This window comes from Dermacentor silvarum, chromosome 1 (assembly GCF_013339745.2).
Source record: "Dermacentor silvarum isolate Dsil-2018 chromosome 1, BIME_Dsil_1.4, whole genome shotgun sequence".
NCBI lineage: Eukaryota > Metazoa > Arthropoda > Arachnida > Ixodida > Ixodidae > Dermacentor > Dermacentor silvarum.
The window spans coordinates 402,110,969-402,255,147 of NC_051154.1; positions in this window are offsets into that span (position 1 = coordinate 402,110,969).

Here is a 144,179-nt window from a genome sequence, read left to right on the forward strand (position 1 = left end):
GCCGACGATACAAATGTATTTTTCCATAGTAAAAATTTGGAAGAGGCCGAATTAAAAGCTAATATATGGCTAAGAGAACTATCACTATGGTTAGATGCAAATGACTTGCAGTTGAATATAAGTAAAACGAAATATGTCATCTTCAGAGCTCGAAACTCGCATATACATAATAGTTTCAAACTGCGTTTCGAAGACGCAGTGCTTGAAAAGACGAGCAGTATAAAGTTTCTAGGTGTACTTTTTCAGGAATATTTATCGTGGAATGACCACATATCCCATCTCCAAAGTAAGCTATGTCGAACAATTGGCGCACTATGGAAAATAGGTTCTTTAATTCCAAATAGATTAAAACCGGTTATATATCATGCATTAACTCAGTCTGATATACAATACTGCTTACTGATATGGGGCTCTACAACGAAGACCAATTTAAAAAAACTAGAGGTTTTACAAAAGAGAGCTGTTCGTGCTCTTGAACGCGTCCGCTTCAATGATACCACATCTCCATATAAAATAAGGTATAAATTAGTTCCACCAAATCATCTCTATACAGAGAAGCTCTCACTTTATATGTTCAGGCAAATTAAAGAAAACTGGGCAAATTTTGAGTCTATCTATCTTCAAACGACCACAGACCGCAACTTTCGAGTGATTAACTATAAACTACCTAACATTAGAACTAATTATGGGATGCAAAGCTTGAGGTATAAAATTCCTAACCTCCTAAATGAAAACAGGGAAATGTTAGACCTAATAAAGCAATTGTCTTCAATAAAATTGTATAAAAGAAATATATGTTACCGAACATAGCTCGTTGGTGTGATGTGCGGTTTTCATGTGGATTATGTGTGTTTTTCCGCTCTAAATGTTTATTCATGCCAGTTGGAGCCCAATGAATAGTGCAGCGCTTTTATATGTAAGACACAGTAATGAACTATGGCTGTTTTTGTTTCCCTGTTTCCTATATTTGTTCCCGGATGCGTACTGTAGCAAATCGTGACGTCAATAACTGGAACAGCAGTACTACAAATATGGTTAATTACGTTTCTTATTACTCGCCCAAACTGTGTTGCTCATGCTGTTTTTTTAATGTTTGCACATGGTTGTGCTTGTTTTTCTTAAATTGCATGTATAATTTTTTCTCGAACTTGCCTGCTTAATTTGCTTGTTCACGTTTCCCCCACTCCCTTTTCGTTTATTCTTACACTGTCCTGATTGCGTCGCTGGAGCGCAGATTGTACAGGGGTCAGGGCCTCAGTCAGGCGCTTGCTAGCGCCTTTAGCCCTGACCCTTCTGGTTTTCCGTAAGCAAACTGGAGAATTTGTGAATAAAAAAAATGTCTGTGGGCAATGTCAGGTAAAGTGGCGGCTATGCCCAGATTCTCACAGATCTCTTCAAATCGCAAGAGCAGTGGTTTAGTAGTTTGTGGTTTGTTGTTGAATATTCGTCTGGAAGGGCATTTTGTTACAAGTGGATAGCAAATGTGTTTTGGTAGAGATCGTACCTTCAGAATATATGCACTAGTCAGAGCGGCTCTTCTGCTTTCTAGAGATGGTTCATTTGTTTCAACATAAAGGCTGGCTATAGGAGATGTTCTGTATGCACCGCATGAGAGACGCAAGCCTGAGTTGTGCACTGGATCTAATTTCTTTAAGTATGACGGTCTTGCTGAACCGTACACTATACAGCGATAGTCTAAGGACGAACGCACTGAAGAGCGGTAAATGTGCAGAAGGCATGTTCTATCAGACCCCCAGTGGTTTCGTGACAGTACGTTGATTATATTCAGCTATTGCGAAGCTTTTTTTTTTTGAGGTTGTTCGTATGTGGTAAGAATGTGAGTTTCTTGTCAAAAGTTAAGCCTAAACATTTTTTGTTCTTTCTTTACTGGGAGTATGGTTTCACTTAGGTGTAAGGTGGGGTCAACCTGTAGGCCTCTTTTGAGTGAGAAAAGAACAGCGACTGTTTTTTGTGGAGAAAACTTAAATCCGTTTCTGATTGCCCAGATCGCGAGTTTGTTCAATGTGAGTTGTATCTGTCTCTCACATGCTGGCAAGCAGGAGGATGTGCATGCTATTTGAAGGTCATCGACATATACGGAATACATAATGGACCTTGGAATGATTTTTGTTATGGAGTTCATTTTTACTGTGAAGAGGGTCGTACTTAAAATGCAACCCTGCGGCACTCCATTCTCCTGGATGAACTTCTTTGAGAGAGTTGTACCCAGGCGTACATGAAATGAACGGTCGGACAAGAAATCTTTCAGGCAGTTCAGCATCCTACCGCGGATACCAAGGTCTGCTAGGTCGCGGAGAATCCCAAACCTCCAGGTGGTATCGTAAGCCTTCTCCATATCAAAGAAGACTGCCAGACAGTGTTGTTTGTGTACGAATGCTTCTCGAACTGTGTTTTCTAGGCGGACGAGATGGTCAGTTGTGGAACATGCTTTTTTAAATGCACATTGGTGGATGTCAAGGAGTTCACGTGATTCGAGAATAAACATCAGCCTAATATTCAGAATACTTTCAAATGATTTTGCGAGACAACTTGTGAGAGCTATGGGCCTATAACTGCCAGGGTTGGTTGGTGGTTTTGCGGCTTTTAGAAACGGTACAATCACGGCTTTTTCCAAGCTTCCGGTATTTTGCCTGATACCCATATTTTGTTAAAGAATTGCAGAAGTGCTTCTACGGCAGCTTCTGAGAGGTGAGCCAGAATTTCATAATGTATTTCATCAGGGCCGGGTGCTGTCTATTTACCGGCGGACAGTACTTTTTGGATTTCCTGAAGCGTGATCAGTGTATTATAAGACTCGTTTGTACTGCCACTTGTAGGAAGCCGTTGTTTTTCTGCTGTTTGTTTGAACTGCAAAAACGAGTCTGTATAGTGTGAAGAACTCGAAACTTCAGAGAAATGTTGCCCTAGTATGTCTGCCTGTTCGCCTATGCTTGTTTGTGTGCCGGGAGCTGTTAGAAATGGGATTGTGAAGGGGGAAAAGTTGCGAATTAGTTTATGAACTTGTTCCCACATTTTTTTGGATGTGATTGAAATATTGATGGATGATACGTAGTTTTTCCAAGAAGTTTTCTCAGCATCGCGACGAATGCGGCGCGCGTTGGCTTTCGCCTTTTTAACGTTTATAAGATTTTCCTGTGTTGGGTATCTGCGGAAGATCCCCCAAGCTTTTTGTTTCTTTGTTGCTTCCCTGCATTCTTTTGTATACCAGGCTTTATGATTATGTTGTACCACTCCTGAAGACTGAGGAATAGTCAGCTGCGCAGCCGTGACGATACAGGTAGTAAACAATTCGTTTAGGTCGTCGACATTGAGATGACATGAGAAAACTTTATCCAGGCTGGTCTGTTCTCGAAACAGCGTCCAGTTGGCTAAGTGCAGCTTCCAACGGCGTGGTTTGCTTGGGATGATCTGTGGTGCGGATGATAAGCTAATTTTTACAGGAAGGTCATCGCTACCGTAGGGGTCTTCAAGTACATCCCTAATAAAGTCGTTAAAACTGATGGAGTGGTAAACGATAAATCTAAGCAGCTCCTTCTTCCTGAGCTCGGAGAGCAATATATGTTTTCCTGCATTGATCAGAGAGACATTATTAGATATAATCAAATATTCTATGATACGGCCTCTAGTGTCTGTTTGGTCACCACCCCAAAAAGAGGAGTGCGCATTAAAATCTCCCACAACCAAATATGGCTCTGGTAACTGTTTAAAAAGTGATTCTAAATAATGAAGTGAAACATTTAGATGTGGTTCGAGATATACAGTGCATATTGTAATTATTTTAAAATTAAGAACAGTCACTGCTACGGCTTCATAATTGGTTTGAAGCCTGATTTCATCAGTAGCAACACCATTTGGTACAATAATTGCGACACCTCCAGAGAGCCTACTCGCTTGCTCTCTGTCACATCGAAATACTTTGTATTTTTTTAAAAGGTTCTTGTGTTGTGGTCCTAAGTTAGTCTCTTGTAAGCATAAAGCCACAGGAGAAAATGAGTTTAGGATATCTTTTATGTCACTGTTGTTTTTGATGAGTCCACGGCAGTTCCAATGTATCAGGAATGCCGTGTTTAATTATTTTGTGGAAATGTGGCTAGAAACAATTATGTTCCTAGTTTTTGAGGACCTGTTATCAGGGTTTTTTCCGTTTTCTTTTTTTCGAGAGAATTGTGCCGCCGCGGTAGCGGGGGCGAGATGGTAGTGGTCTCCATTGCCTCTCCTGAGGCGCTGGAGCTCCGCGAAACCGAGGGTGTGCGTGTTAAGGCCTCTCCCGTGTGGGAGGAGCCTTGTGGGTTGCTGACTGAGGGGCCGGAGGGCCCAGTTTGGGAGTTGGCAGTGCAGCTTGCGCTGTCTCTGCCTGGGGCGTGGGTGGCTCTGCCGGAGGCCTGGTGACCGTGGCCTGGGCAGGCGCCGAAAGCTGGTGCGGTGCTACGCCCCGTCGCACCGCATCAGCGAAGGAGAATGTGTTTCTTAACGCAATACGCCTTCTTGCATCTTTGAATGAAATGTTCTCTTTGGTTTTAAATGTAATGATCACTTTTTCTTTTTTCTTTTTTCAAGGACGGACACGTCCTGGAGTATGCGGCCTGTTCTCCTTCACAGTTAGCACAATGTGGCGCAGCGTCACAGTTTTCGGAAACGTGTTCCTTCGAAGCGCATTTCGCGCAAGTTTTGCGGCGCCGGCAACTCTGTGAGCCGTGGCCGAACCTCTGACAATTGAAGCATCTGCGGGGGTTGGGGATGTAGGGTCTTACATCTATTTTCAAGTAGCCGACTTCTATTGATTCAGGGAGTGTGTTGCTGTTGAACGTGAGGATAAGGTGTTTCGTGTCTATTTCCTTGTTTTCCTTCCGGATTTTGATTCGGTGAACGTCTATGACATCTTGGTCGGCGAGCCCTTCGAGCATTTCTTTTTCTGTTAGGTGTACGAAGTCGATTTCTGATATTACACCGCGGACAGTGTTCAGGGATCGGTGGGATGTGACGGAGACAGGAATGTCCCCAATGGACACAGTGTTTGACAGCTTTGAGTATTGGACATTGTCTCGGAGTTCAAGCAGCAAATCGCCACTGGACATTTTGGAAAGCTTGTAGCCAGGGCCTAGGGCTTCTGTCAAGGACTTGGATACTGTGAATGGTGACAAGATTCGTGCTGCACTACATGATATTTTGGGAAGTTCACTTTCCTTTTCTGGAAAAATTCAGCTGCTTCGTTCCGCCCTCTTTTGTTAGAGGGGCGATCATTTTGGAGGAAAGGAGGATCCATATAAAGTTGTGTTGTTCGGCCACGGTGCCAGCCACCCACCACGGAGCCCAACGAGGGGACGGGACAGGAACTTGCGAGCAAGTCCTACCCTCGCCAGCTGTACACCGCGACTATAACCTAATCCGACATAACCAAGACAGGTTAGCCACACAAGGTTAACCCTTGCCACCTACGAAAATCAGAAGTGAATAGAAGATAAAAGAAGACAGGACAGGTATAAATGAACAGAGTAAAGAGAAAGGCGCTAGGAGGAAGAGGACAGGAAAAGGTGGCTGCCGATTTCCCCCGGGTGGGTCAATCCGGGGGTGCCGTCTACGTGAAGCGGAGGCCAAAGAGGTGTGTTGCCTCCGCCGAGGGGCCATAAAGGTCCGAACACCCGGCATCGGCTCAACCCCCAGGTTCCTCTTTTCTTCGGACACGGCTAAGCCACACACGGCTACACGCGGGAGGGTCCAACCATCGTGTGCTCGGGTTCGTGATGTCGCAACACACCAAACGTCTGCTGACGCAGACGCCCCTGCAGGTCGCACTAGTATGGGTCAAGCAGTTTGCTTGATTCTAGGAAATGCAATAGGCGACGGTTTATCATTTTTTCGAAGACTTTGCAGAGACGGCTTGTTAGCGCTATCGGCCGATAACTAGATACAGACGATGGATCCTTCCCCTGCTTCAGGATAGGGATCACTATGGCCTCTTTCCAGGCAGAGGGGATCTCGCCGGAAGTCCATATAGAGTTATACAGACAGACAAGGGTTTTCCTCGTTTCAGAGGGCAGGTTCTTCAACATTTCATATAATATGCGGTGAGAGCCTGCGGCAGATTGGTTGCAACAGGCGACTGATGCATGAAGCTCTGCTAAAGAGAAAGGTAAGTTATAAGGGTCGTTCGCGGTGCTCTTTCGGTCTAGTTTTTGTTTTTCTATTGCTGCTTTGTATTTTGTAAAATCTGGAGAATAGTGCGATGAACTGGACACATGTTCAAAATGTGCACCCAGGTGGTTCGCTTGGTCTTCCAAGCTGTCGCCCTGTGTGTTTACCAAAGGGAGTGAATAAGTTTGTCGTCCTCTCTCCTTGTTAACCCTGTTCCAGACTTTGGCCTCATCTGCATACGAGCGTATACCTGATAAAAACTTCTGCCAACTCTCTCCTGGCCTGTCGGCGCGTTCTCCTGCCTTGTGACTTTATCTTCTTCAAATTGATAAGATTCTCCGCAGTAGGAGAATCGCGTAGCAACCCCCACGCTTTCTTCTGTTTCCTACGAACGTTCCTACATTCGTCGTTCCACCATGGCACACGGCGTTTGCATGCCGCACCACTTATTTCGGATATGCATTTAGAAGCGGCAACAATTATGAAGGAAGTAAAATATTCCACAGTAGCATCAATTCCTAACGAAGACATGGTGGCCCAGGAGATACTACAAGTAAGAGTTCGAAATTTCTCCCAATCGGCTGTATCAATCTTCCATCGAGGGGCTTGTGGTGAAGGCTCAGTTTTGGTTGTTCGCAGTAGTATTGGGAGGTGATCGCTCCCGTAAGGATTTTTGGTAACTTCACATTTAAGTTCAGATAATAGAGATGGGGAAGGTATGCTAAGATCAATAGAAGAAAAGGTTCTGTTTGCGAGACACTAAAATGTAGGTTCCTTCTTGTTCAGGAGACACCCGCCAGAGGAGAAAAGAAATTGTTCAACAAGACGACCTCGCGCATTGATACGAGAGTCGCCCCACAGGCTGCTGTGGGCATTGAAATCGCCAAGAACAAGATAGGGTTCTGGCAATTCGTCTATAAAGGACTGAAATTCATGTATATGTAAGTGGTGTTTTTTCGTGTTTATGAATGTGGCGGTATGTAAAGTGAGCAGGTGGTGATGAGTTTGTTTAGAAGAACAAGCCGAACTGCCGCTGCTTCAAGGGGCGTTTGTAGCTGCAAACGTTGACATGCTATGCTTTTGTGGATTACAATGGCAACACCGCCTGTTGATGCGAGAGCATCATCGCGATCTTTACGAAACGTAACATACTGTCGGAGAAAGTTTGTATGTTTCGATTTTAAGTGCGTTTCCTTTACACACAGCACTTTTGGATTGTGTTGGTAAAGAAGTTCTTGGACATCGTCGAGGTTCCTAGGAAGGCCTCTGACGTTCCATTGTATGATTTGTGTATCCATACTGAAAGTAAATTGGTGCTGTGTGTACTAAAAAAGGAAATGTTGCTTTAGATTACAGAGCCCTTTCCAGGCCCCGTAACTCGGGATTTGTCCTTTCTGAAGCGGTCGAGAGAGCCTCGCCGCTCCTTAGGCGCTTGGTGCGCCGTCGGGATGGGTGTAGTGTCCATTGTCTCTTGTGAGGCGCCGGACACGCTCTCTCTCGAGCGAGAAGTTTCGCGAGAAAGTCTCGCCGCGAAGGACGAGACATTTGCGCCTACCAGCCGGGAGGTCGAAAGGGCTGACTTTGGGCCTGAGCTGCGCCGGCTGTTGCCAGCGCTGGCAGGGGCCGGTGAGGGTGCGGCAGCCTTGACTGCACCCACCGTGGGAGCTGCTGGTGGGCCTGCGGGTTCACTACGCGTAGCGCAGGCTGCCACCGAGGACTGTTGCGGTGCCGGCAACCCTGAGGTAACCGGGCCTGTTTGCTGGTTGGGTGGAGTGGACTTCGCTACTTCCACCCTGGGGGCAGGAGCCACAAGCGACGGCTCGCTGCACGCGGGCTGGGCAGGTGGCAGTAGCCGCTGCGCCGCTGCCCCTTGACGCGCCGCATCAGCGTAAGTGGTCGTGTGGAATGGTGCGCACCTTTTGCGTGCTTCCCTGAATGATATGTTTCCACGGACTTTCAGTGTTAGAATTTCTTTTTGATAGAACTACGCTGGATGGTCACCATCGCAATTAACGCAGTGAGGTGTGGCCTCGCCATTGTCTGAGGCATGGCCTTGTACTCCACACTTGGCAAAGCTGAGTCGGCCACGGCAGCTCTGCGAGCCATGGCCGAATCTTTGGAATTGGTAGCATCGCCTAGGATTTGGTATGTGTGGTCTTACTGCTATCTTTGTGTAGCCTGTTTCAATGCTTTGTGGCAAGACGCTTAATTCAAAGGTAAGTATCATGTGTTTCGTGGGAATTTCTTTGTTGTCCCGTCTCGTTACGATGCGCTGCACATTCGTGACGTTTTGCTCCTTCCAACAACTCGGTTTCAAATAGGTCGATGAGGTCTGCTTCAGATACTACCTCCCGTACTGTGTTCATGGACCGATGCGGTGAAACGGTAACTGCGACATCACCAAAAGTATCAAGATTGCCGAGTCTGTGGTGTTGCTCTTTATCACGTAGCTCAAGCAGAAGGTCCCCGCTTCGCATTTTGCTGACTTTGTAGCCAGGGCCTAGCGTGTTGGTCAAGGTTTTCGCAACTACAAATGGGGATATGGTTCTCGCTAGTCTTTCAGTTCTTTCACTATGTACTACTTGATATCGTGGGAAAATGTCTTTAGGCCGGGTCAACAAATTCAAAATCTCATCGGTGCGTCCCCTCTTCTGAGGGAGACGATCAAGAAGCCGAGGAAAAGCGGGCGTTCCCATAAAAATTTGGTGTGCTTCGGCATTATTGGCAGCCACCCACCACGGAGCCCAACGAGGGGACGCTGCAGCACTTCACGTGTAAGGCTGCAGGCGCCAGCCGCACATTCCCGCTATAACCTTATATATAAACCCAAGAGAGGGCACCTACACAAGGTTAACCCAAGCCGCCTATGAAAAGTGAGAAAGTAACAGAAGAGAAGAGGTGACAGGACAGTGAGGACAGAAAAATAGAGAAGAAAAAGATCGGAGAGGGGGATAGGAAAAGGCGACCAGCCGATTTCCCATTGGTGGGCCAGCGCAGGGGTGCCGTCTACGTGAAGCAGAGGCCAAAGAGGTGTGTTGCCTCCGCCGAGGGGCCATAAAGGTCCAAGCACTCAGCATTGGCTGAACCCCCAGGATCCCCTTTTCCCAGGACACGGCTAAGCCGCGCACGCTACACGCGGGAGGGTCCAACCCTCATGTGCTCGGGTACGTGGTGTGGCAACACACCAAATGCCTGCTTCCCAGACGCCCCTGCGGGGAGCCGTGGCCAGAGGTGTGTCCTATGGCTGACGAAGGATTTCATGAACAATTCACAAATACTGAAATGAGAAAAACTTCACTTCACTTCACTTATTACCTTAAAGACCCCCAATTTGGGGGTATTACATAAGGGGCGGGTACACGTATACAAAAGAAGTTATTGGTTAAATATGATAGTTATATAATCAGAAAATGTAGAAGAGCAGGTGGTTGCAGTGACGTTGTGTGTTAGGCCATTCCATTTTATGGCCGAGTGAGGAAAGAATGATGCAGCAAATGTTGTTGTATGAGCACGTAAACGGGCATTTTGCAGGGGATGATCAATGCGGAGTGAAATGCGTGCCGGAGGGCGGATGTAGGGCGGAATACGAAGTTAGCTGAAAATGAATTTAAGGAACAAGCACATATTGGCGATTCAACGACGGCAAGCAAGATTTGTTAGACCGGACTTTTCTTTTAAGGCCAAGATATATTCCGGCGCAACGCGCGCACACGGCCACGCGCGGCGCGGTTAAGCAACGCCGGTGAAAAGTGCACGAGTTAGTCTGGCGTCACGGCGTAGACGGCGTGCCCGGCTGCGTCAGGCGCGCTCAGCGCCGCCGGCGCGGATTCTATTTCACGCTGCTGCCGCTAGACCAGAATGCACTGCACGCAGTAGGGGCAGCGGGCAGAAGGCAAAATGGCGGCTTGCGGCGCTTGCAGTGAAAGCGCGGCTGTGGTTTTCACAACGTCCTTGGACAATGACAGCGCAAGTGAGGATGCACTTACTCAACGCCTGCTGGAAGGAATTCGCAGCCATCCATGTGTGTATGATATCAGACGAATGGACTACCGCGACACTGAGCGGCAGAACAACGCATGGGACGCTATACGAAAGCAGTGCGGTCTCGCCACAGGTAAGCTGCATTTCATATTTATTTTTGGTTGCAGTGGACAGTTGTCGCAGTGTAGCTTGTCTAATTCTTGTCGTCCTTTTTTGCGTTAGTTGACCTGTGCCTGAAATTATGGAAGAGGCTGCGAGACCGCTTCAACCGACAAAGAAGGTTAATCGAGCAGACGAAGAGGAGCGGGTCCTGGTATGTAGCCAAGCGCACGTGGGAGTTCCTCTCCGCAATGGAATTTTACAAAGACTGCGGGCGTATGAGACCTTGAGTATTTTAGTGAATACTTTGGGAGTACTTTATGAGCAATTCTCGGTCGCTGCACGAATGTTACTTAGAATCAAGAACTTCTTGCCCTTTCGCAGCCTTTTAGCTAGAGGTTGAAGTTTTCGGTGCTTATTTTTGAGAAAATTCCGCGGATGTTTTTTTTTCACTTACAAAAATTAGCTGTTTATCGGCTGTTATTTTATCCCAATTACACGATATTTGGAGTTTATTTTTCGTCTTGTGAATTATAGAGCATTTTAAAGGTACACTCGATTTCGTCCTTCAATTTCTTTTTTTCCATTTTTTGGGGGTGGGGAGGGGGGCGTTGCTGTTTTTGCGATACAGAAAACAGGGAACTCTATTTATATAACTTACATCTGCGAATTTCAGCCTACAGCTTTGAGGAATGTGGCTGATATTGTCGTCAACAACACTGCTGAAACACGACGGCTATCTCTACGTGTCTTGACACAATCAGTACACGGCTGAGGTAATAATGAGCAGTGACAGGATTTTTTACGCATTGTTTTATTGCTTGCGCTAGAACGCGTCCTATTCTGACAACCGTTAAACAGTTGTATTGCTTCATCTAGAGGTCGTGTGTCGCTGCAGTAAGCTTTAATTTTATTCTGTCAGAATTACGCCTTTATAACAATGAAATTATCATGTAAGAACTGTATTGATATGTGACTTTTAGACATTCGGATGTGTTTTATGCTGCTTATGTGCCGATAACATTGCAATTCGAGTTGTCTGCTTTCGTGTAAGCACACTCTTGGCAAGAGTGCTCGCAAATATTTCTAAAGCTTTCTGAATATTTTGAGCTGCATGCTTCACAAGAAGGAGCGGCCAGCCAGGACAGCACGACGGAGGAGCTGTTGAATACCATGTGCGGCACCGCCAGTGTGTCACCTTTGCCCTCTGAGGACAGTTTCGACCAGGAGCAAGCAGACCAAGCGGACCAGTAAATCGTTGAACAGGTTCTCTACAGGCTGCTCAACGCACTACTGTTGGGACAGTGCCTTCAAGTGTTCAGAAAAGCGCAAAAATAATGATGCTTTTGATCAGCAGCTTCTGAGTCACCTAAAGAAAAAATGACACAAAATGAGGCATTTGTCCTTTCTATTGGTTTGACATTAGACAGGCTGGCCAAGCAACTAGCAGTTAAGTGCAAAGCTCGGTTAATGGAGGTAATTGCCGAGTTTGACATTTAATCTCTTTTAAAAAATATGCAGCAGCTACCTTCATTGATCCTGTTAACTCCTGTTAAAAAACGGGCCATCATTACGTAGTTATTTTTCACGTACAATGAGTCTGCAGAAGCACTGTGCCATAATTTTTATCCCATTGCATTTATCAAGATGCGCGAGATTGCACTTGTTTACCAAGAGCGTAGTTGCAGCTGCACTGACGTTTGCATTTCTACCCTAAATCAAGCAAATGTATTTTCATTTGCCTTGACATTTCATTCAAAGCAACCTTTTTACAGTAGCCTAATTGATTACTTTCACATTTTTTAATGAAACGTAGCCATGCTGCTTTCATTCCATCAATCTATATGTAGTTTTCTTTGATGGCAGCCTGAATGAGATTGCATTTCGTTTTTTTTTTGTTTTGTTTTGAAAGTTCACTTGCAGTATCTGTGCATGTACGGTGCAGCTTAAGCTGGAGGGTGAAAGTACCTTCGTATACTCACATGTGCTAGTATATCAAAGTGCAATCCATACTTTCCTTACACTTGGTTGCAACACCGTGTTGCATTTCAAAGGAATATTTTTGTCTGACTCCGAAGTGCCAGAGCCATCGTAGGCAGGTCTTTTGTACATTTTTCTTTGTAAATTTGTGACTGAACTAGCGTGAGTGAGATCACACTACTTATTCGTGTGTGCAGACAGCTTGTGTTATTACTATACGATAAGGCTGCATCATTATGTTGGATTTAAAAGAGTGTACTATGTGCCTTGAAGTGCCATATGTGTGATATCATTTTAATACATTTTTACTCATGTGTACCTGCTAGGGTAATTCGCAATACATTGACACTCATATGTGCAGGTGTAGCTCTTATTTTCCTTGCCCTTGGCTGCAGCCTCATGCGGTATTTTAAACAGCACAATCCTCATTGTGCCTTGAAGTGACAAATATATTTTAGTAACGTCTTTTTACACATAATTTTTACGGAACTAACGCGATTCAGATCAGGTTTACATATTCGCAAGTGTACTTTGCTTGCATTTTCCTATGCAAGGCTGCATGCAGCCTCATGTTGTAAAGAGTGCAATAGATATGCGTCTCTTTGTGTCGAGTGACAAAGCTATTCCAGTCAGGATTTTATTACATTTCGTTTTTACATGTTTTGTACTGAACGAACATGATTGAGATTGTTTTGCGTACTGTCGCGTGCAGTTTGTTCGTATTTTCCTGTATAAGGCTCCAGTGTCATGTTGGATTTAAAAGAGGATAATATGCTTAGAATGACAAAAAGTAGAGCTAGTCGTCAGAGATTCATCGCAGCAAAAGATAAGGCGGGGCAGACACGGACGCAAGAGAAGAGAAAACGACGGAAGGTCGTACATGTCTTTACACGCAGTTTGATGTGTCGTTTTCTCTTGTGCCTGCGTCTGCACGCCTAACTTTATTCTTCGATGAGGGCAGTATATTGCTCTTTTTGCCTTGGAATGAGGAGCCTATCCTAGTCAAGTTATTTTCTTCATTTGCTTTGAAAGTGTTCTGCAGCATAAGCCCAACTTAGATTGTTCGCGCTGCAGTTTCTATTTTATCACCCATTGCTTTATGATTACCTACCTGTCTGAAAACTTGCTGCGAGTATTTCGCTACTGCTATGTGTGGAAACTAAACCTTGTCATGTACTGTGCACACCAACAGTCATACCACTGTTGCGACACTTCAAAATCAATAAAGATGAAGCTTATAGGCTTCGAAGTTTATATATTTTGAATATACGGTATATGTTTGAGCAAGTAAACCAAGTAGCTGGGGTTACATTATACATATTTTTACACAGCAGCAATGTACACTAAAACATAAACGAACACAAGATCGGCCAAAATATAAAAGGGATTTAGCAGTGCTAAAGCAGTAAAAGTAAACCTGACTGAAGCACACAATACAGATACAAATTAACGGTGTCACATACTATTATTGCAACTGTTGACAGCCTCGTGCAAGATTTATACCAAATAGAGACAAAAGAAAAAATATCACCGATGCAGAAAACATCAACCCCATGAGAACAATTAAAATTACAACACACACCTAACATATAAAGAACACTGTACAAAATCTTGAAATATCCAGGAGTCACTCATTTCCGCCTAATTACTTTAGCCTGCCATGGCAGAGAGCCTGCTGCAGACAAGAAGCAATTTGAAATTTAGTCTCTGAGTGACATGGCTGCAGGGAGAAGATCGTTTACTTCTCGCCATACACTGAGTCACCATATCCTGCAGAGCAGTACGCCGAATCTACCATTAAGAAGTTGTGCAAGTACACTGCTTCCTTCACTATGTCAGTGAGCAGCTCAGGCTGTCCCGTGACAGTGCCTGGAAAAGCCCTCCACCGCGACACGAGGATTCCAAATGCGTTCTCAACGCATCTTCTCGCCCTTGATAGACAATAATAAAAATTATTTTCCTGTCGTCCAACTGCCTTCCCGGGTACGGACGAATTAGATATGTGGGCAACGGAAATGCTGCGTCACCTACCATAAAAGCTGGCCACCCATTGACTGCTGTAGGGAGCTCTAAACTTCCATGCTCAAGAACGTCTCTAATGCAGCTGTCATTAAGGAAAGCACCATCTGAAGACCTTCCTTGGGCAACGACTTCGGCAAGAGTAAACCGGTAGTCGGCATCAGCCACGGCAAGCAGAACAATGAAGCAGAAACCTTGCTTGCCGTCTAAGCTTCCGACAACATTTGGAAAATTCCACTTAGAGCTATATGCTCGGGGAATTTTATCCCAATCAGCACCTGCTGGAGGCTTCAGGGCGAGCGGCGATAGGCAGTCCCATATCGCCGGGAGCGTTTCTTGATGAAGTATGGTGTTTAATGGCGCAATGGCCAAGTATGGCCAAAGAGCGCCATGCCAGTGTTTGTGAGTTTGCAGTGGAGTGATGAATTCTGAGAAATAGATGAGGCGTGGCTGTAAAGGGGCCTAAAAATAATCGCTGTAAAGTGCGTAAAATATACATGTACTAAAATCATGGCAATGACTAATGAGGTGTACTATGCAATGAAGAATGCATTGAGAAAGAATGACACGGTATTTAAAATATTTAAGATGCAGTAATTGGCAAGAAGCACAACTGCCTAGACAGAGCCCTTGAACCACAAGGGCCTGGAGGCGTGTGCTATAAAAAAAAACTATCACAGCGGCATCCTCTAGAGAGAGGATGCGCTATGAACTTGTTGGACTAATAACATGAAGCACAACATCGCTCAAAAAGCCAAGGATTGCATTGGCATTAAAAAGTGGTTCTTCACCAATAAACATCATGGGATGAAGAGGGATACGACAGCGGTATGCTACAGGACAATGTTTTCTCTCCGGTTCGGCTACCCGACACTCCAGCAGGACGTGGAGGACGGTCAGCCTCTCACCAGCATCTACCACAGGTTGGTGGTTCATCACCAGTAAGCAAAAAATTGTGGGTGCCGTAGGTGTGTCCTATTCTGAGACGGCAGAATATGACGTCAATTCGTCGTGTTTTCGTAGCTGAGGGCCGGAGACCTAACGGTGGTTTAATCATGTGAAGTTTATTACTTCTTTCAGTGTCCCACAAGCGTTGCCAGTGGCTTCGCAGTTTCTTTCGCAAGAAAGGTTTCAAGTCTGTTGCAGGAACAGCTACTGTATGATTACTAGTGTGTGATGTCGCTGATGTGGCCATTTGGTCTGCTTGCACATTACCCTCAATGCCTCTATGGCCCGGCACCCAGCATATTATTACATGCTGGTTTGCTACATACGCTCTGCATAGGGCGGAATAGAGCTCAATGAGTACAGGATTTTTGTGCTTGCAGAGTGACATCAGGGCTTTCACAACGCTTAGAGAGTCTGTAAATATAACTGTTGTTTGAAGTTTTGGTTTCGTTATATGATTCACAGCCGACAATAGTGCATAGGCCTCAGCCGTAAAGATACTTGTTTGCGGGTGGAGTACACCGGATTCCGAGAAAGATGGGCCGACGGCTGCATAAGAAACCCCGGCATGTGATCTAGAAGCGTCTGTGTAAAACTCTGTACATGAGTACTTGGATTGAAGCTCTAGGAAATGCATTTTAATCTGTGCCTCTGGAGCGTATTTCGTGACCTCTACGAACGATGTGTCACACTCTATGATCTGCCACTGCCACGGCGGTAACAGTTTAGCAGGAGACATAGGTCGATGTTCAAGCAATGGAACACCCATTTGCTCACTAAGATTCCTTTCACGTAATGAGAACGGTTTTCTCGCTGCAGGTCGGTTATGGAAGAGTGTAGCAGCGGTCATATCGTTTATGGTGGAATAAGAAGGATGTTCATTCTTTGCTTGTACTGTCAGAAAATACGTGAAACTGCTATATGAACGCTGCAGATGGAGTGACCACTGGTTCGACTCTACATAGCGGCTCTGGATCGGGCTTGTTCGGAAAGCACCGGTTGCGAGGCGGATACCTAAATGGTGAGCGGGGTCTAGTATTTTTAATGCACTTGGCGTTGCAGAGTTATAAACTATAGCTCCCTAATCAAGGCGTGAGCGGACAAGACTGTTGTACAAGTTTAGGAGGCATTTTCGATCACTACCCCATGTTGTGTGCGAGAGAATTTTTAAAAGGTTCATAGTCTTCAGACACTTTGTCTTCAGATATTTAAGATGGGGGATGAAGGTAAGCTTAGAGTCCAGAATTATGCCCAGGAATTTATGTTCACTGCTCATGGATAGTTCCTCTCGATTGATCGTGAGATTTGTCACCGGTGTCACGCCTCTTTTGTTTGAGAAGAGTATGCATGTACTTTTCTGTGCGTTTATTTTGAACCCATTTACATCCGCCCATTTAGACAATTTATGTAATCCAAGCTGCACCTGCCGTTCACAGATAGCGATGTTACATGATTTGAAACCTATCTGTACGTCATCGACATACACAGAATAAAACATGCTGTGTGGAATGACTGTATGCAGGGAGTTCATTTTTACAATGAAAAGTGTGCAACTAAGTACACCCCCTTGCGGCACGCCAGCCTCCTGGGTGAATGTTCTAGATAAAGCATTGCCCACTCTTACGCGAAACGTGCGGTTAGACAAGTAGCTTTCGACTGTGTTAAACATATTACCGCGGACCCCCATCGCAGAGAGATCTCGCAGAATCCCGAAGCGCCATGTCGTGTCGTACGCTTTCTCTAAATCTATAAATACAGAAAGTAAAAACTGTTTATGAATAAACGCATCTCTGATGTTTGCCTCGATGCCAACAAGGTGGTCTATTGTCGACCTACCTTCTCGGAATCCACATTGGAAGGGGTCTAGTATTTTGTTATTTTCTAGGAAACTAATTAAACGCCGGTTTATCATTTTTTCATACAGCTTACACAGGCAGCTTGTTAGAGCTATTGGCCTGTAGCTGCTGGCTAAGGACGGGTCTTTGCCTTGTTTAAGTACCGGGATGACTATGGCTTCTTTCCATGAGGACGGAATACAGCCAGCCGTCCACATGACATTAAAAAGAAACAGGAGTGTTGTCAGTTTTTCGGGGTGTAAGTACCTAATCATTTCGTACATGATACGATCGCCACCTGGCGCCGAGTTGTTACAACAAGCGAGAGATGCTTTAAGTTCGGCTAAGCTAAATGGTTGATTGTAAGCCTCACTCGAAGAACCTTTGCGGTTAAGAGGCTGCCGCTCTTCGCGTTCTTTGAACTTCAGGAAAGTGTCTGTATAATGCGATTCACTTGATACATATTGAAAGTATTCACCTAGACAATCCGCCTGGTCTTCCAGGCTATCACCTTGGCTACTTACTAAGGGTAGAGGATGTGACTCCCGGCCTATTAGTTTATTTACCCTGTTCCAGACTTTTGTTTCGTTGGTGTATGAATTTATACTGGAAATGTACCTTTCCCAACTCTCTCTCTTTGCACGTCGACGCGTTCTTCGGCCCTGTGACTTTGCTTGTTTAAAATTTATCAGGTTTTCAGCTGTTGGGGAGTTGCGAAACAATCCCCAGGCTTTGTTTTGCTTTTTACGTGCTTTCTGGCATTCATCATTCCACCAAGGCAGGCGACGTTTATTAGCTAGTCCATTAGTTTGTTGTATGCACCTTTCAGCAGCGTCAATGATAAAACCTGTTATATACGCCATAGCATCGTCTATGTTAAAAGAGGCAATGTCATCACGGCTTAAATATGTTATTTGTAGGAAAAGTTCCCAGTTAGCCGAGTCAACCTTCCATCGGGGAACGTGTGGCGAGCATCTATCATGTTCTGTTAAGCCTAGCATAATCGGGAAGTGGTCGCTCCCAAAGGGGTTCTTGAGAACAGACCACTCCAGGTATGGCATTAGTGTACTCGATGCTATACTTAAGTCAATGGATGATGTGTTATGTGTAATGCTGTAATACGTAGGCTCTTTCTTGTTAAGTAATGATGCGCCTGAAGAAAACAGAAAATTTTCAATCAGGCGACCTCTCGCATCGCAACGTGAGTCTCCCCACAAAGTGTTATGTGCGTTGAAATCTCCGACAACTATGTATGGCTCCGGAAGTTCATTTATGTAGTTTTGGAATTCGGTTTTATGTAGTTGATAATTGGGAGGGATGTATATAGAGCTGACAGTGACCAGCTTGTCAAAGAACACCCCTCGGACAGCAACTGCCTCTTGGCGCGTACGAAGTTTTAGTTCCCGGCAGGCAACACCTCGGTCGACAACAATAGCCACACCACCGGAAAACACGACTGTGTCATCGCGGTCCTTACGAAAAATGGCGTATTGTCGGAGAAAATCTGTTTGCGTGTGTTTCAGGTGTGTTTCTTGGACACACAGCACCTTTGGATTATACTTATGTAGGAGTTCTTTGATGTCATCGAGATTGTGGAGGAGTCCTCGGACATTCCACTGTAATATTTGTGTATCCATGTTGAATGTGGGTTTTGTGCTGTGTGTTAAGAAAGAGTAATTACTTCACAGAGCCCTTTCCGGGCGCCGTGATGCGGTGTTTTTCTTGTTTGGAGCGATCGCGAGACTCTCGAGGCTCCTTAGGCGCAAGTGGCGCCGTCTGGCTAGTTGTGTCCATAGCCTCTTGTGAGGTGCTGGACACGCGCTCTTGCGAGCGGTTGGTTTGACGAGAAGGCCTCGCCTCGAGAGACGAGGCCCTCGAGGCCACCAGCCCGGAGGTCGATGGCCCCTTCTTGTGAGTTGGCGGAGCAGCGCTAGCTGCAGCCGCCGGGGGGGGGGGGGGGGGGGCGGATGGCGTCACTGCCGGCTCACTGTGTGCGGGCCGGACAGCCGCCGGAAGCCGTTGCGACGGTGCCCCCGGACGCGCCACTTCGGCAAATGTGTTTTTTGACAGGTAGGATACCCGCCTGAGTGCCTCCTTGAACGTTAGATTTTCCTTTACTTTAATCCTAACAATTTCTTTTTCTTTTTTCCAGGATGGGCACGACCGCGAGTATGCGGTGTGCTCCCCATCACAGTTCACACAATGTAGCGAGTTTTCACAAGACTCAGATGAGTGTTCATGAGCACTGCATTTCGCGCATGTTTGCCGGCCTCGGCAGTTCTGAGAATTGTAGCCGAATCGCTGGCATTTAAAGCATCTGAGAGGATTTGGAACGTATGGCCTGACACGAAGTTTGATGTATCCGGCCACGATGGACTCGGGCAGGACACTTCAGCCGAAAGTGAGCACCAGGTGCTTAGTCTTGATTTCTTTCCCGTCGCGCCTCATCTTAATTCTTTTAACGTTTATTACATTATGCTCACTGAAGCCCTCCAAGAGTTCAGCCTCGGTTAGCTCCATTAAATCATCATCTGAAACAACGCCGCGCGTGGTGTTCATAGTACGGTGTGGTGTCAGTGTTATTGGGATGTCCCCAAATGACACTAATTTCGGCAGTTTTTCGTATTGTATCTGATCGCGGAGCTCTAGAAGCAGATCACCGCTTGCCATTTTTGATGCTTTGTAACCTCGGCCAAGAACTTCAGTCAGAGACTTCGAGACAAGGAAGGGTGAGATCATTTTCACTGTCTTTTCAGGCTTATCAGAATGGATGACGTGAAATCGTGGGAAGTTTTGTGCTCTGTTGCCAAAAAAATGAAATACATCTTCGGTGCGCCCTCGTTTTTGAGGGCGATCAGGGAGTTTAGGAAAGGCACTGTCCATGAGTATAGCTGGGATTTTTGGCAGCGATGCCAACCACCCACCAAGGAGCCCAACGCGGGGACGTGACAGGAGTTCCTGTAATCGGAATCCTGCCAACGCCAGTTGTACATCACTGCTATAACCAAATACAGCATAACCAAGACTGGCTAGCCACACAAGGTTAACCCTTGCCGCCCAGAAATTTGGAAGTGAAGAGAAGATAATAGGAGACAGGAAAGAAGAGACAGTGAAAGAGAAAGAAAAAGTGTTGAGAGGGGGACAGGAAAAGGCGACTGCCGATTTCCTCCAGGTGGGTCAGTCTGGAGGTGCCGTCTATGTGAAGCAGAGGCCGAAGAGGTGTGTTGCCTCCACCGGGGGGCCTTAGAGGTCCGAACACCCGGCATCGGCTCAACCCCCAGGATCCCCCTTTTCCCAGACACGGCTAAGCCGCGCACGACTACACGCGGGAGGGTCCAACCCTCATGTGCTCGGGTACGTGGTGTCGCAACACACCAAACGCCTGCTGACGCAGACGCCCCTGCGGGGAGGGAGCGTTTCTTTTAAAATTCCAGCAACCGTTGTGGCGTGCATACAGTAGCTCATTGCGATGTCTTGCAGTGAGGCACCTGTTGCCAGAAACCTGGAAAATCATCAATAGTAAAATAAGTTCTCATGATATTTGATGCAAACTTTCTCGAATGTTATGTTACAATACCTACTTCAACGCCCTTATGCATTAAAATTTATAAAACTTCAATAAAAGGTAACAGTACACAATAAAATATGACAGATATGAATTGTTATGCTCAGGGGGCGTCAGAACAATGAACTCACGCTAAAGTCACTGCCAGCCTTTCGGCAGGGCGTATCGGTCTCCTGTGGTTAGGTGCTCTCGTATACAAAGCTCAACAGGTGATCGAACATCGCCTTGGTCATTCTGCGAAAATAAGCATTTTGTGTGAGTCACATTGATTACATTTATCGCCCCCAATATTCCACTGCGTGATATAATGGTAGCCGTAGTAGAGGGCTCCGCATTAATTTCGACCACATGCATTACAGCGCACGCATTAAAACGCAACCACATGGGCGTTTTTGTATTTCGCCTCCACCGAAATGCGGCCCCCACGACCGGGAGCAAAACTCAACTGAGCCATCTGCAAGCCTGCTGACACGATTTTTTTAGCGTTTCCTGTGTTCTAACAATGGCACTTTTCAACACAAATGCAGGTCACAAAGAAAGGCCTATCGCGGATAATGCAGAGACAGGTGTAAACAAACAGCATTATGCCTTACCTGAAATACTTAAAAGTGGTACTCAGGGTCCACTTGGCAGAGCTCCTGCACTAGCTGGTGGTAGTCGCCGAGTTGAGGGCGCTTGTGAATAAGCTCTGGTATGTTACGGTATCTACATGTTCCGCTTCCGCTTTTGACATAGCGGAAGCACTAGCAATACATGGCTTGCACCGACATCACATCCGGTCACCGTGAGATGCTTGTCGGCCATGCTGACGAACCGCTGCGGGGCCACTCCTTGCTTACCGTCGCTTCTGTCAGCTCGCATCGTGTTGGTTCGCGACCACACGCAGCTTCAATATGGTTTCCTGCGAAGTCGTTGGCTGCTCCAGCCATAGCGACAGCTAGGCGAAAGCCTACTAACATGAACTTCTTCCGCATTCCGAAGATCGTACGTCGTATATAGGTGCGAGCTCTCTGAGAGGCTCAGCACAAATCGGCGCACGTTGTGGCTGGCTGGCATTAATCGAGCCATCTGGATCCCTAGAACCCCCATTTACGTGTGTGGGGAGCGCACTTCATGACAGGTAAGAGGCTTGTGCCATGAACTAAATGTTCGCGAAAACGTGGGAAGGAAGGACTACACCCTGAACAAAGACTATTCTGGACACGCATGGCGGCTGCACGGCCGCCATTATCCGCCATCTTGGCTGTCTTATTGGCTGTCCAGAGGTCACGTGTTTTGAAATTTGTGCCGGGAAACGGAAGTTCTGCAAAATGTAATTTTGCGTTTTCGTCAGAATGACGAAACGTGACGTGAAGCTGCATGTTTTATCGTCTAATACTTTTTGTGGTCCTTGGCACCTATATTGCGACTTTAGCGCTTTAAAAAGAAAGTGAACGGTAGCGTGCAGAAGCCCGTGCAATGCATCTCCAATTTCGAGAATATGAGGTGGCGTTCCAAGATAGCCGGCATGTCAGCTTGTTGATTGGCTGAAGGAATATGCCGTGAAGAGCGTCACAGGAGGGGCCGTTTCGTAAACGTCAATTTGACGTTGCGTGACGTTGCGCTGTGCCGCCATTGCAGAGATTTTCCGCCATAATTTGTGGTACGACGAGCCGCGCGAATTATGGTAATGAGCGGCCATATGCAATGACAGTCGAGAGGCATGCGTATCGCCGCATTTTCCCTGTCATTTGGGGCCATGAAAATCTTTTGTTCACAATGCGTACTCGTAGCATTTGCATGGCTCTCGGGTGGTGTTGGCATTCGTGTTTTGAACCGTCATTTTCATTAAAAACACGTTTATTTGAAATAAAATTGGTTGAAAGTAGCAAACTGTCTGCGACTTCTTGCACTTTTCACTACTGCGTTTGTATCGTAATCAATATTAATGACTGTTCGTGTCATCAAAGGCTATGAAAACGGTCACTTTCTAATTTATAAAAAGAAATGTACGCAAGGCGGCGCCTTGAAGTTTCCTCTCGCGGTGCGAGTAAGCAGTGAAGTGCACAAGAGATGGCAGTGCCGGCGCTTGCGTCGTATTGCGTCGCGCAAGCGGATACCTGTGTCGCGCGTAACGCTATCGATGATGTTCGGCCGCTTCTCAGCCAGACGAGTCGGGCTGAGTCACTTGCGTTTCACGAGATAGCGATAACGCGGCCTAGAGCGTGCGCTGATCATCAGTGGCAGGTCACGTATGCTGTCTCAGGGTAGAAAGCAAGTGTGGGCGCCAATATACGATGACTCATTCCATTCCCCGAGGACACGCATCCTAGCTAATGAACAGACGACGGAAGCGAGAAACGACTTTTATGGAATAATCGTACGCTTTGAGCTAGCTGCTTTATTTTTACTGGCGAGGAAAACTGTTTTCCTTTATCAAGAACGCTAGGTTCAATGCCTACATTACAGTTTCTTAGGCCAAACGTCAAATTTGCGTCACGTTACGAAAGCAAAACGGGGCCATCAGCGCCATTTTGTAAGCGTCGCGCCTACGTCACGCCTCGAAGAAAATGGCGGACTGTCGAGAATAGCGGCTAAGTGAATTTTTTTTTATTCGCAGGGATGCGATCCGATTTGTTCGATAGCACGAGCCCAGACTTGGGCCCGTCGCTGCATCTCGGTATAGCATTAGGCAAGCAGATGCGTATCGTCACGAGCTCAGCGAGCAACGACGGCAGAGATAGCGGCGTGCCGAGGCCGAGGCAGCCGAGCCGGCTGCGCGGGAACAGCCGTGCTGCGTTCATTTCTTCCAAAGTCACAAAGCTGGAGGAGTAAACTAGATACTTTACGATATCCCCGTGGGTCACTTCAGCGAACACACTCACGTCTATTGTCCTGTCGACGCCCGGTCGCAGCGTGTACGGGTCCATACCGTCGCACATTTGCACCTTTTCTTCATAGCATACGCGCGCCGATCCCACAAGTAGCCTGTTTTGAATGATGATGATGATGATGATTAAATTTTATTGGCGCAAGGGCTTCTAAGGCCAAAGAGCGCCAGGGCCTGTGTCTTGGTTTATCAAATTGTGAGTTTAAAACTATGATTTAAAATAAAGGCTGTAAAGAGGCCTACGCCTAAGACAGATGTCTATAGATATTAGTGCATCGATTTTAAAATAATTACTAACACAAATATAAGATCTTAGCGGCGTTGCGTACCGGCACACATGTTTAATGATTGTGGATAGTCCGAGTCCCTTGCAGTACAATTCTTGCTTACGCAAGAAGTGGGAGGGCTGAGACATAATTTAGTGCATCAGATTGTACCTCACCTGTGAGGCGCAATCTGACGGTTAGGATGGAATGAGATGCTGACTAGAAAATTAACTTGCGCAAGATAATTAAGCACTCTTTTAAAGTTAAAAAGTGCGTCATCTGATAAGAACATCGAGGGATGGGGTGGTATATGGTGTGTATAAAGTTCCTTAAAATGAGCGACTCTCTCTCGGTGAAGTTCAGGACATTGAATAAGGACATGTAGAACAGTTAGGTTCTCACCGCAGCGTGTGCACGTCGGTGGGTCAGTTGCAGTCAAGAGGTATTTATGTGTGCTATAAGTATGTCCTATTCGGAGTCGTGCCAGGGTGACTTCGGTGAGTCTATCAAGCTTCAGTGGGAAAGGTTTTGTTAACTGCGGTTTAAGCAGGTGCAGCTTATTTTCAGCTTCCTTGTCCCATTCAGCTTGCCAATGATTACGGAGCGCCTTTCGTACCGCAGGTTTCAGGTCTACACCAGGTACCGAGCCTACATCAATTGTGTCCCGATGAGCCGCTTCTCCAGCATTTTTGTCCGCCGTTTCATTGCCTGCGATCCCAGAGTGGCCTGGCACCCAGCATACGATAATGGCAAGGTTTAGTTTATAAGCTACATGAATGTGTTTAAGGAGCTCGTTTAATACAGAGTTTCGGCTTGCTTTACCACAGGACAGGGCTGTGACAACGCTTAAAGAATCTGTATATATTATAGACTTTTGTATCTTGTGCTGTACTATGTACTCAACAGTGATCAGAATACCGTACGCTTCCGCTGTAAAGATGCTGCTATGGTTATGCAAGGTTTTAGAGGTGGAGAAGTTTGGGCCATGCGCTGCACATGATACCGAGGTTGTAGACTTTGAAGCATCAGTGAAAAATGCCACAGATCTATACTTGTCTTCAAGGGCCATAAAATGTTGCTGGATGTGGGCACTTGGACAGCTCTTTTTGTTAAGCTCTTTAAAGGACAAGTCACAGGTGACTGGACATTGCTCCCAAGGTGGGATAAGTTCAGCGTAGTCAGTTTCCTGCAGATCTGTGAAAACTATTGCAAGTTTTTCCGCAACAGACCTCACTGCTAACGGGAACGGCGGGGCGTGTGAAGGCCGGTTTAAATACAACTGGTTTGTAGATTGGTCATTTATGAGTGCTTTGCATGGATGTTGTTTTAGCGACATGGTTTTTATTGCATAGGTGACTCCAAGATATGTACGCTGATAATCCAGTGGCCACTGATCCGACTCTGCATACAGACTTTGGACAGGACTGGTACGAAAGGCACCAAGTGCTAGGCGGATACCTAAGTGATAGACAGGATCGAGTAGCTTAAGGGTTGTCTTTGAAGCTGACTGGTAAACGATACATCCATAGTCTATGCGAGACAACACAAGGCTTTTAAAAAGGGATAGGAGACAATACCTATCTGTTCCCCACGATTGGTGAGATAAAATCTTTAAAATGTTCATAGTTTTAAGGCATTTCAGCTTCAACTGTTTTATATGTTGAATAAAGGTGAGCTTAGCATCAAAGATTACACCTAAAAATTTGTGTTCTTTCGCAACGATCAGGCTTTTCCCATTCATCGAAATGCATGGGTCAGGAGCTACTCCTCTTCGTCTGGAGAAAAGCACACAAGTAGTCTTTTCTGCATTGAACCGAAACCCATTCTCATCTGCCCATTTGGCGAGCCGATTAACACTTAACTGAATCTGCCGTTCACATATGGAAAGGTTGCAAGATTTAAAGCTGATTTGGATGTCGTCCACATAGACAGAATAAGATATCGTGGGTGGTATGACAGAGCGGAGCGAGTTCATTTTAATTATAAAAAGTGTGCAACTTAGCACTCCTCCCTGTGGTACACCGTTTTCTTGAACAAAAGTGCGCGATAGTACACTGCCAATTCTTACGCGGAACTTCCTTTCGGATAGGTAATTTTGCAGAATGTTCAGCATACTGCCACAAATTCCATAGGACGACAGGTCTTGCAGAATACCGTATCGCCAGGCAGTATCATATGCCTTCTCAAGATCAAAGAATACAGATAGACAGTATTGGCTGTGTACAAATGCATCACGTATATTTGACTCAAGGAGAACAAGATTATCGGTTGTAGACCTCGCCCTTCGGAAGCCAGATTGGTGAGGGTCCAATATACCATTATATTCCAAAAAGTAGACGAGGCGGCGGTTAATCATTTTTTCAAAAACCTTAAGTAAACAGCTAGTGAGTGCAATTGGTCTGTAACTGTTAACTAAGGAGGGGTCTTTGCCATGTTTGAGTATTGGTAGGACTATTGCCTCTTTCCAAGATGAAGGAATATGACCAGTTGCGAAAATCTTATTGTAAAGACCTAAGATACAGTTTAGGGTCTCATCAGGCAGATTGTTTATTATTTCATATGTTATTCTGTCGGAACCTGGAGCCGAGCTGCCACAAGAGCCTAGGGCAAGCTTGAGTTCATGGAATGTTAATGGTTTGTTGTAACCTTCTGATGACGACTTGTTTGGACGCAGAGGAATACTTTCAGCTAATCTTTTATGGTGTAAGAACTTTTCGGTATAATTTTCTGAGCTTGATACCCTCTCAAAGTGCTCACCGAGAGTGTTTGCTTGGACTTCTATTGTATCACCAGAGCCAGTGACGAGAGGAAAAGAATTTGGACGTTGTCCTTTTAGTTTACGCACCCTATTATAAACTTTGCTCGCATCCGTGTACGAGTTTATTGATGATACGTAACGTGTCCAGCTTTCTCTTTTAGATATTCGGCGGATACGGCGGCCATTCGCTTTGCACCGCTTAAAGTTTATTAGATTTTCTGTTGTTGGGTAGCGTGAAAATCTGCTCCATGCTTTGTTCTGGTGTTTCTTTGCAATTTCGCACTCTTTGTTCGACCACGGTTTTGGATTGACTTTATTTGTGCACGACTCAGGTATGCAGTTTTGAGCAGAACAGAGGATATGTTCAGTGATGTAGCTGGTCAGTTCCTCTACACCTAGGTGGTCCACATCTTCCAGGCACAGTGTACATAGGGTTTTAAATTTTGACCAATCTGCACTATGAAGTCTCCATTTTTTGGGGTAAGCTGGTCCATCGTGCCACTTTGTTGTTTCTAAGAGTGTTGGGAAGTGATCGCTCCCATATGGATTACGAATAACTCTCCATTCCAGGTATGGAAGAAGTGATGCTGACCCTATGGCTAAATCTATACATGAATACGTGTTGTGTGTAGAACTGTAAAAAGTTGGCTCTGCCTTGTTAAACAGACAGGCTCCAGATGAAAGAAGGAACTTTTCTATTGCCCGTCCTCTCGCATCACATCTTGAGTCACCCCAGAATGCGCTGTGAGCATTAAAATCTCCGATTACTATATAGGGTTCAGGAAGCTGGTCAATCAGCTTTTCGAATTCTGCTGTATTAAACCGTTCATCAGGCGATATATATATGGAACAAACAGTTATGAGTTGGTTGAACAATATAGCCCGAACAGCCACTGCCTCGAATGAAGTCTGGAGCGAAACATGCTGGCATGCTACTGACTTTTGGGCTATAATTGCCACACCGCCTGAAGAAGAATTACCATTATTTCGATCTTTACGGAAAACTATGTATTGTCTTAAGAAGTTCTTGTGTGTGGACTTTAAATGTGTTTCTTGAACACAGAAGAGTCTTGGCTGATATTCATTTAGTAGATCTTTGAGATCATCTAGATTGTGAAAGAGGCCTCTGGCATTCCACTGAATTATTTGTGTAGCCATATTAAGGAAGAGTTGTGTTGTCTGTGTTCAAGAGCACGTGGTAAGGATAGATAAATATGTGTATAAGGATGGTAACCGTTTAGGTTACCGGTCCCTTTCCCGGCGCAGTTACAGGAAGTTTATCCTTCTTAGCGCGCTCCAGAGAGCGCTGTTCTTTTGGCGTCGATGACGCCGGGGTTCTTGGATCGACCTCCATAACCTTCTCTGAGGCACTGGAGGATCGAGAACTAGGCGCTGAAACTCGCGTCTCAGGCCGTGGAGTTCGCTTTAGCTTTGGGACCTGCGGAACTGAGGTCTGCAGGCCCACCTTCGATGATGATGATGATGGAGCAGCACTTGCTGCTGCCATCAGGGGAGCAGGCGGAGTGATTACCGGACCACTGACAGTGACCGCGGTAGACTCCCGAGGCATTTGTGACGCTGCCCCCCGTCGCGCCACCTCGGAAAAGCTGGTGTGATCTAAGTATGAAAGCCGTTTCCTTGCTTCGTGAAATGTTATATTTTCTTTGACCTTCAATGCAATGATTTCTTTTTCTTTCTTCCATTTAGGGCACGTCCTAGAGTAGGCTGGATGGCTTCCGTCACAGTTCACACAATGTGGAGATGAGTCGCAAGTGTCTGATGGATGATCATTCGAGCTGCATTTTGCGCAAGTCTGTCTTCCTCGACAAGTCTGAGATCCGTGCCCATACCTCTGGCACTTAAAGCACCGTCGAGGATTTGGGATGTACGGCCTCACACGTACTTTGACGTAGCCTGCATCTAGCGTACTAGGGAGCACACTGGTTCCAAAGGTTAGTACAATGTGTTTTGTTCGAAGTTGTTCATTATTCCTGCGGATTAGGATTCTCTGTACTTTAATGACATTTTGGTCCTGAAAACCTTCAAGCAGCTCTTCATCACTAAGGTCCAAGAAGTCGTCTTCTGAAATTACTCCACGGCTCGTGTTCATGGTTCGATGTGCCGACACAGTGACTGCTACATCGCCAATCCATTTCAAGTCATTCAATTTCTCAAATTGTGTTTTGTCCTTTAATTCAAGGAGCAGGTCTCCATTGGTCATCTTTGTGGCTTTATAGCCCGGTCCTATCGTGTTTGCAAAGCATTTTGCCACCATAAAAGGGGAGAATTTTCGCACGCTCGTGTTGCCTTCACTGTGGATTACATGGTACTTAGGAAAGTGTTCTTCATTGTTTTTCAAAAAAAATTGAAAAGTTGCCTCGGTGCGCCCTCTTTTCAGAGGGCGATCAAGAGAAAGCGGTTTACGGGAGGCCATAATATAGGATCATGAGTTCGGCAGCAGCGCCAACCGCCCACCACCGAGCCCAACATGGGGACGGAGCAAATCTTGCGAGCAAGACAAGCCCTCGCCAGTTGTACGGTGCTACTATAACCCAATCTGGAGTACCCAAGGTTGGCCACCCACACAAGGTTAACCCTCGCTGCCGGGAAAGTTGGAAGTAAATAGAAGAGAGGAGAAGACAGGAAAGAATGAAAGTGAGAAAAAAAGACGCAGATTGGAGAGGGGGACAGGAAAAGGCAACTACCGATTTCCCCCGGGCGGGTCAGTCCGGGGGTGCCGTCTGCGTGAAGCAGAGGCCAAAGAGGTGTGTTGCCTCCGCCGGGGGGCCATTAAAGTCCAAACACCCGGCTTCGGTTCAACCTCCAGGATCCCCTTTTCCCCGGACACGGCTAAGCCACGTACGGTTAAACGCGGGAGGGGCCAACCCTCATGTGCTCGGGTCCGTGGTGGCGCAGCTCACCAAACGCCTGCTGACGCAGACGCCCCAGCGGGGAGCCTGTTTTGAATGGCTCACTCCTCTGGGGAGGAGGTATCGCGCCCGAAAGGATAAGAAAATAATCACAGCGTATCGGGAGCGGTCAGGCGTCACAGGCAAGGCGCTTGACGGTACGGACCGCACGGACGGACAGCTGCGGAACCAGCGAAACGAAGAATGGGTCGCCAGCATGGACGCCAGAGCTTGATGGGGCGGAAGTGACGTCACGTGCAAGCCATATATAGGAGTGCGATATTCTGGCTGTCAGGACGAGTTAACGTCATGCCGTAATTGCAGTCAAACAGTGCACAGAGCGAGAAAAAGTGCGCGCGAAATCGTACGGCGCGGGCACATGCTGTCACAAAGAGAGAATGCGCATGCGCCATGAAAACAGCTGTTCGCGCGGCCGTGAATTTCTGCTACCAGACGCAGAGATGGCGCTAGCATCGCGCGGCGCGCGTGCCGAAGTGTAGAGGAGGCAAATTTCGCACAGGCTGGCGTAGCGTATCCGACTTCGCCTGCCGCGGCCTGGCGCGCCGAAAACGCCTGACTAAATCTTGGCCCTTAAAACTGATATGCTGGTATGGTATGAATAGCACAAATGAATGAATCTAGTGGCTCGATTCTGTAATGATTCTAGTAACGTTATCAGATATATTTGGTTGGGGCTCCAGATAGGGGATGCGTATTCAAGTTTCGTTAGTACCAGGGATCGGTATGCAAGACGTTTTACATTTGGTGGTGCGTGGCGCAAGTGCCGTTTTAAAAACCAAGAGTTATGTTAGCTGATGACAGGATGTTTGTGACATGCGTATTCCAGGTTAGGTCTTCGCACAAGGTTACGCCCAGGTATTTATAAGAACTGGTTAATTCTACTGCGACGTCGAGACACCAGTTGCTATGCACCGTGAAATGGCCGCTGAGCCAACGCCCGAAAATAAAAAAAAACTGAGGGGAAGAGGCGCTGTCTGAAAAAAGGACGGGAGTCAAAACAATAATTCTTCACAACCTCACAATGTAGTAAAAATAACCAGAGCGGTAAGCAGAAGCTCACTTTTTGGTATGATTGAGGTCATTGGGCAATAAAAAATTTACGTTTAAGAATTTAACCTAACTCCGCACTTGAGGGCAAAATATTTCTTTGCCGAGAATTAGAATATGAAAAAGCATTTGATTCAGTAGAGATACCAGTAGTCATAGAGGCATTACGTAACCAAGGAGTACAGGATGCACACGTGAATATATTGGCAAATACCTACAAGGATTGCACAGCAACCTTGGTTCTCCACAAGAAAACTAGAAAGTTACGTATCAAGAAAGGGGTCAGGCAAGGAGACACAATCTCTCCACTGATATTCGCTGCATGCTTAGAAAAAGTATTCAAGCTCTTAGACTGGGAAGGCTTAGGAGTGAGAATCAACGGCGAATATCTCTGCAACCATCGGTTTGCAGATGGCATTGTCCTACTCAGCAACAATGGGGACGAATTACAGCAAATGATTGAGGGCCTTAACCGAGAAAGTGTAAGAGTGGGGTTGAAGATTATTATGCACAAGCCAAAGTTAATGTTTATAGCCTGGCAAGGGAACAAGAATTTAGGATCGCCAGTCAGCCTCTAGAGTCTGTAGAGGAGTACGTTTATCTTGGTAAACTACTCACAGGGGACCATGACCATGAGAAAGAAATGTATAGACGAATAAAATTGGCTGGAGTGCATACGGTAGGCATTACCAAATCCTGACTGGGAGATTACCATTGTCGTTGAAAATAAAAGTGTACAATCATTGCATTCTACTGGTGGTAACATATGGGGCAGAAACTTGAAAGAAGCTCGAGTTCAAGTTGAGGACTGCACAAAGAGCGATGGAGCGAAAAATCTTAGGACTAAGGTTAACAGACAGGAAGAGAGAGGTGTGGATCAGAGAACAAACGGGGATAGCCGATATTCTAGTTGACATTAAACGGAAGAAATGGAGCTGGGCAGGCCATGTAATGCGTAGAATGGATAACTGGTGGATCATTAGGGAGGGTTACAGAATGGATACCAAGAGAAGGGAAGCGCAGCCGAGGATGGTTGAAAACTAGGTGGAGTGATGAAGTTAGGAAATTCGCAGGCGCAAGTTCGAGTCAGCTACCGCAAGACAGATGTAATTGCAGATCGCAGGCAGAGGCCTTCGTCCTGCAGTGGACATAAATATAGGCTTCTGATGATGATGATGATGAGAATGAGGCAGCCGCCTGCTCTATTTCAACTGCTTGCTCTATTGTGCATTAAAAGGCAGCAGCACCACTGAACACGCACCGTTTTGTTACCCGCCGTGGTTGCTCAGTGGCTATGGTGTTGGGCTGCTGAGCACGAGGTCGCGGGATCGAATCCCGGCCACGGCGGCCGCATTTCGATGGGGGCGAAATGCGAAAACACCCGTGTACTTAGATTTAGGTGCACGTTAAAGAACCCCAGGTGGTCCAAATTTCCGGAGTCCCCCACTACGGCGTGCCTCATAATCAGAACTGGTTTTGGCACGTAAAACCCCATAATAAAAAAAAATTACAAAATTACCGTTTTGTTGGCGTCTGTGAGCTGTCTTAAATGAGCTAAAACGCCTCTAACTGCGCGTTAAATCTACACATTTTCGCTCCAAGTCTTCAACAACAACAACAAAAGGAATGCTGGCGTTTTACGTGATAGAACCACAGTCTAGTTATGAGGCATGTCACAGAGGATGACTGTGGAATAATTTTGACACCATGGGTTTTGTTAACGTGCATCTAAATCAGAGCACACGAGCGTCATCGCATTCCGCCCCCATAGAAATTCGCTCTCCGTGGCTGAGATCGAACTCGCGATCAGCAATGCCACGCAAAGCCACTGGCCAATCGCGGTCGGTCGGCGTTTTGAACAGTAGAGAAAGGTAGAGGTATGGCTTCATCATCATCATCATCAGCCTATATTTATGTCCACTGCAAGACGAAGGCCTCTCCCTGCGATCTCCAATTACTCCTGTCTTGTGCTAGCGTATTCCAACTTGCGCCTGCGAATTTCCTAACTTCATCATCCCACCTGACTTTCTGCCGTCCTCGACTGCGTTTCCCTTCTCTTGGTATCCATTCTGTAACCCTAATGGTCCACCGGTTATCCATCCTACGCATTACATGGCCTGCCCAGCTCCATTTCTTCCGCTTAATGTCAACTAGAATATCGTCTACCCCCGTTTGTTCTCTGATCCACACCACTCTCTTCCTATCTCTTAATGTTACTCCTAAGATTTTTCGTTCCATCGCTCTTTGTGCGGTCCTTAACTTGTTCTCGAGCTTCTTTGTTAACCTCCAAGTTTCTGCCCCATATGTTAGCACCGGTAGAATGCAATGATTGTACACTTTTCTTTTCACCGACAGTGGTAAGCTCCCAGTCAGGATTTGGCAATGCCTGCCGTATGCACTCCAACCCAATTTTATTCTTCTGTAAATTTCTTTCTCATGATCACGGTCCCCTGTGAGTAACTGACCTAGATAAACGTACTCCTTTACAGACTTTAGAGGCTGACTGGCGATCCTGAATTCTTGTTCCCTTGCTAGGCTATTGAACATTATCTTTGTCTTCTGCATATTCATCTTCTCTGCAGGTATGGCTTAGGTATAGCTTTATAGCACCATTTCTGCTGTATATGTTCAGGGAACATTTGATTTCCAATATCGATCAGGCATCTCTGCAAGACGTATTACCCAAAGTACAGGCAGCCGCTGAACAACCTCTACGGCGCATCTGCGCCCCGCCGATTGCCAGACGGTAGGCATACGTTTTTTGATGTCGAGTGGCTTCATATAATTGAGGAGTCAAAGCATGTAAGATCAACTGACATAGAATATAGAAGGTAATGTGGCATTTAGGTGGATAGTTCTTTTTTATCTTGTTATATTTACTTGAGAAATAATGAACAAGTTCCTCGACTTTCATCGCTTCAGTCGCTCGACGAACGTGAAGCTTGTTTTTGAGGGAAACACGCTACCTGATCATGTCAAGGTGGGCTATATACGTGAGACACTCGGTGCGTCCTTATGGCTGGAGGATTTTTAATTTTCCAATAGACCCAAAAAGGAAGCTTATGTGGCTGGTGCGAGCCAAGCGTGAAAAGTGTCGACCGACCAACTCCTCGTATGTCTGCAGCGTAAGTGCCGCATGTCGGTTCAGTGCTACGTTTATTGCGATTTATCGATTTTGCGTGTGGGTAGGTAAATAGCATTCAGGGGTAGCATCTGTCACATGTGTTGTCTGCACTATTAGTCTTGCTCGCCGTAAAAAAAAAAAAGAAAGCTGCGCGAAAGACTGACAAAGTCATTAAGTTTTCTACTACAGTGCGGGACCGGCCATTGCCTGCGCCATGTTTGATTGCGTCCGAGATTGTACAACACAATGTTTCCACTCTGGAATGCGTGCCAGACGTGCTTTCGCCACGTTTCTTTTTATTTAGGCGTTCATTGTCTTTACAAGGCGCTAGCTTCCCTGACCGCACTCAATATATGCATCCATGACTGCACTCAACAAGTACGTCACGGGTGGGCAAAACCTCGGCTATCCAAGCAATGATGTTATAAATACTTTGAAAATCTACGAGGAACAATTTATCACCCTTTATTCATGGTACGCCGACAAATCTTTCACCAGGAAGTCACCGCTTCGTTCTCTTATAGCATATCGCTAAGAAATAAACAAATCCTCTGTGAGGACATGCATGGCTCACAAAGAACGAATAAACAAAACCATGGTTGCTGCGTATGCCAGAGTAAGGCTACGAATTCATCTTCGACAAAAACCAAACACTCATCTGAGTTGTCATGGAAGCGAGATTTGTGCAGGCAAGCTGGAATGTGAAGTTAAGCGAATTCTCGCTCAGTCTGAATTCTGTCTGCGTCTACGTACAAATGCCATCAAAATTGTTTTATGATATATGGTCTTTTATTTAACGTTCATGTTATATTACACAAGTGCAAAAATGTTTAGATTCACGTTCTCACTTAAAAAATGGTAACTATATTATCTGTGTTTTTATGAACAATCAATAAATAATTTTTGTTTGCTTGGGCAACAAATTGTGTGCTCATTCAGAAACACACATACTGGTTATACCTCGACGAACAGGTGACAGCTAGATTATATTTTATTACGGTTTTATGGGTGTTATTAGAGTGTATTCCTTCAAAAACCAAACTCGTCTTTTACCCATCAAATATCAGTGCAAGTCAGTGGGCTTGCATTGAGACATCCATAAGAGAAAGTTTAAAAAGGCTAATAACGCTTGGACAGCTACTGACCGATGCATTTCATCAATTTGATTCCTACACTATAGGTGAAAAGAAGCTACAAAGGAAAATGACAGATTGAACTGTATATAATGGAGTTCGCGGTCGCAAATAAAAACAAAATCAAAGCATTCCGCCCGCGCAGTGGATTATAGACTTTCTCATTTTTTGTGTGTGGAGAGAGTTAACATACGTGGAAATCAGGGCGTCGACAGGCCTGCCCATACCCGCGGCGGTTCCTGGAATATGCGCTCACCTCAAGAGCTGTCACCGAAGATTAAGCCATCTCATAATGTTTTTAAGCTGTCTATTGCAGGCTCCGCAGCTTAGTTAACTTAGTTACCTTTATCGTGACCTAGTTATTGTAGACTTCGTGAACATAAAAACTTTCAGGCATTGTTTTTCGCTGCTTTTTAGGGAATATGGGCACTTTGCGCGAGTAAGTTAACGACGCAAATTTATTTTTGGGCGGGCTGCCATTTCGACGCACCAATCGGGTCAGTGGATTATCGATAATTTCTGACTGTCAGGATCCATTAGATCCCTGGTATTCTGCAAACAGCCTCACTAACGTCATTGGCACATATCGTGAATATGAGCTTACCTTGTTGTTGGTCGACGCCATTGACTTTGGCTACTGTTGCCCCTTCATCAGCAAAAAGGCTTTTCCGACAAACATTTAGTATGTAATTCATGTCAAATACAAATACATCAACACACATTTATTATTTTTCTCAATTTATGCTTCCGTTTGAAGCAATAAGGGAGCGGTGCTCCCCCCTGCGAGAATGAAACCTGTATGCAGTGGGGGCGAAAATGGCAGCCGCCGTAGGAGACGACGCCGTTTTCCTCCCCCTAAGCGGGAGCGCCCGCACCCTACAAACTTCCAGGTAATATTCTTCTGGCTCAAATGTGCCGGTACGTAGTCTTAGGAAAGCAACTTGACGAGCTTTACTTGACGTCTTCCTAAATGTTTTTGCGTTGTCTGAATAAATTTCGCGAGGTAGACCCCTTCGCGCTACAAAGCGTCGTACGGACACGAGGAAGGCTTCTGAGGTCATGCTAGAAACCAGATCAGGTGCACTGCTGGTGATGTGGCACATGCGAAGAGCGATGTGCAACATTTTCTCTTTCTATTAGAGTCACAACAAATAATGGTCCTGCGAAGTCGACTCCCGTGGCTCCGGATGAGTTCGTCGGCGTTAAACAATGACATGCTATAGGAGCAGTTGGAGCGTCGCCAAGAGCAATTCTGAACCGTCTGCACGTATAGCAGCCCTGCATGATCTTCTTCACCAATGTTCGTGCCCGCAGATCCAATAGTGCGCTCGCAACTGTGACAGAGTGTTTCACGCACTCGCGTGCAGTATTTCGCAGTGCGCTTGCATTGTCAGTAACGTCCATCAGTGATGATCGTATGAGAGGATGAATGGGTGTTTTAACTCCTCAGATGCGTTAAGGTGTAACAGGTGCCCGCCGACCCAAAGGATGCGGTCGGCATCCAAGAACGGGTTGAGGTTTTTATGCGAGAGGTCGCCTTTGCAGATGTGCCTAACGAAATCGAGCTCACATCTTCGCTGGAGGCTTGCTGCTCTACATGCCTGATCTACTATTTATCTACTTCAGCGATGTCGTCCGCTATTAAAAAACGAATTTGCGCTCTGTTTTTGCCTCGGCAGTGTTTAATGAACTAGAATATCCATGCCGTGACCCTGAGCAGCTTTTCGATTCTGCTGTAGCTTTCAATGTCCAGAATCGATGTCAACGTCGTCTCACTGAAGATCGCAACGTGAACGTCAGCCATTTCGCCCATTAACCTATCGTCGGTGCTGATACGTTCTGGGGCTTGCAGTGGCCACCTGTCTTCTGATTCGCATAGCCAGTCTGGTCCATGCCGCCACATCCATTGAAGTTCCACGTGTCAGTAGGTCTGCTCGATTCGCCTATCCCTCACAATATCTGCACATAAAATTATCGTTTTTTTCTCAGATCTCTTTCACTCTGTTCGACACAGATTGCTTACACCTCGTTGTGCCACCTTTTATCTTCGACAGCGTGATTGAGGAATCCGACCACATTGTACAGTGGATCTCAAACTCAGTGACGGCAATTAAGGCGTAATTAAGTAGCCTTGCTCCGGTCAAGACCCTAGAAGCTCCAATCGTGGCAGTGTCGTCTTGATAGGTGCCAGAAGTGCTTTTGCGAACAGCAACTCAGGCCTCGCTGAGCAGCTCGCTAGGGCGTAAATCGCTGCGCCGCAATCATAGAGAAACATACTACGCAAAGAGCGGACACTCCCGTAGGGCCTTGCGGCCCAGCTACTGCACTGCTACCAGCGCGACCAGCGGCTGGTCAGACCGTCAATTTTGTCTTCCGAGATTCGGGACGCCTGGTTTGGCTCTGTTTTGGTTTCGGTTTTGACAGCAGCGCTTTTCAATATGATTTACCTAGCTGTTTAAGTGTTCAATTACGTTGTCTTTAGTGAAGCTCCGGTGTTGTGTTTTTGGCATAAACAGGCGTATAAACTAGCAGATCGCAATCTTTTTACTAAACAAAACCACCAAGGTTGTCGATGTACCATGCAAAACGGAATTTGCTCATGCGAACAGCATAAAATCATGCGGTCAGAGATTTTGTTGTTGTTTTTGTTCTCACTTTTTTGGCCGTTCTTCTGAATTACACACAACAGGAAGCAGTAGTGGCACAGTACAAAATGCTTTATTTTTCCTTGTTTACAAGCGTACTACCAAGATCCTATTGGACACAACTAATTTCAGTACATGTCCTTAAAATTGCAGGTAAAGAGCAGGCAGAACAACAAGAATGGTTTAGAAATGACAGCAACGCGTTATGTACAGCCCACGCTTACGAACCAGCCTCGGTGGGCGCCGAAGCATATATTGTATGCTACGCACGCAAAAATACACTCCATCAGCATCAATAAACATCTCTTTAACAATGTTGAACGCAAACAACTGCAAATTCTTAGTGCACACAAAAGGATGCAACTTACCGCAGCAGCGAACCGGCGTGTTGAAAGCGCGGCGAGGTGGGCGTATCCAGCGGCACATGACCGGAGCAGCCGGCGCAGCATCAACGTTTCTATGGAGACGGGACACCACAGAGGGGACGTCATAAAGAAATATATGACGCGTCGATGCAGCCCGCTGGAGGCATGATAACCTGTCTATCTTTGAAGCGAAGTGGAAGCGCTTGTCGCTACGCCATCTGGCGGGTGTTCAGGCCCTCAATTGCTCGGCCGCGAAACGGCCCTTGTGGCCACTCTTTACGTAGTATGTTTCTCTATGCCGCAGTGCCAAAGGGCTTGCGTCGCAAAATATATGAACCTGTAGCACTGGGGACGATTTGGTTCCGCTTCCAAGATAACGTGATATTGAAACATTCTGCAATACTGATAGTTGGCGCACCCATTCATGTTATTATTCTTGCAGATCCTGAGGTAGCTGCTCGTCCCAGCCTATTCCACGTGTCCATAACTTCTGGAAGAAGATCCTGATGGCAATAGTGAATGGCGTAACAAATCCCATAGGGTCGAATAACCTTGAAGTACCTGATGAACGAGCCACTTTGTATCATATTTCTCTTTCATACATTCGAGAAGGCCCCTCAAAGAAAAAGTGAAAGCGTCCGTGTGCGGATTCCATGTACCTTCACGTTTGTCTCGCGGAGGACAGCCAGTTAGTTCTTTGCCTGCCAACTGTTCCTCACGCTCTAGTACATTAATCAGGTCATATGAGTTGGTCGTCTATTTCGTAGCGTCATTCCTGCCTCCTGCATAGTCTTCTTGGCTTCTCGCCAGATTTGAAGTGCTGCTTCATCTGGCTCAGCTCCAGCCACTGGATAATCTACGTAGAATGAGTCGCTGAGAAGTTTCGTGGTACTGGCTTTGCTTGAAGGCACACTGCTTAGGTAGTGGAGTAAAGTTGCCATCAGTTGGAAGGCGCTCCATGTTGCTCCGAATGGCACTCGCGTCATTCACCACTCCTGAATATCCTCTTCTGAGAAAGGTAGTTTTTTTTTCTCCAAACCAGAGGAACCGAAAGGCATCTTTATCTTTTTTCTGCGATTGAGATTTGAAGGAATGCTTTCTCAATGCGAGTTAGCAGAGCTGCGCGGTACGTTCTGAAGCGCAATAGTACCTTCACCAGATCCTAGTCCAGGTTTTCAACCTTTCCGAGGTATTCATTTAATGAGAAGCGCCTTCTTTGGCATACGAAGAAGCGTTGAAAACGACTCTGTCCTTTGTGGTTAGTGCGTGATCTCGGATCACTTCCCTGCGCGGCATATAATAAACCTTTGTCGGATCTAGGGATGGCCCTTCCACAACCTCCGCATGTCCAGCTCATTGGTACTCCCGTGTGGTGTTGTCATGCGTCTGTAAAAGTCCTTGTTTTCTGGACAGTCTAGAGAGAAGTTTCCAGTCTTGTTATTACTACTTGCTTGTTGTCCGAGAGCTCGACATCTTCCTTCTAGGGCAACGTCACTTCGTATGTTCCATCACTTACACTGATAGTTTCTTTGAAATACTTCAATACTGGACTGAGCTTGCTCTCACTGTCGACTGCGTCTGATATTCCCACGCTCTCGAGTTCCCAAAATGAGCGGATGAATTTGTCACTCTCTTGTGCACTCGCCTTCAGTACGCAGACCATGATCCGCGAAGTTGGTGTATTCGATATCATGCAGCTGGTGTTGCCTTGAAACATCCACCCTAGCTTAGAGTTTATGACAATAAGTGCCTCATTTCTCTCGCATCGAGTGACCTCTTCCGTCATCACAGTCCCCATTTGGTCGGAACCGATGAAAACGCTTATGCCTGCTTTCCCGACAACGGATTCATATAGTAGTTGATCAGCAATGTCATTTCCAGACTTCTGGATTTCCGCGAAGAAAGGTGAGCTAGTTGTACTTGCCTCGATATCTTGGCGTATGTTGAATTCTATCGCTTGCAAGGCAACTTTCGTGTCTCAGAACTGGCTCCGCAGAGGGAGTTGCACAACTCGCCGTTTCTGCGCAGCCCGACTCGACTTGCTTGCAAACTTGTTAACCGAAATTATGGTAGAGCCCACACACTGCAGCTTCAGCTGTCGTGACATCCGCTCTTTGACGAACGTACGCTGGCTGCTTCCGTCTATGACACCTCTGATATACCGACATGTGACATATGTTACTGCCCAAGCATGAAACGGCTGCAGGAGGACAATCGTCGATGGTGCTACGCTTTTCCCTAACGATGGGCACACAGTCGTGTTTGTGCTTGAATTCCTTGTTGGTATTCTAACATTTGTTCTGCCGGTTGCACATGTCTTCTGGCTTGCTTTTTCTGAATCACACACACTCGTCGCATGACATCCTTGGCAGGTAGAGCACGTAACCTTGCGTCTACAAACACACGCCCTCTGACCTTTAGTTGTGCACCGAAAGCACCTCATGTCTCCATATAAAATGTGCTTCTTTTGCGACAGTGGCAGATCAAGAGAGCAGCCTTCCGTAGAATGTTGGCTCGATTTACAAAACACACAGTTCTGAGGTAGTTTCACAGTGTTGTTATGGAGAACTGAAGACGTTGGTGTAGAACCACGAAAATGGCGAGATCTGTTTAGCGCATTATCATTAGGGCTGTGTCTTCTTTGACGATTGGAACGTGCTTTTCTCTAAGCTCTCCAACTCTATGGACAGGAAATTTATAAGGCGTTTCAGCTCAGTTATAGACGGTGCATTACTGCTATCACTTGTCGCCCGAATGGCGCAAGACCGGTGGTACTGTACCAGTAGATCATGTAGTAAAGCCCACAGCAACAGGTCCCAGAGCATTGTGGAAAAGGACGTCTTGCTCATCCCAAGTGCATGCAGTCCTCGGACGTTGATGAAGACCTAGCCGTACAGCATGCCAAGAGCTGTCAGGTCACTTGAACGGACAGAAGGCAACATACGAAGCCTCCAGAAGTAATCCTGTTCGAGTCTCGTTGTATAAACTAAGCACTTCTTTAGTATGTCGATGGCGTCCTTGTAGCAAGCTTCTATGGTTCGCAGGCCCACAATAGCTGACAATGCGTCGCTTCTTAGGAGGAACCTCAGTTAGTTGAACTTGTCCGTCGCTGTGAGGCTTCCGTTGCGGTGAATCATCTGGTCGAATCGTTCCCAGAAGTCGTTTCATCGACACAGGTCACCTACAAGTGGGGCGATAGTATGCTAGGGTAGCTTGGCTCCACAGGCTCCCGCAGTACTGGCTACTGATGAAGTCCGAAGCTGCGGCGTTGATGACGTGAACTGAACAACGCGATCTCGCTTGCTAAACCGCTCATTCTTGACGCTGGTAGCATTGTCATCGTATTCCACAACGTTATTTATTTTCAGCCGTTCCGGCAGACTCTGGCTGCCTGTGCTCGGGAGCACGGCTCTATCATGGAAGGAGGCGATTCTTCTTTTTCGATCCAAGACAGTACCGAGCTCAACAAGGGTATTTGCCACTGGGTATGTGCCACAGGGTACGTGTTGTTAGGAGCCACCGAAGAAGACGTTGCGCGTGTTCAGAAATCTTCAACATCTCTGTAGTGCTTTTCTTTGACGCCCCATCACAATGTCACTGGTTATATGAGGTTTTACATAAGAATAATTACATGAAACGCATCGAGAATGGCGCACGAACTATAGCATTATTACAAATCGCATTAAAGGATGGATGCGCCGGGAATATTTTCAGCAGTCGTCCTGATTTTTTTTCTTTCTATTTTTTGCGGACTCTGCGATTTGACTTGCCGTCGTTATTGTATGTATCTGCGAGGAGAATCTGTTTTGGTGAAAGTGCACGGGGGAACGAACAAGAGTGGAGAGTTCTGTCACGTGAAGCAAAATTCCGCTCACTGTTGTTCCTCTCCACGCATAACAAGAGTTATTGGAACACTTTTACATTATGGCATTTCGTTTCCTCGTGCCGACCCACCGACACGGGTGTTTCATTGGCTAACGGTGTTCACGTGGGCCTTTCTCTTTGGAACGCAGTCCAAGTGGAGTGCGGCCAGCCAGGGTGCTTCAAGGGGATCTTGCCTCGCCTGACGTCGTGTTGTCCTTGATACAATGTAGCAGCGAAACACCAAGTTCAAGCTCGTTGTCCATCACACGTTTGCAAGGTGAAGGAAGAAGTGTCCGCTTCACTCAAGAGAATTATTACATAAATATCGGCCTCATCAAGGCGAGCCTAAACAAATGCTTCAAAAAGCGTTCCGGAGTTCAGAATAGCCAAAGACTTGTTGATGAATTCCTGTTCCTAAATTTCCAACTGTTTGTCATTAGAAATTGTGTTGATGGTGAACACTATCGTAGGTCATATTGAAATATCCCCACCGAGTTATGTCTGTATTATCCTGCTAAACTTGCATCCCAGAACAGCACACGCAATGAAAAATCAAACCATGATATGCTCGCAAGAATTCTATGCGATTCGTAAAAAACCGAATTTTTACTCTGCAGACGGAAATTCAATTGGCTAAGTGAATGCAATTTTCAGTCGTCTCTGGTAAATAGCTGTACGTGCAGTTTTCTAGACAATGAAGTGGGCTAGCGAAACCGGAGAGGTTGCTCCTGTCCTGTTTACCTGTTATTTCACTTTCGCTCTGGTTGTCGCGCTCGTTGTAATAATTTTACAAGCTTGGATGTCTACCATTATCGGTAAAGCAGTCTCGCACATTCGGTTATATGCACTAAGCTTTTAAAGCAATCGGTGATATGCCACGTGGAGGAGACTAAACTGCAAACTAAAGAGGTAAGAATAAGTCACATTACGCGAGCTTCTAGTAGGCTTTCCTCTCCCAAGTGTAATTTTTCTTATTAACTCTCGCACTTCCTGACATTGAAAGACTAACAAGCTTTTTTTCCTCAGCAAGACAATGTGGAACCTTTTCTTGAAACACCGCGGCATGATACAGCGCGAACGGCAATGCGAATTTTCTAGAAAATCTTGAACATTTTCTGCAATCAGGAGACAGAATGAAACCGTGGCGATTTCCGCACGTAGACAACAGACATAATTCATGAGAAACATGACCACTTCATAAAAAATACGTTGTAACAGACGAAAATACTGGGTGCTTCTGCAATTGCACGAGAATATATTTCCTGTCTTAAGACATGCGTGGTTTTCTCAAATGTGGAAAAAACCTAAAGCGTAAATGCTGCCAACCTTCGGCACTCATTTTCCAGCGACTCACTTTCGTCAACTAGATTTTATTGGCGCGCACTTCCCACCACTGACCTCAACGGTCGCGCCGATTACGATGACCATCCCTGTTTCTTTAATACGTGCCTAAAGATTTCCGAAAACAGTTTTTAAGGCCTTTCATAAACCATCTATTTGAAAAATGGCAAGGGGCTCGCATTACATGAGTTACCAATATCGGTTTATTCCGGGAGCAGCCCCCTCCCAAGGGAGCGACCGCGGTGGCATGAAATGAATTGGCCGGTGCTGCCACAGAGATCCAGTTTGCTCAGTAATGTGGAAAGTTGGGCGAGTTGGTGACTAATCATCATGACGTGTGGGTGAAGCAGCGCACCGACCAGGACAAAGTGGAGAGAACGCAAGGAACACACGACACAGTTGCGGGTGCAGCGAGTGTCGTGTATTGTGGTGTTCTTTCCGCCTTGTCCTGGTCTGTGCGCTGCTTCACCCATACGGTATGATGTCCACTGGCTGCGCTACTCTGAACTCTACCCTTGACGGGTAGCGGAACCCACCGTTTTGTCGTGGCGGGGTCACGTCTCACCGTCGCTTTCGTGAGTCCGTGGCGTTTTCGTTCGCGACAAACGTCGCCATGCGGTGCCAGCTGATTGAGTTTCTGGCACTGTACCACACATACTTTCGGACGTCTACTTCGATGTGTCCAGTGTAGAGACAAGCGAAATCACGCGAGATGATGATACCCCTGAAACTGATCGCTCGAGAATGTGCTGCTAGTCTTAACGTATTTGCTAAGCAGGCGTGACTTTGCTACTCCCCGGTCTCAATTTCGTAGTTGCGTTCCTTGGCCTTAGAAAATAAAAAAAGTTGCAGTGGCTTAGCTCGGCTATGCCAGGATATACGTAGCGTTAGCAAAGGTTCAGCTGATTATTCTTAGCTTTCCTGGTTGCCTAGATTGTCAAGAATAAGCTTGATTGTCATGCTTACTGCTGCTCCAATGACACACATGCGGTATACGTATTATGTGGCACATGTATTCATTCCTCCTACGCTCAACGGCTAATTGCCAGGCAACTACTTCGGGATCCGATGAGTCAAGCTTCTCCGTTCTTCTGCGCTGTTGAGCAGCATTTGCGCTCTCCTTCTCCATGGCTATACCACACTGGCAAACGCCAGTCAGAAGCGCAGCGGCTCCAGCGCAGTGTCAGACGCCGACTGCACAGCGAGCGAACGCGCGCCGGCGCCAGTGCGTCTACTACGGCTACGACGTCACTCTCTGGAATGCGCAGACCGGCGACGGTGAGTCGCGCGCGGCGGCGGCGGAGTGCGCGAGAGGTGCCGGCTCCGGTGGCTCCGGTGATGCGCAAGCCGTGTGACATCACTGATCCTTGCGCATGCGCAGCACGGCTCTTGATGTGCCACGCGAAACGGGCTTGGCTAGGCCAGTGTAGCTAACGCTACAAAAGTGAATTGCATTTCAGTTGTTTTGAACAATTATGGTTGGATTTTTTTGCTGGTAATATCCGCCAAAGTACTTGGCCTATCCTCAAAAACTGCAGGGGCCGAGACGTGAATTTTTTAATTACACCAATTACACCAGGAATAAATCACGTTAGGCGTTCCAACGACCCGAACACATGAAGGAATGGTGTTGCTATCCTAGGTGGTACATGCTGTAACAGCAAACATGCACGCTTTTGACGACACTCACACGGTGAGCCTGTCCACGCTGACTTCTCGCAGGCATGCCAGCACTTGCGTGGTATTCCATAGCGGGCAGGACAGCCTTTGGGCTAGCGCATGCATATTGGCGATGGCTGCGGGACCCGTGTTGTCCGGCAGGACTCTGAGTGGACTGCCCGAATGGAACACGAACCGGCTGGAAGACCTCGGCGTTCTGCCCACGCCACTGGAAGCCATCATGAGGTAGCCGAGGGAGCTAGCACCGGTGTCGTGGCCCACCAGGGCGACCTGCGGAGCATGGCTTAACCATGAGACACAACCAGAGCCAACGTGTTGCGCAACCCAATGAACGTCAAAGTAAATTAAAAGGAAAGTTGTAAAAAGAGAAGCAGATGACCAGACGATATTACCAGACGCAACGTGCAGTTGCACGTGCGATTAAAAGTTATTACAGCGAAGCTGTATGCCTCTACAAGCGAAATAAATTTTCCTGTCGGCGTAACCAAAATACGCCAGGCTAAAAATTGAATGCACAAAGCATATCTCCTTTGAAATCAGGCATACAGCACACAGCTCAGCACTCGTTTGCAAAATGAAAACCACAAAACAAGCATAAAAACCACATGATGGATGATAAGGCGCGTGTCAACAATCGAGCACCTTTCGACGCGTGCTTGTAAAAATTAGGTTTGCAGCTGCTTCGAAAGGGGTTGACATCATTCAAAACCCTCGTGAAACTAGTGTCTGGTTTCATTCCTTGTAGAGCCACGTGTGTGAATTCAAGTGACGTCACAATGGGTAATCGTTGTGGGTGTCGTGTATAGCTTTCCTTGTCCCGGGTGTGTTTCCCAGTCAACATTAAGGTTGGGTAAGCAACTCAGAGTGCAATGGTACCCAACAGCATAGAAATCACGTAGTGACGTCACCAGGGTCTAGCAACAGATTCAGTTCATTCCAGGCTACCATGGGTTGAGCACGGAAAGTAAAGACGCCAAAAGAACAGCATGAATATAATGTCGTGAGGTAATAAAGGGTGTGGTTAAGCACGTTTCACTTGTCTGTGGTTTTACTCTTTGTAGAGCCACGTGTGTGAATTCAAGTGACGTCACAATGGGTAATCGCTGTGGGTGCCGTTTCACACGCCTTGGTTGCTCAGTGGCTATGATGTTGGACTGCTGAGCCCGAAGTCGCGGGATCGAATCCCGGCGATGGTGACCGCATTTCGATGGGGGCGAAATGCGAAAACACCCGTGTACTTTGGTTTAGGTTCAAGTTAAAGAACCCCAGGTGGTCCAAATTTCCGGAGTCCCCGACTACGGCCTGCCTCATAATCAGATCGTGGTTTTGGCACGTAAAACCCCATAATTTTTGGGGGGTGGGGGGGGGGGTTGTCGTTTGCAGCTTCGCTGTCCAACCACCTTCACAGCGTGGATTGGAGCCACAGTTTTCTGCGCCTGCTTTTTTGCGAGAGCAGTGACGCGCTGAAAAGTGGGTCTGCAAGTGTAACGTAAGTAACGGAGCTGCGCGACCATGTGTCCTCTGTGGTCGATCTAGATGGACTATTAAGTTAGTGACCATTTCACACAGACACTGTCGATGAGCATGATGAAGTATAGGGTTTTATGGTGCAAGGGCTAGTAATGGCCAAAAAGCGCCAACAAATGATATGATATAGTCGATGTTGTGGTCAATTAAAAAGGGTTTATTCGACATTGCTATAGGGTGGCAAAACAATTCGCTGTAAAATGTGTAAAATGTATGTGTTAAAAATATGACACTGATATGTGGAGTGCGAACTGATCCGTGGGATGAACACAGATAATATACTACGACGAGGTGATATACAATAAATGTGTGTCTGGTAGGAGCGCTACTGCCTCTCAAGTGGCCCTCTCAAAAGAGACCGTGCTACCAATTTCTTGCACTGACAGCATGTATTGTGGAGACTTGCTTAAAAAGTTATAACTGATTCTTTAATAATAACGGTTCCTTAGCGAGAAACATTGACGCATGAACAGGGATATGTTGTCTGTAAGATGGTGCAAAGTGCTTATTCCTATCAGCATCTGCTTCCCGACGTCCAGTTAGACGAAGAAAACGGCCAGCTTCTCGCCACGTCTGCCACAGACGGGAGGTTCAGCGCCAGTTAAAAGGTAAGAATAAATACCATATGTGTGGCCCCATTATGAGCGGACATCAGTCTTGATTTCGTTAATGATGAACAATTCCCAATTGTGGCTTAATTACGTGGAGCTTATTGGATGCTCCTGCGTCAAAAAATTGTGGCGAATAGTTGCTCAGTTTTTTACGTAAGAATGGCTTCAAGTCGCTTGCTGTAACAGGAATGTATGGGTTGCTAGCTTTTGTTGTTATGGAAGTAGCCATTTTAACTGCAGGAGCATTGTTATCGATGCCTCTGTGATCAAGGAACCCAGCATATTACAATATGTTGCTTAGATACGGCAGTTGTGCGTAGAAGCGAATAAGTATCGCTAATAACCTGACTTTTCTGTTATTGTAGTGATTTTAAAGCTTTCACGACTCTTAAGGAGTCTGTGAATATAACGTTTTTTTGTATCTTCGTTGTCCTAATATGTTTCACAGCCGCCATCCCTGCATAAACTTCTGCAGTGAAGATGCTGGTTTCCAGATGCAGGGCGTCGTATTCTGAAAACCTACCTATCGCTGCGTGAGATATGCCTGCATGTGACTGATGCATTTCTGTAGAATCCCCTGCAATTATACTTTTACGGAAGCTCTAAATAGTGCATTAGTGTGTTTAACTCCATAGTGTGCTTAGTGACTTCAACAAACGACGTGTTACATTCCACGACCTGCCACAGCCACCATTACGGCAACTTCGTCGTACCCATTAAATGAAAATCTACCAGTTTTACTTCTATTTTACAATGTGTTCCCTCAAACACAGAGGGAAGGCTCTCCTGCTAGTGGCCGGTTGTAAAAAAAGTACAGCAGATGAGGTATCCTTTATTGTAGTACATATCCTTCGCAAAGTTCAGACTAACACTCTCCTCACCCCACTCGTGCTCTGCAACTTCGGATGGCGTAGCACAGCTCACTACCCCAACTGTCCGGAGATAAAGGCAGATACACCACACGTCCTGTACTCATGTAACACTGCCATTACCTCTCCTTATTTCCTCCTTCCTGGAGTGATAGGCTTCACTCGGACTCGCCGGATCATCAGCGGGCCTTAGCGGAGCAAGCGCTCTTCTTTACTGGGGCTTAGTGCTGGCCTAAAATCAAGTTTTTTTCCACCTCCTCCTTTATTGTAGGATATGAAAGGCGTTCGTAATCTGATTGTACTTTTAGAAAATATGCAAAACTGGTGTATGTCCTCTGAAGATGCAGAGGCCACTCATTACACTCAGCACAGAGACTCGGTATCGGACTTGTTCGGAAGGCACCGGTCGCAAGGTGGATACCTGAATCGTGAACAGGGTCCAGCATCTTCAAAGAACTTCGTGTAGCAGACTAATATCGCCCTAGTCCAAGCGTGGACGCACGAGGCTCTTTACAACTTCATGTGATTTTCTGTCATTTTCCCATGTTGAGTACAGAATCATAAGGTTAATCGTTTTTAGCCATTCGCCACTAGGGTAATTTATATCGGAAAGTTTTGAATCAAGTATATTACAGCGAAGCTGTCAAGGGGCTCACTCTTCGATGGTTGCGTCCGTATGTAGAAAAAACACTCATTGGCTGTATGCTGTATGTGCGAGTGAAAGCGCGCGATGGCGAGGGACGCGCGCTTTCACGGGGAGCTATCGCACGGCGGAGAGCAAACGCGACTTCCAAGTGGAAGGGGAGCGGTGGGCGAGGAGGGCATCGAGGCACCCTAGACTGTGCGTGTGCGTGCCCGCTCTCCCACTACGGCGCATGCGCGCAGCCCTGCCCGCCTCTGCCGCCTGTGCCGCCGACTCTATGCGCCGGGCGGTCGCGCGCACCGTATCTTGACAGCGATATGCAACACCGATCCTACGTTTGTATGCGCTGTGCTTTCGCGGTTCAGTTTCCGTTGAAGCGATAGATCGCATGAACCTTCGCCCGCTGCTGCTGGCGCGCTTGCTCACGCCAGCGTTTTGATAGCGGTTGTGTGCGGTCACACAAACAACGCGCAGAACTATTGTCGACGGCGGCGGCGTTTTGAACGCATTCGCACTGAACGCACGCGGTGTTGGTGATGTGTTTGTGAAGAACGTGCCAGCGTTTGCCGTACACCCTATGGCGGTGTACTGTAGCGACCATAAGGCAATGGTCCCTTTGGTCACTAAATAAATGAAAGCCACCGGATCATATATATTTCTCATTCTTTAACAGTTCAAATAGCCAATTACACCATCACATCTTAATAGTCATAATTGGAAATACATAATTCCCACCATAGTACAGCTTCGCTGTTCTTCCATGTCCACCCCAGTGGAAGGGCTGAGTTTTTGCATAAAAGTTTGTGTTCTTTGTTGGCAGGTATGTGTTGTCCGTGTAGTTATGCTTCAGTATCTGCTACCCGCCCTTTCTTTCGTGTCAACAGAACACAGGAGCTTTTATTCGGCGCTATTTAAAGCCATTTCTAGAGTCCCATTCAGACACATTGTTCTGGACGACTTGAACCTGCAGCTCCCACACTGCAAGGTTACAAGATTTGTAACCAATCGGTACATCACCGACATACACGGAATTAAAAATGGCTGCAGATAATGATGTTCGAAGTGAGTTCACCGTAATGACCAAAAGACTGCAGCTGAGCACGCCTCCCTATGGTGCTCTAGTTTCTAATAAGAATGGACGCGACAGCGCATTACCTACTTTGACACGGAAAATACGAATGTGCTAGTAGCTTTCTATAGCGTTAAGCATGTTACCGCGTATGCCCATTGCCAACAGGTCTGGCAGGATTTCATAAAGCCACGTTGTGTCGTAGCCTTTTCCATATCGAAAAATGCGGATAAGAATTATGTACGAACACATTCCGAACGTTTGCTTTAATGTGCACGAGGAGGTTGGTTGTAGACCACTCTTCTCTAAAGCTACACTGATGTGGATCAAGAATTTTGACTCAAGGAAGTGCAAAAGGCTGGGGTTTGTAATTTTTTCAAAGAGTTAGCAAATACAACTTCCGAGGGCTGTTGGGCGGTAACTTGTTATTAAAGAGTGGTCTTTATTCTGTTTTAAAGTCGGAACGACGATGGCTTCTTTCCATGCAGAAGGAAGGTATCCGGCAGCCCATAGAGCATAGAAAAGTGTGAGTAGTGTTATCTGAGTGTCACTGTGAAGTTGTTTAATGATCCCGTGCATAGACTCCGTCAAGACCCGGTGCAGAGTTCTGGCATGGTTTAAAGAAAGGTTATAACGACCATTCTGTCTGAATTTGGGGTCGATTGCTTTGTATTCTGCTATTTCTTTGTGCTTTAGGAATGCCTCAGAATAATGATTGGTACTGGATACGTGCTCGAAGTGTTCGCCCAGAGCGCCAGCTTGGTCTTTCAAGCTATTACATTCGTCATTCGCTAGAGTCAACGGATAGATTTCTTGTCCTTTTTAGCCGTCTTAGCCTATTCGATCCTTTGGTCTCCTACGGGTAAAGATTTATACCTAAAAAAAAAAATCTCCCACCTTCGCCTACTTGCCTGTCGTTGCGTCCTTCTTCCCTGGGATTTAAAATTTTTACACTCGACAAGATTTTGAGCAATAGTATATTGACGCAGTTTGCTGCAGGCTTTATTTTGTCTCCTTCGCGCCTGCTACAGTCGCCATTCCACCAGGGGGCCAGTCGTTTACATGGTCTACCGTTTGTTTGAGGAATTAACTTGTCAGCGGCGCCAATGATAAAACCGGTAAAATATGATACGGCAAAAGTTATAATAAAATTGCTTATAAATATTATGACAAAAAAACTGGATTCTTTAAAACGTTTCCAATTAGCCGAGGCTAGTTTCCAGCGGGGGACATGCGGAGGAGAGTCATGTGCTGTGATTAAGTTTAAAGCTACTGGTAGGGAAGTGACCATTTCCAAATCAATTTTTTATTGTTTTCCCTTCTACGTCAGGGAAATGACATGCAGAGCCAATCGACAGGTATATTGCTGAAATTGTGATCAAGATTTTTATAGGTTGGCTACTTTCTTTTAAAGAGGCATGCACCGGAGTTTAAGGAATCTTTCTGTGAATTGACCTCTCGCGTGCCATTGCGACTCTCCCCACATTGTATTGTGAGCGTTAAAATTATCCAGGAGTAGGTAGGGTTCCGGAAGTTGACCTGCGAGGTTATATAAATCGGTTTTTCCGATTAGAAAATTTGGGCCATATATATGATCATTAAGCGGAAGAAATGGAGCTGGGCAGGCCATGTAATGCGTAGGATGGATAACCGGTGGACCATTAGGGTTACAGAGTGGATACCAAGAGAAGGGAAGCGCAGTCGACGTCGGCAGAAAACCACATGGGATGACGAAGTAAGGAAATTTGCAGGCGCAATTTGGAATACGCTAGCGCAAGACAAGGGTTATTGGAGATCGCAGGGAGAGGCCTTGGTCCTGCAGTGGACATAAAGTATAGGCTGATGATGATATGGATCAGACAGTTACCGTCGTATTAAACAGAATTACCCGAACGGACACTGACTCAAGGCGCGTCGGAAGGGCTACATGTTTACAAGCTACAGACTTCTCAGCAGCGATTGCATAACCAAGGCGCGAGGCGTTTGCATCGTCACGCTCTTTTCTGAAGATGACGTATTACCGAAGGAAGTTTGTGTCTAGGTTTCAAGTATGCCTCTGGAACACAGAACACTTTCAGGTTGTATTTATGTTACAGTTTTTTTAGCGTCATCGAGATTTTGTAGGCCACTGGCCTTCCAGTGTAGTGCTTGTGTATTCACGCTTTTGTGGAATGTCGTCATACAGGACTTGCTATGCCTCTCCATGCCACCCGGCGTGACAATCCAAGCGTACGCGGACGACACGGTCATCCTCATCGCCGCGAAATCAAGGGACGAGCTGGTCGCCGTGGGCTCCGATGCGCTTGCGCGGGTCGTGCGATGGGCTGAAACAGCGCGGGTCAAATTAAACATGGACAAAACTTTCTGTGTATTCTTCTCCCACGGCCATGGCGGTAAAACGGCGGAAGTTGAAGCTTCAAGTCGCGGCACCCAGCGAAACAGGCCAATATGTATGAACTCTGCGATGGGGAAGGTGTTAGAGCGCTTGCTTTATGGCACGCTCTACTTCTTTTTGAAGAGCCGCGGCCACCTACATGACAAGCAGTACGGGTTTACGCACGGGAGGAGCGCGGTACCGGCGCCTAATTTGTGTCCTAGAAAGCAACGGCATACTAGATCCTTACCAATGTGGCTTCCGAGAAGGTAGGTCGACTACAGACCACCTTGTCCGCATTGAGGCAATCATAAGGGATGCTTTTATACACAGTTTTTCTCTCCATATTTCTTGACTTAGAGAAAGCCTATGACACCACATGGCGCTTCGGTATCATCCGAGACCTATCCACTATGGGCGTCCGCGGCAACATATGAGTAGTATCGAAAGCTACCTTTCTAACCGTACCTTTCTTGTGAGGGTGGGCCAGGCCTTGTCGAGGTCTTTCACACAGGAAACTGATCTTCCGCAAAGCGGTGTGCTTAGCTGCACACTGTTTATAGTGAAAATGAATTCTCTACACACGGCTATTCCACGAACGATGTTCTACTCTGTATATGTAGATGATGTGCAGATTGGTTTTAAATCGTGAAACTTTGCTGTCTGCGAACGACATGTCCAGCATGACTTAAATAAAGTTGCTAAATGGGCTGATGAAACGTATTTAGGTTGAGCCCACAGAAAAGCACATGTGTCCTTTTCATTAATAAGAGAGGAATAGTACCAGACCCTGCTATTGAGCTCTCTGGTACTACATTACCTGTAAGCGCAGAGCACAAGTTTCTAAGCATCATATTGGACTCGAAACTCACATTCATTCCGCACGTCAAATACTTGAATGCTAAGTGCCTGAAAACAATGAACTTTTGAAGCTGCTGTCGCGTAAGACACGGGGCAGGGACAGGAAATTCATTTTGAACTTGTACAGGTGCCTTGTCGGCTCACGACTTGACTACAGGGCGATAGTTTACCAGTCTGCTGCACCCAGTGCTTTAAAGATGTTGGATCCTGTTCACCATTTAGGAATCCGCCTCGCGACCGGGGCCTTCAGGACAAGCCCCGCACAAAGCCTTTATGTGGAAGCAAACGTGTGGTCGCTCCACTTACAGAGGTCTTATGCCAGCTTTACATATTTCGTGAAAACAAATTCAAATCGTCCACATCCTACCTATTCTACCATAAACGATACCACGTATGCCACACTATTTAATAACCGACCGACAGCGAAGCAGCCCTTCTCGCTACGTGTGAGAAAGCTCAGTGAAGAAATGGGTGCTCCACTACTTGAACATCACGTAATGCCTCCAGCGAAGCTGCTACCGCCGTGGCAGTGGCAGCTGGTTGAATGTGACACATCGTTTATTGAAGTCACAAAACACGCGCCAGATGCGCACATTCAAATGCACTTTTTAGAACTAAAATCAAAGTACTATTGCCCTGAATTTTACACAGGTGCATCAAAGTCACATGCTGGCGTTTCCTATCCGGCAGTCGGTCCGTCCTTCTCGGAATCCGATGTACTTTATCCCCAAACAAGTATCTTTACGGCAGAGGCCTATGCAGTACTACCCTTAGTGAAGCACATTGATATACTGAAACTCCAAAAGGCTGTAATATTTACCGACTCTTTAAGCGTTGTTAAAGCGTTCATAATGCCGCGAAAAACATAAACACCCTGTAATTATCAACCTCTACTCAGTGATCTGCTCTGTTTATGCATCTAAACAACAAATCATAATGTGCTGGGTGCCTGGACATAGAGGCATCGAGGGTAATGTTCTTGCCGACCAAATGGCCACGTCAATAACTTCACACGATATTAATCCTACAGCTGCTGTACCTGTAACAGATTTGAAACCTTTCTTGCGTAAGAAGCTGCGAAGCTACTGGCAATGCTTGTGGGATGTGGAAACAAATAATAAGCTTCACTTGATTAAGCCACATTTAGGTTTCTGGCCCTCTGCATCGAAAACACGGAGAACTGATGTCCTGTTCTGTCGTCCCAGAATAGGACACACATATGGTACTCACAATTTTCTATTGAATGGTAATGATCCTCCAACCTGTGGTAGATGTGGCGAGAGGCTCACCGTCCTCCACGTCCTCCTGGAGTGTCGCGAAGCCGAGAGAGAGAGGAAGAAATACTTTCCTCTCGCATACCGCTATTGTGTTCCTCTCCATCCCTCTATGTTTCTGGGTAAAGAACCGCTTTTTAATACCAAAGCAGTCCTCGCTTTTATGAACGATGTTGTATTGCATGTTATCAGCCCAATAAATACGTAGCGCATCATCTCTTTAGAGGATGCCGCTGTGATAGTAGTCCTGTATAGCACATGCCTCCAGGCCCTTAGATTTCAAGGGCTCTGTTAAGCCATTAGTGTTTTTCACAATTTTTGCCCATGACATATTTTAGTATATCATCAATCTTTCACGATGCATTTCTCGTATCCATAGCACACTTCATTAGTCATTGCCATACTCTTAGTACCTATAGAATTTACGCAGTTTACAGCGACTATTTTAGGCCTCTTTACAGCCATGCCACATCTGTTTTATCTACACTTTATCATTCACCATTCATGTACCACTGACAAGTAATTATCATCACCTTGGCGCTCTTTGGCCACATCTGGCCCTTGCGCCAACAAACTCCAACAATCATCGTAAGAAAACTAATGTGGCAACAACTGTCTTTAGCTGTGTGTGCATCTAACAACTCGCTGGATTGGCCTATATTGCTTTGACGCTACGACTACAATCTCATTTTTTTTTTCGTCCACCCAAAGGCGCGATCATTTGTGCTTGCATTTCGTATGCATGCTGTGTTGCCTGTTTCCTTAGGAAATTGCGAAAATTACTGCCAGTGTTAGCGCGCTTCAGAATTTACTATTTTACTGGAGTGGAGCGCACGGTCAAATTAAAGAAAAATTACCCCGTGTTACCAGCGAGTTATCAAGCGATTCTTGCTGAGTGAGGCACGCCTGCGTTCTGGTAACAGCATGGCACTAGCGCTGTGATTATTGCACTTCTCGCCCTATGACTGACTCGGAAATCACAGCAATGTTTTAATCTAGAGGTATGTATACGGCACGGATTTTACCATTGGTTTAAGAACGTGTTACCGCATGCAGGCGGAAATAGCTGTACGGTTACGTGGGGCCAAACGAAAAAAAGAATCTCGCCACGCAGCCGATCAGATTGCATCGTGCGAGGCCAAAGCGACACACTCGCGGTGTCGCATTATACAAAACTCGCGAGTCTTACTTTTTGCACGCAAATGAAGTTTTATGCGCCTGACAAAACAACGTGATGCGTCCACTTACATTACGCTTACCCCCCGTACTGTGTTGCGTCTACTTAGTCTCCTTACTATGCGATATACGATGAACGATATACGAGATGAAACAACACTTGCCCTGCAGTACACTCGCAGTACGTGTGAAGAAGTTTTGCACGTTGTTTCTTCATCATGGTGAGCTGCTTGCCTGCCCGCTCTTGAGGGCAAGCACGTACGTGCATGCCTATGTTGACCGGCTCCTTCAGTAGAACCACTCCAATCGACGGCCGAGTTAATCCTGAAGAAAGTCCTGCCGCGGCGCTTTGACGCTCACACATGCCTTCGTCAGTTTAATCAAAGTACAGATCAAGCTGTTGAAAAATAAAGGCTGGTGCATCTCTCAAATCTTAGTTACAAGCGGCCTGCACGTCGCATCAGCATGTTGCTATCGCGTCGGTAAATGCAAAATGTCTTATTGATACACGTGAGCAAATACGGGCGCGCTAGAGCAGGACGATGAGAAGCTACTTCAACAACACATGCTACAAAAGAAAAAAAAAGCAGAGACGGCCGTCGCGAGAGACTGCTTGGTCAAACACTGTCATGCTTTGCGTAGAGGCGAGGAGCGGCGGGAGCGTGTGTCCTGACTGTAGCTAAAGTGGCGGCTCCTAGAAAGGTCGCTTACTGGAACGAGGTCCATTGTTAAGTGCCCACATGGTGCACTTTTACCAAATGGTAATGCAACATTGTTCTGTACGGCCTTTTGATTGTACTTCAATGCAACATTCATTTCTAAAAATTTTTTTCCATCCTTTGTGTAGTGTTTGCATGCATCAGGGTTAGAAACTAGTTACTCTATGACCACTGTTTTTATGGAAATTATGATGTGATTGCAGTATGTAAATGACTACTGCTTCCATCTTGTGATATAATTGTGGGTTAAGTTGTCTACAGTTAGGTAAGTTTAAAGCATGCACATGATGATGATGATGATGTGTAGTGTTTAATGGCGCAAGGGCCAGCTATGGCCAAAGAGCGCCATGACACATGGTGGTGGGTTCTGAATGTAATATGGATGCAGTGGACAGTAGGATGCAAATGGTACATAAAAGGTGGCAATAAAGAGGCCTGAAACAAATCGCTATAAATTGCGTAAAATATATGAGTCTTAAAATAATGACAAGGACTAATGATGTGAGCTATGAGCGTAAAAGTTTCGTTACAAAGCGGTGACATAATAAAGTACATGCAATAGCACTATTGCCTCAAGAGGTCCTTGAAATCAAGGGCTGAGAGGCACGTGCTGTAAAATGTTTTTGCACTGCAGCTGCAGCCTGCAAGTCGAGGCTGCGCTACAGATAGCCTGGCCAGATGACTTGTAACGTGTTTACGTCTGCTAAAAACTTTAAGACGGCATTAAAATCAAATAGCGGCTCATGGCTAAGAAAGAATGCTGGGTGAAGAGGGATGTGCTCACGATACGTGGGATAAAAGTACTTTTTACGCTGACCTTGTATTTCAGGGCACTGGAAAAGAACATGGAGAACTGTAAGTATGTTGCCACACCTATCACATGTCGGAGGATCACTTCCTGTAAGGAGATACGAGTGTGTTCCATAGGTATGTCCTATCCTTAACCTGCAAAGAAGCACTTCCTTGTGTCTTGTTGTTTTCTCAGATATCCATTTCCCAATTCTTGGCTTGATTACATTTACATGTAGCTTATTTTGCACTTGATTATCCCACTGCCTTTGCCAATATTTTCGTAATTCATGGCGCAAGAAAGGCTTTAGGTCAGTGGAAGGGATGGCTATGTTTCTGTTCGTATGTTCAAAAACTACTGAAGTGGCACTTTCGTCTGCAGCTACGTAGCCTTTAATGCCTCTATGGCCAGGTACCCAGCATATTATGATTACTTGGTTGTCCTTGTAAGCTGAGCATAGCAAGCTGTACAGTTCGTTATAAACTGAATTCTTGTGTTTTCGTAGACTCATTAGAGCTCTAACGACGCTCAATGAGTCTGTGAACACATTTGCTTTTGGGTGATTCCACGAGAGATCAACACGGGTCCAAAAATTCATATTTTAGATTTCATTCAATATTTTATATTTTGTGCGCATATCACTCGGTAGTACGAAAGTGAACTTGCTTTCTTTGACAAATGAATACTTTAGGAGAAAAAAAATATCGAAATTGCTCAGGTGGCAGATGCCATTTTCATGCACCGGGCATTCTCGCAAATTCACAACAATGTGAAATACAAAATATTACGGCTACAAAGAATGCATTTTCGTGTGTAAAAAGTATACGCAAAGAATTAGTCAGCAAGCGTTGTTTGAGGCTTCTGTGCAAAACGGAAGTGTTTTAGAAAAAATTCTTAATTTGCTACACTTTTCGAAATTTGCTATATTTATGAATTTTTATCTACTAAACTAATGCATGTAGCCGTTTGAAATTTGGTGGGCTATGAGACATTAACCTGTTTAACGATTGTGCTGAATATTGTTGCAGTAGCACAAATTTCCATTTTTACAGTTTGCCTCAAATGTGAAGTTTTGACGAAAAGGAACACTATTTAAAAATCAAAATAAAAAAAACCCCATCGTTAATTTTTCTCAAAATTTCGTAAACAGCTGTACACAGACACTGGAAAAAGAAGATTAAAAAACATCTTGCATTATTTTGTTTTTAATGACAATATATGTGGTAGAAATAAAAGCTTCGCCGGGATGCAGCAAGGTGCAAAGAAATGGGCACATCGGGGTAAAAAGAACGTCCATTAGCATCTGACTTCCCTAAACTTGGCCATGATTGCGACAAAAGGGTAGTTTTGGTAAACTAGTGTTATGATTGCAAGCACGCAGTTCTCGAATGCCTAACTTTCGGACATAAATTGTGCTACTGGGCAATCACTCGCGTCCATATTTTGTTAGTGCTTTCAGATGATGCTCTGCTAAAAATCGTCTCTTTTGAACGAGTTGGTAGAGTGTAGTAGAATGGGGAGTGGGTCCGTGGGAGGCGGTGGCAAACAGTGGTAAAGCGAAATACGCTGAAAGTTGCTGGCGGTGTGGCCGCCGCCTTAAGAGGAAGCTTTAGCTTGGGTGCTCATATCTAAATACATGTAAAACGAGAATTCATTTTTCTCGGCAACCACTGCACCACATTTGATGACGTTTGTTGCAGTTAAAATAAAAGTGAAACTCTAGTGGCTGTTGGTTGCGATTTTTTTATTGAAGTTGTCAACTGTTTAATGAAATTGACAAAATAGCAGAGCTTCAGAAAACGAAACCATCAAATTTACAACTCAAACTCAGCAATGAAACATGATATCACAATCTTGTAAACTGCACCGAATAGTAAATCTAAAGTGTACAAAATTGCTATATTCTACATGGCTTTAAAATAGACTACTATTTTGTGTGTAGAACTTGTGCAAAATCCTTGTAAACAATGTAACAAATTCACGTAAGAAATAAATTGGCATATCAATTTTGTCTGCTTTGAATGCTCTAATAGATGCCCTTCACAGGTCTGCGATATCCTTTATATAGGTGCAGAGCTACGAATTTGTAAACTTCGTGCTTCTATTTTTTCAAACATAACAATGCTTGAAAATTCTAGTTAAATAATGCAGGCCAGAAATCGACATTTTGGGTCCGACAGTCACTAGAATTTACCTTTCTCTCTTATGTGCAACAAATTTAAGTAGAATCGGCCCAGTGGTTATCTCAGAAAATCGTTTCTGCGTATTACGTGTATTTGAATAGGCGGCATCGGAGTTGGGCCCGAGCTAAAGCTTCCTCTTAAGAGCAAGCTTTATTAGATTCCCTCCATTAGATCTGCGTGATCTGACCCTCTGGATCAGTTGGTCTTATTGAAAATGTGGAAAGAGCCGCCATTACTGCAGCGCTTCGTAAACTGAGGACGCGTTCTCAGCACGCTATCATCCTTTCGGATGATAGCGTGCTGAGAACGCGCTATCATCCTATCATCCCCCCCCCCCCTCCCTGTTAAAGCGAAACAGTTCATCTGTGCCTGCCAATACTTCAATAAAAACAGAAACGCTCTACTTGAGGCTTCGCACAGACGACAATTTCCGTAAGAGTGTGCGGAACAGGCAATGTTTTCCAAAACACATAAGTTTCTGAGAGAGGAAGTGTCGCGCCTCTTTTACCACCTGTTCAACCCACTTTTTAAAGAGGCGGTAGAAGAGAGCAACTGCTGGCACTAGCTGCCGGCTAAATCAGCCCTAACCAACACTATCGCCCCCCCCCCCCCATTACCACCACCACCGTATCTTAGGTTATACTGTATAATGACGTTTCCGACGGAGCCATGGCGAGTACGTCATTTTTCGAGACCTTTACCTGCCGTAAATTTTGTTACTTGTGTACATGCACAGGTAGTTCACCGTTAAATCTGCAATTATCTGCGTTGCAAGCTACGCAAACTTGTTAAATAAAATGCGCCATGTAAAGGTTGCTCTGTTGACGTATCATTACTCACATTCAAGAGAATGAGTATTGTACTAAACGGTAGTTTATGCATAAGTATTAACCATAAGGGTTGCCCTTGTGTCGCAATCATGGCCAAGTTTTGGGAAGTCAGATGCTAATGGACGTTCTTTTTACCCCGATGTCCCTATTTCTTAGCACCTTGCTGCATCCCGGCGAAGCTCTCATTTCTACCACATATATTGTCATTAAAAACAAAATACTGCAAGATGTTTTTTAATCTTCTTTTTCCAGTGTCTGTGGACAGCTGTTTACGAAATTTTGAGAAAAATTAACGATGGGGGTTTTTTTATTTTGATTTTTAAATAGTGTTCCTTTTCGTCAAAACTTCACATTTGAGGCAAACTGTAAAAATGGAAATTTGTGCTACTGCAACAATATTCAGCACAATCGTTAAACAGGTTAATGTCTCATAGCCCACCAAATTTCAAACGACTACATGCATTAGTTTAGTAGATAAAAATTCATAAATATAGCAAATTTCGAAAAGTGTAGCAAATTAAGAATTTTTTCTAAAACACTTCCGTTTTGCACAGAAGCCTCAAGCAACGCTTGCTGACTCTTCTTTAGGTATACGTTTTACACAAGAAAATGCATTCTTTGTAGCCGTAATATTTTGCATTTCACATTGTTGTGAATTTGCGAGAATGCCCGGTGCATGAAAATGGCACCTGCCACCTGAACAATTTCTATATTTTTTTTCTCCTAAAGTATTCATTTGTCAAAGAAGGCAAGTTCACTTTCGTACTACCGAGTGATATGCGCACAAAATATAAAATATTGAATGAAATCTAAAATATGAATTTTTGGACCCGTGTTGATCTCTCGTGGAATCACCCTTTTGTCATATTCATTTGTTTTATGTGTTTGACTGCTGAAAGGATTGCGCATGCTTCCGCTGTAAAAATACTTGTATGTGGATTTAGTACCCCGGACACTGAAAGAGGCGGTCCCAAAGCTGCGTAAGCAACACCAGTAAACGATTTGGAGGCGTCCGTATAAAATTCACTGCAAGAATACTTCTCCCGAAGTTCAAGAAAATGCGAATGTATGTGTGCTTCAGGTGCCCATTTTGATATTTCTACGAAAGAGATATCGTACTGGATGGTCTGCCACTCCTAAGGTGGTGGAAGCCTAGTAGGAGCCATTAGGATATTCTCTAGAAGAGGGACGCCTGTTTCTTCCGACAGTGCTTCCAATCGGAGGGACAAAGGAGGCCTAGTGGCTGGGCGGTTATGGAACAGCCTGGCCATGGACAAGTCGTGAATAATTGAGTGACATGGGTGGTCTACTGATGATTTTACCTTCAAGGCATAAGAGAAGCTTAAATATGTCCTTTGGAAGAATAGAGACCATACGTCTGATTCGACGTACAGGCTTTGTACAGGACTAGTCCTGAAGGCACCTGTAGCAAGGCGGATGCCTAGGTGGTGAATAGGATCCAGCATTTTCAAAACACTAGGCCTCGCAGAATTATATACTAATGCTCCGTAGTGAAGACGCGATAATATAAGACTTTTGTATAACTTTATGAGGCATCTCCTGTCACTTCCCCAGGATGTGCGTGATAAGAGCTTCAGCAGATTCATAGTCTTGAGGCACTTTGCTTTAAGATACTTCAGGTGTGGGACAAAATTTAACTTGCAGTCTAAAACGATACCCAGAAATTTATGTTCACGGCTTACAGAGAGTCGTTCTCCATTGAGATCTATTACGGGGTCCTGCAGTACACCCCTCTTGTTAGAGAAGAGGACACACGTACTTTTTTGAGGGTTTAATTTAAAACTGTTCTCGTCCGCCCACTTAGACAATTTATTTAAGCGAAGCTGTACTTGTCGCTTGCAGATATTTAGATTGCATGATTTGTAACCTATTTGGATGTCATCCACATATACAGAGTAAAACATACTACGTGGCATGACAGTATACAGCGAGTTCATTTTGACGATAAATAAAGTACAGCTCAGCACACCGCCTTGAGGTACCCCAGCCTCTTGCGTAAATGGACGAGAAAAGACGTTACCAACTCTCACGCGGAACGTGCGATTGGAGAGGTGACTCTGAATCGCAGTCAGTAAGTTACCTCGAACTCCCATTCCGGACAGATCACGGAGGATTCCAAAGCGCCACGTTGTGTCATATGCCTTCTCCATATCTAAAAATACTGACAAGAAAAACTGTTTGTGCACAAAGGCATCACGGATATTTGTCTCGATGCGGACAAGGTGATCTGTTGTGGATCTACCTTCCCTGAAACCGCACTGTAAGAGATCGAGTATTTTGTTACTTTCAGGAAAATGGATCAGGCGGCGATTGATCATTTTCTCAAAGAGCTTGCATATACAACTTGTCAGAGCTATAGGCCTATAGCTACTGGCCGAAGAAGGGTCCTTGCCATCCTTGAGAATAGGAATTACGATTGCTTCTTTCCATGCAGTCGGAATGTAGCCAGCAGAGAACATGGTGTTAAAGAGTGACAGTAGTGTTTTGTGGGTTTCAGGGTGTAAGTGTTTTATCATTTCATATAGTATTCTGTCACTTCCTGGAGCAGACGCGTTACAACAATTCAGTGAAGCATGAAACTCCGCCATGCTAAATGGACAATTGTATGCTGCATTGGGTGTGTCTTTTCGGCCCAGAGGCTGCCGCTCTGCTTGTCGCTGATATCTTAGAAATATATCTGTATAATGGGAGGTACTGGAGATATGCTTGAAGTGTGCTCCTAGACAATCAGCCTGGTCCTCAAGAGTGTCTCCTTGTGTGTTTACTAAAGGCAAAGGATGGGTTTCGCGGCCTTTTATTTTGTTTACCCTGTTCCAGGCGTTGCGTTCGTCTGTATAAGAGTTGATGCTTGATATGTATTTTTCCCAACTTTCCCGTTTAGCACGGCGGCGTGTTCTTCTACCTTGTGACTTAATTGCCTTGAAGTTAATTAGGTTTTCTGTGGTCGGGGATTTACAAAGGAGATTCCAGGCCTTGTTTTGCTTTTTCCGGGCTTCCCTACACTCCTCATTCCACCATGGAATACGTCGTTTCAAAGGCGACCCAGTTGTTTGGGGTATACATAATGATGCAGCATCAATAATAAACGCTGTAAAGTATGTTACTGCAGCGTCAATATCAAGTGAACGGATATCGTTCCAGGGCAAATGTGTTTCTTCACGAAACCGCGTCCAGTCAGCTGATTCGACTTTCCATCGAGGAACCTGTGTAGAGCACTCAGATTGTTTTGTGAGGTTTAGTACGATGGGGAAGTGATCACTTCCATAAGGGTTGTTAATCACATCCCACTTTAGATATGGCACAATTGTACTAGACGATGGAAGAAAATGTTTTGTGTGTAGGGCTGTAGAATGTTGGTTCTTTTTTGTTAAGCAGGCAGGCACTTGAAGAGAGTAGGAAGTTTTCAATTAGTCGTCCTCTGGCATCACAGCGAGAGTCGCCCCACAGTGTACTATGTGCGTTTAGATCACCAACGACTATGTAAGGGTGACGGAGTTCATTAATAAAGCTTTGAAATGTTGTTCTGATTAATGGGTTTTAATGGCGCAAGGGCCAGTTCTGGCCAAAGAGCGCCAAGCGCATGGTGTAATGAAGTATTAATGGGATGAAAGAATGTAACACGGCCGTAAAAGGGGGCTAAGATAAGTCTCTGTAAATTGCTTAAAATATACATGCAGTAATATTAATGGGATCAAAAAATGTAACACGGCTGTAAAGGGGCCTAAGATAAGTCTCTGTAAATTGCTTAAAATATAAATGTACTAAAACAATGGCAATGATTAGTTGCGTGTGCTTTGATCATAAAATGTTAGCAGCGATGGATGGTTAGGCGAGGCGTATAGGAGATGGTAGCACTAGTAGCTCAACAGGACCCTTGGAGGCAAGGGTCGTGAGGCGCGTACGTACTCTACAAAAATGCTTACATTGTAGCTACAACCTCCAAGGAGGAGGTAGTGCTACAAATAACCTGGCCAAATAATTTTTAAGATGTCGGTTTCTTTTAAAAAGTTTAAGACCGTGTTAAAATTGAAAAGCGGTTCATTGCTGAGAAAAAATGCTGGGTGGAGAGGTACGTGCTCACGATACAGGGAGGGGAAGTACTTTTTCCTCTCTGCTTCTATTTCAGGGCACTGAAGGAGAACGTGTATAACTGTAAGGATATTGCCGCATCTGCCACATGTTGGAGGTTCGCTTCCAGTCAGTAGGTGAGCGTGGGTACAGTAGGTATGGCCTATCCTTAATCTGCAGAGAGGTACTTCTTTGTGTCTATCTGTCCTTTCGTATCTCCAGTTCCCTAATTTTGGCTTTATGATGTGTAGCTTATTTAGTACTTCAGTATCCCACTGGCTTTGCCAATACTTCCTCAACTGATGTCGTATCAAGGGTTTGAGGTCTGTGACTCCTATGGGCATATTTATATCTGTATCACTAAAGGCTACTGACGTAGCATTTTCGTCGGCGGCTACATTGCCTGTTATGCCTCTGTGGCCCGGTACCCAGCAAAGAACAATGACTTGGTTGCACATGTAAGCTGCACATAACAATGAGTACAGTTCATTAAAAACAGGGTTCTTAAGTTTTTGTAAGCTCATTAGGCCTCTGACGACGCTCAATGAATCCGTGAACACAATAGCTTTAGTGGTATGTGTCTCCTTTATATGTTTTACGGCCGTGAGTATGGCGAATGCTTCTGCAGTGAATATACTGGTGTGTGGATTTAATGCACCCGATTTTAAAAACGATGCTCCGAGAGCTGCATAAGCCACACCAGACGGAGACTTTGAAGCATCTGTGTAAAATTCTTCACAGCAGTACTTCGCTTGAAGTTCAAGGAAGTGAGAACGTATATGAGCTTCAGGGGCATGTTTTGATACTTGCATAAAAGAGATATCACACTCAATAGTCTGCCATTCCCAGGGTGGAGGAAAGCGAGTAGGAGCCATTAGTAGGCTTTCTCTAAGTGGGACACCCGTTTCCTCTGCTATTGCTTCCAAACGCAGGAACAGAGGGGTCCTCAAAGCTGAACGGTTACGAGAAAGCCTGGCAGTAGATACGTCGCAAGTAATTGAGTTACATGGGTGTTCAACATTTGATTCCACCTTCAGGTAGTATGAGAAAGCTAAGTATGTCCTTTGGAGATGTAGGGACCATTCATTGGACTCAACATACAGGCTTTCTACAGGACTAGTCCTGAAAGCACCTGTAGCCAGGCGGATACCCAGATGGTGAACGGGATCGAGAATCTTTAAAGCACTAGGCGTAGCAGAGTGATAAACTATTGCGCCGTAGTCAAGGCGCGATCTTATCAGAATCTTATATAAGCTCAAGAGGCATCGCCTGTCACTTCCCCATGATGTGCGTGACAGAAGCTTCAGTAGGTTCATCGTTTTGAGACATTTCTCTTTAAGATGTTTCAGGTGAGGGATAAAAGTGAGTTTGGAATCTAAGATTATACCTAAAAATTTATGGTGAGAGCTTACAGATAGACGTTCTCCATTCAGAGAAATATCGGGATCCGGTAATATTCCTCTTTTGTTAGAGAAAAGCATACAGGTACTTTTCTGTGGGTTTAGACTAAACCCATTCTCATCCGCCCACTTACACAGTTTGTTTAGGCAAAGCTGTACCTGTCGCTCGCAGATTGCAAGATAACATGATTTGAATCCAATCTGCACATCGTCCACATATACAGAATAAAACATTGTGCGCGGTATAACGGTATGCAAAGAATTCATTTTGACGATGAAGAGAGTACAGCTCAGCACTCCACCTTGAGGTACTCCTGTCTCCTGAGTGAATGGCCGGGATAGGACGTTGCCAACTCTCACACGGAATGTTCTATTATATAGATAATTTTCAATAGCGCTCAGCAAGTTACCGCGGATAACCATTCCAGACAAATCTCGGAGAATTCCAAAGCACCACGTAGTATCGTAGGCCTTCTCCATGTCAAGAAATACTGATAGGAAGAATTGCTTGTGTATGAAGGCATCCCGGATGTTTGCCTCCATACGGACAAGGTGGTCTATAGTAGATCTACCTTCCCTGAATCCACATTGCAGAGGATCTAGTATTTTGTTGCTTTCAAGATAATAAATCAAGCGCCGATTTACCATTTTCTCAAAGAGTTTGCACAAACAGCTTGTCAACGCTATGGGTCTGTAGCTGACAGCTAAAGAAGGGTCCTTGTTCTTTTTGAGAATTGGAATTACGATGGCTTGTTTCCAAGCGGACGGGATGTGACCTGTAGACCACATGACATTAAAAAGCGACAGGAGTGTTTTGTGAGTTTCATGGTTTATGTGATTAATCATGTCATATACTATTCCATCGGCTCCTGGCGCAGACTTGTTGCAACATTTCAGTGCAGCCTGAAATTGAGCCATGCTAAATGGGCGATTGTAAGGTTCCTTTTGCGTGCTTTTTCGATCCAAGGGCAGTCGCACTGCTTGTCCTTGATATCTTAAGAATGTGTCGGAATAGTGGGATGAACTGGAAACATGTTCAAAGTGTGCACCTAGATAATCAGCTTGATCTGTGAGGGTACCTCCCTGGATATTTACTAGCGGCAGAGGATGAGTTTGTCGGCCTTTTAATTTGTTTACTTTGTTCCATGCTTTTCTTTCGTCTGTATAAGAATTGATGCTACCGATGTATTTTTGCCAACTTTCCCGTTTTGCACGGCGGCGTGTTCTTCTTCCTTGTGACTTAATCAGTTTGAAATTAATGAGGTTTTCTGTGGTGGGGGAGTTACGTAGGAGATTCCAAGCCTTGTTCTGCTTCTTCTGCGCTTCCTTACACTCCTCATTCCACCATGGTATACGCCGTTTCGAAGGAGTCCCGTTTGTTTGGGGAATGCATATTGATGCATCATCAATTACAAACGCTGTAATGTATGCTACTGCATCGTCAATGCCAAGTGCATGGATATTGTCCCAGGGCAAATGTGTTATTTGACGAAACTGCGTCCAGTCAGCTGAATCTACTTTCCATCGAGGGACGTATGTACGGCATTCATCCTGCTTTGTAAGATTTAAAGCGATAGGAAAGTGGTCACTACCATACGGGTTATTAATGACTTCCCACTCCAGATACGGCACAAGTGTGCCGGACACTATACTAAGATCTATGGAGGAAAATGTTTTGTGTGTAGTGCTGTAGTATGTTGGTTCCTTCTTGTTCAGCAAGCAGGCACTTGAGGAGAACAGAAAGTTCTCTATTAACCGTCCTCTCGCATCACAACAAGAGTCGCCCCACAGTTTAGATCTCCGACGACTACGCGCGTTTAGATCTCCGACGACTACGTAAGGATGGGGAAGCTGCTCTATAAAGCTCTGAAATGTTGCCCTAGAGAGCTGATAATTCGGGGGAATGTATACCGACGTAATGGTCACCAATTTATCAAACAGCACTGCTTGAATAGCAACTGCCTCAAGGGGGGTTCGGAGGAGTAGTTGCCGACAGGCCACCCCTCTGTCGACTATTATAGCTACACCAACGGACGACGCCCTGCGTCCTCTCGGTCTCTCCGGAAAATGGCGTATTGCCGGAGGAAGTTTGTGTGTGTAGATTTAAGGTGTGTCTCTTGCACACACAGCACCTTTGGATTAAACTTATGTAAAAGTTGTTTAACGTCGTCGAGGTTCCGGAAAAGACCTCTGACGTTCCAGTGTATAACTGCCGTATCCATGTTAAAAGTAATATGTGCTGTGTGGCTAAGACACGAAGTTCAAGGTAGTTTAGCTTACAGGGCCCTTTCCGGGCCCCGTGATGCTGGGTTTGTCTTTCTTGCCACGGTCCTGAGACTCGCGGCGGTCCTTCGGCGCTGGCTGCGCCGGCTGGCTAGGGCTAGCGTCCATTGCCTCTTGCGAGGTGCTGGACGTCCGCTCTTGTGAGCGCTGTTTATGTCGTGAAGTCCTCGCCTCGTGAGACGGGGCCTTGGAGCCTACCAACCCGGAGGTCGACGGGCCCTGCTTCAGGGAAGGCGAAGCAGCGCTGGCTGCTTTCGCCAAGGGGGCTGGTGGCATAGCCGCAGCCACACTGTTTGTGGGCCGGGCCGGTGCCATAGTCTGCTGCGACGCTTCCCCCTTGCGCACCGCATCAGCATACCCTGAGGTATAAAGGAATGAAACACGCCTCCGTGCTTCCTGTAAAGAAATGTTCTATTTTATCTTGATAGTTATTATTTCCTTTTCCTTTTTCCACGTAGGACATGCTCGTGAGTATGATGCATGTTCACCGTCGCAGTTAGGACAGTGGAGTGTACCAGTACAATTGTCAGAGTTGTGTTCATTCTGTCCACATTTCACACAGGTCAGTCGGCCTCGGCAGTTTTGCGAGCCGTGGCCGAATCTTTGGCACTTATAGCATCTACGTGGGTTGGGAATGTATGCTCTTACTCGTGTCTTTGTGTAGCCGGTTTCAAGAGAATCTGGCAGTACACTCGTTGCAAAGGTGAGGATCAAGTGCTTCGTTGGTATTTCTTTGTTTTCACGCTTGATGATTATTCGCTGCACTTTGATTACATTTTGGTCCTTCCAGCCATCTAGAAGTTCTTCTTCACTCAGGCTTAAGAGATCTTCGTCTGAAATGACTCCTCTGGATGTGTTCATCGATCGATGAGCTGTCACTGTGACTGGGTTGTCACCAAATGTCACGAGCTTTGAGATATTTCCGTACTGAAGCTTGTCGCGAACCTCAAGCAAGAGGTCACCGCTAGCCATTTTTGTGACTTTGTAGCCGGGGCCGAGTGAGTCAGTGAGACACTTAGCAACCACAAATGGGGAAACGGTTCGGACAGTCTTTTCGGGGTTTTCGCTATGGTAGCGGGGAAAGGTTTCTAAAGTTCATTGTTTCCTCGGTGCGTCCTCTTTTGAAAACAGGACGATCAGGTAGTTTGGGGAATGCAGCTGCTGCCATAAATCCTTACCTAATTTCGGCTGCGATGCCAGCCGCCCACCACCGAGCCCAACAAGGGGACGTGACGGGAGCTCCTGCAAGGTAAGTCCTGCCGACGCCAGCTGTACACCACTGCTATAACCAAATACGACATAACCAAGACAGGTTAGCCACACAAGGTTAACCCTTGCCACCAAGAAAAATGGGAAGTAAATAGAAGGTAAAAGAAGACAGGACAGTAATGAAAGAGAAGTATAAAGAAAAAGAGTGTGGAGATGAGGACAGGAAAAGGCGACTGCCGATTTCCCCCGGATGGGTCAGTCCGGGGGTGCCGTCTACATGAAGCGGAGGCCAAAGGAGTGTGTTGCCTCTGCCGAGGGGCCATAAAGGTCCAAACACCTGGCTTCGGCTCAACTCCCAGGATCCCCTTTTCCCCGGACACGGCTAAGCCGCGCACGGCTGCACACGGGAGGGTCCATACTCGTGTGCTCGGGTACGTGGTGGCGCAACTCACCAAACGCCTGCTTACGCAGACGCCCCTGCGGGGTTGAAATGTTGTTCTAGAGAGTTGTTAACTTGGGGGGATGTATATAGACGCGATGGTGACTAGTTTATTGAATAGCACTGTTTCGATAGCAACTGCTTCAAGAGGAGTCTGGAGTTGCAGTTTCCGACATGCAACGCCTCTGTCGGCAATTATAGCTACACCGCCTGACGATGTGGCAGCATCGTCCCGGTCTTTCCGGAAGATGGCGTATTGCTGAAGAAAGTTTGTTTTTGTAGGTTTAAAATGTGTCTCCTGAACACACAGCACCTTTGGATTGTACTTGTGTAAAAGTTCTTTAATGTCATCGAGGTTGTGCATTAGGCCTCTCACGTTCCAGTGTATTATTTGTGTATTCATATTGTTTGTTTTTGGGCTGTGTGTCAAGATACTAGTCTGTTTGGCTTACGGAGCCTTTCCAGGCCCCGTAATTCGGGGTTTGTCTTTCTTGGAGCGATCGCGAGAATCGCGTCGCTCCGGAGGCGCTAGATGCGCCGCCTGGCTTGGGGTTGTGTCCATCGACTCCAAGGAGCCGCTGGACTTCCGCTCAAGCGAGCGGCGTGTTTTCGGGGTGGGCCTTGCCTCGAAAAGCAGGGCCTTGGTAGCCACCAACCCAGAGGTGGATGGACCCTCATTGAGAGACGGCACAGCAGAGCTGGCTGCTGTCGCCTGGGGAGCTGGTGGCACAGTCACGGCCACACTATTTTTGGACTGGGCTGATGCCGGAGTCTGCTGCGGCGTTGCCCCCCTACGCGCCGCACCAGCATACCCTGCAGAATGAAGAAAAGATACACGCTTTCGTGCTTCTTGGAAAGATATATTTTGTTTTACTTTCAGTGTGATGATGTCTTTCTCTTTTTTTCCACGTAGGGCAGGATCGAGCATATTGCGACAGAGCGACGAAGAAGACGTTTGGACATGACTTGAAGAAGACGACGCTCTGGACTTCGCGAGCTATGATCTTGTCAGGCGCTGCCATACTTGTAAATACAGTGTAAATATATTTCTTGCTTCTTTTTCCCGTAACAATATGCTGCATGGTCACCATCGCAATTTGAACAGTTCAGGGCGCCAGTACAGTTGTCAGATGTATGTTCATGATCGGCACATTTTGCGCATGTCAGTCGGCCTCGGCAGTTTTGAGAGCCATGGCCGAATCTTTGGCATTTGAAACATGTGCGCGGGTTCGGAATATATGGTCTTACTCGGATTTTCGTGTATCCTGTTTCAAGGGTATCTGGGAGAGTACTGGAGCCAAATGTAAGGATTAGATGCTTCGTGGGAATTTCAATGTTGTCTCGTTTAATCTTTATTCGCTGTACTTGTGTCACATTTTGTTCTTTCCAGCCCTCGAGGAGCTCTTCTTCGGTCAAGTTCAGGAGGTCTCCGTCAGACACTACTCCTTTGCATGTGTTCATCGATCGGTGCGGAGTCACGGTGATTTTTACATTACCGAGTGTTACGAGATTGCAGAGTTTTCCGTGCTGGTGCTGGTCGCGAACCTCGAGGAGGAGGTCGCCGCTGGCCATTTTCGTTACCTCGTAGCCAGGTCCTAGTGCATCAGTTATGCATTTGGCAACAGTGAAGGGAGAAATCATTCTTTTGGTCTTTTCGGGGTTTTCACTGTGAATAACGTGAAATCGTGGGAAGGTGTCTTTTCGTTGGCCAAAAAAGTTCAGAGTTTCTTCGGTGCGCCCTCTTTTGCTAAGAGGGCGATCAGGCAGACGAGGGAAGGACAAAACATCCATAGATAATTAGTTAATTTCGGAGGCTATGCCAGCCACCCACCACCGAGCCCAACAAGGGGACGCTACGAGACCCGAAGGAGACGCAGACGCCAACTGTACATAGCCACCATAACCTAATATAATAGACCCAAGGTTGGATAAACTACACCAGGTTAACCCTTGCTGCCTGGAAGATGGGAAGTAAAACGAAGTGAAGAGAAGACAGGAGAGATGGAAAGTGAGAGAAAGACGAAGGTTGGAGGGAGAGAGACAGGAAAAGGCAACTACCGATTTCCCCCAGGTGGGTCAATCCGGGGGTGCCGTCTACGTGAAGCCGAGGCCAAAGTGGTGTGTTGCTTCCGCCGTGGGGCCTTAAAGGTCCAAACACTCAGCGCTGGCTCAACCCCCAGGATCCCCTTTTCCCCGGACACGGCTAAGCCGCGCACGGTTAGACGCGGGAGGGTCCAACCCTCGTGTGCTCAGGTACGTGGTGGCACAACTCACCAAACGCCTGCTTGCGCAGACGCCCCTGCGGGGTAAAGCATGCACATGGTAATGCACTGAGGTTAAAAAGTAGATTTTTTATTTTATGCTGTTTATAGCCATGAATCTGTTTCATAATGCTAACATTGCATCAGCTCTGAAAGCCTGAATGGTTGTCTGGAAGAGGTTGAATACTTGTTGCCCTGAATGTAATACACCATGGTATTTAGCAGCATGCAGACAGAAAGGTCTATGTATTTAAAATTAATTTGTTCACATGTTTTATGTTTGATCAGGCACGATGAGTTCATAGCCAAATTATTTGATATATGGGGCTTTCATTGCAGATCTAGTGGGGCAGCTGTGGCGAGGAATTTTTATTGTGTCCACTTGCAGCGTGCTTTGAAGCTTTGACATACAAAGCAGCCTTCTGCGAATGCTTTTAGTGTACGCAGACACTGCTGACCTACGTTTGCATTCCATATCTTACAAGCGCCTGTAGAAAGCACCGCATACTGGAAAATTAACATTCAATTTGAACTTGTGAATGCATAGTGATCTTGCTCAGATTTTTTAGCTTGAATTCACAGAAGGGGACTGCGTATGGAATAGCGACTGTCACTATTGCAACATAATTTTAATGCGCGAGGTCACGGGATCAAATTCTCGGCGGCCGCATTTCGATAGGGGCGAAATTTGAATACACACATGTACTTAAATTCAGGTGCACGTTAAAGAACCCCCGGTGGTCGAAATTATTTCGGAGTCCCCCACTACGGCTTGCCTCATAATCAGATCGTGCTTTTGGCACGTAAAACCCCATTATTAAAAAAACAATTTTTACATTTACTCTTATTTTTTCCCTCTGAAAAAAGTGTGGTGTATCATTTTTGAAAGAACCATCATTTAAAAAATGTTTTAATTTATGTTTCTTCAAGTGCAAGAACGCTTAAAGAGCAGCAAAAATCATTCGTATCAAGGACAAGACAGAAGTGTGTATAGTTGATTGGAGCACAGCCTTAGTTCACGTGCATTAACAAAATTAAGCTAACGGGGCTGAAGTTGCTCAAACAATAGATACTTTGACCTGAAATGTAATCATTGTATAAAGGACTGAAAATAATGTCCTTTCCATGTCTTGTGTGGCATTAATCTTGTTATCCTAAACTTTTCTTTCTAGTATTCATACAGCTCTTAAGCATTTCATAGGTGCTTGCTGAAAATTGGTCGAAAGCTTTGTTTTTGTATGTTTGTAATACGGTGTAATATTAGTTGTCATGAAGAGTTGTCTACGTTATTGTAACGGGGGTGCGACAGCTGTGCTAATTGCATCATATTGATACAAGTGTGAATTTCTGCACCTTGTGCCAATAGGAGAAAGGTGGCCTAAATTAGGCCATGCGACAATTCAAATGTATTTGGCAACGGCTGCCTTAAAGTCATGCCATCAATGCAAGAGACGGAGGAAGGAGGACTATTCCTCGTGCACACATGCTAGGAAAAATGGCCCTTGCTCTGCCGAAAGGTAGAGCAACTTCGTAGTGGTGGTCCGATATGTTTAATATGACCGTCTTACAGCAAAACACTGTGAGACAAAGTTGACAACACACTTTACTGTTCCAGAAGTATCCTCATTGAGCATTTACCTGTTCTTGTGAGTCATTGTGCAATTTTCATTGGCCACACTGCAATCTAAAGTGTCGCACATAACGAATTGCCACACAGAGGTCACAAACCACAGCTAAACAGCTTCATTTGGCAGCTTGTTTGGCCACAATCTCAGCCATTGTGCCATGTGGCTGATGGTGTAGCAGTGTGTGAGCCATGACAGGTCAGACAGTAGAGATAAGAGAGAAAAAAGGGATGTACAGACAGGCAGGTAGCCTAATTAGTAGTTATGGCTATCTACTTTGCACAGGGGCTATGCAGTGGAAGGGTTAAAGGGTATAAGATTCCTACAGTATATTTACTTAGACTTGAGATGTACACTCAGATACGTTTGATTCGAGGTGTATAAGATGTTTGTATGTGCTTCAGAAATGTTAACACGCTAATATCCTAGATGTAGGATAATTTTTGCTTGCTGCCACATGAGCCAATGTGGCAGCAAAAAACTAAAATGTTTACTCACCCAAATTTAACATTTGTCAGTGCCAAACTAGGCTAAAATGATAATTTTACCAAGCCTAACTTCCGACATAATTCTGCGCGAAAAATTGCTAGCAAACACTTTTTGGCTATCCCACCCCGATGGGATCTTGTGCAAGAACTGAGTTTGCCTCGATTTAGCACATTTATCATCAGGGTTCAGTTGCTTCATATGAACTATGTTTTGTCTACCTCCCAGTGTTTTTTAGCATGCAGTATACTGAGATTCGGATGCTTTCTAATGTATTACTGTTATTAACTGGTGTACTATTCCCGATTCATATATTCCATGCAACCTTACTTTTTTTAATGAAAAAGTATGCAAGTTGTTCTATTGTTGTGTGGAATGCGTTGATGGAAATGTTGGAAATAAAATTTCGTTGTTTCTTAGCTTTCGGCCAAGTGTACTGTGAGGCATTATACACTACCAGTAGATGCCCGAGTCCATGAATCCTTTAAGTTCAAGTTTTTCACCAAACACTGTAGGAAGAGAGCAGCAATGCCTCTCATCAAACTGTGGAATGCTGACTACACAATCAAAAAGGTGGCTCAGGCTAGCTTATTAGAACAGGTGCTGGCTCAGCCGAAACAAAAGGGCATCTGCAATTCAGCAAATGCAAAGGTAATGTACAAAAGTTAGTTCACTAAGCGGAAAGTTCCTTTGAGCTAGTTTGTCATTCATCTCAAAGGAGAAAAAGGAGCGCAAAACGCAACAGGACTTGCCAGCTGAAGATTATTCGTGGGAAACAAGTTATTTGTAGTGAACAACTTTCAACTGATACTTGCCGTACACCATACTACGGTGTTCCTTTCATCAGTGTTTTGCCCGCCTGTTCCCCTTCATTATTTCACCAAGAATGGAATTGCATGACTGATTGCAAGAAGGCTCTTGCTAGCTTTCTTGGAGGAAGATAGGCTTCTCATGTCTATAGAATTGTCTTAATTATGTGAAGTTGGCGGCAGTTCTGTGAAGGGATCGTGAATTCACTGACGTCTGAAAAATTGGTTGGTGACTCACTCTATATTGTTCTTTTTTCTGTTCCCTTGTCTGCTTGTTGCAAAAACCAGACTTTCCTTCCCTTCGAACCCATTCTGTAACTCTAATGTCCAATGGTTATCTGCCTGCGCATACGCGGCCAGCCCGGCAACATTTTTTCCCTCGTAATGTCAATTAGAATATCGGCTATACCCGTTTGCTCTCTGGTGCACACCGATCTCTTCCTGTCTCTTAACGATAGGCCTAACATTTTTCGTTCCATCGCTCTTTGTGTGGTGCTTAACTTGTTCGCGAGCTTCTTTCTTAGCCTCCAAATTTCAGCTCCACGTGTTTTTACTGGTAAAATTCAATGATTGTGCACTTTTAAGAGACACTAGTAAGCGCCCGGTCATGATTGGATAATGCTTGCCATATGTACTGCAGCTCATTTCTACTCTATAAGTTTCCTTCTCTTGGTCAGGGTCCCCTGTGAGCAAGTAAACTACATAAGTGTACTCCTGCACAGACTCGAAAGGGTGAGGCTACAGATAGGATGAAGCTGGCAGCTGATTGGTTGTTACCAATAATCTATTCTTGTATGCTTGAATGCTTCTATGACGTCGGAGAGATTGTGTCCCCTTACCTGACTCCTTTCTTGCGTGCACCACAACTAATGGACCTCATGGAATTGATCGCAAGGAAGGTGACGGTGTGTGTGGTTGTTTTATTTATTCATTTATTTATTCATATTACCCCACAGGCTCCAGTGGAGCATAGCGTCGGGGGATTACAGAAAAAGGCAATAAATAAGGCATAAAAAGAACTACATAGTAGGACAAAACAAGTAAATTTGTACACTGGAAGGGAAATAGGAACACTGGTAATCATAAAAAAACATACTAATACAGAGTCAAGAGAACATACGAAGTTGGAATTGTTCACGAAATTTGGCAGAATCTTTTATTAAAACAATATCATTTGGAAGGTTATTCCATAGTGCGATCGCGCGTGGCAATGCAGAATTATTGAATGACTGTGTGCGGCCAAAAATGCGCCTGAAGCTGAGATGATTATGAAGTCGACTAGATGTGCGAGAAGGAATTTCAAGTGACAATCGGCTGGACCACGAGTTATAGAAGTATTTATGAAAGAGGCATAGAAGGGCAACAGATCGGCCGGAATCCAAGTCAGGAAGGGAAATATCACGTTTAATTTGGGTGATGCTAGATTGACGACTGTAATTAGAAGTTATAAAGCGGGCAGCACGATTTTGGATGGATTCCAATTTGTCTATCAGGTACTGTTGATGAGGAGACCAGATCCATGAAGCATATTCTAGTTGAGGGCGCACCAATGTTTGGTAGGCCTGTTGTCGAATAGTAGAGGGGGAAAGGTGCAGATGACGACGTAAAAACCCTAAAGTTCTGTTAGCTTAAGCACATATCTTCTCGATGTGAGTACACCAGGAAAGATTAGTACAGAAATGAACACCAAGCTATTTGTAAGTATAGCCACGAGGAACTTCAGCTGAACAGATTTTGTACGGGAACTTAAGAGCTGATTTCGCGCGAGTGAAGGAAAGTACGCAGCATTTAGATGTGTTAAGTGACATTTGCCAACGGTCGCACCACTGATTAACTAAGTGAAGGTCATTTTGTAAATTTAAATGGCCACCATGACAATCAATGGTTCTGTAAATTACGCAATCATCCGCAAAAAGTATACAGGAAGAAATGTTGCTGGGTAAATCATTAATAAAAGTTAGGAAAAGAAGAGGGCCTAATACACTACCCTGCAGTACACCTGACGTTACTACTGATGTAGAGGAGCTAAAGTTATTCACAGATACGAACTGCTGCCGATTAGACAAGAAATTGCGAATCCAGGATAATGTTAATTAGTCGATCCTAAGAGCAGTTAATTTAGCTATTAGGCGACAGTGAGTGACTCTGTGAAAGGCTTTTGCATAGTCAAGGAAAATGCAGTCAATAGTTTTGCTATTATTCATGCCACTATGTAGATCTGACGTATATTCCAATAGTTGAGTGTCACAAGACAACGCTTTACGGAAACCATGTTGATTTTGAAAGAAAAAGTTATTAGATTCAAGATGGTTGAAAATATGGGAGGCAATGATGTGCTCGAGAAAGTTAAAACAAATGCATGTTAGCGAAATGAGGCGGTAGTTTACCAGGAGAGTGCCTGTTTCCATCTTTGAAAATCGGAATGACTTTGGCTATCTTCCAGTGAGCAGGAAGAAGACCAGTTGACAAAGACTGCTGAAAAATGTGGTATAAAATCTAACTGGACATAGCTGACGTGTTTTATAGGATTTTAGAATTAATATTATTTATACCTATTATTTATACCACGTACAAGGTGAAAAAAAAAAGAAAATGACAAAGCAGTTCAGGTGGCTCTGCTTCCCAGTCTGCGTGCCCACTTCAAAGACGACGAAAAGTGCCTTTTCCAAGTCTTTGAGGTAGGTTGTATTTCTTTAACTCACATGTAGCGTGCGCCGTCCGTCCGCAACAGCTCGAGCACAGATGCGCCCTCTCCCCACATGTGCAGCGCGCGAAGCGTCGTAGTTGAGTCGCGCTCCGGCGCTGCAAGCACCGTAGCAACAGCAGGTGCTGGCGTGATAGCGCGCCCTCCCTCCCTCTAACGCGCGCGCTAGGAATATAAAGCGGGTTGGCGCGGGCTCCACTCGTCAACTCCTGCGCTCTCTTGCGTTCGTCGGCGGTCGCAGTTGATAAGCAATGGAAGCAAGACCTTCAACTAGTACCTCGACGCAATCCAACATCAGCGCCGAAGCACCAGTTCAAGACATCGTACCATCGTCTTCGTCGACGGCGGCAGAAGACAAGGCGGCGAGGCGGCGCGCTGCCGACGCCGATCGCAAGCGTCGTAAGCGTACTACCGACGCCGAACTTCGTGAACGAGAAACCGCGGCCAGGCGTCAACGTCGACAAGCGGATCCCGAGCAGCGTGCACGAGAAGCCGCGGGCAGGCGTCAGCGTCGGGCCGCGGACACTTCGAGTCGAGAACCACACGCGGCTGCGACACGTCAGCGTCGGGCCGCGGACCCCGGCGTACGGGAACGAGAGGCGGCGGCGAGCAAGCGTCGCAGTGATGCCAATAAAATAATCACAACTTTACTTTACCTACTTACGATTCTCCACACCATCACCACCACCGCCACCACACCAACAACACCAACCACGGAACCCCACTATGCTCTGCATTTACACGTGTCCCTCGCGCGGGGGCATGCGACAATGCCTTTTTTTGTGCATTGTATATCTAAAAAAATGGGATGTGATCTTGATTGTGAATGTTTTTTGCTGTTGAGAAATGTGAAAATGAATTTTTCTGTTCCGAGTTCTCAATCTGTTGTAGGAGGGACGTGAAGGCGGCCGTACGAGCCGTGCCGTCGCTTCCTACTCAGAAGGGCGAAGGCGGCCAGCCGAGCGGCGGCTGCGACGACCAGCGCGGCTAGCTTTCAGAACGACACTGCACGTGCCGAGCTTGCGCCTCGAGCACTCGCTGCGCTTTTTTTTTATTTTTGCAGCGCCGACCATAGCGCTCCGCGCTGCGGCTTTGGTGGGCGCTACACTGTCATGTAGCCCTTTGTTTTTTATTGTGCTGCTTTGGAATTGGCTTACATTTTTCGTTCAATAGTTAAGCATAGCCGCACTTCCGGTTTCGGTTTTAGGCAAGTATAATTTTAACGAGTAGATCTGGGTTTCATTTCAGCCTTTTTTTTACGAATTATGCATTACTGATGCTATGTCACAGCTCTACACTAACTTGGTGGGTCCTATTTGTTCCAAGCTTCATATTGACTCCTTTTTCGTTGTCCCGTATGAACTAGAAGGCATTGATTTGTATAATTTATCAGACGCAAGCGATAAGATACCCAGGTACCACGTACCTGAAATTTATCTGAACTTGCCAAAAAAGGCTTCGTCTTTACAACTGTACTGAGCAGAATGGCATATTTTATGGTTGAAATTTCGTAAGGACAGCAGCTGCAGTTGGGATTACTTTAGTTCGTACTGTTTGTGAACACGGGAACCTCTTGTTCATCCAGGAGGGCACCAGTCTTGTGGGGGAGCTTTCCCACCTACCGTGAACCCTTACCATCGTCGTACTATGCAGGTTCCAATGTAGACATTAATGTCAAGTGATCCTTGTATTTAAAACCAACAAGTCCTGATTACCTGCGCAATTTATCTGTGAGTGTAACTGCTAGGAGGAGGTGCAGTTGAGAGCTGAACCTATAAATTTGTCTAGTGCTGGAAAAAGAACGCTGTCATACTATCACTTGCCCTTTAGCATGTTGAGCTGCTGTGAGTAAATTTCTGTAAGAGGGTAACAGCTCGGGAATATTTGTGGCCTGCATTTTAGCTCTGTGTACTAATTCTGCTGAGCATGTAAAGCTTATCATGCAAAGAAATATATAGGTGTACTAATTCTGTATTTCCCTGTTAACATTAGTGTCAGAGAAAATATAGAATAGAGAGGTTTAGCTTATTGGACACAAGTCGCGCTGATGCGTTGGGGGACGCCAGCAACTGGGCGTACAAAAGAACCCAAAGCGAACACAAAAGAGGGTGAAGTTCCCACAATGGAGTTGCGCCCCCGGTGCTTGGGGGCGGCTTGCATCCCCGAACCTAGAACTCTGACTGAATCTGCAATTCTTTGGTTGTCCTAAGCGCCTTCATTTTCCTTAACAGCCTTTCATTGAGCTAACGGTATTTTTTTCTATTTTCATCGTGGTCATTTTGATGTTTGTGTGGCAAAAATGAAACCAGGGCCACTTGCGTTTCTATAATTTAGTTGTGCTCATTGAAACTAACAGTGGAAGTGTTTTGGAGCCATGAAATTTATACGCATGTCCAAGGCAGTCTTCTTTTACAATTTTTATTCATACAATTGTTAGTCTATCCTTGAAATAAACATGAAGAATGAAAATGTGTAACAGTTGCTTTTAGGAATTCATGTTTCTGTATTTTGTATTCCTCATCCAATTGGCCTTAGTGTCAGCACTGCTACGCATGGTAAAACGCCATAATTAACAAATTGGTTGTAGAAGTCAGATTTGTCACCTTCCTTTTTTGTCCTTTTTGGAAGGAACCTGTAAATGCGAAGCATTTCTTGGCGAACATTTGCCACTTTGACAGTATCTATCTATCTAGCCGCCAACGTCTTGGTACTCTCATGGTCGTTTCGTTAACTTGGTAGGCTCCCCGCACACTGCGTTGCATAACATTAATTCCCACAGGGCGTGGGATCTGCCGGCTTTTTTGTCCACTATGTGATCTCATCCTGAGGTCGTTGCGCCTGCTTGTGCCAGAGTGCATGAAGTAAATTTACTTCATTTACTGAAAGAATATATTATTGAGACAGCGGTTAAGTGCTTAAAACCTTGTTCATCCATTTGTGCATTCATGCTGATGAGGACGGTTGCCAACATTGTAAATTTTTCATCAGGCAACCTCGTCATCCCTAGCTTCACCATCACCATAGCACAAAGAGAATATTGATTTACTTAAGTATCCTTACGTGATTTGAATTGAAATGAGTTTGAGTTTATTAATCACATGTACATATGTACATTGGGTATGGTATAAAGGTGGGGCCCTATAACTCTCGCAGGAGTTGTGGAGGGTTATATGCTGTTATATGTTATATGCTGTATATATGCATGCTATATGCTGTTATATAAACACTAGAACACGTGGGAAAAAAGAATGTGTGAGACAGTACAAATATGGTACATACTCATGAAGCAAGTGACGCAAACATAAAAGAGCGACGATTAGTTTTGTAGGTGATAAATGGCTCTTGTGCTGTAAGATCAGTTGATCATTTATTCCATAGCTGCGATGCGGTTGCAAGAATGTAAGTGATCCATAATTAGTGCGAGATTTTGGAACTGTTTGAGTTTTCGAGGTGACTGATCGTAAAAGATATGTGGTATTTTGATAGTTTTTACAGGACATAGTATGATTTTGTACATGATTTTACAGAGCAAAACGAGAATGTGGTAATCAATGCAATGTTTCACCGGTAGTATATTAAGTAATGGGTAGGAGAATGTGATTTAGTCCGTTCTTTTTAGGAAGAGAATAGCTCGAAGTGCTGTATTTTGTGCTGCAATGATTGGCAATAAAGTGGTGGGGTACGTCAGTCCGTATATGGTAATAGCATACGTAATATGCGAATGTATAAAACTGACATAAAGTGTACGGAGTGTGTTCAAAGGGAAAATGTAACGTAGTTCATACAGTATTGCGATTTTCTTACAGATGGTTAGTGTAGTTTCGTGGATATGTTTATGCCACTTTAGTTGACTGTCGAGGTAGACGCCCGAAAATTTCGTCTAGTTAACCCTTTCCAAAGGAGAGCTGTTGAAGTTTAATGATTTAGTGTTAATTAGTCGGGTGTTTTTTGCAGCGAAAACTATATAGTTACCTTTCTTTGTGTTTGCGAGAAGACAGTCAGATTGAAGCCAGTTAGATAGTCTTAGCAGGACATCATTGCCTTTTTTGTAAAGACCTGTTTCCGCATTAGCTGTCAGGAAAATATTGGCATCGTCCGCGTATAGAATGCAGTCTTCTGAGAGATAGTCCGGTAAATCGTTGATGTATGCTACAAAAAGAAAAGGCCCTAATATGGATCCCTGGGGAATTCCGCTGTTAGTTATCATTTGGGATGACGACATATTGCTAGCCACTACGTACTGCTGCCAGTTTTTCAAATATGTGCTAATTAGGCTTAGGGGCGCTCCACGAATACCATACTTTAAGTTTTTTAGCAATATGTCGTGGTTCAGAAGATCAAAAGCCTTGGTTAGGTACATGAAAATACCCATGGTTAATAATTGTCTTTCTATGGTTATTTTAGTTTTTCCACAATGTTAACGCTGTCTCAGTCGACTTACTTTTTATATATCCGTATTGCTCTTTAGCGTAAACGTTGTGCGCTGTGATCGGGCTAATCGGGCTAGCACTACTTTCTCAAAAACCTTAGAAAACGCGGACAATACGGATATTGGTCGGTAATTTGACATATTCATTTTATCCCCTTTCTTAAACACGGGCACAACCTTGGAAATTTTTTGTAGTGTCGGGAACGACCCTGAAACGAACATTTCGTTGATGATATGTGATAGCGGTTCGCATATGATAATCGACCAATGTTGATGCAGGGATGTAGATACCAAGTCTAGACTGGTTGCTGAAGTATTTCTTAGAGAGGATTATGTTGTTGACCTCATGAGGGTCAGTGGGCTTAAGAAAGAGAGAACTGGGAGGGTTAGTTCTTGTGACTGTGTCTGAATGTTATGTGACATACTTACAATTAAATTATTGGTCATTGTAGTGAAGTAACTGTTGAAGCTTTCAGCAGTAATAGAAGGATCACATACTATCGTGTCATTTACCGAGATTCCACATATACTATTTGTATTGCACGTGTTTAGGGCGGTATTTATCACTTTCCATGTAGCTTTTAAGTCACCATGTGCTTGTTTAATTTTTGTGTGAAAATAATTTCGCTTGGCAACCGTGATTAGGCTTTCAAGCTTTTTCTTGTATGTCCTGTACTTGTATTCTAAAGTGACATTGTGTGGTTTTCGCTTTACGTTTCTTCTGGATACCGTTGAAACACATTCACCAAGTTTTTTGCATCTATTAAATATTTTCATGAGCTGTTCATATTTATTGTCAGTTGTATCTGCCGAATATACAGAGTGCCAGTTTTCTTTCATTAGGGCATGAAAAATTGTCATATTTGTGTGTTGTATGCTTCTGCTGAGTACATAACTGGTTACTGGATGTGATGGTTGCGAAAACAGGAAGGTGATCAGTAATGTCGCATGCTAATGTTCCACTTGAAAATTTGGTGTCCGATATGTTTGTGATGATGTGATCTAATGTGTACTGTCTTGAGTTAATAATGCGTGTTGATAATCTGATTAATTGTAATCCGTAGCTCGCTAATAAGTCTGTGTTGTTATAAATGTTGGTTCGATTAATGTCGATGTTTCTATCACCAAGTATAATAACCTGAGTAATGTTGTTACTGTTGTTATCGAGCGACTTATCTAATTCAGATAGAAATTCATTTTTGTTGTTTTGCAGTGACCTGTAGACGACGCCTACTAGTATGCGCTTATGTTTATGAGGTACAAAGCACCTGGCTGCTTTATCTGGTGGTATTTCGATAACGAGTGCTACGCACCATGCAGATTTAAGTACTATGTCTGTTCTAACTCTGTATATTACTTCGTTTCTAACTTAACGAGCTATACCCCCATGTACAGTTTGGTTACTTGCAGTACTTGATGAAAAGCTTCGCCTACAAGCGAGCTCTGATAGCCGGGGAGTGGATATGTTTTACACGTGTTTTCAGATAACCAAGTTTCTGATAAAGCAATGAAGGGAAACGTGCGTCGTTAGGTTGTGCAAAGGTCAACAAATTCATCGTAATGTTCCTGGAGGCTCCTTATGTTCAGATGCAGTAATGATAAATCGGATGAATTAGGTAACTGATTACTAAATGTTCATGATTCTAGAAGTTCGAATGCCATATTGGTGATTTTTTCTTCCCGTCGGTCGTTGAAGCTTTTCCTTATGTGATGACATGCAAGTCATCTTATGATCTTATCTTGTGGACAGCACTGGTTGTAGTTTTTCTGGCTTTTATGAAACAATGGTCCGTCCACAGGAACTGCCACTGTTTGCTTTTCTTCAGCTTCAATGCTTCAGAGAATAGTGCTTTGCTTTGCGGACTTAAGTGCTCGTGAAAAAACACTTGGTTCCAATCTTTGCTTTTGCCGAGATCTTTCGCAGCCAGCCGAGCTTTTTTTGGCTCTTCTCTGGAAATCGTTCTTGAAAGGAAAACAGCGCGAAAAAACACGACAAGAAGACAAGAAAGGAGACAAACACCAGCGCTGACTGACGACTGAATTCTTTATTCAGAAAGGAACACATATATACCAAAAAAGAAAGAAAAGAAGGGTACATCACTGCGTATGGGCAAAAAATAGACACTGATTAGATTTGGATTTTCCGTGAATTAAGACGGTTCCGGAGATATGTTAGTTCTGCCTCAGACAAGGCCACAACCAACACTGTGGCAAGCAGGCGTGTAGCTCCTGTTCAATTTCTAAAGTCTGCTGGATTGCGACTACTTCAGTCCGACAAGGAAGGTGGCTTCGCCGTGTTCAATGCCGCTGACTACCAAAAAAATCCCAAGAAGCCGTAACAGAGAACTTTTGTCGATTCAAGGCAAAGAAACCGGATGCGCTCAAGAAGGAAGGTGTAGCGTTGTGCAGCAGGGGGGGGGGGGTTGACTAAGCTCGCAGTTTTTTTTTGGAGAAAAGCGAACGCCTCACCTTCAACATCTTTTTTTGTGCAAAAACTCACATAGAAGGTCGCCCTTCTCGCGCTATCGTTTCCTAGCGAGGCACCTGGCAGCGGTTGCTGGGAAACTTTCTGCAGAAGCACCTAGGTGTACTTCCTGTTGACGGTCCTTTTCACATAAGGCACTCATTGACTGTCTCTGATTACCTGCCTAAACAGCATGCTGGTTCTTTGAATTTCTTCTCGATCAACGTCAAGGACCTATATTATTCAGTGCCCCAGGACATGATCTGCCAGGTCGTTGAAGACGCCATCGACACGTATGGTGTCCTGATATTTCAAAACGAATGTGCCATTTCTTCAACTGACTTCCTCGAAGCCCTGAAACTATACTTACGTTCGACGGTGATCAACTTCATGGACAAACCGCACATTCAGAAAAAGGGACTTTGCATAGGCTCCTGTATTGCACCCTTACTAAGTGATCTGGTCTTGGCTAATTTTGACCGGCATTTGCACGCATCGCTATCGTCTCTGCAGGTGTCTGTTCAGAAGGTTTTTCGTTGTGTGGACGATTTTTTAATAGTTCTTGAACAAGGCCATCACGACGCCCCTACTCCATTCCAGGAAGTTTACGCCAAGTGCTGTGAAGTCCTCAATATCTTCACACTGACTAAGGAGTATCCTGAGAATGACAGTCTTCGTTTTCTAGACCTCAAGCTAACGTGCAAGCAGGATCACGTTTGTTGAGAGTATGCTCCTCGCTCAAAGATGGGCCTTCTCCCGTTCAGCTGGGCCCACAGCAAGCTCATCAAAAGAGGTGGTGCCTCAGCCGCGCTGGGAACCGCTATCCAGCGCTCCCGCTATCACCAGGTGCATACCAGCTTCTGTTCCCAAGTGGAGAGGCTGCTCAGTGCAGGATACCCGCGTCCACTCCTCACTGGCGTCGCGGAATAACGTCTTGAAAAGTGTGCAAAACTGTCGCCCGTGAAGCACCCAGACGGCGGCAGAAGCAGGTATGCCATCATACCCTACATTCATGGCGTCTCCCACAGCATAAAGAGAATCGCGCAGCGGGCAGGTGTTCGTGTAGTTTTGTCCGCGCCTAACAAGCTAGGTCGACTTTGCCGCCAGGTCAACCAGGAGAAACCCAGACAACCTGCGTGTAAAAAAACAAAACATGCCACTCCATTCGTCCAGTGCAAAGCAGGCGTGGTGTTCGAGGTGCCTCTCCCCTATGGTCGCTCCTAATTGGACAAACTAGTCGTTGCCTAAACGATCGCTTAAGAGAGCATGCCTACAGTCTTCGCTCGGGTACCGGCAGCAACTTGGCCTTGCACTACAGCATTTGTGATCTGTGCCGTATTCCGGGACTTGATTTTTCGAAGTGCATGATCCGCAGACGCTACCATGACGCGTGTGCCCGAGAAATCTTTGAGGCTGCTGCCATTGCAAGGAATGGTGCGTCTTGCGTCAGCACTCCGTCTGTGGCCTTGTCTGAGGCAGAACTAACATATCTCCGGAACCATCTTAATTCGCGAGAAATCCAAATCTAATGAGTGTATATTTTTTGCCCATGCGCAGTGATATACCCTTCTTTCTTCTTTTGTCTTTTTTGGTATATATGTGTTCCTTTCTGAATAAAGAATTCAGTCGTCAGTCAGCGCTGGTGTGTGTCTCCCTTGTCTTCTTGTGTTTTTTCGCGCTGTTTCCCTTTCGAGTATGTACCGACTAGCCCAAGCCTCTACGGTCTTGGCAATCCTTCCTTTGTCTCTAGAGACAAACCGAACAATTACATTGTTTGCTCTCGGGCTACTAGCAGTGGGCACTCTGTGAACGGTCGAGGTCGGTAGGAGCAATAGGGCATTCTACTTTCGTGCCGATGTGAACGACTAGATGCACAAGGTTTTGATGATGATGATATGTGGTTTTTTGTGGCGCAAGGGCCAGGTATGGCCAAAGAGGTCCATGACTGATAATGTTGTGTTAAGCGCTGATTGATTAGTTGCGATGATAGGATGTAACATAGCTGTAAAGTGGCCTAAAATCAATCGCTATCGTAGAAGCGTAAAACGATATATAGTATGAAATTATGTTAGTGTTATGTGGAGTGGGCTATGGGTACAGTACGAATGACAAGTGATCATGAGGCTGAAATGCAAGAGAATGGAAATAGCACGTATGCCTCCTTAAGGCCTTTGACCCCAAAGGCTGTGAGGCAGGTGCTTCTTTAATGCAGCTACCGCAGCAGAAACCTCTGTTAAGAGGCCGTGCTACGGATTGCCTGAAAATTGTGTACATCTTTTAAGAATTCCAACAATGATTGATATTTAAAGAGAGGTTCTATACCTAAGGTCATTAGAGGATGAAGTGGAATTTGCTGCCGGTGTGGTAATGGAAAATGCTTTTTCCGATTAGCGTTCAGTTCAGCGCATTGGAGTAGGATGTGAAGCACAGTAAGTGGCTCACCACATTTATCAACGTGGGTTGATCACCACCGGACACGAGGTAAGCGTGTGTACTGTATGTGTGTCCTATCCTAAGTCTGCAAAGTGTTACTTCTGTGTGGCGGTTCTTTGATACCGGCGGCCAGTTGCCAAGATACGGCTTGATAACATGTAGTTTATTATCTGTTGCTTTATCCCACAACCGCTGCCAATAAGCGCTCAGCTTTTTTTTTAGGGCGGGATTGAGGTCAATTACAGGGACAGTTTTGGAAGAGTTGGAAACGTTCGCCTGGACGGATGTGACTAGCTGGTCAGCCAACACGTTACCTTCTATCTCTGTGCCCCGGCACCCAGCATACCACGATATGTTGCTTGGACGCATAGGTGGTGCATAGTACTGAGTAAAGGGATAGAATTACAGGGTTTTTATATTTTTTGACAGTTTTTTTACACAGTTTTATACAGTTATATACACACTATTTGAGCTGTGTGGGATATTAAATTCTTTAATGTGTTTAACGGCGGCCAATATCGCGTGGGCCTCTGCTGTGAAAATACTTGTGTTAGGGTGCAGAATACCGGTGTCCGAAAAGGATGGACCGACCGCTGCGTAAGACACGCCGGAATTACACTTCTATGCATCTGTAAAAATTCAGGAGAGGAGTATTTGTGCTGTAGTTCGAGGAAGTACATTCGGATATGCGCGACCGGTGCACGCTTTGTAATAGCTACGAAAGATGTGTCACAGTTTATAAGTTGCCACTGCCACGGCGGGGGCCGTATAGCAGGGGGCATAAGGTGGTATTCAAACAGTGGAACCCTTGTTTCTTTAGCTATGTCTCTAACGCGCATTGAGAAAGGCTGTGCCACTGGACAAATAATTTATGGTGGAATATGCGGACTGCTCACTGTTTGCGTTCACTCTCATAAATACATAAAAGACGAATATGTTCTTGCAGAAGAAGTGACCACTCATCTGATTCAACGTAAAGGCTTTCTACTGGGCTTGTTCTAAAGGCGCCTGTGGACAGGCGAATGCATAAGTGGTGGACAGGGTCCAGCATCTTCAGAGCAGTTGGAGTAGCCGACTGGTACACTATGGCTCCATAATCTAGGTGTGTGCGTATGAGGCTTTTATACAAGTTCGTAAGACATTTTCTATCACTACCCCAGGTTGTGCGGGACAGCACCTTTAAGAAATTCATTGTTTTTATACATTTGTTTTCTAATACTTTATGTGCTGTACAAAGGTTAATTTTGCGTCTAAAATTATGCCTAAAAATTTATCTTCCCTGTTTACAGGCAGACGCTCACCATCTAACACAATTTCAGGATCAGGGTGCAGGCCTCTTTTTCTAGAGAAAACTACACAGGTGCTTTTTTGTGGGTTCAGTCTGAACCCGTTCTCATCAGCCCATTTGGAGACCTTGTTGAGACCAAGCTGGACCTGTCGCTCACAGATTGCGAGAGAACTTGATTGAAAACCGATCTGCACATCGTCAACATATGTTGAATAGAAGATGTTATGTGGTATGCAGATGCGAAGAGAATTCATTTTTACTATAAAGAGCGTGCAGTTGGGCACCCCGCCCGGCGGCACTCCAGTTTCCTGTACAAATTTCCGTGACAACACATTGCCCACTCGAACACGGAATGCGCGGTTAGACAGATAACTTTCGATAACATTGAACATATTACCGCGTATACCTAAGTGTGCGAGGTCTCTCAATATCCCAAGCCGCCACGTAGTTTCATAGGCTTTCTCCATATCAAGGAATACAGATAAGAAAAACTGCTTATGAACAAAAGCTTCACGGATACGTGCCTCGATACGTATGAGGTGGTCACTAGTGGATCGGCCCTCCCGAAATCCGCACTGGTATGGGTCGACCAATTTGTTTGATTCGAGGAAGTGTAGTAATCGACAGTTAATCATTTTTTCAAATACTTTGCAGAGGCAGCTTGTTAGCGCTATAGGTCTGTAACTTGATACAGAGGAAGGATCCTTTCCGTGCTTCAGAATTGCAATTATAATAGCCTCCTTCCAAACAGAGAGGATCTCGCCGGAAAACCACATTACGTTGTAGAGGAAAGGGGGGGTTTTTGTGTTTCGGTGGGTAGTTGTTTCAGCATATCATATGTAATAATAATAATAATCTTTATTTTGGCAGGAAACAACAACAAAAAACACACAAAGTTATAATAGAGACACCTTCCTACCAGAGTCAGCGGTCTGAACCTGGGGCGGATGTATTACAATCGTTCAGTGCTGCCTACAGTTCTTCTATGCAGAATGGTTCATTGTACGCCTCACTTCTTGCACATTTTGTTTCTAACTTTTGTTGTTCTATTCGCGTTTTGTACTTTCGGAAGGTTTCGGAGTAGTGTGAGGAGCTCGATATGTGTTCAAAATGTGCACCAAGAAAGTTTGCTTGATCTTGCAGGCTTTCTCCGTGGCCGTTTACTAAAGGCAGGTAATACGTTTGTTGCCCGTTAACTTCCTTCACTCTATTCCAGACTTTTCTCTCATCTATGTACGAGTTTATGCTTGATATAAACTTTGACCAACTCTCTAGTCTTGCTTGTCGGCGCGTTCTCCTTGCCTGGGATTTGGCATGCTTAAAGTTTTCCAGGTTTTCTGCAGCTGGAGAATCGCGAAGCAGCGCCCACACTTTGTTCTCGTTCCTCCGTGCTTGCCTAAATGCATCGTTCCACCAGGGAACACGCCGCTTGGAGCCCATGCCACTCGCTTGAGTAATACATTTACAGGCGGCATCAAATATAAAAGCTGTAAAATATGTAACCGCATCATCTATGGCTAGACCGGACATCTCAGTCCACGCCATGTGAGTAAGAGTTCGGTACCGCTCCCAATCGGCTGAGTCAACCTTCCACCGAGGGACCTGAGGGGGAAGTTGATCTTGTTTCGGCGTACTCAGGATTATTGGGAAGTGGTCACTTCCATACGGGTTATTAAGCACATTCCATTTAAAAGAGGGTAAAAGCGTCGGCGATAAAATGCTAAGATCTATGGCAGAGTATGACTTGTTAGCCAGGTTAAAATACGTGGGCTCCTTCGTACTCAAGAGACATGCTCCAGAGGAAAAAAGTAGCTGTTCAATAACGCGACCTCGAGCATCACAGCGTGAATCGCCCCACAAACTACTGTGTGCATTAAAATCACCAAGAATCAGATGTGCCTCTGGGAGCTCATCTATTAATGATTCAAGGTCGCGTCTATGAAACTTATAATGTGGTGGTATATACAACGAGCAGATGGTTATGAGTTTATTTAAAAGAACGGCTCGAACGGCCATTGCCTCAAGGGCCGTTTGGAGCTTCAAATGCTGACACGCTACACTTCTATTAACAACGATGGCTACACCGCCAGATGATGCGACAGCATCCTCGCGGTCTTTCCTGAAAGTCAAGTATTGTCGGAGGAAGGTGGTGTGTTTGGAATTTAGATCCGTTTCTTGCACACACAGCACTTTAGGATTAAACTTATAGATAATTTCTTGGACGTCATCTAGGTTCCTTAATAGTCCTCTAATATTCCACTGTATGATGTTGTCCATGTTGAAAAAAGAATGTGCTGTGTGGCGTAAAAGGGAGGAGAGTGACTTACCTTACAGAGCCTTTGTTAGGCCCTGTAATTGGTGTTTTGTCTTTTTTGGAGCGGTCAAGGGAACCTCGCCGCTCCATTGACGCTACTAGCGCCGTTTGGCTTGGACTGGTGTTCATAGCCTCTTGCGAGGCACTGGACACCCGCTACAGAGAGCGATGTGTGCGTCGCGTACACTTCATCTCGAGCGACGCAGTCTTAATTCGTCCCCACCGGACCGGAGGTCGACAGGACCCCTGTGGTCTTTGCGGTGCCCTGGCTGCTGCCGGAGCATCTAGAGGCCACTGGTGTGGACAATTTGAGAGATGGCAGGTCAGCGTTGGCTGCTCCCGCCTTAGGGGCGGGTGGCGTTCGCCTCGGCACGCTAGGCGTGGTCCGTTCTGCCGCCAGAGGCCGTACTGGTGCCGCCCCCCGTTGCACCACTTCGGCGAAAGGTGTTTTGAGCAAGAATAACGAGGAGATACGTCGTCGTGCTTCACGGAATGTTATGTTCTCCTTCACTTTTACAGTAATCATTTCTTTTTCTTTCTTCCAGGCTAGACAAGCTCTGGAGTATGCAGGGTGACTGCCATCGCAGTTAGCACAATGTATCTCGTCATTATTGCAATCGTCAGAAGAGTGACCGGTTGTGCCGCACTTTGCGCACATAATAAGCTGCCCTCGGCAGCTCTGGGATGCGTGACCAAATCTTTGACATTTGAAGCAAGGGTTCGGAATGTACGGTCGAACATGAATTTTTACGTAGCCGGTTTCAAGAGTCGCGGGTAAAGTAGTGAACTGAAAGTTCAACTACTTTCAAATGCTAGTTGCTGCTACTTCAAATGCTGCTATTAAATGCTTTGATGGGATTTCGTTGTCATTCCGTCTGATTTTGATGCGCTGCACATGGATTACCCCTTCGTCCTTCCATCCATCCAGGAGTTCTTCATTCAATGTCATCAGGTCTTCGTCTGATACTACGCCTTTTAGTGTGTTCATTGTTCGATGTGCGCGTACAGAAACATGGATGTTACCAAAGGCTACGAGGTGTGCGAGTCTGTTGTATTGTTCTTTGTCTTTTAGTTCGAAGAGCAAATGTCCACTTGACATCTTTGTTACCTTATAAGCAGCGCCAATGGTCTCTTTTAGGCACTTGGCCACAAGAAATGGGGAAATTGCTCTAGCTTTCGTAGATGACTGCTGACACTGAAGGACGTGGAATTGCGGGAAAGTTTGTTTTTGGGCCAGAATAGCGAGGTTGCGTCAGTGCGTACCCTTTTCGGGGCACGATCGGTTGAGAAGTGGTTCGAGGATCCCATGGAAAGAAATTATTTATTCGGCAACGGCGTCTGCCACTCACCACGGAGACCAACAAGGGGGCGTGACAGAACATGAAAAAAGTCTCCACAGCGCCAGCAGTATGCCGTTACTATAACCCAATATTGTGTACCCAAGGTAGGACAGCCACACCAGGTTAACCCTTGCCGCCAGGAATAGTCGAAGTGAATGGAAAAATAGGGGACAGGACAGATTAAAAGTGCAAGCGAAAGACGAAGATGAGGGTGGAGAGAGATAGGAAAAGACGACTACCGGTTTCCCCCAGGCGGGTCAGTCCGGGGGTGCCGTCTACGTGAAGTAGAGGCCAAAGAGGTGTGTTGCCTCCACCGAGGGGCCGTAAAGGTCCAAACACTCGGCATCGGCTCAACCCCCAGGATCCCCTTTTCCCCGGACACGTCTAAGCCACGCACGGTTACGCGCGGGAGGGTCCAACCCCCATGTGCTCGGGTCCGTGGTGTCGCAACACACCAAACTCCTGCTGACGCAGACGCCCCTGTGGGTGCACAAGGTTTTCGTCTGTAGCGTTAGGTATACCGCGTATTTCGACGTCGTTCAGGCGCCAATATTGTTCCAATTGTGCGCTTTCTTTTGCGAGGACAGCATTAGATTTTTTTAATTCCTCAGTTTCTTTCTTCAGAACGATGCTCTCAGCAATTATGGCGTTTCCTTCAGCTTTAATGCTGTCATACTCATTACTAAAAAAAACGTAAGACTGTTTTGTAACTCCAGAATTTCCTTTGTCTGAGACAACGCTTTTTTCTCACTGAGAGCAAGTGCTGTTCGAAGCTCGTCTGCTAGTTCTAGAAGTGATGATTTTAGGGACTTAATATCTTTGTCAAGTTCGGCATTTGTCGGCATAGTGAATACCAGATGAGCGATCCGCAAAGGCCCTTTTCAGCTGAGGTAACAATATAAAAAAATGGGCAATGCGTACCTGAAATGTGACAGAAAGACGTTTGAGCCTTTCCTGCCGTTTAGGCTGGGGCTGGGCTTATCGGATCGCTCAAATGTTGATGGCGTCGCTGTGTTCTGTCTTTAAGTAGGCGCTGTCAACACGTGATGCTCCCGGAATCTTGATAAGAAGCAGTGTAGGTGCAGTGGCGAGCAAATACTTGTCAGCTTCGTGGCGGCGGCTGCAGCTTGCGGTTTATTCTGGTATCTTGCGGTGACAGAAATCTTCGAAGTGTTAACGGGACAGCAATATAAAAAATACAGGTGCACACCAACGGTATTCATTGAAGTAGCTCCAGTAGACTGGACAGCTTCAAATTGACTGGAAATAAATGCGCTATGGTCCAGACTTCGTGCAGTACCAAGCTGCAACCTCAGGGGAATCGCGTGATAAGTCTTGCTCTGAAACCCAGCAGCCACAGCCATATGCGAAATGCGAAATCATGACTTCTCTAATTGGTTACATCCATGAAACGTGACGTCATACATTGTCACGTTTCCTTCACCACTCTACTGTAATCAACCTTATTCCACTCTAACTCTAACGTTGGAGCCAGATAGCTGTGACTTGATGTGTGCAATGGCACACGCACTAGGCATACCTTTAGTCAGCCACAACAGTCAAGCCGCCATCGGGGAAGCATGCTCGTCTCGTGCCTCGGAGGCCCAGGTTTGATTCTCACACAGACCCAACTGTAGAAAATTTTGTTTTCAAAGCCAATAATTTCAGAGCCACTGTTTACAGGAACCTCCTTGAGCAATCTGACGTCAATCCTAGCATTCTTTAACGTGTTTTTACTCTTTTGCCATCGGCCATATTTTTATAACTATCACTTGATCACGCCAGATTATCTGCCTCATCGGACATGTAATGCTTTCGCATTAAAATAAAATGTTGTTCACAACAGCCATTGCTGAGATTCAAACCCATGTCACTGGAGCAATATGCATTTCAATGTCAGAACTGTACCACTGCACTACTGCGCAGTGACAGCGCTGGGCAATTGTGCAAGTTTTAGTGTTCCACATTTTCAAAGCGGTGGCTTCTGTGCAATTTTTGGCATAGTAGCCTATATGTTACATAGCCACCAAGTGCCCAATAAAGCAGTAGGAAGTTTTGGCCTCAAAGTTGATTCCTCTCCAAGTGGGACCACCAAAACGACTAATGGAGCTTGTAAAGCAAGAACCTTTTAAAACAGCAACTGCTTCTTATAGAAGTTGAGACACGAAATTGTCAGGCTATAGAAAGCCTGCTGTAGGCTTCCTCTGTATGCAAGGACACACAACAAGAAGTGTTTGACACAGCAAACATTTAAAATATACTTTAATTCGCTTCCAAAGAGTGCCTAAATGCTGGTTCTCGCGATCGAAACCCACTAGCTAGCATGATTGACACCGACGTCACTGTGTTGGAAGCGTACCAAAGGTTTAGTGACGTCATACATACTACATAGAGTGACGTACAATGAGCGGTGACCCACAGCACCGGGCAAGCGCCTTGAGTCAAAAGTGAAGTGAGCCGCATTGGATGCAGACGTAGAGTCGGAATCGGAGCTGCCGCAGCTAGGTGTGACAACTGTCGGTGTGATTTTGTTTGCCTGCGCTGGTACAGAACATGTGTGCGAGAGCAGATGATGCAGCAGTGCGTGCGTCACAGCTTTGTGGGCCCACGTGACCAAACTTCCTAAGCAGTGACGTCACTATCTAGATAGACGACCAGAAATCGAAACCGAAAATCATTCACGTTAATGATGTGGTAATATATTATTTACCGAGAATATATGAATCTTCGAGCGTGTATCATGCTTCCTGAAGCAATAAGAAACGTTTGAAACAAAGAACGCGCAAGCCACAAATATTATATCGCAACCCCTTTAAGCGCCATCTTAAACAGTGATTTACAGACTGAATTTGAAAAGTAGTGTAAGGAAACTTGAGATTAAGAGGGCAGTGGGTCTTAAAGCCTTCTTTAGCTCCAACAGAGACTGGCAGCTATAGGGCCAGCAGTATGAGAGCTGCACATTAGACAGTTTCCTAAACGCTGACCACACTGTACGTGTTCCACATTCCACGAAATGCATTACTTTGCCGTACAGAAAAGAACGTGCGTATAGCAAATACGATAAAGCCAAGAGCTATTTATTTAAACAGCACTTTTCTTTGCTTAATATAACAATTTATGATTATCATAAAAATGCTATATTAAATATCCCATTTTTTTCAAATTCTTAATTCAGTCGAATATCTTACGGCCACACCTAGCCCATTCAACAGCCCTGCAATTACTAGCTTGTTATTGTTCATGCCCCTGTAGTGGGTGAGCAAAATTATTTGAGGAGAAAGCAGGCAAGCAACGATTACATCATGGTCTTCGCTGTGGGAAGGTGCTGCTGTCACAGTAAATCAGTATAGAACTGAAGGAATTAATAATAATATGTGGTTTTTATTGGTGCAAGGGCCAGATATGACCAAAGAGCGCCATGACAAATGATGATAGTTTTCCAATGTACTCTAGAGTGGTCTATGATGTAATGGTTGATGTTACATGGCTGTAAAAAGGCCTAAAAGCAAGTCGCTGTAAATTGCGTAAAATATATTGGCATTAAAATAATGACAATGACTAATGATTAAAGTTGGGACTAGAAAAATTCCGTTACAAATTAATGATGTATTAAAACGTATACAATAGCACTAGTGCCTCAAGAGGTTCCTTGAAATCAAGGGCTGGGAGGCACGCGCTGTACAAACTTTGCACTGCAGCTCCAGCCTGCAAGACGAGGCTGCGCTACAGATACCCTGGCCAGATGATTTGTAAAGTGTTTACATCTGCTAAAATCTTTAAGACTTTATTAAAATCAAAAAGCGGCTCATGGCTAAGAAAGAATGCTGGGTGAAGAGGGATTTGCTCACGATATGCGGGATAAAAGTACTTTTTACGCTGGGCTTCTATTTCAGGGCACTCGACAAGAACATGGAGGACTGTAAGAATGTCGCCACACCTATGAAATTTTGGAGGATCACTTCTAGAAAGGAGGTACGAGTGTGTGCCAAAAGTATGACATATTCTGAACCTACAAAGAAGCACTTCCTTGTGTCTTGCCATTTTCTCGGACATCCATTTCCCTATTCTTGGTTTGATCATATGTAGCTTGTTTGACATTTCGTTGTCCCACTGCCTTTGCCAACATCTCCGCAACTGATGGCGCAAGAAAGGCTTTAGGCCTGTGGGAGAGATAACTATGTTTGTGTCTGTATACATAAAAACTACTGACGTGGCACTTTCGTCTGCAGCTACATTGCCCTTTATGCCTCTATGGCCAGGTACCCAGCACACTATGACCATTTGATTGCCCATGTAGGCTGAGCATAAGCAGCTGTAGTGTTCGTTAAGAACTGAATTCTTGTATTTTCGTAGACTCATTAGAGCTCTAACGACGCTCAATGAGTCTGTGAACGCAACTGCTTTGGTAACATTCATTAGCTTTATGTGTTTAACTGCCGAGAGGATTGCGTATGCTTCCGCTGTAAAAATACTTGTATGTGGATTTAGTGTAACAGATGTTGAAAAAGACGGTCCCACAGCTGCGTACGCAACACCAGCAGGAGATTTAGAAGCGTCTGTGTAAAATTCTGCACATGAGTAATTCGCCTGAAGCTCGAGAACGTGTGAGCGTATATGAGCCTCAGGTGCGTGCTTGGAGAACTCTATGAAAGAGAGATCGCACTCAATAGTCTGCTACTCCCAAGGTGGTGGAAGCCGACTGGGAGCCGTTAAGACATTCTCCTGTAGTAGTATGCCTGTTTCTTCAGCCGACGCTTCTAGACGCATGGACAAAGGAGTCCTCACAGACGGCCGGTTTTGATATAGCCTGGCAGCCGATATGTCGCTTATAGCGGAATGGCATGGGTGTTCTACATCTGCCTTTACCTTCAGGGAGTAAGATCGACCTAGATATGCTCTTTGGAGATGCAGGGACCATTCATCCGACTCAACATACAGGCTTTCTACAGGGCTAGTCCTGAACGCGCCTGTAGCAAGCCGAATACCCAGATGGTGAACGGGGTCTAACATCTTTAAAGCACTAGGTGTTGCAGATTTATAAATTATGGCTCCGTAGTCAAGGCGTGACCGTACAAGGCTTTTGTATAAACTAAGGAGGCATCTCCTGTCGCTTCCCCATGATGTGCGTGACAAGAGCTTCAGCAGGTCCATAGCCTTCAGGCACTTGTTTTCAGGTACTTCAGGTGCGGGACAACAGTTAACTTAGAATCTAAGATGAGGCCTAAAAAGTTATATTCATGACTCACAGATAGCCGTTCTCCATTAAGGTCAATAGTGGGGTCTGGTTGCAGACCTCTTTTGTTCGAGAAAAGGACGCACGTGCTTTTTTGTGGGTTTAGTCTAAATCCATTTAGAAATTTTGTTGAGGCCAAGCTGCACCTGTCGCTCGCAGATAGCAAGATTACAAGATTTGTCACCGATTTGCACATCATCCACGTACACCGAATAAAACATTGTGCGTGGTATGACACTGTGGAGAGAATTAATTTTTACAACAAATAGAGTGCAACTCAGCACACCTCCTCGTGGCACACCAGTCTCTTGGGTGAATGGACGAGATAAGACGTTACCAACGCGAACACGGAATGTGCGGTTCGAGAGATAACTTTGAATCACGTTCAGCAGGTTCCCTCGGATACCCATTCCTACCAGATCCCGAAGGATTCCAAAACGCCATGTGGTGTCATAGGCTCTCTCCATGTCTAAGAACACCGACAAGAAAAACTGTTTATGCACGAACGCATCCCGGATATTTGTCTCGATGTGGACAAGGTGGTCTGTTGTGGATCTACCTTCCCTGAAGCCGCACTGTAAGGGATCTAGTATTTTGTTACTTTCAAGAAAATGGATCAGGCGCCGGTTAGTCATTTTCTCATACAGTTTGCACAGGCAACTTGTTAGGGCTATAGGCCTATAACTGCTGGCCGAAGAGGGGTCCTTGCCCTCTTTGAGAATGGGAATTATTATTGCCTCTTTCCAGGCAGCCGGGATGTACCCACCACAAAATATGGAGTTAAATATTGACAGAAGTGCTGTGTGGGCTTAAGGGTGTAAGTGTTTGATCATGTCATAAGCTATTCTGTCTCTTCCTGGCGCTGTCTTATTACAGAAACTCAGTGACGCCTGAAATTCCGCCATGCTGAATGGACGGTTTTAAGGTTCATTCTTTGTTATTTTCTGATCCAGGGGCAATCGCTCTGCTTGCCGCTGGTACCGTAGAAATGTATCTGTGCAATGGGCCGAACTAGAAATGTACTCGAAGTGGGCACCTAGATAATCAGCCTGGTCTTCAAGAGTGTTTCCCTGGTTGTTTACTAATGGCAGAGGATGAGTTTTCCGGCCATTTAATTTAGTAACTCGGTTCCAGGCTTTTTTTCCGTCTGTGTAAGAGTTTATGCCTGATATGTATTTTTGACAGCTTTCCCTTTTGGCACGGCGGCGCGTTCTTCGACCCTCACTCTTTACTTTCTTAAAGTTTATGAGATTTTCTATTGTTGGAGAGTCACGAAGGCGTCCCAAAGCCTTATTTTGCTTTCTTCGTGCTTCCCTACAGTCACCATTCCACCAAAAAACAGGTCGTTTCGAACGCTTTCCTTGTGTTTCTGGGATGCATATGGAAGCTATATTTACAATGAATGCTGTGAAATATGCTACTGCGTCGTCTATGTTTAGATTACGGATGTCATCCCATGTTAGGTGGGTGAGCTCTCTGTATTGCTTCCATTCGGCAGAATCAATCTTCCACTGGGGAACATGAGGAAAGTTTTCTTCACTTTTTGTCGATGTTAAAATGATCGGGAAGTGGTCACTCCCATAAGTGTTTTTGATAACATTCCACTCCAGATATGGCATGAGTGTACTTGATGCGATGCTTAAATCTATAGATGAATATGTTTTGCTTGCAACGCTGTAGAATGTGGGCTCTTTTTTATTTAACAAGGACGCATCAGATGAGAAAAGAAAGTTTTCAATTAAGCGCCCTCGCGCGTCACAACGAGAGTCGCCCCACAGGCAGCTATGGGCATTTAGATCTCCAACAACGATATATCATTGGGGAAGTTCAGCGATAAAGCTTAGAAACACTGATCTCGAGAGTTCATAATTCGGAGGGATGTATAGGGGAGTTATAGTGACCAACTTCTGAAAGAGCACCGCTCGCACAGCGACTGCCTCAAGAGGAGTTCGGAGAAGTAACGGCCGACAAGCAACATCTTTGTTCACTATGGGCGTCTTGCGCTGGAGTTTGAGGTGTAGTAGCAGCGCCTGGTGGCGGTGAAAAACGTCATCTGGGTAGTACCAGCTTGGATAGTATTGAGCTCTGGCTGTGGCGAAGCACGTTTCTAGCCTGCGTTTTGCGTCGATTGGCACTTTTTTCTGCCCTGTTTCGAGTGCGAAAAGGCTCGTCACTTCTCACGGACCATGGCGACCAAGCTGCGAGCTGGCCGCAGCCTATAGTTATACGAAAAGGGACTCTCCGTGTGCCGTGGGACGTAATGCTGGAAGCAGAAGACATCGGCGACGCCGATCCGGAGAGACCTAGCTCAGCCTCGAAAAAGCGTCACCGTCGTTACAGCTGCGTCGTGGGCTGCCATGAATAAGAAGGCCTGAATCCCAACATCAGATTCTACCGTTTTCCTTCAAGGCCTCACGAAGTGGAGCGTCGGGCGCGCTGGATAACTGCAGTTTGTCGCGCTGGGTAAGCGAAATGGAAGACCGACATAGCAGCAGGCATGGCTGGTGATTCACGATTCGAGACCCGGCCCCAGCGACAATTAACAATTCAACCGGTGCGAAGTGGTGAAGTGACCAGGTGTGTGCAAATGACCACAAATGGTCGGGCTGCTTCGGTGACGATTCACTACCCCACTACGAGCAGCACAGGTTAGAAAGTTGAATGTGCTCATCCTTGACCTCAAGCCAGCACGTTGAGGCAGCACAGCAAGGTAGTATTGATTACAGCACATCGATGTTCGAGCGCTGTCACTAAAAGCTACGTCAAGCGAGCAGCGCACGAGCTCGCGCTAAAGCGCGATTTTCACGTACGTACGTTACTGCGAGCTTATATGCATTGCATCAGTTATTTATCAATTGCTAAAGGGACAGATGGCCGCTACTACAGCGCATAATTACTTGTCTAGCGGCATACACTCAACAAAGATTGCAGGAGACCCGCCGTTTCGCGGCTTGTCGAAAGACCGCTGCCGTCGCGGCGCGTACGATCGCGCGCTCGAGCAGTTCCGTACACATGTCTGCTTATCGCTGCTGTGAATTCATTTATAGAAAGCGTTTCCTCGCGTTTGTGCGCCTGAATCTAGCAACATGCAAACCTTACCTGAAGTTCAACTTCGTACGTGCGTGACTCGCTTCACTTGCGATTGACATCGCGCTAAAACTTCGCCGCTTATTTCTTGAACGGCGTACACGTATTCGGCGTTGCATAATTTCTTGCCTTTACGCAGCATGCCACCCATGGAAAATCTTCGGCGCCCGATATTCGCTGCAAGCCGTGGTACAACACAACCGAAAGTGGCGGGTCCGTATTGTAAACGTGCTTCCTGAAGCAGACGACCGAGCTTGGTACTACCCAGTCTCGGATTGAGGGCGCTTTTTAGCACCATTTTTGCAGCGCCCCCTGGGCAACGCAAGAGCTCCATGATTGCGACGCCGCCCGAAGAGGCGAGTGCGTCATCTCGATCTTTTCGGAAAATTGCGTATTTACTGAGGAAGTTACCTTGTGTTGGTTTCAGGTGTGTCTCCTGAACGCACAGCACCTTTGGATTGTATTTGTGTAGAAGTTCTTTAACGTCATCGAGGTTGTGCATAAGACCTCTCACGTTCCAGTGTAATGTTTGTGTATTAATTTTGTTTCTGTTCTTGTGGTGTGTGTCAAGAGGAGTCCAGTTGGCTTACGGAGCCTTTCCAGGTCCCGTAATCCGTGGTTTGTCTTTCTTGGAGCGGTCGCGAGATTCGCGCCGCTCAGGAGGCGCTGGGCGCGCCGGCTGGCTTGTAGTTGTGTCCATCGACTCCTGGGAGCCGCTGGACTTCCGCTCATTCGAGCGGGTTGTTTTCAGGGTAGGCCTTGCCTCAGAAAACAGGGCCTTGGAGGCCACCAACCCAGAGGTCGATGGGCCCTCCTTAAGAGATGGCGCAGTAGTGCTGGCTGCTGTCGCCTGGCGGGCTGGTGGCACAGCGGCGGCCACACTCTTTGTGGGCCGGGCCGATGCCGGAGTCTGCTGCGGCGTGCCCCCTTATACGCCGCACCAGCATACCCTGCGATATGTAGGAAATGTTTCCTGAAAGGAAATGTTTTCTTTGAACTTTAACGTAATTATTTCTTTTTCCCTCTTCCAGGAAGGACATGAGCGGGAGTATGCAGGGTGATCACCGTCGCAACTTGCGCAGTGTAGTGTCTCAGTACAACTGTCAGCAGGAAGATCGTGCGACGCACACTTTGCACACGTGGTACGGCCCCGGCAGCTTTGAGAGCCGTGACCAAATCGCTGGCACTTAAAGCAGCGCCGAGGGTTTGGAATGTAGGGCCTAAGTTTGATTTTCAGATAACCTGTTTCAATATATTCTGGTAAGGTACTTGTGCAAAACGTCAAAATTAGGTGTTTAGTGGGGATCTCTTTGTCATCCCGCCTGATCTTAATTCTTTGGACATTTGTTGTTGTTGTTGTTAGGTTTAATGGCACATAAGCAGCTAAGGCTATCATGCGCCAAACACAGGATATAATTGTTCCGAAAAGTTGCGTCACCTCAGCGAGTCCTTGTCTGGGCAAGGACCGCTAGGGTCCCAACAATTTAACGAAAGACCTCGACCTTCTTCTCGGGGATGAGAAGGTGGGTGAGGTGTAGCATAATGTGTAGCGAAGCATGCGGTGAGAATTCAGAGTTTTTCTAGAATACCTGCTTCCTTTAAAAAGTTACACACATATGATATATCAAGAAGCGCATGTTCGCCTAACAACATAGCGGGGTGAAAAGGAATGTGTTCCTTGTAAAATGGGTAAAATATTGTTTTCTCAGTGTTTCAAGTTTTCTGCATGAAAATAAGACGTGATTCACTGTTAGTTCGTCACCACATGTTTCCCATTGGGGCTTGTCTTGCTTTGTTAGTATGAAGTTGTGTGTGAGGTGTGTATGTCCTATGCGAAGGCGGCATAGAATCACTTCTTTGAACCGTTCCTTGGGTGCGCAAGATCGCCATTCGCCTAACACGGGCTTTACCAAGTGTAGTTTGTTATTTAGTTCATTGTTCCAAGCAGACTGCCATTTTCCCCTTAGTTTACAATGTATGAACTTCATGCAGTCTTTAGGAGGTATATTTATTTTCTTGATTTGTTTGTATTGAGCTTGTGCTGCGCATACATCTGCTCTCTCATTGCCACTAATTCCGACGTGGCTTGGAACCCAGCATAACTTAAGGTTCTGTCCTTGTCTGGTGGCTTTTATTACATTTTGTATAATGTCCCCTAGTAGCGGTGTGACTGCATTTCTGGAGTGAAGAGCTTTGAGTACACTTAGGGAGTCTGTGTATATAATACTATTTGTGATGTTTTCCTTTAAAATTTTTTCTACGGCTATGAAAATGGCGTAACATTCAGCAGTGAAGATAGATGTACACTGCGGAAGTCTAACGGTTTCTTCCCAGTTCCCTTGGACTACTGCACTTCCAACATGGCCAGTCGTTTTCGAGCCATCAGTATAAAAGCTTGTGAAATTGCTGTATTTTTCCTCTAGTGCGAGGAATTCCTGAATAATCTGCTGGGGTGGAGTCTGTGCTTTACGGAATTGTGTTAGGGTGAGATCGCATGCTGTGGGGAAGTTGAACCACGGGGGTAGTGAATCATGTCTGTGGGAAATGTCAGGTAATGTGTCGGCTATGCCCAGATTCTGACAGATCTCTTCAAATCGCAAGAGCAGTGGTTTAGTAGTTTGTGGTTTGTTGTTGAATATTCGTCTGGAAGGGCATTTTGTTACAAGTGGATAGCAAATGTGTTTTGGTAGAGATCGTACCTTCAGAATATATGCACAGGTCAGAGCGGCTCTTCTGCTTTCTAGAGATGGTTCATTTGTTTCAACATAAAGGCTGGCTATAGCAGATGTTCTGTATGCACCGCATGAGATGCGCAAGCCTGAGTTGTGCACTGGATCTAATTTCTTTAAGTATGACGGTCTTGCTGAACCGTACACTATACAGCCATAGTCTAAGGAGGAACGTACTAAGGAGCGGTGAATGTGCAGAAGGCATGTTCTATCAGACCCCCAGTGTTTTCGTGACAGTACTTTGATTATATTCAGCGATTGCGAAGCTTTCTTTTTGAGGTTGTTTATATGTGGTAAGAATGTGAGCTTTTTGTCAAAGTCACGCCTAAAAATTTTTGTTCTTTCTTTACTGGGAGTATGGTTTCATTTAGGTGTAAGGTGGGGTCAACCTGTAGGCCTATATTGAGTGAGAAAAGAACAGCGACTGTTTTTTGTGGAGAAAACTTAAATCCGTTTCTGTCTGCCCAGATCGCGAGTTTGTTCAATGTGAGTTGTGTCTGTCTCTCACATGTTGGCAAGCAGGAGGATGTGCATGCTATTTGAAGGTCATCAACATATACGGAATACATAATGGACCTTGGAATGATTTTTGTTATGGAGTTCATTTTTACTGTGAAGAGGGTCGTACTTAAAATGCAACCCTGCGGCACTCCATTCTCCTGGATGAACTTCTTTGAGAGAGTTGTACCCAGGCGTACATGAAATGAACGGTCGGACAGGAAATCTTTCGGGCAGTTCAGCATCCTACCGCGGATACCAAGGTCTGCTAGGTCGCGGAGAATCCCGAACCTCCAGGTGGTATCGTAAGCCTTCTCCATATCAAAGAAGACTGCCAGACAGTGTTGTTTGTGTACGAATGCTTCTCGAACTGTGTTTTCTAGGCGGACGAGATGGTCAGTTGTGGAACATGCTTTTTTAAATGCACATTGGTGGATGTCAAGGAGTTCACGTGATTCGAGAATAAACATCAGCCTAATATTCAGAATACTTTCAAATGATTTTGCGAGACAACTTGTGAGAGCTATAGGCCTATAACTGCCAGGATTGGTTGGTGGTTTTGCTAGTTTCAGAAACGGTACAATCACAACTTTTTTCCAAGCTTCCGGTATTTTGCCTGATACCCATATTTTGTTAAAGAAGTGCAGAAGTGCTTCTACAGCAGCTTCTGAGAGGTGAGCCAGCATTTCATAATGTATTTCATCATGGCCGGGTGCTGCCTGTTTACCGGCGGACAGTACTTTTTGGATTTCCTGAAGCGTGATCAGTGTATTATAAGACTCGTTTGTACTGCCACTTGTAGGAAGCCGTTGTTTTTCTGCTGTATGTTTGTATTTCAAAAACGAGTCTGTGTAGTGTGAAGAACTCGAAACTTCAGAGAAATGTTGCCCTACTATGTCTGCCTGTTCGCCTATGCTTGTTTGTGTGCCGGGAGCTGTTAGAAATGGGATTGTGAAAGGGGAAAAGCTGCGATTTAGTTCATGAACTTGTTCCCACATTTTTTGGATGTGATTGAACTGCTGATGGATGATACGTAGTTTTTCCAAGAAGTTTTTCAGCATCGCGACGAATGCGGCGCGCGTTGGCTTTCGCCTTTTTAACGTTTACAAGATTTTCCTGTGTTGGGTATCTGCGGAAGATCCCCCAAGCTTTGTTTTGTTTCTTTTTTGCTTCCCTGCATTCTTTTGTATACCAGGCTTTATGATTATGTTGTACCACTCCTGAAGACTGAGGAATAGCCAGCTGCACAGCAGTGATGATACAGGTAGTAAACAGTTCGTTTAGGTCGTCGACATTGAGATGACATGAGAAAACTTTATCCAGTCTGGCCTGTTCTCTAAAGAGTGTCCAGTTGGCTAAGTGCAGCTTCCAACGGCGTGGTTTGCTTGGGATGATATGTGGTGAGGATGATAAGCTAATTTTTACAGGAAGGTGATCGCTACCGTAGGGGTTGTCAAGTACATCCCAATTAAAATCGTTAAAAACTGATGGAGAGGTAAAAGATAAATCTAAGCAGCTCATTTTTCCTGAGCTCGGAGAGAAATAAGTACGTTTTCCTGTATTAAGCAGACAGGCATTACTAGATAGGATAAAATCTTCTATGATACGGCCTCTAGTGTCTGTTTGGTCACCACCCCAAAAGAGGAGTGCGCATTAAAATCCCCCACAACCAAATATGGCTCTGGTAACTGTTTAAAAAGTGCTTCTAAATCATGAAGTATAACATTTAGATTTGGTTCGAGATATACAGTGCATATTGTAATTATTTTAAAATCAAGAACAGTCACTGCTACGGCTTCATATTTGGTTTGAAGCCTGATTTCATGAGTAGCAACACCATTTGGTACAATAATGCGACACCTCCAGAGAGCCTATTCGCTTGCTCTCTGTCACAACGAAATACTTTGTATTTTTTTAAAAGGTTCTTGTGTTGTGGTCCTAAGTTAGTCTCTTGTAAGCATAAAGTCACAGGAGAAAATGAGTTTAGGATATCTTTTATGTCAGTGTAGTTTTTGATGAGTCCACGGCAGTTCCAATGTATCAGGAATGCCATGTTTAATTATTTTGTTGAAATGTGGCTAGAAACAATTATGTTCCTAGTTTTTGAGGACCCGTTATCAGGGTTTTTTCCTTTTTTTTCGAGAGAATTGTGCCGCCGCGGTAGCGGGGGCGAGATGGTAGTGGTCTCCATTGCCTCTCCTGAGGCGCTGGAGCTCCGCGAAACCGAGGGTGTGCGTGTTACAGGCCTCTCCCGTGTGGCCTGCCTCAGTTCCTACTGAGCAACCTTGTGGGTTGCTGACTGAGGGGCCGGAGGGCCAAGTTTGGGAGTTGGCAGTGCAGCTTGCGCTGTCTCTGCCTGGGGCGTGCGTGGCTCTGCCGGAGGCCTGGTGACCGTGGCCTGGGCAGGCGCCGAAAGCTGGTGCGGTGCTACGCCCCGTCGCACCGCATCAGCGAAGGAGAATGTGTTTCTTAACGCAATACGCCTTCTTGCCTCTTTGAATGAAATGTTCTCTTTGGTTTTCAATGTAATGATCACTTTTTCTTTTTTCCAGGACGGACACGCCCTGGAGTATGCGGCATGTTCTCCTTCACAGTTTGCACAATGTGGCGCAGCGTCACAGTTTTCGGAAACGTGTTCCTTCGAAGCGCATTTCGCGCAAGTTTTGCGGCCCCGGCAACTCTGTGAGCCATGGCCGAACCTCTGACAATTGTAGCATCTGCGGGGGTTGGGGATGTAGGGTCTTACACCTATTTTCAAGTAGCCGACTTCTATTGATTCAGGGAGTGTGTTGCTGTTGAACGTGAGGATAAGGTGTTTCGTGTCTATTTCCTTGTTTTCCTTCCGGATTTTGATTCGGTGAACGTCTATGACATCTTGGTCGGCGAGCACTTCGAGCATTTCTTTTTCTGTTAGGTGTACGAAGTCGATTTCTGATATTACACCGCGGACAGTGTTGAGGGATCGGTGGGATGTGACGGAGACAGGAATGTCCCCAATGGACACAATGTTTGACAGCTTTGAGTATTGGACATTGTCTCGGAGTTCAAGCAGCAAATCGCCACTGGACATTTTGGAAAGCTTGTAGCCAGGGCCTAGGGCTTCTGTCAAGGACTTGGATACTGTGAATGGTGACAAAATTCTTGCTGGCTTTTCTTCTGCGTTACTATGCACTACGTGATATTTTGGGAAGTTCACTTTCCTTTTCTGGAAAAATTCAGCTGCTTCGTTCCGCCCTCTTTTGTTAGAGAGGCGATCATTTTGGAGGGAAGGAGGAGCCATATAAAGTTGTGTTGTTCGGCCACGGTGCCAGCCACCCACCATGGAGCCCAACGAGGGGACGGGACAGGAACTTGCGAGCAAGTCCTACCCTCGCCAGCTGTACACCGCGACTATAACCTAATCCGACATAACCAAGACAAGTTAGCCACACAAGGTTAACCCTTGCCACCTACGAAAATCAGAAGTGAATAGAAGATAAAAGAAGACAGGACAGGTATAAAAGAAGAGAGTAAAGAAAAAGGCGCGAGGAGGAAGAGGACAGGAAAAGGCGACTACCGATTTCCCCCGGGTGGGTCAGTCCGGGGGTGCCGTCTGCGCGAAGCGGACGCCAAAGAGGTGTGTTGCCTCCGCCAGGGGGCCGTAAAAGTCCAAACACCCGGCATCGGCTCAACCTCCAGGATCCTCTTTTCCCCGGACACGGCTAAGCCGCGCACGGCTACACGCGGGAGGGGCCAACCCTCATTAGCTCGGGTCCGTGGTGTCGCAACACACCAAAAGCCTGCTTACGCAGACGCCCCTGCGGGGTTTTGGACATTTGTCACATGCTATTCCTTCCAGCCCTCAAGGAGCTCGGTTTCACTCAAGTCAAAGAAATCTTGTTCCGATATAACTCCCCGTGAACTGTTCAGAGATCGGTGGGGGTTCATCGAGACAGGGGTTTAGCCAATTTCAGCAAGTCCGGACAGTTTCTCGAGCTGATTCTTAATATTTAGTTCTATCAATAGATCACCGCTGGCCATTTTTGTGACCTTGTAACCGGGACATAGTTTCTCAGTGAGGCATTCCGCAACAACAAATGGTGATGGTGTTCGTGCAGTTTTATTATTGTTTTGACATAACTTAGCACGTGGTACCTCGGGTATATTTCTTTGGTCTGGACAAAAAGCTTCAGAGAGTCATCGGTGCACCCTCTCTTGGAAAGAGAGCGATCGGGGAATCGGGGAAACGACGAAAAAGCCATATAAGTTGCTATAATTTCGGTAGCTATGCCAGCCGCCCACCACGGAGCCCAACAAGGGACGCTACGAAACCCGAAAGCCACGATAACGCCAGCTGTACATAGCTACTATAACCTAATATAAATATCCTAGGTTGGATAGAATACACCAGGTTAACCCTTGCTGCCTGCGATGTCGGAAATAAGAGGAAGAGAGGAGAAGACAGGAAAGATTGAAAAATAGAGAGAAAGACGAAGGTTGGAGAGGAGGATAGGAAAAGGCAACTACCGATTTCTCCCGGATGAGTCAATCCGGGAATGCCGTCTACGTGAAGCCGAGGCCAAAGGGGTGTGTTGCCTCCGCTGAGGGGCCATAAAGGTCCAAGCACTCAGCATTGGCTCAACCCCCAGGATCCCCTTTTCCCCGGACACGGCTAAGCCACGCACGGTTAAACGTGGGAAGGTCCAAGCCTCGTGTGCTCGGGTCCGTGGTGTCACAACACACCAAACGCCTGCTTACGCAGACGCCCCTGCGGGGAGAACTGAAGGAATTGATGAAGTCTGTTGTCTCTTTTCTAGAGGACAATAGTGCAGCTTCTAAAATGTCAATGAACGTTTTCAGACAGGGTTTAATTGTGCGTTTTGCTCATTCTATTATTGCAGGAAGAATCTTCAAACACCAGTGCTACATAGCGACATAGTAGGAGCTCCCGTTCACAGAGAGTGTGGATTTTGTAGAGGCAACGTGGCTGCTATTTTTGGCATATTATGTTTTCAATATGTCCTATGCGGATGGCGCACCAACAACACTGTATTTCTTGCAAAGGTGCGAGACATTGCTATGCAACATTCACTGAGCATGTCGATTGCAAGTTGTCGAAGGTAGATGCGATATGTTTTTTTTACATTTAACTATCTATAATGTGTATTTGCATTCCGGTATTTTTAACTTGTGAATGATAATATACTCATAAACTTTCTTACTTGCTTCTTTTGCAAAGCTTTTGGGTGCAATAGCATGTCAGCTTTCAACAAGAATTGTTCTAAATTTTTCACAGTACCAGAGGCATATCTGCTTGTTTCAACTGTTGCAACCACATGCAAGTGCATTGGGCTCCTGACCTCTTTTGTTTACTTCTGTTCCACCATTGCACATTGCACTATCTATAGTCTTGTGTGAAATGGATGTATTTGGTCACATTTGCTGTTAAAAATTATAGCTGGTGGTTGACTAGTCTTCTTACTGTAGTGTGCGGACTGGTATTTCTAGTCTTGCATAATTGCAAATATGCATGTCTTGCTCTTAATTATCATGTTTATTTCATGGATAGCCTTTCCTACTGTGTGTCATCAAAAAGAGCCACACAAGCAAACAGGAACATACACTCTTCTAGTTTTGATTCGAGGACAGCTAAAAAGGAGCTCCTAGGTCCACCACCTGCACATCGGCACTTAGGATTCCCAGAGAAATATCCAACGGTATAGTGTCTGGTGTCTTTCGTTTTCCTCGCATGCTTCCTTTCTTATAACAGCTCCTAATGCGTCTCCTTTATTTCTTTGTTTTAATTGTACGTGTCTATATTCCTAAACAAAAACTAAAGCGGACTAGTGAGTATTTCAAATTGTAGAGGTTAACTCTGACTGGGCGGCACACATGTTAAGCATAACATCACAAATTAGATATAAACAAAGCAGTTGAAGTATGAATGCTTTCTAAACTGATGCTTCTACTTCAAAAAATAGGGGAGAACGCATCTATGATGATGTGTGGTGTTTTATGGCGCAAGGGCCAGTTATGGCCAAAGAGCGCCATGCCAGTGTTTGTGAATGTGCAGTGGAGCGGTTAATTCTGAGAAGTAGATGAAGTGTGGCTGTAAAGGGGCCTAAAAGCTGTAAAATGCGTAAAATATACATGCACTAAAATCATGGCAATTACTAATGAGGTGTACTATGAAATGAAGAATGCACTGAGAAAGAATGACACGATATTTAAAATATTTAAGATGTAGTAATCGCAAAGAAGCACTACTGCCTAAACAGAGCCCTTGAACCACAAGGGCCTGGAGGCATGTGCTTATACAAGACTACTATCACAGCAGCATCCTCTGGAGGGAGGATGCGCTATGAATTTATTGGGCTTATAACATGCAGTACCACGTCGTTTAAGAAAGCGAGGACTGCTTTGGTGCTAAACAGCGGTTCCTCACCAAGAAACATACTGGGATGCAGAGGGACATGATAGCGGTAAGCTAAAGGGAAATGATTTTTTTTTCTATCTGCTTCGGACATCCCGACACTCCAGGAGAACGTGGAGGAGGGTTAGCCTCTCACCACATCTACCACAGGTTGCTGGTTCATCCCCGGTTAACAAAAAACTATGGGTGCCAAATTTATGTCCTATTCTGAGGCGACAGAATAGGACATCAGTTCGCCGTCTTCTCGTTGCGGAGGGCCAGAAACCTAACTGTGGCTTAATCAAGTGAAGCTTATTATTTTTCCGCATCTCACAGGCGTTGCCAATGGCTTCGCAGTTTCTTACGCAAGAAAAGTTTCAAATCTGTTGCAGGGATAGCAGCTGTAGGATTAATAGCGTGTGATGTTATTGATGTGGCCATTCGGTCAGCTAGCGCATTACCCTCGATGCTTCTATGGCCAGGCACCCAACATATAATAACATTCTGTTTTGATACATACGCTCTACACAGTATGGAATAGAGCTCAATGAGTACAGGATTTTTCTGTTTACAGGGAGACTTCAAAGCTGAAGTTTTGATTTCTTTATATGCTTCACAGCCGACAATAGTGCATAGGCCTCAGCCGTAAAGATACTTGTTTCCGGGTGTAGTACACCGGATTCTGAAAAGGATGGTCCGACGGTTGCATAAGACACCCCGTCACCTGACTTAGAGGCGTCTGTATAAAACTCTGTGCTTGCGTACTTCGACTGGAGTTCAAGGAAATGCATTTTGATATGTGCCTCTGGTGCATGCTTAGTGACCTCTACCAACGATGTGTCACACTCTATGAGCTGCCACTGCCACGGCGGTAACAGTTTTGCTGGAGCCATAAGACAGTGTTCAAGCAACGGAACACCCATTTCCACACTAAGATTCCTCACACGCAAAGAGAACGGTTTTCTCGATGCCGGTCGATTTTGAAAGAGTGTGGCAGTGGTCATGTCGTTTATGATTGAATAATAGGGATGTTCAATGTTTGCGTGTACTCTAAGAAAATATGTAAAACTACTGTATGAACGCTGCAGATGAAGTGATCACTGATTCGACTCTGCGTAGAGGCTCTGGATTTGACTTGTTCGGAAAGCACCGGTCGCGAGGCGGATGCCCAGATGGTGAACGGGGTCTAGTATTTTCAATGCACTTGGCGTTGCGGAATTATAAATTATAGCACCGTAATCAAGGCGTGAGCAGACAAGACTATTGTACAAGTTAAGGAGGCATTTTCGGTCACTACCCCATGTTGCGCGCGACAAAATTTTTAAAAGGTTCATCGTCTTCAGACACTTTGCCTTCAAATATTTAAGATGGGGGATAAAGGTAAGCCTAGAGTCCAGAATTATTCCCAGGAATTTGTGTTCACTGCTCACGGATAATTCCTCTTGATTGATCGTGAGATTTGGCACTGGTGTCATGCCTCTTTTGTTTGAGAAAAGTATGCACGTACTTTTCTTTGCGTTTATTTTAAATCCATTTACATCAGCCCATTTAGATAGTTTGTTTAATCCAAGCTGCACCTGTCGTTCGCAGATAGCAATGTTACATGATTTAAAACCTATCTGTACATCATCGACATACACAGAGTAAAACATGACGCGTGGAATAGCTGTATACAGAGAGTTCATTTTTACAATAAAGAGTGTGCAACTAAGCACACCCGCTTGGGGCACGCCAGCCTCCTGGGTGAATGTTCTAGATAAAACTTTGCCCACTGTTACGCGAAACATGCGGTTAGAAAAGTAGCTTTCGGCTGTGTTTAACATATTTCCACGTACCCCCATCGTGGAAAGATCTCGCAGAATCCCGAAGCGCCATGTCGTGTCGTACGCTTTCTCTAAGTCTAGAAATACAGAAAGTAAAAACTGCTTATGAATAAACGCATCTCTGATGTTTGCCTCAATGCGAACAAGGTGGTCTATTGTCGACCTACCTTCTCGGAAGCCACATTGGAAGGGGTCTAGTATTTTGTAATCTTCTAGGAAACAGATTAAGCGCCGGTTTATCATTTTTTCATAGAGCTTGCACAGGCAGCTTGTTAGAGGTATTGGCCTGTAGCTGCTGGCTAAGGATGGGTCTTTGCATTGTTTAAGTACCGGGATGACTATGGCTTCTTTCCATGAGGACGGAATACAGCCAGCCGCCCACATGGCATTAAAAAGAGACAGAAGTGTTCTCAGTGTTTCGGGGTGTAAATACCTAATCATTCCGTACATGATACGATCGCCACCTGCCGCCGAGTTGTTGCAACAAGCGAGAGATGCTTTAAGTTCGGCTAAGCTGAATGGTCGATTGTAAGCCTCATTGGATGAACCTTTGCGATTAAGGGGCTGCCGCTCTTCGCGTTCTTTGAACTTCAGGAAAGATTGTGTATAGTGCGATTCATTCGATACATATTCGAAGTGTTTGCCTAGACTATTCGCCTGGTCTTCCAGGCTATCACCTTGGCTACTTACTAAGGGTAGAGGATGTGACTCCCGGCCTATTAGTTTATTTACCCTATTCCAGACTTTGGTCTCGTCCGTGTAAGAATTAATACTGGAAATGTACCTTTCCCAACTCTCTCTTTTTGCACGTCGACGCGTTCTTGTGCCCTGCGACTCTGATTGTTTAAAATTTATCAAGTTTTCGGCTGTTGGGGAGATGCGAAGCGATCCCCAGGCTTTGTTTTGCTTTTTACGTGCTTTTTGGCATTCCTCGTTCCACCAAGGCAGGCGGCGCTTATTATCCAGTCCATTAGATGTTGTATGCACCTTTCAGCAGCGTCAATGATAAAACCTGTTATATACGCCACAGCATCGTCTATGTTAAAATAGGCAATGTTATCCCGGCTTAAATACGTCATTTCTCGGAAAAGTTCCCAGTTTGCAGAGTCAACCTTCCATCGGGGAATGTGTGGTGAGCATACATCTTGTTTTGTTAAGTTTAACATGATTGGGAAGTGGTCGCTCCCAAAGGGGTTTTTGAGAACGGACCATTCCCGGTGCGGAATTAGTGTACACGACACGATACTTAAATCTATGGAGGAGTATGTATTATGCGCCACGCTGTAGTTCGTTGGCTCTTTCTTATTAAGTATACATGCTTGTGAGGAAAACAGAAAGTTTTCAATTAGGCTACCTCTCGCATCGCAACGAGTCTCCCCACAAGGTGTTATGTGCATTTAAATCTCCGACAACTATGTATGGAGCCGGAAGTTCATCTATGTAATTTTGAAATTCCGTTTTATTAAGTGAATAGCTGGGAGGGATGTATATAGAACTAGTAGTGATTAGCTTGTCAAACAACACCCCTCGGACAACAACTGCCTCTAGGGGCGTACGAAGTTTTAATTCCCGGCAGGCAACACCTCTATCTACTATGATAGCCACACCACCGAAAAATAGCATATTGTCTGAGAAAATTTGTTTGTGTACATTTGAGGTGCGTCTCTTGAACACACAGCACCTTAGGATTAAACCTGTGCAGGATGTCTTTGACGTCATCGAGGTTGTGAAGGAGTCCTCTGACGTTCCACTGTATTATTTGTGTATTCATCGTGGGAACGTTTTTGTGCTGTGTGTTTAAGAGATAGCACTTACTTCACAGAGCCCTTGTCGGGCCCCGTGATGCGGGCTTTTTCTTGTTTGGAGCGATCGCGAGATTCACGGCGCTCCTTAGGCGCTGGTGGCGTCGTCTGGCTGGTCGTTGTGTCCATGGCCTCTTGCGAGGCGCTGGGCACGCGCTCTTGCGAGCGGTTTGTTTTACGTGCGGGCCTCGTCTCGATGGACGAGATCCTTGAGGCCACCAGCCCGGAGGTCGATGGCCCCGTGTTCTGAGATGGCGGAGCAGCGTGAGCTGCAGCCGCCGAGGGGGCGGATGGCGTCGCTGGCGGCTCACTGCGTGTGAGCCGGACAGGCGCCGGAAACCTCTGTGTCGCTGCCCCCTGACGCGTCACATCGGCAAAGGTGTTTTGGGCAGGTATAATACCCGCCTACGTGCCTCCTTGAATGATATGTTCTCCTTTCCTTTGATTGACACTATTTCTTTTTCTCTTTTCCAGGTAGGGCACGGCCGCGAGTATGCGGCGTGCTCCCCATCACAGTTCACACAGTGGAGAGAGATGTCACATGATTCAGAGAGATGTTAGTTCGCACTGCATTTCGCACAAGGCTGATGGCCTCGGCAGTTCTGTGAACTGTGGCCTAATCTATGGCATTTGAAGCAACGGAGAGGGTTGGGGATGTACGGCCTTACTCTGATTTTGATGTAACCTGCCTCAATGGTGTCTGGCAGCACACTGGAACCGAATGTGAGTATTAGATTCTTCGTGTCAATTTCTTTACCATCACGCCTCATTCTGATTCGTTTTACATTGATGACGTTTTGTTCTTTCCATTCTTCCAGAAGTTCAGCTTCGGTCAGCTCCATGAGATTATCATCGGAAATCACAACGCGGATGGTGTTCATCGTGCGGTGTGGGGTCACTGAAACGGGTATGTCCCCGAGAGACACTAGGTTACATAGCTTTTATGTTGCTTTTTGTCATGAAGTTCTAAGAGAAGGTCGCCACTTGCTAGTCTGGTTGCCTTGTAGCCTGGGCTAATTGTCTGAGTTAGACTTTTGGAAACGAGGAAAGGCGAGATCATTATTGTTGTCTTTCCTGGTTTCTCACAGTGAAATACTTGATATCGGGGGAAATTCTCGGTGTTACGACCAAAAAATTGAAATACTTCTTCGGTGCGCCCTCGTTTCTGAGGGCGATCAGAGAGTTTAGAAAAGAATATATCCAATAATATTTGCAGTTTTCGGCAGTAACGCCAGCCGCCCACCGTGAAGCCCAAGGGGACGCCACAGGTCCTATAGAAAATAAGTCCTGCGGACGCGAACTGTACGTTTCCGCTATAACCAAATATGTACAGCCAAGGTTGGTTGTAACACACAAAGTTAACCCTTGCTGCCAGGAAGATCGGAAGTAAAAAGAAATGAAGTGTAGCAGGAAAGATTTAAAGTGAGAAAGAAAGACTAAGGTTGGAGGGAGAGAGAGACAGGAAAAGGCAACTACCGATTTCCCCCGGGTGGGTGCCGTCTATGTGAAGCCGAGGCCAAAGGGGCGTGTTGCCTCCGCCAGAAGCCGTAAAGGTCCAAACACCCGGCATCGGCTCAACCCCCAGGATCCCCTTTTCCCCGGACACGGCTAAGCCACGCACGGTTAAACGTGGGAGGGTCCAACCCTCTGTGCTCGGGTACGTGGTGGCGCATCTCACCAAACCCCTGCTGACGCAGACGCCCCTGCGGAGGGCGAACGCATCTATGATGACTATACCGGTATACGAATAACGTTCTTTTCAGATAAAAATGAATATATTGTACAACGAGCTGCAATTTCTTGCGCGACATGACGCCGTAGAGCAACGTGAACTCAATGCAGGAACCAGGGCAGAGTGAGGTGGCGCAAAAGCGTTCTCCGTTTTATAGCGCATGTGGCGTCACATACACGCATTGACAGTGGAGCCTGATTCTCAAAATTGGTTACTGGAGCAAGTGCAGTTTTGAGAACCTGACCTGTGTGACAGAGGTTCTACTCGACCTCGCGTCACGAGTTTTGGATTTCTTTTTAATTAAAGAGCACCGTGAACTTGGTTAAGCCTGCATTGTTAAACTGCACTACCTACAAGATCGGTTTACAATTTTAGGTTGCACTATCTTTGGGATGGACCCATATATTTTGTTAGATAGCCAGAAAGAAAAGTAATCTGACAATGCCAATAATGCTGTTCACAATGAGAATTTGTGTCTGACGTGTTTATTTACTTTACAGGCAGATATTTGACATAAATCCTTCGAAGTGCAGCAGGTGCCAAGGTGAAAAGAAGTCCCGCACAAATGTGGATATGAAAGTAATGAGACTCGCCCAAAAGCTGCGAATGACTCAGTGAACCTGTGATTATGTGCCCTTTAGAGTTTACCGATACCTCGCCATTTTGGCTGATTATTTTGATTGTTGCTTCATACTCTTCATTTCTATGGTTAATTTACATAGTCTGTTTAGCATCACACCAGGGGGTTATTCTGTAAGGGTCCGCCTAGTTGACTGCCCATTTCAGCCACCGCTGATTGGCTGAACCAGTATGAGCGAAGAGGAAACAGGCTCAGGGCACCTTTTTCATTTTTGCTTGTTCAGCTCCAGCCAAACGGCGGTGTGCGAAATAAACAGTCGATTAGGTGGACTCTCACACAATAACCCCCTTGATTTGCCACAGTGGATATGGCATTTTGTTGCAGACTAGATCATGAATTTGGTTCCTAGGCAGCCATATTCTTATATGCAAAGAATGAATAAATGCTCGTGTTTTTTATCTGCATATTAAAAAATAAAGGGTGGTGAAAATAAATTTAAAGCCCTTCAATACACCATTTCGAATTACACACCGTGTTCTTCTGGCGTGTTAAACCCAATGATATCTCAACAATATGCCTTAGTATGAACATGCCAGTGGTTGATAACCAAGGATGGGACAAAAGAAAAGTGGTAAGAGATTTGTTCATTGCTGGCTTGTGATAATATGCCTTTTATTCAGCAACCTTTACATGATGAAGAGTGTTAGTGCATGTGCGACCGCAAACAAAACATACTTCTGTTACAAATGGAGAATGTCAGTGCATAAAACCATTTCGCTAATTTTCAGGATGTAGATGTATAAAGACAAAACTACTTGGTTTGCTTCAGTTAATGGAGCTGCACAGTGGTGTCCCAAAATTCACTACCCCTCCTGTCATCACGATCTGTTTATGCCCACTGCTAGACAAAGGTCTCTCCTAGCTACCTCAAGTTAACCCTGTCCAGCAACACACGGTGAATACCGTGTTAAATATGTTTAATCTAAAACCATCTTGGATTTTTTCATGATTTGCATTTACGTTATTATATAAACGAACACTGCAGTGCATAGACGGACTGGGGCTGGTTATATAAAACTAAAGGGTCACTAAAGAAAGAGTAAGCTTTGCTGTATTTTCATATTAAAAAAACACAACAAACAGCTCTTACCAAAGTGGTTGGTAAGGCAAAAAAATGTGAGGGCTTGATGACATTTTCTTCTGGCTAATTAATTTTCATTTGGTAAAAGTAGTCTAAATTGTATTCTGCAAGATCTAAAGACTGAGCTCAGCAGTATTCAAGAATTTATGTGCCAGAATAGCCCAAATTGCAATCCACAACGTAACACTAACATACAGGTGCTGGGGTTTTATGCTTTTATTGTTTTGAAGTTTCATTGACTTTAATGCATATTCACGTTAGTGTTTACAAAATAAAATTTAGCTCTTCCAATTTTCTACATCTTGTTTTCTGCATTCTGTAGTGAGGGCCTCGAAATCAGCAGTCTTGATGAATCAGGTGGTATAAAAGGATCAAACAGCAAACTGCCTGCTTACAAGACTGCAGCATAGCAACTGTTTTGCACTCATTACCACTGACATGAGCGGGAGACTTGTAGTCAAGGTTGTGTTTGTAAAAATATGCATAAAGTTATGAAGGAACTTGTGCCTGTCACAGCACAATGTGAATTCAGAGCCTACTGGCAGCATGCCTTTCTTCCCACTTTTAACTCCTTCCTTTTTATCTGATAAATATAATAATTCGCCTGAAAAGACATGCACGAGAAGTACTTAATGCCAAGTGTATTCAGTGAAAACCTAAGAATTCAGTAAAAGCTACATTGACAAACCACTGTGCAGCTGCCCTCTGTTCCATCATGCTCTAAAGTATAGTTCCTGAGGAATGCCATTTGAAAGCAGTATGCCATGACATCGTGGGAATGAGCTAACCTAATTGAATGGTGCAACTTCAGAAGTTCTCTTTCAGGTAGAAAGTGGTATATTTACCAGAAAATTCTTGTCACATACTACAGTAACAAATCCTTGAAAATGGCGTTGCTTACTTTGACTACGAGCAGCGCCTGTTATGAGATTTTTGTAGATTTCTGTTCTTTCTGCACCAAAGCAGTGAAACATGGAGCTACAGCTGCTTTATTATGTTGTGCAGCATTGATGGAAAACATTGGCCATGTACGCATGCTCAGTAAGCATATTTTTTACTAAAGATGTACATTGTAGCGGTTTAAGTGCTTTGATCAGTTGCCGTCTTTCATTTCCTTTACAGGCATGCCAAAAGCGGACATGCTCAAGCTGCAAACTGCAATATGTAAATAAATGCATTCAAGTTATGTTCAGAGGTGCAAGAAGTAGTGGTTACTTTTTTACTGGGCATGAAACGCCAGAAATAGTTTATACATGCACAATACATCAGCACAGTATCAGTGTAAGTTCAAATATTGTAAAGACAGATCACACGCGTTGAGTTATGTACTATTTCTGCAGTTGTGTACAAAATTATCCTGTAAATATTGTGTGTTGCACCATCTGAAGTGGCACACAGACTTAATATCTTTAACGTACTACTCAAATTCACATTTAATGGTGTATTTGTCAGACATAACCTTCCATTTTGTATTTAAAAAACATACACGTGCATGCAGCAGTCACAAACACTAAAAAATCGATGAACGAAATCCTCCTTTTTCTAGTTTCATACAACGGAGAAGATTTTACGGAGCATTAGTTTTACGAAACCCTCCGTTGTTTCTTTCTAAATAACGAAAATGTGCTGTTTTCGAATAAACGGAGAAAATTTTACCGTGAATCCGCTAAACGAAACTCTCCGTTCTTTTTTTAATATCGGAAATTTGCTGTTTTCACAACGACGGAGAACAAAAATTACAAGGTGTCCGTTTAACGGAAGACACCGTTTTCATTTACGGAAAAGTGCCCGGCAACGTTTTAGTTTCAACTTTTGGCGTAAACTGACATTTTTTGCAGTGTAGTTGTGGAAGATGTACCTGCGATAACGGTAGCCAGGGTGTCTAACCGAACCGGAACTGAACCGAAAACTGGAGCTGAGCGGTTATTTTTAGCTGAACCGCTACTGAACTCAACATGAGTTTTTCCCGCCGCCTTGGAACCCAACCCGAGCGGGAACGTTCTGGAGGATCCATTTTGCTAAAACACGGTTCGGCAAGACGCGGTTGGCAATGTCCTAGGGTGGTCGAGGAGGGTTCGCACAGCAATATTTCCTAATGCATTTATAAAATATTTTTGCTGAGTGGTTTGCCATAAATAATAATCAAGGAATATGTTTTTAAGCAATATTCCACCCATCTGTCACACTAATTTAAAGGGCGGGCGCCGTGTTCGAAACAATCCGCAAGAACATTGGTACAGAACTACCTTGGGCAACTAAGCGTTACAAAACGTTAATTCAAACTAAATACTGTTGCTATGACTTTTCAGAAGAGTCTGTAGAGAGGCATGTGGAAGACGCCAGGTAATTTGGCTCCATTGACAGTCGCCAATTGTCCCAACGTTTAAAACAAATTAGCAGTGGCTCAGCTCGGCTATGCCAGGATATACGTAGCGTGAGCTAAGTCGTCCACATCGTTCAGAACTGGTAGACCTGGTGGCATGGGCGGGTAACGATACCCATTCGTAACGCTAAAGAGTGGAATCTTCTGCTTAACGAGAAAGTTCTTGCGCGTTGTACAAACCCGCGCCACGGTGTCACCCCACTCAGGCGGCGCCGCTAAACTCAACGTGCAAGCAGTGGCAGTTCGACTTGTTCTCCTAAACAAACTCGTCCCCATTTTCTCGCTTTACGTACCCCCACATTACCACTTACAAAAACATGAATTTCAATCCTTTGTAGACGAATTACCAGAACCTTATCTTGTTCTTGGGGATCTCAATGCACACAGTGGTCTGTGGGGCGAGTCTCGCAATGATGCGCGAGACCGTTTAACTGAAGACTTTCTTTTCTCATCCGGTGCGTGTCTGCTAAACAAAAAATAACCTTCATATTATTGTCTTGGAAACAAAACTTTTTCTATAGATCTCAGTATAGCTTCTCCATCCATATTACCTGAACTTGAATGGGAAGTTATAAAAAACCCTTACGGGAGCGACCATTTCCCAATACTGCTGAGAGCAACAAGACAATACGAATCTCCACCACACGCTCCCCGGTGGAAGGTCGATGCAGCGGACTGGGAGAAATTCCAAACTCTTACCAGTAAGATCTCATGGACTAACATGTCTTCGTTTTCAATTGATGGTGCTGTCGAGCATTTTTCTAACTTTATAATTGATGCAGCTTCTAAGTGTATGCCCCAAACAAGTGGACTTTCTAGCAAACGCCGTGTTCCGTGGTGCAATGAACAATGCCGGAACGCGCGTAGGCAGAAGAACAAAGCATGGAGGCAGCTTCGCGATTCTCCTACTGCTGAAAACCTTGTCAATTTCAAGAAAATCAAGCCCCAAGGTAGGAGAATGCGCACACAAGCCAGGAGAGACAGCTGGCAAACATTCTTATCAAGTATCAACTCGTACACGGATGAGGCCAAGGTTTGGAACAGGGTCAATAGAGTAAGAGGACCACAAACACATCCGCCTCCTCTGGTACACATGCAAGGAGACAGCCTGGAGGACCAAGCAAACCACCTGGGTGCACATTTTGAACATGTGTCCAGTTCATCGCACTATTCTCCAGCATTTACAAGATACAAAGCAGTAATCGAAAACAAAAACTAGGCCGAAAGAGCATCCAGAACGAGCCATATAACCTAACCTTCTCTCTAGCAGAGCTGCATGCATCACTCACCTGTTGCAACCAATCTGCTCTAGGCTCTGACCACATACTATATGAAATGTTGAAAAACCTGTCCTCTGAAACGAAGAAAACCCTTCTCTGTCTGTATAACTCTATATGGGCCTCTGGCCTCTTTCCCGGCAAAGGGGATCTCGCCATAGTGATCCCTATCCTGAAGCAGGGCAAGGATCCATCGTCCGTATCCAGTTATCGGCCCATAGCTCTAACAAGCTGCATCTGCAAAGTCTTCGAGAAGATGATAAACCACCGTCTGATTCATTTCCTAGAATCAAGCAAGCTGCTTGACCCATACCAGTGTGGGTTTCGCGATGGCCCATCCACCACTGACCATCTGATACGCATAGAGGCTCAGATTCGTGAAGCCTTTGTCCACAAGCAATTCTTCCTGTCTGTTTTCCTCGATATGGAAAAAGCATACGACACCACGTGGCGGTTCGGAATACTGAGAGACCTCGCACACTTTGGAATACGTGGCAATATGCTGAATATCATTGAAAGTTATCTGTCGAACCGCAGATTCCGTGTTCGTGTGGGTAATGCCCTATCAAGATCATATGTGCAGGAAACTGGAGTACCACAGGGTGGTGTGCTTAGTTGCACCCTCTTTATCATAAAAATGAACTCTCTGCGTCTGTACATCCCACGCAACATATTTTATTCAGTATATGTCGACGATGTACTGATAGAGTTTACATCATGTAACCTTGCAATCTGTGAGTGGCAGGTTCAGCTTGGTCTGGACAAACTATGTAAGTGGGCAGACGAGAATGGGTTTAGGCTTAACCCACAAAAGTCCACATGCGTCCTCTTCTCCAGAAAGAGAGGTCTGCACCCTGATCCCAGTATTGAGATGCAGGGCGTGGGTCTACTTGTAAAAACTGAACACAAATTAATAGGCGTAATTCTGGACGCGAAGTTAACATTTGTCCCACACCTAAAGTATCTAAAAAACAAGTGCATGAAGACAATGAGCATCTTGAAAGTTTTGTCTCGCACTATGTGGGGTAGTGACACAAGATGTCTATTAAATTTGTATAAGAGCCTAATTCGATCACGTATTGACTACGGTTACATTATATACCACTCCGCGACTCCGAGCGCCTTGAAGATGTTGGACCCTGTCTACCACCTGGGCATCCGCCTTTCTACGGGTGCATTCAGAACAAGCCCCGTAGAAAGCCGATATGCAGAATCAAATGAATGGTCGCTCCATCTGCAGAGAACGTACTTGTCCTTTGTGTATTTCCTAAAAGTAAACTCAAGCAATACACACCCTACTTACACAACTATAAATGATCTATCCAGTGCCCAAACCTTTCAGAACCGCCCTAGCGTAAGAAAGCCCTATGCACTGCGAGTTAGAAGTCTTGCCGAAGAAATGGATGTGTCGCTCCAAGAACACGATGTCATGCCCCCTCCTGTACAGCTGCCGCCATGGCAGTGGCAGCTGATTGACTATGATCTGTCCTTCGTTGATGTTACAAAGCAAGCGCCGGTCGTCCATGTCCGTATGCATTTCCTCGAATTGCAGCACAAATACTCTTGTCCGGAATATTTTACTGACGCCTCAAAGTCACACACTGGCGTGTCTTATGCGGCGGTCGGTCCATCTTTTTCGGCTGCCGGAGTTCTACACCCAAACACAACCATCTTTACAGCGGAGGCCTACGCCATCCTCGCGGCGGTCAAACACATCAAACGGTTAGACATACCCAAGGCAATCATCTATACTGACTCTTTAAGCGTGTTGAGATGTTTAAAAGCTCTAAGTAGGCACAGAAACCCCGTAATTATAGATCTTTATTCCAACATTTGCACCGCGTATGCATCCAAGCAACAAATTGTGCTGTGCTGGGTGCCAGGGCACCGCGAGATCGAAGGGAATGAGTTGGTCGACAAGCTAGCCACATCTGCTCATACAGACGCTGCCACTTCGCCCATAGCCGTCCCTGTAATGGACCTAAAGCCATTTATGAAGAAAAAGGTCAGGGCCTACTGGCAGCGTCTGTGGGACAGAGAAATGTACAACAAATTACATACTATCAAGCCTCATCTCGCTCATTGGCCACCAGAATCGAAAACACGCCACACACAGGTTACACTTTGCAGACTCAGGATAGGACACACATACAGTACACACGCATACTTATTGTCCGGTGGCGATCCGCCTATCTGTGATGACTGTGGTGAGCTACTCAGTGTACTCCATGTCCTCCTGCAGTGCCGTGAACTGGAGCCTCAGAGGAAAAAACATTTTCCATTATCATTACGACAGAATCTACCATTACATCCTTGTATGTTTTTGGACAATGGACCTATTTTTAAATATCAATCCATTATCGCGTTTTTAAAAGATATACAGAACTTCCGTGTTATATATCCAGGTGACTTGTAGCATGGCCTCTCTGGAGAGGCCGCTGCTGCGGTATTTTATTAAAGAAAGCACGTGCCTCTTGGTCTCTGTCCACAAAGGCCTTCGGTAGGCGTCGTGCTGCTCTATACGTTTAGTTTTAGCACCATCACCACCTCTCATCTATTCACCACTCACAGATCATTCCACACGTCACTGCCATAATTATATTCTCTATATGTTTTACGCTTCTATACCGCGATTTGTTCTTAGGCCCCTTTACAGTCACATCGCATCCTATCATCGGAGCTCACTGATCATGGCAAGCATATCTTTCATTGTGTTGGCGCTCTTTGGCCACATTTGGCCCTTGCGCCACGAAACACCAAATATCATCATCATATATTACGGCTTCCTGAATCCTTCCCGCGTTATAATTTGGAAGATCCCTGACATTCTTATTGTTAATCACTTTGGACAGTTCAGCAATTATATCTGATCTCTTGAGTTGAATATTTTCATCCTTTGCCGTTTATTAGGTCCTTTGTTAGTTGGGGGAGCTTACCTACTGGTTGCTTTCGTGTCTGACTTCCCACCTCAATTGCTGCTTCTGAGATCACCCTATTTACGGTTTCATTCATTACCTCTATGTTATCTTCAGGTTTCTTTTCTAAAACTGCATATCTGTTGGCGAGCACCCGCCTGAATTGGTCTGCTTGTACCCATACTGCGTATAGGTTGGCCTGTCTCTTCTTGACTAATTTTACTATTTATCTCTTCAAATTGACAGAAATCCTGGACCTAACTAACCTATTGTCACTGCACATTACGCTACCTAACACTTCTACATCCTGTACTATGCTGAGATCGGCAGAGAATATGAAATCTATTTCATTTCTTGTTTCTCCATTAGGGCTTTTCCAGGTCCACTTCCTGTTGCTATGCTTCCTGAAGTAGGTATTCATTATTTGGAGCCTATTCGTTTCAATGAATTCTACCAACATCTTTCCTCTAGTTCTCCTAGAATCGATGCCGTAATTGCCTATTGCTTCCTCACTAGCTTGTTTTTCCCACTTTTTCATTAAAGACGCCCATGATTACAGTATACTGAGTTTGCACCTTTCTCATCGCTAATTCAACACATTCATAACGTGGCGTGGAGCAGAGGTAGAACACCCGGCTTCTAATGCGAAGGTCGTAGGTTTGAATGATAATCCAGTCCACTACATTTTCAGGCTTCGAGTGGCACCTGATACCGGCAAAAAATGCCGAGAGCCAGTGGAGCTATACTAGTCCAGGTGCAACCAAATTAGGAAGGCCCACTAAGCTCCAACAAAGGTGCTTCCTCACCAGAACAGGAATCGGCCTCCCTGGTGCACTACCTCCCTCATGACCCCTGCCCTCAGTTCCCATGACCCATGGCCCTCAGTTCCCAGCAGCCTCAGAGCACTTCACCAAGGCGGCGGTCAGACCTGCGATGCGGCAGAGGGCGCCAAGAATATCTGGATCCGGACAGGCCGCCACTGGAAACTGAACCTGGTAACGTTCAACAGGCACACCCTATCAAGTGAGGCTAAATACTGTTGGCCTTAGTGAGGCTAGAAAACCTCGTGAGGCTTATACAGTAATGACTAATGGCCACTTCCTCTGCTACAGAGGTCTTTCAGATAAGAGAGAATACGGAGTAGGAGTTTTAACCCATAAGGACACAGGGGGCAACATTGATGAATTCTACAGCATTAATGAGAGGGTATCAGTCGTAATAAAGCTGAATATGAGGTATAGAATAAAGGTACTACAAGCCTACGCCCTAACGTCCAGTCACGATGATGAAGAAATAGAACGGTTTTATGAAGATAGCACTTTCGTAAGATACCAAATTACTCGCCTTCTAGTTCCGATGGCTTTAATTCCCCAGATATATCAAGCAGCAGCAGTTGTGCCACCATCTCTTCACATTCAACTGAAAGCTCGAGTTTTGTTGATCTATGTTGCGACTCACTTAGTTAAAAATCTACGCGAACAACTACTACTTAAAATGTGTTAGACTTGGTCCTAACATCAACGCCAGATGAATTCTCTGCCTTTACATATTTGCTTGGGCTCTGCCCGGGGAAATTTAGCACATCCATCACTCAAATATGCCAGATAAAACATAGGCAGGTCCATTCCACATAGCAGATCCTTTAGTGGCAAATCCATTGGGGTCAGCCAGTAGTAACCTGTGCGGAAATCAAGACTGTAAAAGTACTCCACTCCTGGTATAAAATCGCGCGCGCCGGCTATGCGAGGCATCTGACAGACGCTTTTGCGAATGATTTTGTTGAGATCCCAGTAATCAACGCAGAAGTGCACTGTTCCATCCTGCTTTAGAACAACTGCAACTGGTGAGGACCAAGGACTTGCTCAGTGCAGGTAGTCTGCTCATGGCTATGTTAAATAGCACGGGGGAAAGCACTGACCCTTGTGACGATGACGTGTGGTGTTTTTTGGTGCAAGGGCCAGGTATGTCCAAAGAGCGCCACGACAAGTGGTAATGTAATCGATGAGCTGTTATGACGCGGGCAATGGGTTTCTCATGGTAGATGTGACATGGCTGTAAAGGGGCCTAAAAACTGTCACTGTAAATGGCGTAAAACATATAGGTAATAAAATAATGATAGTGACTGAAGTGGCGTATGCTATGAGTATGAAATGTGTAACAGGTTTGTGATAACATGTATTTAAAAATGAAAAGGTGATGCTTGACAACGAGTAGCACAACAGCCTCACCAGGTACCTTGAGTACAAGGGGCCGGAGGCATGTGCTATAAACAAGGGTTGATATCGCAACAGCGGCCTCTCGCATCAGGCCGTGCTACGAATTTCTTGGGCAGAATACGGTGAGCGTAGGAACGTCATTTAATGATGATTATGATTATTGTGGTTTATTGGCGCAAGGTCCAGATGTGGCCAAAGAGCGCCAAGACGATGGGAACGTCATTTAAGAAGGCAAAAACGGACCATGTCAAATAGCGGTTCTCTGCCTAGAAACAGTGCTAGATGAAGTGGTATACAGTGCTTGTACGCTAAGGGGAAGTGTCTTTTCCTCTCGGCTTGTGTTTCATGGCATTCCAGGAGGACATGCTGAGCACTGAGTATTTTCCCACATCCAGTCAACAAAAGTCCAGTCAACAATGTCCAGTCAACAAAAAGCTATGTGTACCATAAGTGTGCCCTATTCTCAGACGACAGGACATCACTTCGTCTTGAATTGGTCACTGATGGCCAATACCCTAACTGTGGCTTTACCACGTGGAGCTTATTAAGAATTTCAGCGTCGCACTGATGTTGCCAGTAGGTTCTCAGTTTTTTCCGCAAATATGGCTTTAGGTCTATAGCTGGAACAGCTATGGACATGTTGCAAGATTTTGTATCTAAGGAAGTTGCCATTCGGTCTGCTAGCATGTGACCTTCGATACTTGTGTGTCCAGGCATCGAGCATACCGTTACATGTTGGCTAGAGGCATAAATAGTACATAGGAGAGAGAAAATGTCTGCAATTACTGGATTTCTGTTTCCAGCTTGACATCAATGTTTTAACAACGCTTAACGAGTCTGTGTATATGACCGCCTTCTGTAGTTTTAACTGCTTGATGTGTTTCACAGCGCACCATAGTGCATACGCCTCTGCTGTAAAGATGCTTGTATGATGGTGAAGAACATCTGACTCCGAATAGGATGGGCTGACGGCTGCATAAGACACGCCGGTATGCGATTTAGATGCATCTGTGTAATATTCTGGGCACGAGTACTTAAATTGTAACTCTAGAAAATGCATACAAATGGGGGCCTCTGGAGCGTGCTTCGTTACCTCCACAAATGACGTGTCGCGGTCAATGGTGTGCCACAACCACGGCGGTAACAGCTTAGCAGGAGCCATTAAGCGATTTTCAAAAAGCGGAACGTCCATATCTTCGCTCAGCCTCCTCACACGGAGCGAGAATGGCTCTTTCGCTGTAGGCTTGTTATGAAAAAGTGTTTCAGAGGTCATATCGTTGATGGTAGGATAACAAGGATGGTCTTTATCAGTATGTACTTTCAGAAAGTAATTAAAAGTAGAATATGATCGTTGTAGATCAAGGGACCATTCGTTCGATTCGACTAGAGGCTTTGAATAGGGCTTGTCCTGAAGGCACCCGTGGCGAGGCGGATACCAAGATGATGCACAGGGTCCAGCATCTTGAGAGCACTGGGGGTAGCAGAGTGATACACTACTGCGCCGTAGTCTAACCGCGATCGTACAAGGCTCCTGTAGAGGTTCATGAGGCATTTTCTGTCGCTACCCCATGTTGTGTGTGACAGTATTTTCAGGATGTTGATTGTTTTCAGTCACTTAGCTCTGAGATACTTGATATGAGGAATGAAGGTCAGTTTTGTGTCGAGTACAATGCCGAAAATTTGTGTTCAGTGTTCATTGGTATGTGTTGTCCATGCAGCATAACATCTGGATCTTGTATTAGGCCTCTCTTTCTAGAGAAAAGTATACAGGAGCTTTTGAGAGGGTTTAGCTTAAAACCATTTTCATTTGCCCATTTTGACACTTTGTTCAGTCCGAGCTGAACCTGTCGCTCGCATATTGCAAGGTTACAAGACTTAAATCTGATCTGCAGATCATCGACATATATTGAATAAAACATAGATGATGGAATGACTTTGTGAAGGGAATTCATTTTCACAATGAAGAGGGTGCAACTAAGCACGCCCCCTTGTGGCACACCAGTTTCTTGAGTGAAACTACTGGACAGGGCATTGCCCACTCTAACTCGGAACGTGCGATTAGACAAGTAGCTTTCTATCATGTTCAACATGTTGCCGCGTACACCCATCGCAGATAGGTCTCGGAGGATTCCGAATCGCTATGTTGTGTCATAGGCTTTCTCCAAGTCGAGAAATGCAGATAGAAAGAATTGTTTGTGTATATTAGCGTCTCTAATGTTTCCCTCAATGCGAACGAGGTGGTCTATTGTTGACCTACCTTCCCTAATACCAAATTAGAAGGGGTCAAGTAGACGGTTGCTTTCCAGATAATAGATTAGACGTCGGTTCACCATTTTTTCATATAACTTGCACATACAGCTTGTCAGTGCTATTGGCCTATAGCTGCTGGCTAATGCGGGCTCCTAGCCTTGTTTATAAATTGGGATGATAATGGCTTCTTTGCATGAGGATGGAATATGTCCAGATGACCACATGGTATTGTAAAGACACAGAAGCGTGTTTAATGTTTTCTGAGTGCAGGTTTTTGATCATTTCGTATATTATACGGTCACCACCTGGTGCTGAGTTGCTGCAAGAACTGAGAGAAGCCTTGAGTTCTGCGAGACTAAACGGACGGTTGTAAGGCACTTCTGTTGCGCACTTTCGTTTGAGGCGCTCCCGCTCTGCGTGTTGCTTGAACTTTAAGAAAGTTGGCTCATAGTTGGATGTACTAGAAATGCTTTCAAAATGCTCGCCCAGGAAATCGGCCTGATCTTTTATGCTGTCACCTTGAGTGTTTACTAAGGGAAGTGGTTGTGTTTCTCGGCCTTTTGTTCACCCTGTTCCACACCTTACTCTCTCATCCTTGTAAGAATTGATACTACATATGTGCCTTTCCCAACTATCCCGCTTAGCACGTCGACGTATTCTCCTGCCCTGTGATTTTGCCTGCTTGAAATCAATGAGATTCTCCGCAGTAGGAGAATTGCGGAGCAGGCCCCAAGCTTTATTTTGTTTTTCCCTTGTCTCTTTGCATTTGTCGTTCCACCAGCGTATACGACGCTTATTAGCAAGTCTGTTTGTTTTATGCATTTTTCAGCGGCGTCAATTATAAAAGCTGTCAAATATGCCACAGCATCGTCTATATTAAAAGAAACTAAAGCATCCCACTGTAAGTAGGTAATCTTTTTAAACAGTTCTCAGTTCGACGAGTCGGTTTTCCATCGGGGAACCTGTGGAGGGCAGCCAGCTTGTTTTGTTAGATTTAAAACAATAGGGAGGTGGTCACTTCCATAAGGGTTTTTTATAACCTTCCAGTCAAGGTATGGCATTAGAGTCAGAGAGGCTATGGTTAGGTCTATTGATGAGTATGGCTTATGTGTGGCGCTATAGAAGGTGGGTTCTTTTTTATTCATCAGAACCGCACCAGAACATAAAAGGTAGTCTTCTACAGTACGCCCTCTTGCATCGCAGCGCGAGTCGCCCCACAGCAATTATGGGCTTTCAGATCACCTGTTAATAAATGGCTCAGGGAGCTGATTGACAAGCGTTTGAAGTTCCGTAACCTGTAAACGATGTTCGAGTGGTACGTACAGTGAATAGACTGTCACCAACCTGATGATGATGATGATTAGCGTGGTTTAATGGCGCAAGGGCCATAGAAGGCCAAAGAGCGCCAGACAATGGTATGATGTATTCGATGTAGTGGTCAATGTCAAGGGGTATATAGGCTTGCTGCCCATAAGCCTCCTAAGCCGATTCTAAACTTTCGCCTCCTGTGTGTACGAATTTATGCTTGAAAGAAAGCTCTCCCAGCTCGTTCTCCTAGCTTGCCGTCGCGTCCGCCTTCCCTGGGATTTTATGTGTTTGAACTCAATCAGATTTTCAGCAGTTGGCGACCGACGCAGTATGTCCCATGCTTTATTTTGTTTTTTGCGCGCCTGCATGCAGTTTTCATTCCACCAAGGAATTCGTCGTTTGTATGAGCAAACACTAGTTTGTGGAATGCATTTCTCTGCTGCGTAAATGATATAAGCGGTAAAATACGCTACTACATCATCTATATTAACTTCACTTATAAAGTCTCGGGATGTAAAAGTCGATTCCTTAAAACATTTCCAATCAGCAGAGGCTAGTTTCAATCTAGGGACATGAGGAAGGGAGTCATCGTGCTTCACTAAGCTTAGAGTTAATGGAAAGTGGTCACTTCCGAATGGGTTTTGGATCACATTCCATTCTAAGTCGGGAATTAGGGAAGGAGACCCAATCGACAAGTCTATCGATGAATATGAATTGTGGTGAATGTTATAATAGGTTGGTTGCTTCTTATTGCAAAGGCATGCACAGGAGTTTACTCAAAAGTTTTCTATGAATCGGCCTCTGTCACATCGTGAGTCTCCCCACATCGTGTTGTGGGCGTTAAAATCTCCCACGAGTATGTAGGGCTCGGGAAGCTGATTAATAAGGTTATAGAAGTCTGTTTTCACGAGATGATGATTTGGGGGTATGTAAATGGAACATACAGTTATCAAATTGCTGAAAAGAATTACCCGAACTGACACTGCCTCAAGGGGCGTCTGGAGGGCAACATGTTGGCAAGCCATAGACGTATCTAGTACTATTGCTACCCCGCCGGACGAGACGTTAGCCTCATTGCGGTCTTTTCGAAAGATCGTGTATTGACGAAGGAAGTTTGTGTTTGTAGGTTTCAGATGTATCTCTTGAACACACAGCAACTTTGGATTATGTTTGTGTAGGAGTTCTGTAATGTCGTCGAGGTTGTGAAGAAGTCCTCTGACATTCCACGGTAGTATTTGTGTCTCCATAATGACAAATGTGTTTGTGCTGTGTGTTTAAGAGGTGAAGATTAGCTCGAGGGGCCCTTTGCAGGCGCCGTGATAAGAGATTTTTCTTTTCTGGAGCGGTCGAGAGATTCTCGCCGTTCCTTAGGCGCTGGTGGCACCGTCTGGCCGGTTGTTGTGTCCATCGCATCTTGCGAGGCGCTGGACACACGCTCTTGCGAGCGGTTAGTTTGACGGGAAGGCCTCGTCTCGAGGGCGAGACCTTGGAGGCCAGCAGCCCGGAGGTCGATGGCCCCGTGTTCTGAGATGGCGGAGCAGCGTGAGCTGCAGCCGCCGAGGGGGCGGATGGCGTCGCTGGCGGCTCACTGCGTGTGAGCCGGACAGGCGCCGGAAACCTCTGTGTCGCTGCCCCCTGACGCGTCACATCGGCAAAGGTGTTTTTGGGCAGGTATAATACCCGCCTACGTGCCTCCTTGAATGATATGTTCTCCTTTCCTTTGATTGACACTATTTCTTTTTCTCTTTTCCAGGTAGGGCACGGCCGCGAGTATGCGGCGTGCTCCCCATCACAGTTCACACAGTGGAGAGAGTTGTCACATGATTCAGAGAGATATTCGTTCGCACTGCATTTCGCACAAGTCTGACGGCCTCGGCAGTCCTGTGAACTGTGGCCAAATCTTTGGCATTTGAAGCAACGGAGAGGGTTGGGGATGTACGCCCTTACTCTGATTTTAATGTAACCCGCCTCGATGGTTTCTGGCAGCACACTGGAACCGAATGTGAGTATTAGATGCTTAGTGTCAATTTCTTTACCATCACGCCTCATTCTGATTCGTTTTACGTTGATTACATTCTGTTCTTTCCATTCTTCCAGAAGCTCAATCTCGGTCAGCTCCATGAGATCATCATCAGAAACTACACCGCGGATGGTGTTCATGGTCACTGAAACGGGTATGTCCCCAAGAGACACTAGGTTAGATAGTTTTTTATGTTGCTTTTTGTCATGAAGTTCCAAGTGAAGGTCGCCACTTGCTAGTCTGGATGCCTGATAGCCTGGGCCAATTGTCCGAGTTAGACATTTAGAAACGAGGAAAGGCGAGATCATTCTCGTTGTCTTTCCTGGTTTCTCGCAGTGAATTGCTTGATAGCGGGGGAAATTCTCGGTGTTACGGCCAAAAAATTTAAATACTTCTTTGGTGTGCCCTCGTTTCTGAGGGCGATCAGGGAGTTTGGGAAACGATCTATCCATCCAAATTTGCAGTGTTCGGCAGTAACGCCAGCCGCCCACCATGGAGCCCAACAAGGGGATGCCACAGGTCTTATAGAAAACAAGTCCTGCGGGTGCCAACTGTATGTCACCACTATAACCGAATATGAAGTAACTTAGGCTGGCTCCTCACACAGGGTTAACCCTCGCTGCCAAGAAGGTCGGAAGTAATGTAAAAGAGAGTAGACGACAGGACAGATGAAAAGGCGAGAGAGAAAGACGAAGATTAGAGAGAGAGACAGGAAAAGCCAACTACCAATTTCCCCCGGGTGGGTCAGTCCGGGGGTGCCGTCTACGTGAAGCCGAGGCCAAAGAGGTGTGTTGCCTCCGCCGTGGGGCCATAAACGTCCAAAACCCGGCATTGGCTCAACCCCCCGGATCCTCTTTTCTCCAGACACGGCTAAGCCGCGCACGGCTACACGCGGGAGGGTCCAACCCTCGTGTGCTCGGGTGCGTGTGCTCGGGTGCGTGGTAAAAGTGTGACCAGCTTCGAGCACACATTTAGCGATTACGCAAGGCACGACCAAGCAGTTGTGTGGTTTCTTTGGTCCTGTCATTTGCCAAAGCTTTTTCCTAAAGTTCTCGCTAGGCCTCAATTTGCATGAATATAGCATGTTGAAAACTTGAATCACCATGTGAAGGCAGACGTGCCAAACAGAGCATTGTGCCTTGGCCCTTCCTGTTTTGCGCCGAGATGCGTTCAAAAGGGCAAACGAAGAAATAAAGTTCAAACTTTCTTGCAGAAGGCCTATTCGGTGCTCCCTTTTAATTTCCTGTTCACGTACAGTCGCGCTCATAAATTTGCAGAGCATGCCAGCCCGTGGCCGCGTGCATGCGCGCGCCGTCTGGCGGCTCAATGCCTGCTGTCGAGAGTGTCGCAGTGTGCATGCGCATCCATCTTATCTCGCTGGACTGCTCTCTCGCTCGCTGCGCACCCGCGAGCGCGCCCTTCACCGGAATTTGCGTCTGCTGCCACCAGGGGGGGATATTCTGTAAGAGTCCACCTAGTAGACTGTCCACTGCGGCTGTCGCCACTGGCTGCCGGTTCACGAGCGCGAAGGAGACTGGCTGGCACCTTCGCGCTCCTGAAGCAGCAGCCAATGGCGACAGCCGCAGTTGACAGCCCACTAGGTGGACTCTTGCAGAATAGCCCCCCAGTAGTGTTCTTCGCGAAGCAGCGGCGCGACATCTTCGATCCCCTTGGTCCGATCTCGGCGCTATTTTTCAACTACGGAAGCGTCTGCTTTCCCCGCTTCTGCCACGGCTGTCTGGCCGATACCACGGTGTAAAATGGATACTCAGGCCCCGGAAATTAAAGCTAGTTTCGGTTTGAAGGAACATGCGCGCTCTTAGCGGTTGCCGGAAATTCTAAGTTATTTTTCTTATTTCTCTTCTTGTGAATTTTAAATCGGGCGAAGCGCGGGAAGTGGTCGCCATCGTTCGTCCGTCGAGCTTGCCTCCGCTCACCCTTGCCCTCGCTCAGCGATATCACAAGTCAGATCGCGCTTGGTCGTCTGCTTCGGTTGTCGTCCCAAGTATGAAGATAGGAAACATAAAAGAGAGAAGCTTGATCAGGCTTGCAACGAAAGGAAGATGCAGAACATTAGGTCAACCAAGCATTTCATGAAGATGGCTAAATCGGGGCATCACATGTGTTGCGCGGCTCTGTGGTATCCGAACACCGAGAATTACAGTTCTGCGAAGGTTTTCAGGTTTCCTAATGACCACGGGTAAGCACAAGTATATCACTATATTTTCCGAGCAGGTATTCATTTTGCATGAGTAAACCAGTTCTGGCAAGCCTGAGTGGACTGACATAAGAGCAGTGTCGCTCAACTCATTCGTCATTACAGCAGCCCATCTATTGCCGGTGAAGTACTTATAATGAAGGGCTTGTGTGCGTGTTTTGGGGGCTATAGATATTGTTCACCATTTGTCGACATGCACAGCCAAGGTTAAAAAAAAAGAAAATAAAGAAAGACGCAGCCATGCTGCTTAATAATTTTCGCATTGGTTTGGATCTTCTGGAATCTATTTTCAGTCATTATGTACAAATTTCTGTTGTGAGTGAAAATTGCTTCTGTAGATTGTCACTTGCGTACTGCGTGGAGGTCAGTATTTTTCCAGTACCGAATGTTTGAATAAAAACAAAAACATTCAACTTTTACTTGTGTTGAGTTTTGGCAGGCCGAGAAATCGGCTAGTTTTAGTTGATCCACTTCACAACACACGAATAAAATTAACGATTGATGGTTCCAGGAAGTTATTTTCTTTATGCTACCCCCCCACTATATCTGTGGACTAGTTGAAGTGTAGCCTTAAACATAACCGCAAGTTAGGACTTTCAAAGCGACTACTTTCACGAAATGACGAAATGGGATATATTAACCGCGAATATTGGTAATTAACAACGCTTCGCAGTATAAATATTCTTCATTATAATTGCTTGGCACTGGTGCGTTCGAGCATTGTCCCAGTGGTTTAGAAAATGGATAGCACTTTGCAAAGCAAGCCTGGTAGGAAGAAAGCGCTTCCTAATACACGACACATTTCAGCGGGTTCTGCTCCGCGATTTGGCCAATGTCGCCGCACGGCCAGCGGATTGCAAGAGAGCACCATAGAGAAAGAAATTCAAGAGGGGACACTCGGCAAAAACTGGCAAAAGGAAACACGTCACCATACGTCACGCTATACTATTGATGCCGAACGCTAGCTGCCGCTAGCATGGAAACAAAGAAAGTGAAATTAAGTTAACAGACATTGATTTATTTTTTAAATTCCTTGCCGCGAAAACTAAAACGCTTTGCGTATAAATTAACTTAAACTTTGCGACTTTTTACTTGCCTTACCTAGCCACAGGCCAATGACGCGCCAGATGCATACGTCATCCGCCGGATACTTCCCCGGGGCGAGCGAGGGCGGCTGCGCGCGCGTTTGAGCGCTTGCCCACGGCGACCCGCCTGTCTCCTTTTTTTTTTAATGTAGCCTGGTTTCTTGGGCTCCCGGCGTATTCTTGCGTTCCTTCTGCACTGGAACAATACAACACTGCACTATTGGACTACGTACGTCAAGGTGAGAAATTTTGTTTCACAGTCTACGACGCAATTAGGCTTAGGGCATGGGACCGAGACTTAAGATGCGTCAGCGAAAAACAGCTCGGCCGTCCTGGCGCAGTTAATTCGAGTTAACGAATCGTGCTGGGACATGGTTCCGACGCTTAGTAGGAGATAATTGTAACTTCTTTCGGTTCTGTTGAGGCACACTGGCCGCACAGCGCGCCGTGACGCAGTTAGCGAGAACCAACTCGGTCGTGGTGCGCAGTGTAGTGCATCTTACTAGGAGAAGTTTGCGCCGCTTTCTCTGACGCCAGACATTACTAAAAAGTAATTTCGTTACTTTTTGGGGTACTTTTGAGGCACACTGGCCGCACAGGGTGCCGGGAGGCGCCGTGACGCAGTTAGCGAGAACCAACTCGGCCGTTGGGCACAGGAAGTATAGTGGATGTTACCAGAAGTTTGTGCCGCTTTCTCTGACGCCAAACATCATTGTAACTTCCTTTTTTAATGAAGCTAATTGCCCTTGTTCGTAATCTCACCCATTCGCCACCTTTGCACGTGTTGCCTCAAGTTGTTTATATCAGAATGACAAATGCTTGTAATTTACGTTCTTCAACAGATGTCCACCTGTAGCGGTTCGTAATGGCAACTACTGTTGTGTACTGTGGTGCCGAAACAACGGAATAACGCGAAAGAAGCCCGGAACCTGTTTTTTTTCGCATCCCACAACACGGCAGATTTGTTGTTACAATTTATCAGCTGACTGTTTCTGCACCTTTCTGAAAAATACCTAGTCATGAAGAGTGTTATTCACGGTTATTCATTTGAAGCAATCCGATGAGAGGCATAACATGGTTATGCTACTGAATCTGTTTGGGAGTATGAAAAAGTGTTGAGCGTTTCCAGGTGGCAACTAATGCATTTTTGTGGTAAGCAGTATAACCATTGCACCTGTCAGGTGTTGCGTATATCTTTGTCGGCATCATCTTGTTATAGAAAAATTAGAAAAAGAACATTGTATCACATCGAGCCAAACATTGCACAGGCCCTTACAGCTGTTAGGCAATTAGAAAACGAGTCTAATCATTGTTTTTTAATAAGAAGCAATGTACTGCGTAAATGCATGATGCATCCTGCATGTACGCACTCATGGTGGGCTGCAATAAAATACTCGATGCTTATTATTTAAGCGATACGACACTGTTTTAAAAAAAAAAACATGTGCGCAGGTCGACGGCTAGGGTGACATACTCCCGAAGAGTCAACCTTATGGAAAAGCCAGCCAGCGTATTGTACAGGTCATACAGGATGTGCAGCGACCATTTTACTGCACAAGATTTCATTGACCCAGGGCACACGCGGCTCAGTAAAACAGCCGTACCTACAGTTTACTCAGGTACGCAATGGGACAAAGTTGTAGGTTTCAGCACTGTCTTGGTGTGCCTTCGCTGTAGCTAATCTCTCAATGGCTTCATAGAATTGCTAGTGGTACCGGTTGTGTAATGTGGTATTTAATTCGGCATGAACCAGATTCAAATAAACATTTATTTCTATTTAACTCTTACAGGTGCTGTTGATGTACCATCTGTTGGAGCTTTCGTTGCAACATTTCAAAACCCTGTCCCAGAGGACTATCTGGACGAGGCTGTAAGCATCAGCTCCATGTCTGAAGACCCTGGTGTTCAAGGTGCTTGTAATGTCTAGTGTTTGCGAATGGCAATTTCACTAACACGCAAATTTATAATTCCATGTAGGCTACGGCTATCCTGCAAATGAGGAACAAGCTGGAGAGGACGTCTTCCAGGAGGCGTACAAGAAAAGTTCCCTCATGACAACAAGCGGTGTTGCTGAAGGTGAGTTGGGTATAAAGTTATACTTCACAAAGTTACAATGACAGGCAATTTTCCAGGAAGCCTACAAATGATGTCTTGCTGCAACACTCCCCTCAGCGAGCTAGATGCAACAGACTACCAAGTGGACATGTCCGGCAGCAGTTCCACCGGGGCTGAACGTTGTGCTGTTCATGGTAACTATCATAACGAGTGTGACTCTCGTTAACCATTACCTTTGAGTAGACAGTGTACGCTACATGTGCGCTAACCGGAAGGTCAAGCTGCAATATTTACACAACGCAGGTGCTGTTGAGGTGTCACACTCGAAGTACAAAATATTTTGGGTGATTCTTTTTCTGACGTGTATTTCTTCATACATGTTTGTTATGAATGCATAAATACATTAAAACATTGTGTGGTTGAGAGAAACTGCTGCACAATTTCTCCCGTCATTTCACCTATTACGAACTGACGAAGCTTTTATGAATGTTTTTTTTTTGCAGAAGCATGCGTTTGTAAATGCATAGGGTGATTTCTGTAACAAAATGTGTAAACGTATCGCCTACAACCTGTAAACTATGCAACTTTTGCTTCGTTTCAAGAACACGGTGGTCGTAACTGTTGATGCTTTGAATTTGGATACGTCTTGCTCTACAAGTTAGCAAATATTTGTCAACACGCCAGCTACCGTTGCTTTGTATTTGCACCTACATAGGTAGTGGGAGAGTGAAGCAATGCACAATTTTACGAGATCGCGTTAGCGTTGTAGCTCATAGAATGAATGTGACGCATAAACTTTTGGGTAGATGACGTGTCCGAGGTGTCCCCAAGTGCCAGCAGCTTTATCGATTCAGCTGCAAGCTCAGTAGGAGACTTTCCTGGTAAGTGTCTGGGTCATGTAACGCTAGTGAAAATATTGTTAGGTTTTCTTTAAGATAGTGACTGTTGTTTGACTCATTGTTATAACGAGAAGTTTGACCAACACCCAAAATTAAACATCATGTTGTTGCTTTTTGCACTATTTAGTCAAGCACCCTCATGAATGAATGTATACGGCTTTGACGTGAAGAAATTTAGATGTAGTTTTAATTATGCTCATAGTGGCTGTTTAGGAACTGTGTGAATCATAACGATTGTATTCGTTTAAATGTATCCTTGTGCTTTCCGGCTTCTTAATGTGCTGTTCAGTATGACGCAACCATTTAATTTAGTGTTGTATAAAGGAAGCGTTGTACGCGTATCCTTATTATTACATGTGTATTTTTTGTCTCATGCAGTACAGCAAGGGGCTCTCGGTCCAAAAAATTTGCGACGACCATCCAACGACTGCAGTCTAAGGTAGCTAGCTGCTGGAGCATCATCACACGGTTGCGGAAGAAGCAGAGCAAGCTACCGCCGTCCATTTCAAAGGCGCGAGACATTATCCATCCATGTGTGTCAGAAGAGGTCTTTAAACTTCTCTGTACACACGTGCGCTTGCAACAGAGGGGCAAAGGCAAGCGCTTCCCTGTCTGGCTCAAGAAGTTTGCCTTGCATTTGAACTTTCGTGGACCACGAGCCCAGTACCGCTTTTTGGCACAAATTTTCTCTCTGCCTACACAGCGTTCTCTGAGACGGTGGTTAAATAACGTTCGAATGTCAGCAGGCGTGACTCCCGGAATTATCGAGAGTATTTCAGCTAGCACTCACGCATGGAATGTGCGCGATCGAGTGTGCACCCTCATGTTTGATGAAATAGCTTTAAAAAAGGACTTCTCCTATGATGCAGGTCAGGATATTGTCCATGGATTTGTAGATGATGTCGTGGAGCAGTCATCTAATATGGCCGACAGAGCCATGGTTGTGCTTCTGGCTGGTATTTCAAAGAGGTGGGTACAGCCAGTCGCGTTTACGATGGGACACATATGGACATCGGCAAGTATAATGGATAAATTACTCTTCGCGATCATTGAGCAACTTAAAACCGTCGGAATTACTGTCAAAGCTGTAATTTGCGACCAAGGTACGTCGAATGTTAACCTTGCTCAGCAATTGGGCATCACCACTGAGAAACCGTTTTTTGAAGTTCTGGGCGAGCGAGTCTGTTTTTGATGTACCTCATCAAAACCACGCGGAACAATATCCAAGCGCATGAGTTGCTCATTGGTAATAAGGTTGTGCATTGGTCGCATGTTGGGTACCTTTACAAATCCACTCATGAATTAAGATTAAGACTGGCTCCCAAGCTAACGGAACACCACATCTACCAGAAGCCATTTTCTAACATGAAAGTCCGCAGAGCTGTACAAGTACTCAGTTCTTCGGTTAGCATTGCAATTATGACATTGGTTTATGTAAATGAGCTTCCTTCTTCAGCTGTAGCTACAGCGAATGTTTGTGAGCGTATGGATAAGCTTTTTGACGAAGTCAATAGCTCCAGCCCCCACAAAAATGCTCAGAAACTCAGATATGCAATTAAAAAGGGTCAAAATAAACTAGTTAAATTCCTTCAAGAACAGCTTCTGTGGATTGCGTCTTGGAAATGTTCTGCTAAACGTCAGCCCCGCACAATCATTGGCTGGCAGATTGCAAGTCAAGCAATCATCCAACTTTGGGAAGATCTCTCTGAAAATTACTTTGTTTATTTACTGAGACGTCGACTCCAGCAGGATCCACTGGAAAACATGTTTGGACACATCAGACAAAAGCAAGGATGCAATACAAACTCTAATGTCGAGCAATTTATTTCTGGTTTAAAGCATATTATTATTCAGAAAGCCTTCAAACTCTCCGAAGAGGCAAATGTAGAAGACGATAAATCAGAATTCCTTCGCGAAGTTTTGCCTTTTTCTCTCAATAGCACTTCTCTGGTCGATGCAGTCGAATGGATTAGGTCTGTTGACTTTCCGTCCCTTGAAGACATTGCAGAACTCGCAGGAGATATTAAGTCCCACATAAGCGATCAATCCACTGCTTATCACGTGGCAGGCTTCTTGGTCAAAGTATTTCTTACTAAGTCTGTGGAAGGGTGCACTCGCCAACACTTGTTGCAAGGTGATTTAAACTGTGTGAGTGGTGAACACCCCCCCCAAAAAAAATTATTTACAATGCTGACAAGGCTTATCACGTACCGAACAAAGTGGTTGGGAATCCTGACTGTGCCTCACAAAGGGTATTTGCTTTTGTTCAAGAACTCGAAAACAACTTCCTTGTCGGGGTTGAAGCTACAAGCGCATCTCTCAAGTGTCTGTTAATGTTTGTATCGCTAATCTGTTCTGGGTGTTGGGGGACATGGAATTTTGTTCGGTTGAATGTTCGGCAGAGGTTTGTGAAATGTAATTGCCGGATACGTTTGTTGTTGGCATGGTCAGGTGTTGTGAACCGTAATTAGATATAAGTTAGATTTCACTCAATCGGTTGCTCGCGTGGCAGCTTGAAAGGTTAAGGTTAAGTTCGGACTTCCTTGCAACAACCGAACATAATAATTTGCCATTTCAGCTTGTGCTACTGATCCCTTCAAAATGCATTAGAATCCCTCTCAAAATGAAACGCTGTATATCGGATACGTCTGTGTGCTGGGTTCATGATGGTTTGTTCGAACTGTAATGTTAGATGCTTTAAGGTAAAGTTAGATGGCTCGGTGTGAAAATGACTATAACTGCCGCCGAACGTTACTAGGTTGAAGAACACTCATGTTATGGTTTGGTCTTTCGACGCGGACGAACTCATCCTAACAATATAGAATAAAGGTTAGATTTTTCAAACGATACCAATCAACGTTTGCTACGGAATCGTACATATAATTGCCTTGAGCTGTGCTACTTACTCGGGACTTCCTATTGCAACGAATCCGCACCATCATATCAAATTGCCAGTAAAGAATTCAATTCTGTGCTAGATCTCCTAATCAGAATAGAAAATCTAGATCACCTTTACAAACTGTAATCTATGTCAATACTGCCAGTGCCACAAAGTGGTGCCTGCCACCTAGTTTGGCTACCGGTTCCTGGCATTGCAACTTGCGTGTGCAGGGGTGTCCGGCTAAGGTGTGGTGGGGGGAGGGGGGTGGTGGTTCCCTCCGGAGGTGCAACAGCACTTCCGGGGGAAGGGGGGGGGGGGGGAATGGCCCTTCAAATTGCTATTCATTGTTCATTCAGGTTCTAAACTTTTCAAACTTTTTTTTAACGTTCACCGAGTGCCTAAGGGGGTGGGTGCGGATTTAAATAGAAAGCAATGTTGGTGGCAACAAGACTGCTATGTACGTGTTGAACATTGATCATATAATGGCAAAAATAGACGTGGATGTATGTATGGGGAGGGGGGGGGGGCGTTGCGGAATGAGGGTGGGGGGGAGGGGTTGCGGATTTAAATGCAATGTCAACAAGACTGCTATGTACGTGTTGCAAATTGGACATATAATGCCAAAATATACGTGGATGTATGTATGGGGAGGGAGGGGGGTGGTTGCGGATTTAAATGCAATGTCAACAAGACTGCTATGTACGTGTTGCAAATTGGACATATAATGCCAAAAATATACGTGGATGTATGTATGGGGATGGGGGGGGGGGGGGGGGGGGGTTGCGGATTTAAATGCAATGTCAACAAGACTGCTATGTACGTGTTGCAAATTGGACATATAATGCCAAAAATATACGTGGATGTGTGTATCGGGAGGAGGGGAGGGTTGCGGAATGAGGGCGGGGGGAGGGGTTGCGGATTTAAATGCAATGTCAACAAGACTACTATGAACGTGTTGCAAATTGGACATATAATGCCAAACATATACGTGGATGTATGTATGGGGAGGGGGGAGTGCAGATTTAAATTTAAATGCAAAGCAATGTGGTGGTCGCAGCAAGACCATACAGAAATAAGACTGTATGCGTTGATATACATAATGCAAAGAAGAGTTTGTGATGTGTGCGTTTTTTGTCAGTCTTTCAGTTTGCTTGCAGTGTGCAAAATGGGTCGCCAATGTACGAGTTGCATACTTATGAAGTGACATTAACATTGCTTTGTGTTTTCTCCAACTTTCTGCGTCGCCTCATGTCAGTATTACAATATTTTGCAATGTGCCAAATGGCGATTGTATACTGTCAGCATAGAGAAAGCTGTCAGTGTTGTATTGGTTGTATTGGTTGTATTTTTATAGAGCGAAATAAACATTCCCACGAACGATTATCCTAGCATGTTTTGTTTTGTGGTATGGTACTGTTAGACACAGAACAAACGCTGTGGGACAGCTGCCTTTCCGTATATTCATAGCTTACAAAATGCTGCTTGGTCTAAGCAGCGCGGTGCGTAGAAAAATAAAAATCGCGCACGTACAAAAATAAAAAGCGCGCGCCTGAGCAATACGAAAAGCCGATCGGCGCAGCCGGGGGGAGGCGTGCCAGCAAGGCGTTCAAAATACGTGCGCCCAAAACCGAAACCGGAAGTGATGTAAGTGATCGACACCGACCGCTTGGCACGCTGCAGTCAATTCGGCCGCTGGGCCCTATGGGAGTGTCCCCTCTTGTTGAATTTCTTTCTCTATGTTATGACCATCGATGAGCACGTCTAGATCGGTAGACCGGCGTCTGGCGTTGCGGTTAATTCGTGGCGTCGGATCACGGCTGCGTCGGCTTGCTCTGCTGCTGCTACTTTGCGTCGGAAGGTCTTCTTTCTGCGGCGAAGTGCTGTCAAGGCTGCTGCTAGGCGGCATGCTGATATATTGTCGTGATGATTACGAATAGTCGTCGTCGTCGGCGGCGGAGGATCTTCGGCATTGCGTCGTACAGCAACCGCACCTCCATCGGCTGCTGCCTTTAGTTTCCCGGGTAAGGGCTCGGAGATCGGCCCCGGGTGGGACCGGTGTACTGACGGCGATGCGGCGAGATGTAGCGGCATGGTGACGGCGAGCGTGAGGGTCGTCGTGGTTGCCACTGGGCTCCGGCGAGGTAGTCGGCGATGTCACGTGGTCGCTCGCCAAGCTGTGGACGCGGCGCGTTGACGGCGAACCCTCGTAGGCCCATCTCGCGGTATGGGCATCGGCGGTAGACATGGCCGGCTTCCCCGCAGTGATAGCAGAGCGGGCGGTGGTCGGGGGCGCGCCAAATGTCTGTCTTTCTTGGGTAGCTACGCTGGGCGACGGGCGGGCGTGCTGGCGGCGGCGGCGGCGGTGGACAACAGAACTGCGGCGTTACGGCGCCCTGGCGCGAGCGTGAAGGGGGGCCTTGACGACGGGCAACGGCGGCGTAGGTCAGCGCTTCCGGCTGAGGTTGTGGCGATTGCGGCTGCACATCGGGATCTCCAAGTGAGCGCTGAACTTCTTCTTTGACGACCTCGGCGATAGATGCCACTTGAGCCTGCGACGCGGGAAAGAGCTTCTGCAGCTCCTCGCGAACGACTGCTCTGATGGTCTCGCGCAGGTCGCCGGCGCCTAGTGCTTGAGCATCGGCGTAGTTGGTCAGGGCACGGCGGTTGTATTGCTTGGCGCGCATTTCAAGCGTCTTCTCGATCGTTGTGGCCTCGGAAAGAAATTCGGCGACACTCTTGGGCGGGTTGCGCATCAATCCGGCGAATATTTGCTCTTTGACACCCCGCATCAAGAACCGAACTTTCTTTTCCTCAGACATATCGGGGTCGGCGTAGCGGAAGAGGCGAGTCATCTACTCCGTGAAGATCGCGATGTTCTCGTTCGGTAATTGCACTCTGGTTTCTAATAAAACTTCGGCCCTTTCTTTTCGCACGACATTCGTGAAGGTCCTCACGAAGTTCTCACGAAAAAGGTCCCACGTCACCAGGGTGGTCTCTCTGTTCTCAAACCAGGTCCGAGCAGCATCATCCAATGAAAAATAAACATGGCGCAGCTTGTCGTCGTCGCTCCATTTGTTGAACGTCGCGGTCCTCTCGTATGTCTCTAGCCAGGTTTCAGGGTCTTCAGCCGATGATCCACGAAAAGTCGGTGGCTCCCGAGGTTGCTGCAGCAGGATGGGGGACGCTGGTGCTGCCATTCTGGTCGTTGACTTGGCCTTGATTGCGGTGCTCTTTTCGGGAAGAAGTGCAAACTCCGGCCCAAGTCCTTGCTGCCTACAGCTAGCTCGCTGGTCCTCGGCGACGTTGGTCTCGTCCTCCGGTTTCGGGCTTGGGTCGCGGCTTTGCGGGGGCGTTCACTGCATGAACGCACTAGCACCTCCACCAGATGTCACGTAGTAGTGACGCTGAAGGAAACAGTCGTAAAACTGTGTATGACGAAACTGATTCTTTATTGGGCGAACCTGTGCCCACAAAAGCAAGCTACACTCAAAGCACAACGAAAGCGGCGAACACAGTCGGCGGTCGTCGAAAATCTGATCAGCGGCAAAACGCGTCGGCTTTTATACCTGAGTCATCGAAGTTTCCAGAATAATCCCTGGTACGCGCGTGTCTTCCAGAAAGTTCTAGACAATTCGCGTCGCTCGTACAATCAGATAACATAAGCGTCGGTGAAAACAGGCAACGGAAAGAAGCATCGATAACGTTCTAGAAACTTCCGATACAGGCGCGTCCTGCGCCGAGCGATAACGTTTAACATTTGTTAGCCGGTGGAAAGCGGCCATCGGTGAAAGATAAACATGTATACGTGTCAATATTGTGAAGCTGGTGAATCCGTGCTACACACGTTTTTATTGTACCTTCCTATTACATAACCACATAAAGCCAACAGACAACGAAGCCAAATAAAGCATCGGGGAAATTAAGTGTAGTTGAAATTGGAATGTAGAAAATAATGAAGAAAAGGGAAATGAAAGTGGACGAAAAGATAACGTGTCGCCGGCGGGAGCTATTACAGTAATTTGCTATTCAGTTCACTATATACAACATCTGAAAGTTCTTAGAGAGCATCGGGTTTTTAGGCATTTCCGTTACCAAAAGTGGCGTACCAACCTAACCATTTCACTACTTTTCCGACCCACAAAAATTTTCCTATAGAGTATTCAGATCAATTGCCTTATAATGATGTTCAAGGGAGAGCCAAATTTACTTCTTTTGTATCCCTTACTTTCTTATATCAATTAATGCCCTATACTGCACTATACTCCCAGTGGGAAGCACAATTTTAAACATGCATAGAGAAAGACGGCTTTGAAGCCTCCGGAACCGTTTCAGCGCAATGTATGCGGAAAACAGTAAACGAATCGTCGACGTGCGCAACACACGACTTCTTAGCACCTGACGTGACGGCCATTCCGATAGCTGTCTTCTGTTCAAAAATGATGGTCTTTAGTTCACGATTTCCACTTGGCTCATCCCCCGCATCCTTTGAATCGGCGGTGCTGATGACAGAGGGCGCAGTGGTTGACCTCCACGTGACCCAGAATACGACTCGCCG